Source organism: Microchirus variegatus (genome assembly GCF_963457635.1).
Source record: "Microchirus variegatus genome assembly, chromosome: 10".
Classification (NCBI taxonomy): domain Eukaryota; kingdom Metazoa; phylum Chordata; class Actinopteri; order Pleuronectiformes; family Soleidae; genus Microchirus; species Microchirus variegatus.
In genome coordinates, this window is record NC_139811.1 from 3217731 (window position 1) to 3333606 (window position 115876).

General features: G+C 40.1%; 8 protein-coding genes across 8 annotated transcripts in view; 4 read left to right on the plus strand and 4 right to left on the minus strand.

Annotated features, from left to right (window-relative positions):
• Positions 1–28853: 28853 nt before the first annotated feature.
• Positions 28854–32388, plus strand: LOC310932832 (serine/threonine-protein kinase SBK1-like; the record flags this gene model as incomplete). Its single annotated transcript, XM_083896206.1, has 3 exons — positions 28854–29028; positions 30207–30409; positions 31546–32388. 3 exons carry the CDS (start codon positions 28854–28856, stop codon positions 32386–32388), a joined length of 1221 nt encoding a protein of 406 aa, XP_083752332.1.
• A 10559-nt stretch (positions 32389–42947) lies between these two features.
• Positions 42948–66574, minus strand: LOC310933060 (uncharacterized protein). Its single transcript, XM_083896482.1, has 21 exons — positions 66363–66574; positions 63720–63797; positions 63539–63604; positions 61862–62013; positions 61344–61428; positions 61027–61177; positions 60321–60411; positions 57988–58117; positions 52668–52787; positions 51666–51722; positions 51510–51578; positions 51336–51425; positions 51153–51262; positions 49607–50102; positions 48572–48649; positions 46578–48473; positions 46349–46496; positions 44851–45116; positions 44544–44645; positions 43408–43494; positions 42948–43292 (listed from the first exon to the last, which is right to left on the minus strand). Exons 1-21 carry the CDS (start codon positions 66486–66488, stop codon positions 43152–43154), a joined length of 4539 nt encoding a protein of 1512 aa, XP_083752608.1. The 5' UTR covers positions 66489–66574; the 3' UTR covers positions 42948–43151.
• A 2828-nt stretch (positions 66575–69402) lies between these two features.
• LOC310932831 (splicing factor U2AF 65 kDa subunit-like) lies at positions 69403–81977 on the minus strand (the record flags this gene model as incomplete). Its single annotated transcript, XM_083896205.1, is given in 14 exon segments — positions 69403–69534; positions 70853–71095; positions 71232–71318; positions 72507–72629; positions 74477–74499; positions 74502–74543; positions 74546–74567; positions 76023–76102; positions 76180–76318; positions 77477–77593; positions 77674–77825; positions 77943–78046; positions 79516–79690; positions 81929–81977. Coding segments are annotated over 14 exon segments (1488 nt in total).
• A 1639-nt stretch (positions 81978–83616) lies between these two features.
• On the plus strand, positions 83617–89969 carry LOC310932834 (dehydrogenase/reductase SDR family member 7C-B-like). The gene is made up of 7 exons (XM_083896208.1): positions 83617–83741; positions 85810–85987; positions 86084–86196; positions 87245–87455; positions 87537–87629; positions 89023–89169; positions 89332–89969. Exons 2-7 carry the CDS (start codon positions 85825–85827, stop codon positions 89550–89552), a joined length of 948 nt encoding a protein of 315 aa, XP_083752334.1. The 5' UTR covers positions 83617–83741; positions 85810–85824; the 3' UTR covers positions 89553–89969.
• Positions 89970–90502: 533 nt separating this feature from the next.
• On the plus strand, positions 90503–92183 carry LOC310932840 (protein NATD1-like). Its single transcript, XM_083896214.1, has 3 exons — positions 90503–90649; positions 91748–91857; positions 91940–92183. The coding sequence occupies exons 1-3, from the start codon at positions 90508–90510 to the stop codon at positions 92054–92056; spliced, it is 369 nt and encodes a 122-aa protein (XP_083752340.1). The 5' UTR covers positions 90503–90507; the 3' UTR covers positions 92057–92183.
• A 515-nt stretch (positions 92184–92698) lies between these two features.
• Positions 92699–95970, minus strand: LOC310932836 (germ cell-specific gene 1-like protein; the record flags this gene model as incomplete). The annotated part of the gene is made up of 5 exons (XM_083896210.1): positions 92699–93026; positions 93808–93919; positions 95190–95342; positions 95453–95500; positions 95667–95970. 5 exons carry the CDS (start codon positions 95968–95970, stop codon positions 92699–92701), a joined length of 945 nt encoding a protein of 314 aa, XP_083752336.1.
• A 4818-nt stretch (positions 95971–100788) lies between these two features.
• On the plus strand, positions 100789–102581 carry rcvrna (recoverin a; the record flags this gene model as incomplete). The annotated part of the gene is made up of 3 exons (XM_083896213.1): positions 100789–101169; positions 102255–102366; positions 102463–102581. The coding sequence occupies 3 exons, from the start codon at positions 100789–100791 to the stop codon at positions 102579–102581; spliced, it is 612 nt and encodes a 203-aa protein (XP_083752339.1).
• A 6503-nt stretch (positions 102582–109084) lies between these two features.
• gas7a (growth arrest-specific 7a) overlaps positions 109085–115876 on the minus strand; it is a gene marked incomplete at its 5' end in the record, with an annotated part of 10943 nt that continues 4151 nt past the window's right edge. The window contains 9 exons of the mRNA XM_083896207.1: positions 109085–109226; positions 109455–109553; positions 110880–110959; positions 111134–111257; positions 112353–112484; positions 112619–112697; positions 112836–112910; positions 113800–113915; positions 115484–115573. Coding sequence (XP_083752333.1) covers positions 109113–109226; positions 109455–109553; positions 110880–110959; positions 111134–111257; positions 112353–112484; positions 112619–112697; positions 112836–112910; positions 113800–113915; positions 115484–115573 — 909 coding nt within the window. The 3' untranslated portion in view covers positions 109085–109112. The remainder of the gene's footprint in view (positions 109227–109454; positions 109554–110879; positions 110960–111133; positions 111258–112352; positions 112485–112618; positions 112698–112835; positions 112911–113799; positions 113916–115483; positions 115574–115876) is intronic.

Below are 115876 nucleotides of genomic sequence, written 5' to 3' on the forward strand. Positions count from 1 at the left end.
GACGTTTTCTGTGTTTGTTTTTTTATCCCAAACAGTGTTAAAGGTCAAAAAAAAAGTATTCAAATGTTGTTGTTGAAATATTTATGTTTCTCAGTATTTCTGAACAAATAAATAAACTATTTTCACTTTTCTTTGGCTCACACTTTTTTTTGTTTTACACAACAAAGACATTTTATTGTAAAAAAAAAATGGGATTTGAACTGGCAACCCTGGAGTTAAAGTTGTGTTTTTTTAATGCATTTATTTGTGGGTGTATTTGGTTTACAGCCTCTCTCTGTGTCTCTGGTTCTCGGGGTGTGGCGGCTGCACGGCACGCTTCCGCGGTCGCCACCATCCGCTCGTTATAGCTGCTGCTCTGTGGCTCAGTTCAGCCTCTGTGGCTCCGCCCCCTCCTGCTCCTCCTCCTCCTCCTCCTCCTCCTCCTCCTCCTCCTCCTCCTCCTCCTCCTGAGGCCACAACTACAAAAAAAAAACCTGGTGCTAAAATTACAGAATTACAGCCACAGTCGGCTGCTGCTGCTGCTGAGTGTGAAGCTTCCTGCTGCTTTTAAAGATAATAAAAAAAGTTAAGAAATCGCTTACACGAGCTTTAACAGCCAGATTAAAAAAGTGCAGACGTTTGTTTTTGTCACCGAGGGAAAAAAACAACAACTAAGCTCCGTTTTTTTTTGCTCCTTTAAAAGATGAATTATAAAACATTTTTAATGAAAACTAATCAAAAGTGTAATTTCACTTCCTTTCATTAGGTGTCGCTCAATCGGAAGAACTCTTGCAGTTTTTTAGACATTTTATTCCCATTTTATTACCATTTATGACTGTTCTGAGGAACTCAAGTCACTAAAACTTTATTTTTTCCCTTTGGTGTGGGAGAGTGAGTGGTTTACAAACTTACAAAAATAAAGACATGGACGTGTTCTTAACATTATCATAGACAGATTTTATTTGCGAAGTTATTATTTATTAAATGGCTAAAATCAGTTTTAAGCAGCCATGTTTAGATTCACAAAAAAAAAACAGAGACTAAGACTAAGACTTTAAAATGCCTTTATGACATCGTGTCGTGATATTATTGTATTGTGGCTTAAATATCGTGAAAATATCGCCTCGTGATAATATCGTATCGTGAAAATATCGTATCTTGGCTTAAATATTGTGAAAATATCGAATTGTGACTTGAATATCATGGTTATATCGTATCGTGCTTTAAATTCCGTGATAACATCGTTATCGTGATATTATTGTATCGTGGCTTAAATATCGTGCAAATATCGTATCGTGAAAATATCGTATCTTGGCTTAAATATTGTGAAAATATCATATTGTGACTTAAATATCGTATCGGGACTTAAATATCATGATTATATCGTATCGTGCTTTAAATTCCGTGATAACATCGTACCGTGGTATTATTGTATCGTGGCTTAAATATCGTGAAAATATCGTATCGTGAAAATATCGTTTTTTGGCTTAAATATCGTGATAATATCGTATCGTGAAAATATCGTATCTTTGCTTAAATACTGTGAAAATATCGTATCGTGACTTAAATATCATGATTATATCGTATCGTGCTTTAAATTCCGTGATAACATCGTACCGTGGTATTATTGTATCGTGGCTTAAATATCGTGAAAATATCGTATCGTGAAAATATCGTTTTTTGGCTTAAATATCGTGATAATATCGTATCGTGAAAATATCGTATCTTTGCTTAAATACTGTGAAAATATCGTATCGTGATAATATCGTATCGTGACTTAAATATCATGATAATATCGTATCGTGCTTTAAATTCAGTGATAACATCGTATCGTGGTATTATTGTATCGTGGCTTAAATATCGTGAAAATATCGTATCGTGAAAATATCATTTTTTGGCTTAAATATCGTGATAATATCGTATTGTGAAAATATCGTATCTTGGCTTAAATACTGTGAAAATATCGTATCGTGATAATATCGTATCGTGACTTAAATATCATGATAATATCGTATCATGCTTTAAATTCAGTGATTACATCGTATCCTGATATTATTGTATCGTGGCTTTAATGTCTTGAAAATATCGTGAAAATATCCTGTTTGTGGCTTAAATATCACCTGAAGAATCGTTCAACAAAACAAAGAAATGACGAGAAAGACGCACAAAATAATCTCAAATGACGGCGACGAGACACAAACCACCATGAAGACGAAGGACAAAACGACATGAGACAGTTTGACGACACCTCACACGACCACGTCTCCTTTTTCCTGTCACTTCATTGTGTTTCAAGTGCGTCTTTTGGAGTTTTTTCCCCTCATTTGCCTTCATTAAAAACAACAGCCAGACACAGTCTTCACACACACACACAGGTTTGTGCAGCTGCCCTTTTAAGGACACTGCATTGAGTCCCGTTCATTTTGGACAGACTGAACAAAACCCTAAACGTAACCATATCCACATGAGCTTCTGCCTCATTAGCACCAGGTTTTGGTCTCTGTGAGGACTCCTGGTCCTGACAGGGTCAGGGTTTATGACAGGAAAAGGTCCTCAAATACAAGAACACACACATAAAAACAACAACAACACAGTTTGAACACAGACGTGTGAGGTCACCAGTGTTTGTGAAGCTGTCGACCTGCAGCGGAAGCGGCAGCCATTTTGGGGCCGAGTGATTTACGGCTCATCAGTGACACAGAAATAACTGCGGTCAAACTCACACTCGCTGCACTTTGTGGCTCAGACTTTTTTCCCCCGGGACGTTTTTAAAACGTCTGTCTGACTTTTTATTTGATTTCACGTGATGTTGAAACACGTGAGCCGCTGTTTTCTGCTCTGAATAGAAGCTTTTATTTTGGTCAGACCGTGAACGTTTTCACCACGGGTTGAAGAAACATTTGTGTTATTGCAGCGTTTTATTGTTGTACTTGCGTAAGTCGACGCCACTTTTAGGGTCGCGACATAAACGCGACAGCTGCTCTGAAAAAAACAAGAAGAATGACAACAATTTTTGTTCAGGAGCCGATTCAAAAATAGTCAGGAGTTTTATTTTGGTAAGTTTAATCGGGAATGTTTGTCCACGTTTGGGTTTTAGCTTTTTTTAAGCATTGTTGTAACGAAACTAAGTACAAATACTTTTGCGTATCAAGTTATTAGTAAATTGTTTACATTTAGCTAACGGTTGTTTGACTAAACCTTGAGTTACTAGTAAACTGTTTGTATTTAGCTAACACTTGTTAGGCTAAAGCATAAGTTACTAGTTAACTGTTTATCTTTAGCTAACAGTTGTTTGGCTAAACCATGAGTTACCAGTAAATTATTTACATTTAGCTAACGGTTGTTTGGCTAAACCATAAGTTACTAGTAAATTATTTACATTTAAGCTAACAGTCGTTTTAGTGAACCATAAGTTACTTGTAAACTGTTTATATTTAGCTAACACTTGTTAGGCTAAAGCATAAGTTACTAGATAACTGTTTATCTTTAGCTAATAGTTGTTTGGCTGAACCATAAGTTACTAGCAAACTGTTTATATTTAGCTAAAGCAGAAGTTACTAGTTAACAGTTTGTCTTTAGCTAACAGCTGTTAAGCTAGCATTAACTAAAGTGGAGAACCCTCGCTAACAGGCTATGAGTGAGTGAGTGAGTTGAAATAGAAACGTGTAGATAATCTTTAACTAACAGCTAAAACAGTATTTCTAGCAACTCTATATTTGTTGTTTCTACCAAATAAAGTCAGTAGAAGAAGAAGAGTTGGTATTATGGTCTGTGCTTAGCTGCTTTACACGACAGTTTTCACTCTTTCACACTCATTATGCGACACAGTTTTAAGTGTCTTTGCTCAAGGACACCAGGAATTGAATCCACAACCTTCCAGTCGCTTATTCTCACACACACAGTATACTGGATACCTTTCTTTGTGAGGATTTAACATCCGATCGTCGGTGATGCTTGCTTGTTTTTCGGAAGGTTCGTAAAGTTTCGTTGCCCGAACTGAGCGTCAGGACGAATGCATTTTTAAACAGAAACAGAAAAGTGCGGATGCAGCTTTGGACGCATCTGAAATGTCATTTAATCTAAATCTGACGAGCGGACGTTTGTGAAACATGGTTTACCAAAGAGTTGAGTCATTAAGTTCTCCAGCAGAAGAGTTCCAGAACATCTAACCACCACAGTTCATTTATATCCTGCAGACTTCTGCTGGGTTTACACCACTGGAACTTTCCTCTTCTGGATCTCTGCTCTTCTGCAGAAAACATTGGTCTAAAATAAGTTCCAGGTAAATCTGCTTGTTTCCTGTAATGATCGGTTGAGACACTCACGGATCTATCTATCTATCTATCTATCTATCTATCTATCTATCTATCTATCTATCTATCTATCTATCTATCTATCTATCTATCTATCTATCTATCTATCTATCTATCTATCTATCTATCTATCTATCTATCTATCTATCTATCTATCTATCTATCAACTGAACAGTTGTTTGGCTGAAGCTTAAGTTACTAATTAACAGTTTGTCAGCTAACAGTTGTTGGCTAAACCACGTTATTAGTTAATTGTTTACATTTAGCTAACAGTTGTTTGGCTAAACCATAAGTTAATAGTAAACTGTTCATCTTTAGCTAACACTTGTTAGGCTAAAGCACAAGTTACTAGTTAACAATAGGCTAGCATTAACTAAAGTGGAGAACCCTCGCTAACAGGCCATTGGCGTGAGTGAGTTGAAATAGAAATGTGTACCTAATCTTTACCTCACTGCTAAAACTGTCAGCAGCCAACGCTAACGACGCTAAAGACTTTAAACTCAACAGGAAACGTCTTCGTACACATTGTCAACATGCCAACGAACAAGAAAACGAAAAGTCAACGGCCCCCGAAAACCTACAAGAGAAGAAAAAGAATGTATGTATGAGTTTTCTTAGCAAATACTTTAAGTATCTATCTATCTATCTATCTATCTATCTATCTATCTATCTATCTATCTATCTATCTATCTATCTATCTATCTATCTATCTATCTATCTATCTATCTATCTATCTATCTATCTATCTATCTATCTACCTCTAAGTCCCACCCTCCTGCCGACCTACCTACTGTATATCTACCTACTGTATATCTACCTTCCTCTGACCTGCTGACTGGCCTATACCTACTTCCCTCCTGCCTCCTACCTCACCTACCTATGTACCGACCAAACCACAGACCTATACCTATACCTACCTCTGTCCTCTTTACTGCAGCTTTTACTACAGAACTTTTAAAAATCATCACCAGCAGAGGAAACAGCTGAGCCGTGAAACTGAAGAAGCTAATTGGAATTCAGCCGTCAGTCATTCAGTGACTCACTGAAATCTGTGCCAGGAAAAACACACAAAAAAAAGCTTTATTGCATGTGTGTGTGTGTGTGTGTGTGTGTGAGTGTGTGTGTGTGTGTGTGTGTGAGTGTGTGTGAAGTTTGACGGACAAAAAGGACATTGTCCTGGTCCAGTTTCCCAGAGTTTGCAGCTCTTATCTGTGAGAGGATGAAAGTGAATGTGCCGCTGCCGTCATCATCATCATCATCATCAAACGTCTGCCTCTCAGGTGTCGACGCTCCACAAACACGACACTTTGACTCGTGTGTCCTTTGTCCGTCTGATAATCACAGGAGACACTCATTGTCCCAGGAGGACATTTACATGTCACAGAGCTGGAGAAACGTGTGGTCACCTCAATCAATTTTAAATGCTTCCCCACCACTTAACCCCTTAATCCCTGAACATTCACTCGAGCGGCCCCCTACTGGCCAAACTGGACACTGCTGTAGAGAGAGAGCGACGGTGGATTTACCGAGCTGGAAATCTTTCGTGTTGACAGATCGGTCTCCGTCTTTATGATTTCAATTCTGCTCAACTTCCTGTTGATGATCAAAAAACCACTGAATCATTTGAACCAGATGACGCTCAAACTCCGACTTAAAGGTTTTGTTCGTAGAAACCTGAAAAAAAACATATTATATATTACATATATTACATATATTATAAACATATATATACTCTGTACTTAAAGTATTTGCTAAGCAAACTCATACATACATTATTTTTCTTCTCTTGTAGGTTTTCGGGGCCGTTGCTTTTTCGTTTTCTTGTTCGTTGGCATGTTGACGCGTACAAAGACGTTTCCTGTTGGTTTTAAAGTCTTTAGCGTCGTTATCGTTGGCTGCTGTTAGCTACACATTTCTATTTCAACTCACGCCATAGCCTGACAAACAGCCAAAACAACTGTTGGCTAAATGTAAACAATTATTTACTAGTAACTTATGGTTTAGCCAAACATCTGTTAGCTAAATGTAAACTGTTTACTAGTAGCTTATGGTTTAGCCAAACAACTGTTAGCTAAATGTAAACTGTTTACTAGTAGCTTATGGTTTAGCCAAACAACTGTTAGCTAAATGTAAACAATTTACTAGTAACTTATGGTTTAGCCAAATAACTGTTTGCTAAATGTAAACAATTTACTAGTAACTTATGGTTTAGCCAAATAACTGTTTGCTAAATGTAAACAATTTACTAGTAACTTATGGTTTAGCCAAACAACTGTTAGCTAAAGATAAACTGTTTACTAGTAACTTATGGTGGGACCGTACCTATGTTCCCCGGGTCCTATGTTCCCCGGGTCCTATGTTCCCCGGGTCCTATGTTCCCCGCTTTGTATGTGACCGGGGAACATAGGACCCTTTCTCTAACCCTAACTCTAACCCTACCCATTTTCAAAAAGGGGTCCTATGTTCCCCTGTCACATACAAAGTGGGGAACATAGGACCTTTTTTGGAAAAACGGGGAACATAGGACCCGGGGAACATAGGTACGACCCCCTTATGGTTTAGCCAAACAACTGTTAGCTAAATGTAAACAATTTACTAGTAACTTATGGTTCAGCCAAACAACTTTTAGCTAATTATAAACAATTTACTAGTTACTTATGGTTTAGCCAAACAACAGTTAGCTAAAGATAAACTGTTTACTAGTAACTTATGGTTTAGCCAAACAACTGTTAGCTAAAGATAAATAATTTACTAGTAACTTAAGCTTCAGCTTCAGCCAAACAACTGTTCAGATAGATAGATAGATAGATAGATAGATAGATAGATAGATAGATAGATAGATAGATAGATAGATAGATAGATAGATAGATAGATAGATAGATAGATAGATAGATAGATAGATGCTCCTGTGCTTCTTCGTGTCAACATGACTGTGAAACTTGATCTGCTTGTTGTGGATTAGCGTTAACATTAATTTACATTTAATTCTCACTTGACTTCAAAGTGTTTTTTGTTTTATTAAGATGTTTGAAATTGATCTTCTTTTAAACGTGTGTTTAAAAGTAAGCGATAAAAACACACTTACATTGCGAATTTGAGAAAATGGCCACACTTTCCACACTTTCCACACGCCACTTTATGTTGTGTTGTTTTTCATTTCTATCTTATGGTCATTTTTCCAACTCCTTATGGGTATTTGGCCTTTTGAGCGTAAGTGTGTTGTCACAACACTGTCTTTGTGGCGATTGCGTGTCGTAATGATTTTATCTCGTTTCCTGCCTTTATTGTTTCAGACGAGCAGGAAGGATGAGAAACCATCGTCTGTTGTTTCTTGGTGTCGCTCTGTGGTCGTTTAAGTGCAGTTTAAGTGCAGGATTCATCAGTCAACTCAACAAAGTGCAGGTTGTGTCTTTATTATTTCTGTCGAAAATATATTTAATCTCAAACATGTATCTCTATAAAACCAGAAAATAAAACAGAGAACATTAACGGCATGATTTGAATAGTTTTGATAAAAGTAATCACTGAACAACAATAATAACATAATTAGCTTAATGGTTAAATGAATATATCACTCCAATTAAGTTTTGCCTTTAAAGGGACACATACTGTACTATATCCTGACATTAGCCTATAATGTGTGAGGTCACAGCGCCATCTGCTGGATTTAAAAAAAAATAATTAAAGAATTAAATTTTTTTCAGTGACAAAAAAAAGACAAAAGTCTGACAGATAATTTAAAAAAACGCTGTTATTTAATGGAACAATATTTAATACCTTACCGTGTGTGAGTTTGCATGAATTCACATGTTCTTGTTTATCATGGATGTATGCGTGTGTCCAGCAGATGGCGCTGTCACCACATACTTTATAGGCTTTTCCCCCAAAGTGTTTGGATTTGTATCGAAACATAATGTGATTTAACACATTTAATTAATAAACGTAACCACATTTCTGACATTATACTCGACTTTTATTGATTCAGATGAAATAATATTTACACTGTGTTTGACATTTGATCCTCAGTAACAGATTTATTTGTTTGTAAGTGATTCATTTATTCAGTTTATCGTTAAATACACTGCAAATGAGCACAAATATTAATGTTTCACTCACTTCTCACGCTGAGAGCTTCTTTCTCTTATTCTTCTCTTTGTTTTTTTAAGGTGAATCTTGTTTCCGTCGCAGCCTGGAGGTGAATAAACAGTGTTGACTGGTTGCCGTGGTAACGGGACCTTCAAACAAGCTGAGGGTCATAGTAACCGCTGAGGAATAAAAGCATGAGTGGGAGGTGAGCACATGATGTTTTTATTAAAAAAAAGACACAAAATAAAAGTTTTAATTTTCTATCAACAGTAAAAAGAAAAATTAATTGGGGGGAAATCTGTGACGGATGTAAAGGTTTGTCTACAGCCGAGTACAGAAAACATGAAATACATGTGTAACCTGAAACTGACACATTTAAGTACACACTCATTTATACTTTTGTTTTTGGGACTAAAGTCAGCTCACTGTCAAAGTGCATCAGGGCAAATGGATATTCCTGAATTTTTAAAAATTCATATAAATTATTCCTTAAGAGTTTTGCAAATATTTTCAACTGATCCTTGTTCAGGGCGATGTCGACTATTATGATGGTAAATTTCAAGTCATTCCGAGATACTTTTTGTTTTTTTGAAGAAAGTCAGCTCACTGTCAAAGTGCATCAGGGCAAATGGATCATTTCTTGAATTTCAAAAATTCATATAAATTATTCCTTAAGAGGTTTGTAAATATTTTCAACTGATCCTTGTTCAGGGCGATGCCGACTATTATGATGGTAAATTTCAAGTCATTCCGAGATACTTTAAAAATTTTTGAAGAAAGTCAGTTCACTGTCAAAGTGCATCAGGGCAAATGGATCATTTCCTGAATTTTCAAAAATTAATTAAAATTATTCCTTAAGAGTTTTGCAAATATTTTCAACTGATCCTTGTTCAGGGCGATGTCGACTATTATGATGGTAAATTTCAAGTCATTCCGAGATACTTTTTGTTTTTTTGAAGAAAGTCAGCACTATGTCAAAGTGCATCAGGGCAAATGGATATTCCTGAATTTTTAAAAATTCATATAAATTATTCCTTAAGAGGTTTGCAAATATTTTCAACTGATCCTTGTTCAGGGCGATGTCGACTATTATGATGGTAAATTTCAAGTCATTCCGAGATACTTTAAAAAAATTTGAAGAAAGTCAGTTCACTGACAAAGTGCATCAGGGCAAATGGATCATTTCTTGAATTTTCAAAAATTAATTACAATTATTCCTTTAGAGGTTTGCAAATATTTTCAACTGATCCTTGTTCAGGGCGATGTCGACTATTATGATGATAAATTTCAAGTCATTCCGAGATACTTTTTGTTTTTTTGAAGAAAGTCAGCTCACTGTCAAAGTGCATCAGGGCAAATGGATCATTTCTTGAATTTCAAAAATTCATATAAATTATTCCTTAAGAGGTTTGCAAATATTTTCAACTGATCCTTGTTCAGGGCGATGCCGACTATTATGATGGTAAATTTCAAGTCATTCCGAGATACTTTTTGTTTTTGAGAAGAAAGTCAGCACTATGTCAAAGTGCATTAGGGCAAATGGATATTCCTGAATTTTTAAAAATTCATATAAATTATTCCCTAAGAGGTTTGCAAATATTTTCAACTGATCCTTGTTCAGGGCCATGCCGACTATTATGATGGTAAATTTCAAGTCATTCCGAAATCATGTGTATTTTATGCCATTTACCCATTTTGTGTTATTTGGTTGGTTGGTCTGTAAGTTGGTGAGTTGATGACAAAGTTGCTTGGTCGTTCAGATCTTGGTGCGAGTTTGACTGGATTTTCGTGGAGCAGATTTTCAGACCAACCTCCCAATAACAACAGCAGCACAGTGGATCAGTGCTGCAGCTCCAGGCTCCTCCACAGTGCTGCGACCGATGTGGCCTGTAATTATTATCCAACACCAGTGATCTTTCACAGTCGGCTGCAGCTCGTCCACGCTCACACTGACTGTGTTTATCAGACGCTCTGACAGAGCAGGCGGTTACTGACTCTCCTCAGTCCGACTCCTGACGAGATTAAAAACATTGGACGTGGGCCCAGCGGGTGTTCAGGGCGATGCTTGGCATTCTGGGAGATTGCCGTTTCTGACCTTGATTGAAGGAGTCCCAGCTGTTTGCCTTGTTATTATTTGTGTGTGTGTTAAACTAGGTGAGTGCAAGTGAGGATAAATGTGAGCCACAAATCTCTGAGGGATCGTCTCTGATTTTCTCTCTGGACTTTGGTGTGGGAGAGTGAGTGGTTTACAAATTGTAATTTCTCTAAAGTCTCCTTGTGTTCCTTGTTGGCATATTTACTGTCGTGTCAAAAACCTGAACTATCCACTGACCCAAATGTCATCTTTTTACGACTTTGACTTGTTTATAAGCGTCCACTCAATGAACCCGAGTCGCTGCAGACTCTGATGTGATGAAGCGACTGTTCATTCATTCATTTCTTGTTTCAAAGTCACACAATCAAGACACCAGACCTTGAATTAAAATTCAATGTCTTTGGCAGACGTGCAGTTCTTTGTTTTAAAGAGTCTCTCTCTTCAGCCCTGGGAGCTCATTATTCCAGCCCGAGGAGACTCGATCAACAAATGCAGTTGGACGTGTCTTAATGATAATGAGCCAACAGTCGGCTAATGATCTGATCTCAGACGTCCCACAGGAAAAGCACTGTAACGTCTCTGTGTCCTCCAGCAACGGCTTCGTGGACCTGTTTGACTGCAGATGAAAACACACAAACCCAGAAACATTTAAAGCTGTAGTAACTTTTAAATGTAAATAAACGTCAGTTAAGATCACACAATGTTTATGATTAAGTCTGTCGGTTGGTTGTTATTTGGTTGGTATTTGGTTGATAGTTGGCTGGTGGTTGGTTGGTGGTTGGCTGGTAGTTGGTTGGCAGTTGGTTGGTTGGTAGTTGGCTAGTAGTTGGTTGGTTGGTAGGTTGGCTGGTGGTTGGTTGGCAGTTGGCTGGTAGTTGGCTGGTAGGTTGGCTGGTAGTTGGTTGGTGGTTGGTTGGTGGTTGGTTGGTAGTTGGCTGGTAGGTTGGCTGGTAGTTGGTTGGCAGTTGGTTGGTGGTTGGTTGGTAGTTGGCTGGTAGTTGGTTGGTGGTTGGTTGGTAGGTTGGCTGGTGGTTGGTAGTTGGCTGGTAGTTGGTTGGTAGGTTGGCTGGCAGTTGGTAGCTGGTTGGTAGTTGGTTGGTAGGTTGGCTGGTAGTTGGTTGGCTGGTGGTTGGTTGGCAGTTGGCTGGTAGTTGGTTGGTGGTTGGTAGCTGGTAGTTGGTTGGTAGTTGGCTGGTAGTTGGTTGGTAGTTGGCTGGTAGTTGGTTGGTAGTTGGCTGTTAGTTGGTTGGTGGTTGGTTGGTAGTTGGCTGGTAGTTGGTTGGTAGTTAGTAGTTGGGTGGTGGTTGGTTGGTAGTTGGCTGTTAATTGGCTAGTAGTTGGTTGGTATGTTGGCTGGTAGTTGGTTAGCAGTTGGTTGCACCAACTGTTTTCCACAACAAACTGCTTGTGTTTTTGTTTTCTATAAAGTGTTTTTTATTATTATTATTTTCAATGATATGTTTTGTGATCCTTTAACCTTGTTGGGTCGTCTTCTGATACGATGGACATAAGTGATATTTACGATCAAAATCATATATGTTATTGTTATTATTATTATTATTGTTATATTATGATTGTTAATAACAAGGAAGAATTCCCAAAAAACATCCAGGGGCTTAAGGGTGTTGACACTGTTTTTTATGTGGGGAAAAAAAAAGAATCAGTCCTGACAAAGACAAGGATCACGACAGAAAGAACTTTGGAAAGTGGAAGATCAAAGCCTTACCTGCTGTGACATCATCATTCAGGCCAGCAGCTCAAGAAGAATCCACACATTACTTCCATGAAACACCAAATAAGAAGAACAAAGTGCACCGTCAGTGACGGTAATGCCTTTCAAAGGATTTACATTATTTGCCTCGAAGAAGCAGCTCCAGCAGCTGCAGGATCCAGATGCCGAAAGCAGGACTTCTGTCGAGGGCATGGAGTTGAATCGTCACCTCCAAGAAGCCGGTGTCTCTGCTGACTCTAATGTCCGGGTGGGGACAGGGACGACCACAGAGTCTCTGTCAAACCACTCCGGTCAGATCGCGACAGTCTTGGAGGACCTGCTCCAAGAGCTGAACCTGGTTGTGGAAGAGAAAGACCTCCTTCAGCAGCAACTGGAGTCAGAGAGGAAGTCTCACACTGATACAGAGCAAAAGACTCAGCAGCTGATCCAACATCTGAGGACCGAGCTGGACAACGTCCATCAAGAAGCAAAGGCCCTGAAGTCAGAGCTGAACAACCTGGTCTCAGAAAACCTCCATCTGTCCATCGGTCTCCAGTCGGAGAGAGACTCCAGGCAGCATCTGCAGGAGCACAGCGCCATCCTCGCCGACAAGGTCTACAAGCAGAGCAAGGCTTACGTCGCGAAGGAGAGGGAGCAGGACGCCGTCCTGCAGAACCTGCGGCGCCTGGCCTCCAGCCACCTCCAGCTGGTCCTGGAGCTCGATGATGAGAAGACGGCCTGCAGGCAGGCTCTGCAGAGGACAACCAAGACCAAGAAGAAGAAGACGACAAAGGGCGAGTACCTCACACTTTTAGAGGCTCTGCAGCTGGAGCCTGTGCACAGGACGTCGATGCGCGTCAGAATCTTTGATTTTCTGAAGCGCAGGAAGAAAAAGAAGAACAAGGAGTAGAAGTCCATAACGTCTTCATGTGGTTTTAAACTTTTTCTTTTTTTAAAAACTGCTCCATGAGTCCTTTGAGTTTTTATTTGAACTGAATTGAAGTGAAGTAATGTGGCCTTTCTGTGTGGAGTTTGCATGTTTTCTCTGGGTTCTCCGGGTTCCTCCTACAATCCAAAAACATGCAGATTTGGGGATTACATAAACTGGACTCTCTAAATCAGGGGTGTCAAAGTCAAATGACCAGGAGGCCAATGAACATCTAGTGTGGTCAATAGGGGGCGGCCTAGAGAACAAAAACTGGGGGAAAATAGCAACTTTCAACAACATTTCGATGCTTGTTTACGTATATGGTGCAAATCGCCAAAATTCAAAAAGGCCGACTTCCTGTTGAGTTGAGGCCATGGTCTTCCCGCCAAGTTTCAGGAAATTCGGTAGAACTCAATTTATGGCAAAATTCGCCAAGTGTTGCCATGGTCACGCCGTTTTGTGTGAAGGACTCGCCATAAAGACGTAGATTCCCAACGTAGATTTGTAGAAACGAAGATAGATTTGTAGGAACATACGTACATGGATTCACAAATTGCCAAATTGAATGTGAGCGTGAATGACTGGATGTGACTCCGCCTCTCGCCTCATGTCAGCTGAGCTTGACACAGCTCCCCCCTCTTCTGTGACCCTCCTATGGAGGATCAAGCGTTTGAAGATGGATGAATGAATTAATGTCAACTTTACTGCTGCTGCACATTTGTAAAAAAAAAAAAGAAGAAGCATGGATTTGAATGTGCAGCTCGAGACCTCAGCTCTATTTGAGCTGGTACATGCTGTGCTTTTATTTTCCCTCGTGCTGCGTTCAACAACGTGGGAAAAAAATATGACAAAGGAATTTCAAACTGAGCATTGTCACCTCCGGTGATGAGTTTGCAGTTGTATAAAATAATATTCCTATGGATTGGATATTATATATTAATATATTAATTCCTGACACGAGCAGATTTAATCATAATTTAGTGCCTTAATATAATGTATTGAAAAACATGTCATAAATGACCGCTGACATAAATGACCTGGAAATGCTGCTCTCGCTTCATCATACAGTCGTAGTGATTTATTTTGAAATGCCACCTCATGATATATAATGAGCTAATTTTAAGATTCTAGGTTTTTAGAATGTTCTGGAATGTTTTTTTATTTTATTTTATTTTTTAAAATATAAGTGGGGACAATATGTGGGGAAAAAATGTTTTCGTAAAATTAATACTTTAAATCTTATGTTTACAGTTTTCACAATAACACAGATAGTTAAGGAAGAAAGGAGGAAAAATGTCTTTGTTTTGTTAAGTCTGTGAAAAACCGACAGCACCTGAACGCCGCTCTGCGCTCTGATTGGACGGGGCGAGGCGATGGGCGGGGCCTTGTTCACAGTGCGCAGACAATAGAGAGCGTTCTCCCGGAGAAGCTGCTGCTCAGTGGCCGACACAGAGTGAGGGACCAGCGGCGGAGAGCACGGTGCAGCCCCGGTGTCTGCGGAGGTTCAATATCAACAACAACAATAGCAACAATATCGTCATCGACAACAACATCGACAACAACTTCGACAACAACAACAATATCGTCAACAGCTGAAGAATCTGCGTGGTTTTCCCGCACGAGCGGAAGAGTCAGGTGTTTCGTGGATGGATTGACGTTTTATTGTGAAAGGTAAGATTCTCATCATCCGCATCATTTATAAACAAAACAAAACAAAGAAAATCAGCGGATTATTATTAAACATGTTCACGTTGATGATTTAAATGTTAAATTTACACCAGATTCCACTGTTTACACCTGCACGCGCTTTATTTACGCGCGTGCTGTGGATTAAATCAGCTGTCAATCATGAAAATGAACATTGTCAATAAATGATGAACCAAAGTTGTGAGAAAAACACTGAGCGGAACAATGAAGCTGCTGTGAGAGGCTATTGTGTCCCAGCTGCACGTGTGTGTGTGTGTGTTTGTGTGTGTGTGTGTGTGTGTGAGATCTGATTTTTTTATTATTGTCAATCTGTAAATGTATTGATCATACACACATGTACGTGCAAACACACACACACAAACACACACACATATATATGATTATATGTGTGTGTATACACATATATGTATACTATATACACACAGGTGTTTGTTCACCTGTTAAACATAATAATAATAATAATAATAATAATAATAATAATAATATTAGTAGTAGTATAATATTTGTAACTGAACACATTTTGCATTTCTTATTTAAAAACCTTAAAAATATCGTGGGTCCCGAGCCGGACGTTGAGAACCCTGGTGTTGACGAGCTGTTTCCTGCTCGTTCATTGGCTGCTGCTGTTTTTTAAACGTCTTAAAAGTGAGGCGACAGACGACTTAACGCACAATCGACAGTCAGACCATGACTCAGCACTTTTGTCATGTCTCTACAGTCGCTCAGGTGTTTTTTTTGCTGAGTCACCAAGGTGCACGATGTGTCTCCGTCACCATGGAGACATTTATTTATTTATTTATTTATTTATTTATTAATTATTTAAATACATGATTATGTGATTTTAAAAATGCGTCCATAATAATCCTGAGTGAGACACGAGAGACACAATCTGACCTCCAAACTCTGGTGGAATTATTCTGCCATTGATTTACTGACGATGTCTGAGAGCAGCAGAAGCATCATCATCATCATCAGCAGCAGCAGCATCAGCAGCAGCAGCAGCATCAGCAGCAGCAGCATCAGCAGCAGCAGCATCAGCAGCAGCAGCAGCAGCAGCATCATCAGACGTCTGCTTCAAAATAAAAGTTCACACAGTCAGAGTGAAGATGTTCATGTTTTCATCATCGAGTTCTTGTTTGGTTCAGAAGACGTTGTTTCCCAAATGTCCAAAATGTCTGTCCATTTTTGCCCGATGGACAACAGACAAACGGTGGAGGACATTTTGTCTCACTCACTCGTCCTCACTCGTCCACACGTCCTCAGCTCCTGTTTGTCTTAACCAGCACCAGAATGTGAACAACTGGAGTGCAGAGACACCAGGGGGCGGAGTCTCCAGTCTTGTCCTTCGAAAAAAATGTGTCAAATTTTGGATGACATAGTATAGTATTACGTGTTTGTCAAATTTTGGACCAAAACATTTTTTCCCAAAACAAATAGTCAAACTTTGAACGACACAGTATATAGACCAACATTTTTTTTGAAAAAAATGTGTCAAATTTTGGATGACATAGTATAGTATTACGTTTTTGTCAAATTTTGAACCAAAACATTTTTTCGAAAAAAATGTGTCAAATTTTGGACGACATAGTATAGATTGACGTTTTAGTCAAATTTTGGACCAAGAAAATCTCCCAAAAAATTGTCAAATTTTGAACAACATAGTTTAGTATGACGTTTTTGTCAAATGTTGGACCCAATTTTTTTTTGAAAAAAATTGTCACATTTTGGACGACAGTATTGTATGAGATTTTTGCCAAATTTTGGACCAATTTTTTTTTGAAAACAATTTGTAAAATTTTGGATGACATAGAATAGTATGACGTTTTGTCAGGACCTGGAGGCTCCTCTGGGGAGCAGGAGCTCAGGCAGCTGCAGGGACATAAGTCTCTCCTAATGAGCCATGACTTCTTTCATCCCCAGACTCTTTGATATGATGGTAGCGTGAGAGCACGTCTGAACATACTGTACCGCATAAACTCAGGATGACAACAATGTGGATCAATATAAAGTGTGTGTGTGTATAGTTAAAAAGAAATGTCAATGTGTATGTGACTTTTTGGACAATATACTAAAAATATTTTGTCAAAATTGGACGACATACTAATGTATGACTTTTTTCACATTTTGGACTTTTTTCTTTTTTTCAAATTTTGGACAACAGTACAGTATGACTTTTTGTCAAGTTTTGAACCAAAAAAATGTTTTTCGAAGAAATTGTCAGATTTTAGACAACATAGTATAGTATGTCGTTTTTGTCAAATTTTGGACTAAATTTTTTTTTCCAAAAATTGTCACATTTTGGACAACATAGTATAGTAAGACATACTGCATAGTATAGTATGACGTTTTTGTCAAGTTTTGGACCAAAATTTTTTTTTTCAAAAATATTGTCAGATTTTGGACGACATAGTATATAGTATGTCGTTTTTGTCAAATTTTTGACCAAATTTTTTTTTCAAAAAATGGTCACATTTTGGAAGACATAGTATAGTATGACGTACTACAGAGTATAGTATGACGTTTTTGTCGAGTTTTGGACCAAAAACTTTTTTTTTTCAAAAAAATTGTCAGATTTTGGACGAAATAGTGTAGTATGACATTGAGGTCGATGACATACTATAGTATGACGTTTTGTCACATTTTGGGCTAAAAATAAATGTAAACATTTTTTTCCCCCATTTTGGACGACATAGTATAGTATGATGTTTTTGTGAAATTTTGGACCAACATTTTTTATTCAAAAAAATGGTCAGATTTTGGACAAAATAGTGTAGTATGACATTGAGGTCGATGACAGTATGGTATGACGTTTTGGTCACATTTTGGGCAAAAAAATAAAATTCAAAAAAATTATCAGATTTTGGACGACATAGTATAGAATGATGTTTTTGTCAAATTTTGGACCAAAATTTTTTTTTCAAAAAAATTGTCAGATTTTTGACGAAATAGTGTAGTATGGCATTGAGGTCGACGACATAGTATAGTATGACGTTTTGGTCACATTTTGGGCTAAAAAAAAAAAATTCTAAAAATTTTTCGATTTTGGACAATATAGTATAGTATGTCGTTTTTGTCAAATTTTGGACCAAACTTGTTTTTTTCAAAAAAATGGTCAGATTTTGGATGAAATAGTGTGGTATGACATTGAGGTCGACGACATAGTATAGTATGACGTTTTGTCACATTTTGGGCTAAAAATAAAATTCTAAACAATGTCCGATTTTGGACGACATAGTATAGTATGTCGTTTTTGTCAAATTTTGGACCAAACTTGTTTTTTTCAAAAAAATGGTCAGATTTTGGATGAAATAGTGTGGTATGACATTGAGGTCGACGACATAGTATAGTATGACGTTTTGTCACATTTTGGGCTAAAAATAAAATTCTAAACAATGTCCGATTTTGGACGACATAGTATAGTATGTCGTTTTTGTCAAATTTTGGACCAAACTTGTTTTTTTCAAAAAAAATGGTCAGATTTTGGATGAAATAGTGTAGTATGACATTGAGGTCTACGACATGGTATAGTATGACGTTTTGTCACATTTTGGGCTGAAAAAAAATGTCATACTTTAGTTCATTAAATGTTTCACTGCAGTACCAATCCCCATTGGTGTAGTGGAGAAGATGCTGGCCTCCCAACCCCTGTATTGTAGGTTCAAGTCCTGCTGTTCAAAAAAATTGTCAGATTTTGGACGAAATAGTGTAGTATGACATTGAGGTCAACGACATAGTATAGTATGACGTTTTGTCACATTTTGAGCTCAAAAAAAAAAAATTCAAATTTTTTTTCGATTTTGGACGACATAGTATAGTATGTCGTTTTTGTCAAATTTTGGACCAAAGATTATTCAAAAAAATTGTCAGATTTTGGACGAAATAGTGTAGTATGACATTGAGGTCGACGACATAGTATAGTATGACGTTTTGTCACATTTTGGGCTCAAAAAAAAAATTCAAAAAGATTTCCGATTTTGGACGACATAGTATAGTATGTCGTTTTTGTCAAATTTTGGACCAAAGATTATTCAAAAAAATTGTCAGATTTTGGACGAAATAGTGTAGTATGACATTGAGGTCGACGACATGGTATAGTATGACGTTTTGTCACATTTTGGGCTGAAAAAAAAATTCTAAACAATGTCCGATTTTGGACGACATAGTATAGTATGTCGTTTTTGTCAAATTTTGGACCAAACTTGTTTTTTCAAAAAAATTGTCAGATTTTGGATGAAATAGTGTAGTATGACATTGAGGTCGACGACATAGTATAGTATGACGTTTTGGTCACATTTTGGGCTAAAAAAAAAAATTCTAAAAAAATTTCGATTTTGGACGACATAGTATAGTATGTCGTTTTTGTCAAATTTTGGACCAAACTTGTTTTTTTCAAAAAAATTGTCAGATTTTGGATGAAATAGTGTAGTATGACATTGAGGTCAACGACATGGTATAGTATGACGTTTTGTCACATTTTGGGCTGAAAAAAAAAATTCTAAACAATGTCCGATTTTGGACGACATAGTATAGTATGACGTTTTGTCACATTTTGGGCTGAAAAAAAAAATTCTAAAAAAAATTCGATTTTGGACGACATAGTATAGTATGTCGTTTTTGTAAAATTTTGGACCAAACTTGTTTTTTTCAAAAAAATGGTCAGATTTTGGATGAAATAGTGTAGTATGACATTGAGGTCGACGACATAGTATAGTATGACGTTTTGTCACATTTTGGGCTAAAAAAAAAAATTCTAAAAAAAATTCGATTTTGGACGACATAGTATAGTATGTCGTTTTTGTAAAATTTTGGACCAAACTTGTTTTTTTCAAAAAAATGGTCAGATTTTGGATGAAATAGTGTAGTATGACATTGAGGTCGACGACATGGTATAGTATGACGTTTTGTCACATTTTGGGCTGAAAAAAAAATTTCAAAAAAATTTGATTTTGGACGACATAGTATAGTATGTCGTTTTTGTCAAATTTTGGACCAAACTTGTTTTTTTCAAAAAAATTGTCAGATTTTGGATGAAATAGTGTAGTATGACATTGGTGTCGACGACATAGTATAGTATGACGTTTTGTCACATTTTGGGCTAAAAAAATGTCATACTTTAGTTCACTAAATGTTTCAGTGCAGTAACAATCCCCATTGGTGTAGTATGAAGACGCTGGTCTCCCATCCCCTGGATTGTAGGTTCAAGACCTGCTCCTCAGAAAAAGATCATTAAAAAAATGGTCAGATTTTGGACGAAATAGTGTAGTATGACATTGAGGTCGACGACAGAGTATAGTATGACGTTTTGGTCACATTTTGGGCTAAAAAAAAAAATTCTAAAAAAAATTCGATTTTGGACGACATAGTATAGTATGTCGTTTTTGTAAAATTTTGGACCAAACTTGTTTTTTTCAAAAAAATGGTCAGATATTGGATGAAATAGTGTAGTATGACATTGAGGTCAACGACATGGTATAGTATGACGTTTTGTCACATTTTGGGCTGAAAAAAAAATTTCAAAAAAATTCGATTTTGGACGACATAGTATAGTATGTCGTTTTTGTAAAATTTTGGACCAAACTTGTTTTTTTCAAAAAAATGGTCAGATTTTGGATGAAATAGTGTAGTATGACATTGAGGTCAACGACATGGTATAGTATGACGTTTTGTCACATTTTGGGCTGAAAAAAAATTTTCAAAAAAATTTGATTTTGGACGACATAGTATAGTATGTCGTTTTTGTCAAATTTTGGACCAAACTTGTTTTTTTCAAAAAAATTGTCAGATTATGAATGAAATAGTGTAGTATGACATTGAGGTCAACGACATGGTATAGTATGACGTTTTGTCACATTTTGGGCTGAAAAAAAAAATTCTAAACAATGTCCGATTTTGGACGACATAGTATAGTATGTCGTTTTTGTCAAATTTTGGACCAAACTTGTTTTTTTCCAAAAAATGGTCAGATTTTGGATGAAATAGTGTAGTATGACATTGAGGTCAACGACATAGTATAGTATGACGTTTTGTCACATTTTGGGCTCAAAAAAAAATTATAAAAAATTTTCCGATTTTGGACATCGGTATAGTATGTCGTTTTTGTCAAATTTTGGACCAAACTTGTTTTTTAAAAAAAATGGTCAGATTTTGGATGAAATAGTGTAGTATGACATTGAGGTCGACGACATAGTATAGTATGACGTTTTGTCACATTTTGGGCTCAAAAAAAAAATTCAAAAAGATTTCCGATTTTGGACGACATAGTATAGTATGTCGTTTTTGTCAAATTTTGGACCAAACTTGTTTTTTCAAAAAAATGGTCAGATTTTGGATGAAATAGTGTAGTATGACATTGAGGTCTACGACATGGTATAGTATGACGTTTTGTCACATTTTGGGCTCAAAAAAAAATTTCAAAAAAATTTCCGATTTTGGACGACATAGTATAGTATGTCGTTTTTGTCAAATTTTGGACCAAACTTGTTTTTTTCAAAAAAATTGTCAGATTTAGGATGAAATAGTGTAGTATGACATTGAGGTCAACGACATGGTATAGTATGACGTTTTGTCACATTTTGGGCTGAAAAAAAAAATTCTAAACAATGTCCTATTTTGGACGACATAGTATAGTATGTCGTTTTTGTCAAATTTTGGACCAAACTTGTTTTTTTCCAAAAAATTGTCAGATTTTGGATGAAATAGTGTAGTATGACATTGAGGTCAACGACATAGTATAGTATGACGTTTTGTCACATTTTGGGCTCAAAAAAAAATTTCAAAAAAATTTCCGATTTTGGACATCGGTATAGTATGTCGTTTTTGTCAAATTTTGGACCAAACTTGTTTTTTCAAAAAAATGGTCAGATTTTGGATGAAATAGTGTAGTATGACATTGAGGTCGACGACATAGTATAGTATGACGTTTTGTCACATTTTGGGCTCAAAAAAAAAATTCAAAAAGATTTCCAATTTTGGACAACATAGTATAGTATGTCGTTTTTGTCAAATTTTGGACCAAACTTGTTTTTTCAAAAAAATTGTCAGATTTTGGATGAAATAGTGTAGTATGACATTGAGGTCTACGACATGGTATAGTATGACGTTTTGTCACATTTTGGGCTGAAAAAAAAGTCATACTTTAGTTCATTAAATGTTTCACTGCAGTACCAATCCCCATTGGTGTAGTGGAGAAGATGCTGGCCTCCCAACCCCTGTATTGTAGGTTCAAGTCCTGCTGTTCAAAAAAATTGTCAGATTTTGGACGAAATAGTGTAGTATGACATTGAGGTCGACGACATAGTATAGTATGACGTTTTGTCACATTTTGGGCTCAAAAAAAAAATTCAAAAAGATTTCCGATTTTGGACGACATAGTATAGTATGTCGTTTTTGTCAAATTTTGGACCAAACTTGTTTTTTCAAAAAAATTGTCAGATTTTGGATGAAATAGTGTAGTATGACATTGAGGTCGACGACATAGTATAGTATGACGTTTTGTCACATTTTGGGCTCAAAAAAAAAATTCAAAAAGATTTCCGATTTTGGACGACATAGTATAGTATGTCGTTTTTGTCAAATTTTGGACCAAACTTGTTTTTTCAAAAAAATTGTCAGATTTTGGATGAAATAGTGTAGTATGACATTGAGGTCTACGACATGGTATAGTATGACGTTTTGTCACATTTTGGGCTCAAAATTTTTTTTCCGATTTTGGACGACATAGTATAGTATGTCGTTTTTGTCAAATTTTGGACCAAACTTGTTTTTTTCAAAAAAATTGTCAGATTTTGGATGAAATAGTGTAGTATGACATTGAGGTCAACGACATGGTATAGTATGATGTTTTGTCACATTTTGGGCTCAAAAAAAAAATTCTAAACAATGTCCGATTTTGGACGACATAGTATAGTATGTCGTTTTTGTCAAATTTTGGACTAAACTTGTTTTTTTCAAAAAAATGGTCAGATTTTGGATGAAATAGTGTAGTATGACATTGAGGTCAACGACATGGTATAGTATGACGTTTTGTCACATTTTGGGCTGAAAAAAAAATTTCAAAAAAATTTGATTTTGGACGACATAGTATAGTATGTCGTTTTTGTCAAATTTTGGACCAAACTTGTTTTTTTCAAAAAAATTGTCAGATTATGGATGAAATAGTGTAGTATGACATTGAGGTCAACGACATGGTATAGTATGACGTTTTGTCACATTTTGGGCTGAAAAAAAAAATTCTAAACAATGTCCGATTTTGGACGACATAGTATAGTATGTCGTTTTTGTCAAATTTTGGACCAAACTTGTTTTTTTCCAAAAAATGGTCAGATTTTGGATGAAATAGTGTAGTATGACATTGAGGTCAACGACATAGTATAGTATGACGTTTTGTCACATTTTGGGCTCAAAAAAAAATTATAAAAAAATTTCCGATTTTGGACATCGGTATAGTATGTCGTTTTTGTCAAATTTTGGACCAAACTTGTTTTTTAAAAAAAATGGTCAGATTTTGGATGAAATAGTGTAGTATGACATTGAGGTCGACGACATAGTATAGTATGACGTTTTGTCACATTTTGGGCTCAAAAAAAAAATTCAAAAAGATTTCCGATTTTGGACGACATAGTATAGTATGTCGTTTTTGTCAAATTTTGGACCAAACTTGTTTTTTCAAAAAAATTGTCAGATTTTGGATGAAATAGTGTAGTATGACATTGAGGTCTACGACATGGTATAGTATGACGTTTTGTCACATTTTGGGCTCAAAAAAAAATTTCAAAAAAATTTCCGATTTTGGACGACATAGTATAGTATGTCGTTTTTGTCAAATTTTGGACCAAACTTGTTTTTTTCAAAAAAATTGTCAGATTTAGGATGAAATAGTGTAGTATGACATTGAGGTCAACGACATGGTATAGTATGACGTTTTGTCACATTTTGGGCTGAAAAAAAAAATTCTAAACAATGTCCTATTTTGGACGACATAGTATAGTATGTCGTTTTTGTCAAATTTTGGACCAAACTTGTTTTTTTCCAAAAAATTGTCAGATTTTGGATGAAATAGTGTAGTATGACATTGAGGTCAACGACATAGTATAGTATGACGTTTTGTCACATTTTGGGCTCAAAAAAAAATTTCAAAAAAATTTCCGATTTTGGACATCGGTATAGTATGTCGTTTTTGTCAAATTTTGGACCAAACTTGTTTTTTCAAAAAAATGGTCAGATTTTGGATGAAATAGTGTAGTATGACATTGAGGTCGACGACATAGTATAGTATGACGTTTTGTCACATTTTGGGCTCAAAAAAAAAATTCAAAAAGATTTCCAATTTTGGACAACATAGTATAGTATGTCGTTTTTGTCAAATTTTGGACCAAACTTGTTTTTTCAAAAAAATTGTCAGATTTTGGATGAAATAGTGTAGTATGACATTGAGGTCTACGACATGGTATAGTATGACGTTTTGTCACATTTTGGGCTGAAAAAAAAGTCATACTTTAGTTCATTAAATGTTTCACTGCAGTACCAATCCCCATTGGTGTAGTGGAGAAGATGCTGGCCTCCCAACCCCTGTATTGTAGGTTCAAGTCCTGCTGTTCAAAAAAATTGTCAGATTTTGGACGAAATAGTGTAGTATGACATTGAGGTCGACGACATAGTATAGTATGACGTTTTGTCACATTTTGGGCTCAAAAAAAAAATTCAAAAAGATTTCCGATTTTGGACGACATAGTATAGTATGTCGTTTTTGTCAAATTTTGGACCAAACTTGTTTTTTCAAAAAAATTGTCAGATTTTGGATGAAATAGTGTAGTATGACATTGAGGTCGACGACATAGTATAGTATGACGTTTTGTCACATTTTGGGCTCAAAAAAAAAATTCAAAAAGATTTCCGATTTTGGACGACATAGTATAGTATGTCGTTTTTGTCAAATTTTGGACCAAACTTGTTTTTTCAAAAAAATTGTCAGATTTTGGATGAAATAGTGTAGTATGACATTGAGGTCTACGACATGGTATAGTATGACGTTTTGTCACATTTTGGGCTCAAAATTTTTTTTCCGATTTTGGACGACATAGTATAGTATGTCGTTTTTGTCAAATTTTGGACCAAACTTGTTTTTTTCAAAAAAATTGTCAGATTTTGGATGAAATAGTGTAGTATGACATTGAGGTCAACGACATGGTATAGTATGATGTTTTGTCACATTTTGGGCTCAAAAAAAAAATTCTAAACAATGTCCGATTTTGGACGACATAGTATAGTATGTCGTTTTTGTCAAATTTTGGACTAAACTTGTTTTTTTCAAAAAAATGGTCAGATTTTGGATGAAATAGTGTAGTATGACATTGAGGTCGACGACATAGTATAGTATGACGTTTTGGTCACATTTTGGGCTAACAAAAAAAAATTCTAAAAAAATTTTGATTTTGGACGACATAGTAAAGTATGTCGTTTTTGTCAAATTTTGGACCAAACTTGTTTTTTTCAAAAAAATTGTCAGATTTTGGATGAAATAGTGTAGTATGACATTGGTGTCGACGATATAGTATAGTATGACGTTTTGGTCACATTTTGGGCTAAAAAAAAAAATTCTAAAAAAAATTTGATTTTGGACGACATAGTATAGTATGTCGTTTTTGTCAAATTTTGGACCAAACTTGTTTTTTTCAAAAAAATTGTCAGATTTTGGACGAAATAGTGTAGTATGACATTGAGGTCAACGACATAGTATAGTATGACGTTTTGTCACATTTTGAGCTCAAAAAAAAAATTCAAAAAAATTTCCGATTTTGGACGACATAGTATAGTATGTCGTTTTTGTCAAATTTTGGAAAAAAGATTATTCAAAAAAAAATTCAGATTTTGGACGAAATAGTGTAGTATGACATTGAGGTCGACGACATAGTATAGTATGACGTTTTGTCACATTTTGGGCTAAAAAAAAAAATTCTAAAATTTTTTTGATTTTGGACGACATAGTATAGTATGTCGTTTTTGTCAAATTTTGGACCAAACTTGTTTTTTTCAAAAAAATTGTCAGATTTTGGATGAAATAGTGTAGTATGACATTGAGGTCAACGACATGGTATAGTATGACGTTTTGTCACATTTTGGGCTGAAAAAAAAAATTCTAAACAATGTCCGATTTTGGACGACATAGTATAGTATGTCGTTTTTGTCAAATTTTGGACCAAACTTGTTTTTTTCCAAAAAATGGTCAGATTTTGGATGAAATAGTGTAGTATGACATTGAGGTCAACGACATAGTATAGTATGACGTTTTGTCACATTTTGGGCTCAAAATTTTTTTTCAAAAAAATGTCCGATTTTGGACGACATAGTATAGTATGTCGTTTTTGTCAAATTTTGGACCAAACTTGTTTTTTCAAAAAAATGGTCAGATTTTGGATGAAATAGTGTAGTATGACATTGAGGTCGACGACATAGTATAGTATGACGTTTTGGTCACATTTTGGGCTAAAAAAAAAAATTCTAAAAAAAATTTGATTTTGGACGACATAGTATAGTATGTCGTTTTTGTCAAATTTTGGACCAAACTTGTTTTTTTCAAAAAAATTGTCAGATTTTGGATGAAATAGTGTAGTATGACATTGGTGTCGACGACATAGTGTTGTATGACGTTTTGTCACATTTTGGGCTAAAGAAATGTCATACTTTAGTTCACTAAATGTTTCAGTGCAGTAACAATCCCAATTGGTGTAGTTGAGAAGACGCTGGTCTCCCATCCCCTGGATTGTAGGTTCAAGACCTGCTCCTCAGAAAAAGATCATTAAAAAAATGGTCAGATTTTGGATGAAATAGTGTAGTATGACATTGAGGTCGACGACATAGTATCGTATGACGTTTTGTCACATTTTGGGCTAAAAAAAAAATTCTAAACAATGTCCGATTTTGGACGACATAGTATAGTATGTCGTTTTTGTCAAATTTTGGACCAAACTTGTTTTTTTCAAAAAAATGGTCAGATTTTGGATGAAATAGTGTAGTATGACATTGAGGTCTACGACATGGTATAGTATGACGTTTTGTCACATTTTGGGCTGAAAAAAAATGTCATACTTTAGTTCATTAAATGTTTCACTGCAGTACCAATCCCCATTGGTGTAGTGGAGAAGATGCTGGCCTCCCAACCCCTGTATTGTAGGTTCAAGTCCTGCTGTTCAAAAAAATTGTCCGATTTTGGACGAAATAGTGTAGTATGACATTGAGATCAACGACATAGTATAGTATGACGTTTTGTCACATTTTGAGCTCAAAAAAAAAAAATTCAAAAAAATTTCCGATTTTGGAAGACATAGTATAGTATGTCGTTTTTGTCAAATTTTGGAAAAAAGATTATTCAAAAAAAAATTCAGATTTTGGACGAAATAGTGTAGTATGACATTGAGGTCGACGACATAGTATAGTATGACGTTTTGTCACATTTTGGGCTCAAAAAAAAAATTCAAAAAGATTTCCAATTTTGGACGACATAGTATAGTATGTCGTTTTTGTCAAATTTTGGACCAAACTTGTTTTTTCAAAAAAATTGTCAGATTTTGGATGAAATAGTGTAGTATGACATTGAGGCCGACGACATAGTATAGTCTGACGTTTTGGTCACATTTTGGGCTAAAAAAAAAAATTCAAAAAAAATTTTGATTTTGGACGACATAGTATAGTATGTCGTTTTTGTCAAATTTTGGACCAAACTTGTTTTTTTCAAAAAAATGGTCAGATTTTGGATAAAATAGTGTAGTATGACATTGAGGTCAACGACATGGTATAGTATGACGTTTTGTCACATTTTGGGCTGAAAAAAAATGTCATACTTTAGTTCATTAAATGTTTCACTGCAATACCAATCCCCATTGGTGTAGGGGAGAAGATGCTTGCCTCCCAACCCCTGTATTGTAGGTTCAAGTCCTGCTGTTCAAAAAAAGATTATTCAAAAAAATGGTCAGATTTTGGACGAAATAGTGTAGTATGACATTGAGGTCGACGACATAGTATAGTATGACGTTTTGTCACATTTTGGGCTAAAAAAAAAATTCTAAACAATGTCCCATTTTGGACGACATAGTATAGTATGTCGTTTTTGTCAAATTTTGGACCAAACTTGTTTTTTTCAAATAAATTTGTCAGATTTTGGATGAAATAGTGTAGTATGACATTGAGGTCAACGACATAGTATAGTATGATGTTTTGGTCACATCTTCGACTAAAAAAGTTGTTTTCCAAAAAATGTATTAATTTTGAATGACATAGTATAGTATGACGCTTCTGTCAAATTTTGTACCAAAACTTTTCTCGAAAGGTTTTTTTTGGACGACATAGTATAGTATCTGATAAAAACTTTCAAACGCTTGAGTTTGTGAAGCTTCAGATGAAAGAGGATGAAAATGCTGGTGTTTGATAAAAGAGGTTGAATTTGAACAGGAAAAACCTCCTGACAAACCCACACGCCGTCTCATCCACTTGTGTTTTACTGACATTGTCAGAGCGTCGCTGAGTGGACCGCTGACAGACAGACTGTGTGGGTTCTGCTAACTCATCGTCTTTACCTGTTTGTCCTACTTTCATTGTTTTTTTTATGTTTGTTTGTTTTTTTAATCCAGAGCTTCCGTCGTTGAAATAAACTCACTGGGATTAAAGAGGCTGAAAAATCACAGAAACTAGAAAATATTTACATTTAAGAAGCTGAAAATTCAAAGAAAGTAAAACATATTCACATATTGACAACCTTGGTCTTTGTTATTTGTTCTGGAGACGTGGAGACGTGAGGTCGTAGAAGAATAAATCAGAGGTTAGATAACAGACCTTTTGGCCTGGAATCAAAGCTTTTCTCGTTTCCCCCTGATGGTGATAACCATTCATTTTCTGTGTGTGTGTGTGTGTGTGTGTGTGTGTTGTGGGTGGATTCTGTTCCACATCTTGAACCCTGATCTCCTTCCTGCTCCTCCTGTTCCACAGGAACATCCGCCTCCAGACCACATCAGCCCACTTGTCCCCCTGCAGACCTCCACAAGAATGAACTCCTCAGCCCATGGCTCCCGCGGCGCCTCCATCGACATCCTGGAGGAACTGCAGCTGATTGCTGCGCAGAACCTGGATAAACTGGACATCAACAAATACTTTGAGGTCGTTCGAGAACTGGGGAAAGGAACCTACGGGAAGGTGGACCTGGTCGTCCATAAAATCAGAGGTAACAATCGGTCCGGTCTTCATCAATCTGGTATTTGTTGTTGCACAGTCGTGAAAAAAAATGGGGGAATTGGGGAAAAATAACAACACAATTATAGGTCTTTGTCAAATTTTGGACAAATTTTTTTTCAAAACAAATTATTTGTCAAATTTTGGACGACATAGTATAGTATGACGTTTTTGTCAAATTTTGTACCAGATTTCTTTTCCAAAAAATGTTAAAATTTTGAACGACATAGTATAGTATGACGTTTTTGTCAAATTTTGTACCAGATTTCTTTTCCAAAAAATGTTAAAATTTTGAACGACATAGTATAGTATGACGTTTTTGACAAAATTTTGGACCAAAACCTTTTTAGAATTTTTTTTGTCAAATTTTGGAACGACATAGTATAGTATAACTTTTTGTCAAATTTTGGACAAATTTTTTTTTTAGAAAATTTTAAAAAAAATTGGACGACATAGTATAGTATGACATTTTTGTCAAATTTTGTACCAAAACTTTTTCGAAAGAAATTTGTCAAATTTTGGACGACATAGTATAGTATGACGTTTTTGTCAAATTTTGGACCAAAACCTTTTTCGAATTTTTTTTGTCAAATTTTGAAAGACATAGTATAGTATGACATTTTTGTCAAATTTTGTACCAAAACTTTTTCGAAAGAAATTTGTCAAATTTTGGACGACATAGTATAGTATGACGTTTTAGTCAAATTTTGGACCAAAACCTTTTTCGAATTTTTTTTGTCAAATTTTGAAAGACATAGTATAGTATGACATTTTAGTCAAATTTTGTACCAAAACTTTTTCGAAAGAAATTTGTAAAATTTTGGACGACATAGTATAGTATGACGTTTTAGTCAAATTTTGGACCAAAACCTTTTTCAAAAAAAATGTGTCAAAATTTGGACGACATAGTATATATAGTTTGACATTTTTGTCAAATTTTGAACCAAAACACTTTTTTCAAAAAAATGATAAAAGTTTGTACGTCTAATGTGTAAGAATTAGTGACATCTGCTGGTGACTCCTCACCTCATCTGTTCCCAAGTGCATCAGGAAACTACGGTGGCCTTCACATACCAGAAAGGAAGTCACTCTTCTTTGATTGCAAAGACAACAATTGGCAGGTTTTGCCAATCAAACCTGAACTGAGGAATGAGATGTTTGTTTTTCCAGGCACTAAAATGGCCCTGAAGTTTCTGAAGAAGAAGACCACCAAGCTGAAGAGCTTCCTTAGAGAGTACAGCATCTCCCTTTACCTGTCGCCCTGTCCGTCCATCATCAACATGTACGGCATCGCCATCGAGACGGACGACTACTACGTCTTCGCTCAGGAGTACGCGCTCGCCGGAGATCTGTTCGACATCATCCCTCCTCAGGTTAGATGTGATCCAGACTCGTTGCCGTACTGTTTCCTTGTCCTGAGGCCTTGTCCTAACTTGTGCTCCCTTGGTTCAGGTGGTAACTAATTTGACAAATTTTGTACCAAAACTTTTTTCAAAAAAAGTTTGTCAAATTTTGGACGACAGTATAGTATGATGTTTTTTGTCAAATTTTGGACAAAAACACTTTTTTCAAAAAAATTATAAAAGTTTTGACGTCATAGTATAGTAAGACGTTTTTGTCAAATATTGGACCGAAACACTTTTTTTCAAAAAAATTATAAAAGTTTGGACGTCATAGTATGATGTTTTTGTCAATTTTTTGGACCAAAACTTTTTTCGAGAAAAAATTCTAAAATGTTGGATGACATAGTATATATAGTATGACATTTTTGTCAAATTTTGGACTGAAACACTTTTTTCAAAAAAATTATAAAAGTTTGGACGTCATAGTATGATGTTTTTGTCAATTTTTTGGACCAAAACTTTTTTCGAAAAAAAATTCTAAGATTTTGGATGACATAGTATATATAGTATGACATTTTTGTAAACATTTGGACCAAAACACTTTTTTCAAAAAAATTATAAAAGTTTTGACGTCATAGTATAGTAAGACGTTTTTGTCAAATTTTGGACCAAATACTTTTATGAAAAAAATGAATAAAATTTTGAACGACATAGTATAGTATGACGTTTTTGTCAAATATTGGACCAAATACATTTTTCCGAAAAAATGGTGATTGATAAAAGAGGTTGAATTAGGAAAAACCTAACCTCGAAAAAAATTGTCAAATTTTGGACCAAAACACTTTTTTTCAAAAAAATTATAAAAGTTTGGACGTCATAGTATGATGTTTTTGTCAATTTTTTGGACCAAAACTTTTTTCGAGAAAAAATTCTAAAATGTTGGATGACATAGTATATATAGTATGACATTTTTGTCAAATTTTGGACCGAAACTTTTTTAAAAAAAATTATAAAAGTTTGGACATCATAGTATTGTATGAATTTGAAAAAAAAGGTAAACATTTTTTGATAAAAACTTTCAGAGCGTCGCTGAGTGGACCGCTGACCGCTGACAGACGGCTTGTGTGGGTTGCGGCCGTGTCCTAACTTGTGCTCTCTTGGTTCAGGTGGGCCTGCCGGAGCCGGTGGCAAAGCGCTGTGTCCACCAGGTGGCGATCGCTCTGGATTACCTGCACTGTAAGAAGCTGGTCCACCGGGACATCAAGCCCGAGAACGTCCTCATCTTCGACACGGAGTGCCGAAACGTCAAGCTGTCGGACTTCGGCATGACGCGGCGCGCGGGCTCCCCGGTGAAGCGCGTGAGCGGCACGATCCCGTACACGGCGCCCGAGCTGTGCGACAATTCGCGTCAGGAGAGTTTCTACGTGGACTGCAGCACGGACGTGTGGGCGTTTGGCGTCCTGCTCTTCTGCATGCTGACGGGAAACTTCCCCTGGGAGAAGGCCATGTCCAGCGACACCTTCTACGAGGAGTTTGTCCGCTGGCATCGGCGTCGGACGGCGACGGTGCCGTCGCAGTGGCGCCGCTTCACCGCCGAAGCTCTCCGGATGTTCCGCCGGCTCCTCTCCATCGAGCAGGAGCGACGCTGCTCCGTCAAAGAAGTCTTCAGCTACTTCAGCCAGTGCTGGATGTTGGACACGGAGAACGGGAACGGCAGCGGCAGCAGCTTCGGTGAAGGCTTCGCGAGCGGCGTTCCTCCTCTGGACATCAGCTCGTCCGCGTCTGAAGAAGACGCGTTAGCGGACAGACTGAAGCAGCAGAGCCTGTCTGCGGCCTGCGTGGCCTCCAAGGGAAGCATCATGATGGACACCCAGCACTCGTCCACGTCCGGCAACAGCTCGCCGTCGTCGTCGTCGTCGTCGTCCACCGGCGGCTACGATCGGGTCAACAGGGAAAACAACGAAAGAGGGCGGATCCTGGTGGCCACGCCCATCGAGATCTGCGTGTAGACGCCGCGTTAGCTGCGTTAGCGGTTTAGCCGAAGAGGAACATTTCTCCCAGGTTGAAGAAAGAGGAGGACGACGACGTGGCGACACGTGCTGGACGTCGGGAAAACTTTACAGCAGCGTGACGTACGGTTTGGCGTTTCTGATGACGTCAAACACCGAGGAAACGATCGCTCACCGTCGCCCCCTGCCTGTCGTCGAGTTCAAGACAAACAAAAACACAAAAGCAATATGTTCCGAGGCTGCGACTGGCAGTTATTTTCATAACGCATTCGTCTTTGTGTCACTTTGACGATTCAGCGATTAGTTGTTGTTTCGGATTCATAAAATATTCACGTTTAAGAAGCTAAAAAAAAATCACAATAATCGATTTGTCAAATTAGTTGACGACGATTAAGTTGATGATGGCGTTGTGTGTTTGTTGTCGTGTCTGTGACGTGTGTTTTCTTTTTTTCTTTAGAATTAAATTATTTATTTATTTATGTCGGACGCATTTATTTATGATTTGTTGTCGAGGGGCGTTGGACACCTGAAGTCTTAATCTGTTAATATTCTCCCTCATGGAGTCGTCGTGTGTCGTGTTAATAATTTGTTTACATGTTTACCTGTGATGCCTGAACCCACTGTACAGTAGCAAACAACAATACAAACACCTCGTAGTCAACAGCAGACGTGTGTTATTGTGTTCATTTGGTACGCTCTTATTTTGTTAACCATTCCTCCTTCAAACTAAGGGCCGCGAATGAACAAAACTGACGAACGTTGAGGGAAAAGTTCTCAACTTCTCGGACATATCTCGGGCTAGCCCAAAAAACACATGCGGTATTTTTCTCACACTAACAGCGTAGCAACATTTCCACGGATAAAAATTGAACAATAATTTGTGTATGAGCGATTTAACGTGAAACAATACGGTGTTTTTTTAATTATTGACGTGAGTGGCGGCCATCTTAGAATCCTTTGTGTTTGTGAGGACTTTTTCCTGTTGAAACTTCAGATTAAATGAGTCAATTTTCGACAAGTTGCGATGGAGTAAACAAGAGTAGAAGTGTTTTGAATTTTCAAGTATTGCATGAATATTACTGTGGTCTAATTTTGTTTTAAATAAACTGTTTTTTTAAAAAGCGGACACTTTTTTTTTTTTACAGCTAGCTTATCTGAGGGTAATATGGGAGCTACTAGCTAGCTCAACATTAGCATGTTGTGAAAAAAGCAAAGAGTCTCTTCTTGTCATACAAATTTTGAGCCAGGAAAGATGTTTTCCTTACAAGCTAACAGATGCTAACAGCGTGTACTCAATATTTACTGTACAGAGTGCGTCTCAAGGTTCACTAAACTAGCAAATAAACATAGAAAAAAAATGTTAAGCTAACGGGTGCTTGAACTCAATATTTAGCATAGAGAATGGTATCAGATGCTAATATAACATGTCTTAAGGTTCTAAATTAGCATATAAACATTAGCATGTTGCCTCTTAAAATAGTTTCTTGTCATATTTTGTACAAATTAACATTGTTGTGGACAGAATTTCCTCCATAATTTGAGGAAAAAACATAGAAAAGAAAATATATTTCCACGTACGATAAATGCAACTTGAAAACTTTCGTACATGAGAGCGATTTTTCCGTCTCTTGTCATTTTTATTAAAGGAAGCTTTACAAAGCTTTTGTCATAAAAAATGTTTAAAAAAAAAAAAAAAAAAAACCTTTGCTCATCCAAACACACACTTTAGAGAGGGACAATGGTGAAACGGCGCCCTCTAATGGCCAAAATCAGTATTACAAAACCTGTGGAAATCTTAAATGAACATCCCTGGAGATCATCAGGCGTTTCATTAAAAATAGTAATAAAAATAATCAAAATTTCCAAGGAGAGAAAAGGAAATAATAGAATTTGGGATGCTGATCTTTTTGATTATTTTATTTAATCGCAAAATGAGATAAAAACAAAAATGTAATTGCTTTTTTTATTTATTTATTTTTTACCAGAAATTGGGAAAAGTTGATAATTTAGATTTTTTTTTTAATCTCAAAATGGGGAAAAAAGTTTGGGAGAAAATTCTTTACTTTTTTCCCAAAAAAAAAGGGAGAAAGACAAAAACTAAACTAAACATAATTTTTCCCACTGGAAGACAAAAACTACAGAAAAGTCGGTACGGTTTTTTTCACCAAATGGAAAAACGTATGTTTGTAACACGTTGATTCTCTTTAAATCCATAGACATTTGTGTTTCTATTCAAAGTAATTCACCGTTTCATTTGAACCACGTCAACGGCCTTTCCTCAGAAAGTGTAAAACACACAGAAGTTTGAGAGAGAGAAGGCGACACCTGGTGGCAGAAATGACACATTACATCTGTAAATCTGTTCAGAAAAAAAAACTTCAAGAGAGAAAAACATTTCAATGACATTTTTTTTATTATTAAATAACAATCATCTTTTTTTCTTATTTACTCAGATAATACAAAGTGCAGGCATAAAACTAAAATCTGGATTAAATTTTTTTGTGTTTTAAACATTTAGCGTCGGTCATGAGATGAATGGATAAAGCTACGCTAGGCGACTTCAGTCAACACTGATATATATATTTAGATTTATAAATCATACCTAGTGCAGCTTTATATGAAAACATAAATAACTGTGTGAGAAAGTAAAGAACAATTCAAACATAAATAATCGTCATATAAATCATATTAATAAAGTGCAGAGTAGCAAACGACGGCTGTTCCTGCTTCTGGTCATGTGACGCCTGCAGAACCAACAGTTATAGAAAAGTCGTACAAAAACAGTAGGAATTACGTTAACTAATCTCTTAGATTATTTATTTATTTATTATTATTATTATTATGGTCAAATGACAAAGTGTGTTTGTGACGTGGCTAATCCAGGTGTTGATTTTTAGAATAAATACACACATTCTTGTACAGCATTCTTAGTGAGGACACTCAGACATAATCCACTCCCTAATCCCTAATCTGAACCTAGTTTGATTAAAATTACAAAAAAAAAAAAAAAAAAAAAAAAAACGACTCCCACGCACCAAAGTTAGTGGCTTTTATTTTGAAAGCCAGGTTGACAGGAAGTGGTGCTATATGGAGAAAATAAGCTTTTTCAAGCTGAACTAAAAAACAAATATAACATTTTAAAAATGTATTTGTCTGAGAAGAAGAAGAATTAGTAAAACCAGAAATAACATAAATGTGTCTTATTTTTTAGCTAAAAAAAAAACAAAACACGTAATATAACATTATCTTATTTTGAAAATCCCTGAACCTGTCCTCACTTTAACAAAAACAACCTCCTCACTTGTGGGGGTATGAGCTTTTTTTCGTTTTTTTGGTCCTCACAAAGACGTATGTACACGCACGCGCACACACACGTGCGCACACACACACGCGCGCACACACACACAGTGTTAGTAAACAGCAGAGGTGCCTTCACACCCTGAGGAGATCTGAAAAAAACAAACAAAAAAAAATATTATTTTGATTTTTCACTCAACAATAATAATAATAATACTAATTAAAAACCTATTTAATAAATATTTATATACATATATATGTATTATATATATTATGCACATGCCTTATTCTCACAATAAAGTGAGAAAATAGAAACTATCACGTACCTCGAGAGCCTCCGTGTTTCTTCTGCGTCATCTCTTGCGTCGTCTGGTGAACGCTTTGTTCTGTCGGACGCAAACAAACAAACAAACAAACAACTGGAGATAAATAAACACTCAAATATAAAATATCATGTTTTTAATTCTTCAAGAACACAAGAGGTTGGGTCTGATAAGTTCCAGTTGTGAACTAAACGTTGGTGAAAACGGACGGAAATTTGCAAAAACATTTTCTTTTTAATAAAATTGAAAAAAATGCATAAAACTGATGTAAATTGGCTCAGTGGCGCCGCCTCAGGTAAAACGTGGACGGAGAAAGACAAAATGTTGAAAAAAAAGTTGTACCAGATTTCACGAAACTTGGTGGAAACGCGTCTCAGCCCAAGACGGAGAAAAAAGTCAATTGGGACCATGACCTCAACTCAACAGGAAGTCATGCATTTTGAATTTGGCGTCCATCTTGGCTATTTGCACTCGGCTGAGCGCGTTCATCGTAGCAACCTGAAACAAACTTTTTTGTCAAATTTTTACTTGACGCATCAAACACGAAAAGTTATCAAAAGGTTTGGCGGATTCAAAAGGGGCGTGGCCACGGCAACAATCGAAACAGGAAGTGTTCATCGAACGATCTCATGCGAGATGAGAGACACAGTGATTAAAGGCGATAAACATACTTTTATCGCCTTTAATCACCGTGTCTCTCGACACCTGGATTTTACACATGGATAACATTACGTTTAGTGTGAAAACCACTGGCTTTAAAACACCGACGTGACAGAAGGACGAGGTTTACATTAACAATCGGTGCTCTGGTGCCACCCAGAGGCCATGAAGCTCATTACACAAACAACCAGCAGCCTTTTACGGGCCTTTGTCTCACAAACTGGGTCAAAACATTTAACATTTAAGATCGGTCATCTGTTTACCTTGTGCTCTGGACATCGCATGGAGAAGTTCTCTTCATTGAGGGCACAGCCTAACACACACACACACACACACACACACAAGAACGACAAACATCCATTACTTTAAACATTTTCTTCACTGTCTGAACAAAGAAAAGTCAAAAACCACAAAGAAAAACGTGTCCGCGTTTCATCCTCGTATTTCGATCCAGACGACGACTGGATTTTAAAATAAATTGCGCTTCTTAATGAGCTGATGCAACAATTCTGCAAAACTGCCAAATATTTACGTCATAAAAGTTTCGTTAAAATTCAAAATATAGGAGTATTTATAGAGTATTTTGAACACTGAGGCTGATTCTCAGCGACAGCATAACTGTCAGCGGAGGAAAAAATGATTTTAGCCACTTAATAAAAATACTCGGCTAATAAAATCTCAGTCAGTTTAAGTTTGTAAACTCTAAATCAATTATTTTAAAAGCGGAATTTTTCAAAATAAGACATTTGAATTTAGTGATGGAGGCAGCAGTGGATCAACAAACTCCTGTGTGCTGTGACGTTAAAATCACTGATTTTCTCTATGAGCTTTGGTGTGGGAGAGTGAGTGATTTACAAACTTCAGTTTCCTGTTGGAAAAGTCTGCCTCACAGTGAGATAAAGACGCGAAACATGTTCTTAAGATATTTTTCACTGAGAGACTCGTGCTCGCAGTGCCCTCTGGTGGACCACATGGTCATTACTTCAGAGAGTTTGATGCATTTCTAGGCTTTAGATGTTGATGTAGTAACACAAGTCTGACACAGATCATCAAGGATCAGCTCGAATACAGATGTAAACGAACGAACGCATGAATGAATGAATGAATGAATGAATGAATGAATGAATGAATGAATGAATGGGTGAATACTGTACCTGAGTGAATGGCACATGTGTAGTGATAGTTTCTGGAACAGCCCTTCTGGAAACAGCCCATAATTGCACCCGTTTGTTGACACGCTGAACAAACCTGAACAACAGAAACACACAGTGTTGGTTCTAAAAAGCAGGGATTCCCAACGTCTGGGTCGCGACCCACAGATGGGTCACGGAAGATTGTTTTTCAGGTCCCCCAAAAAATGTTCAGTACTTTTTTTTTTAATTTAACTGTTAACGTTTTAAATGAAATGCATAAAATTATTTTTTAATCAATCTAGCAGCTCAGAAAGACACTAGGTGAGACAGATATGACTGATCCGAAACTGAACTTTAATTTATTAACAAAGTAGTAAAATCTGTGTTTGACTGTTTTTAAAGGTGCCATATGTAAGAATGTGGCCAAAAACGGTTACTACATTCAAATTCAAAATATCGAGGGTCTTTTAGGTTTCGTTTTCTGACGTTACTGGCAACCCGTGGTTGCTCGGCAGCTGAGACTCTACTGACTGCAATGATTAGTAGATGGCGGTAGGTGGCGCCACATGCCAAAACATGATTTCAAAACATAAACATGATTTGCAGTCTGCAAAATATTTTTTTTAAATGCAAATATTTTGTCTGTACTGTTGTTGTTGGTGAGTTCAGTTTGTTATATGAACATTATTCCTGAGTCTCTGTGACATATTAGGAGGATTTTATGGCCAGTTGCTTTACATTTATTACATAATGCACCTTTAACGTATCGTAAAAACGCGGGGATAAAAAAAAAAAACGTGCCGCTCACCGTTTCCTGTGCGAGTCGCGCCGCCTCCTCTAAGCCGTACAGCTTCCCCCTGACGAGGAAGACGCCGGTGGACCAGATGCCACAGTCCTCGTGGATCCAGCACTCGTCCACCTGAAGACGGATCTTTGGAGGCGAGAACTCGCGACTGTTGCAACTACCGTCGGGGGAAGCGACCGAATTAGCGAGCGCCTGCGAGTCAACGTCGTCCTGCTTCTGCTGCTCAGTCCTGCAGGTCTGGACGTCCGCGCGCGAGCTGCTGCGACAGTACGGGCCATGAAGGTCCCCGAGACCCTTCAGGTTTGCCGTCTGACCGCACAGGACGCAGGAGAGCGCCCCCTGGCTGCTGCTGCTGCCGCTGCTGCTCTCCGAGCGGAGCCGACTCAGCCGGAAACAGGACGTGTTGGGTAAAGACCCGGGCAGAGACGTGACGGCGGTGTGCGTCCGCGCTCCTCGGCTGCTCCGCACGGTCGCCTCGTCCTCCTCGAAGTTGACCACGGTGCACGTCCTGCGATCCACGTGGACAAAGGGACAGAAACCGTCCGATTTCTTGGCTTTTTTCTCCGCTTTAAGTTGTGCGTATCTCAGCTTGATTTCTGGCTCTCTGGGAGGAAACAGAGAAGAAGGTCCCGAGCAAGTTCGTCGCTTTTTCTTCCGCCTCGTGGCGGTTTTTTTGTTCGCTGGCGGCGCCTTGTGGTTCTGCTGTTTCTGTTTGGTTCCTCTCAACCTTTTTGTTTTCGGGAGCGGCTTCTTAGGCGGGCTCGTCGGTTTCCTGCAAGGTTGCGGCGTCCTCCTCTCCGGCCGAACGTCCACATCCGACTCGTGCGAGCTGCTGCTCGCTCTCTGCGACTCGGTCGGCTGTGAGAGCGACCCGTCCACCTCCGGGCTGGACAACCTCGCCGTGTAATCCATCATATCGTCAGAATCGCAGCTTTCGTTGTAAATGCCCACTGCGTCGTTTTTGGCCTGTCTCCTCAGACTGTACCGGGACGCCGACGCCGAGCAGGAAAACTGCGGCGACTCCGACACGGGTTTTCTGATTCTGCTGCTACGCCGTACTTTTTTAGCCGAAGCTTTTTTTTCTCCTTCGCTCTGAGGCGACGAGTCTCTCGCGTCCCTCTTTTTACAAGGGACGGTTTCCTTGCGAGAAAAGCTGCGGCTTGTTTTCCCGCCGTTGGTGACGGAGACCTCAACGACGTCGCTGTCGTCGCTGGAAACGTTGAGAGATTCGGCGCGGTTGCGGTAAACGGAGCCGAGGTCCGACAGGAGGACGACGGGCCTGGTGTGATGGACAGGGATGTCCACCGAGCTGTCCGACGAGTCGTCCGAGTACGAGCTGTCGGCACTGGGCGAGCTCAGAGGCTGAGGAAGGTGACAGCAGTCTCGCCCTCCGCCCAGCGAGGACGCGGCCGGGGACAGAGGCTCCACGATGTGTCTCACGCTGTCCTGGATGAAGGAGCTACATAAGAGCGGCTCCTTGGCAGAGGAAACCAGGAAAATAACATCGGAGCCGCTGTCGCTCTCCTCCGCGCCGCTGCTTTCAGGAGCAGGGCCGCCGCTCCGGTCAGGGCCGTAGAAACCCGGGTGCCACAGGTTGCCGTGAACTCCGTCGCCGTACAAATCCAGACCCGGAGCGAGCGACGAGTTCATGTAGCCGGTCAAAGCCTCAGGGTGCTGGTGCTGGTCCATGTCTCTGCAGTGGACGGCGGCGGGAGCCGGCGCCGCCGAGAGGGAGTTGAAGGAGGACGACGAGGTTCTGGATCGAAACGAGGACACCGTGATGTCCGCGCCGCAGCCGGCCGGACGGCGGTGGTACCACTCCGGCTTCTTCACCAGGTCCATGGCTTCAGTGTGGCCGCGGGTCAGGGGTTTGTAGCTCTTTGACAGGTCCATGGCCACGAGAGATGGATCCTGTGAGGACACGTCCATCACTGCAACACAAACATTAGAATCTCAAATTACAGTCTGTTATATTTGCTCATTGGTCCTAAAAACAACAGCTGCTATAATTTGAAGGCAATGACACTAGAGCTGCAACTAACGATTATTTTGGTAATCGATTAATCTGTTGATTATTTTCTCGATTAATCTATGAATCGTTTAGTTCATAAAATGTCATAAAATGTTAAAAACCGTTGATCAATGTCTGTCAAACCTGGAAATGATGATGTTCTCGAATGTCTTTGTTTGTTTTGTCCACAAACCAAAATGATTCAGTTTTAATGATTTCTTTGTTATGTGGAGCAAAGAAGCAAAGAAAATATTCACATTTAAGAAGCTAAAACAATCGGAAATCTTGTTTTAATCATGAAAAAAAGCTTCAAACCGTTTATCGATTATCAAAATAGTTGACGATTAATTTAGTAATCGATCAATAATTGATTCATCGATTAATCGTTTCAGCTCTAGCTGACACACGGGGTGAAAGGCGGGTCCATCACAGTCCATCACAACAACCACTCAGTCTCACATTAAAGCGTCCAATACTGTGGTAACAAGAGCCTGCAAACTCTGCACAGAAAGGGATTTGAACAACAGACCTTCTTGCTGTGAGGCAATGGTGCTACCCACTATTCCACCATGTGACCCTCTGATGAGTCAATAACTCTCACTTTGTGATTATTATATATTAGATATAAAAATGTTTTGTTACGTATCTGAATATAAACTGCAAAAGAAGTCAGAATCTGAACTGACAAAAACTATTTTTAATAATTAATAATCAAGTTATCGCTGCTATTAGTTTGAAGAACATTAAACAAACTATTTTGATAATCATTCATCTATATTCATAATTCACAATGAAAACCAGTCTCTGTGATTTTTCAGCTTCTTAAATGTGAATATTTCCAGGTTTCTTTGCTCCAGAAAACAAAGAAATCATTAAACAAGACATTTGAGAAACATCAAAGTACTCGATTAATCGTTTATGAAAAAAACCGTTGGTCGCAGCTCTATTACTGTGTTCAGAAATAACCGGAATAATCGTTTTAATCAACGTTTTCTTTAGATAACAGCATTCAAATGTACAAGATAGCCACATAAATATTTAACGTATAGATTGAATGATAATAATAATAATAGTTAACAGTTGGGTCAGATAATCGAACAGGTGGACATCGAACAGGTGGGCCCGAGGAAATGCAATAAACGTGTAATAATATTAAAAACAATATTGATTTTGGACAATATTGTTTATTTATTTTTTATTTTTAAGGTGAACTTGTTGAGGTGTGTACTTACGGCTCCGGTGCCAGCAGCAGGGTGTGTGTTCGATCCCCGGGGCGGAAGGATGTCACCGTCCCGCTGAAACAGCTCTGATAGCGGGGTTAGCTAACACACCGCTAACACACCATCACCGCATTATCACCACATTACCACGACCATCATCATCATCATCATCATCGTCGTCATCATGACTAGATGTAAACAAAGAACGCGGTGGCCCGCGCTCATGCTAGCTGGCTAGCAGCTAGCCTCAGTGTGGCTAAGCTAATTCCAGACGGAAACGACATTCGACGCCGCAAAAAAATAACAAAAAAAATGAGAGGAAAAACGCGTTAAATTGACGCAGAAAGTGTCGCGAGCTTCAGCGAGTGCTGCCGTTTTAAAGTTGTCATCATGGACAGACGCCTTCTTCCTGCACTGTCAAGTCACACGGAAACAACATGGACGACACCGGAAAAGAGACACGCGCCTTCAAAATAAAAGCACCGCTTCTTTGGCAACAAGATTGTTGTGTTGAAATTACCATTTAAATCCGTGCTCTCCATTCGATTCCAATGGGATTTTTTTTGCACCAACGGCCATAAAAAAACAAAACAAGAGCAAAAACATTGTAAACATTAGAGGGAACTAAAATAAATATTAAAATAAAAACTAGAGACATGATACAAGAGATTAAATGTGTAAAGTTGTTATTAGAGAGATGTGAAAATGAGTGTAGCGTTATACATAATATAAACTGCTTTAAAATTCAGTTCTATTCAATGTATATGTTTAAACCCGGTTTAAATCCTTTTATTTTGAAATCTTACCTCCTATATATCACTCCCGTCTCTGTTCACTATCGTTTTCCTCCAGGAAGAAGAACTGAACACTACAGCCCGAATAGTATTTATTTATTTAAACAACAAAAACAGCATACACATTGTGTGCGGCACCACAGACACAGGCAGACAAAAAAAAAGGTTAGATCTGTCAAATTTTATTTATTAATAATCCTTTTCAGTTTTCTAATAACACTTTAGTATTAAAAATAAAATCTAGTTAGTGAAAAAAAGTGTTTAATCTTAAATATTTTACAGCAGTGGTGGGTGGCTTTATATATATTTCTAAAAAAATATATGTACAGAAACAGATAAAATTATATTAAAACATTTATATAAAAGTTTGACACGTGAATCATGAACTAAAAAAATGTTTTAAAAAAAATTGGTCCAGACAAACAGACAATCTTTTTTGTTTGTTTGTTTGTTTTTACATACACGCTGTTCTTGAGGTTAAAGTGTTTTATGTTGGCGTTGAATAGAAATGTTGCTGTTGCTATGGCGACGCCTGGTCCAGAGCCTGACGAGCCACTCGCAGGTTTTCTCTCAGTTCGTTCGTCTCTCGCTCCGTTTTGACTCTGATGAAGTTGAGCTCGCTGAACGTGTCCTGGTATTTCTTTGTTGCGATTCTTTTGTCCTGAAATGTGATGCAACTCTTTACTTTTCTAATATTATGAAAACACTCTTTAAGGTTGAATCTCAGAATGATCAATAACGTGATCAGCAGCTTTATTTTGGTGGGTGATTCTCACCCTCTGCGCCGACTGCACTTCCTCCTTCAGAGACGTGACTTCCTGCTTCAGACACTCGACCTCACACTCCTTCACTCGCATGGTGATCTGAAAAAATATAATACTTCTTCATCTTCATCATCATCATCATCATCATCATGTCATTTAAAACAAGCACATCAGTCAGTCTGTTGGTGGATATAAACAATAGCTCATTATTTGGCAGTCAGTATGCCATTGGATATATAGATTAGCTCATTATTTGGCAGTCAGTATGCCATTGGATATATAGATTAGCTCATTATTTGGCAGTCAGTATGCCATTGGATATATAGATTAGCTCATTATTTGGCAGGCAGTGTGTTGGTGGATATAAAGAATAGCTCATTATTTGGCAGTCAGTATGTCATTGGATGTATAGAATAGCTCATTGTTTGGCAGGCAGTGTGTTGGTGGATATAAAGAATAGGTCATTTTTTGGCAGGCAGTATGCCATTGGATATATAGATTAGCTCACTATTTGGCAGGCAGTGTGTTGGTGGATATAAAGAATAGCTCATTATTTGGCAGTCAGTATGTCATTGGATGTATAGAATAGCTCATTATTTGGCAGTCAATCCGTTGGTGGATATAAAGAATAGCTCATTATTTGGCAGTCAGTATGCCATTGGATGTATAGAATATCTCATTATTTGGCAGTCAATCTGTTGGTGGATATAAAGAATAGCTCATTATTTGGCAGTCAGTATGCCATTGGATGTATAGATTAGCTCATTATTTGGCAGGCAGTGTGTTGGTGGATATAAAGAAAAGCTCATTATTTGGCAGTCAGTCTGTCATTGGATGTATAGAATAGCTCATTATTTGGCAGTCAATCTGTTGGTGGATATAAAGAATAGCTCATTATTTGGCAGTCAGTATGCCATTGGATGTATAGATTAGCTCATTATTTGGCAGGCAGTGTGTTGGTGGATATAAAGAAAAGCTCATTATTTGGCAGTCAGTATGTCATTGGATGTATAAAATAGCTCATTATTTGGCGGTCAATCTGTTGGTGGATGTATAGATTAGCTCATTATTTAGCAGTCAATCCATTGGTGGATGTATAGATTAGCTCATAATTTGAACATTCCAATTCACATTTTAACCCTCCTCACCTCCAGCTCATAGACGTCCATCCTCTGACTGAGCGGAAGCTCGTCCTGTTTAGCCAGTGAACACAGTCTGGTGATCTCTGCTGCGAGGTGACCACTCAGCTCCTGGACGAGAGACGAACACAACAACAACAACAACAGTGAGGACACACAGCTGCCGACGCTGACACTGAGTGACATCAACACCTTCAGTAAGCAATGAATAGCTCACATAAATCATTGGAAAAAACAAATACCAGAAGTTCTGCACAAAACAGGAAGTCCAACCCTTAGTTACTTGTTATTGTTGTGTGGTCACCTGGTCTCTCACCTGGTTTCTGGACCTCAGGTCCTGGTTTTCCTGCTGACACTGGCACAGCGCTTTCCTCTCGGCTTCCAGAGCCTGAACCAGATGTCCGTTCTCCAGACACTTGAGAGAAAACTGCTGCGACAGGACCTGCAGCTCCCTCTGGTGGGAGGCCAGCTCCTCAAGCATCTCCTCCAACTCTGCGTTTCCTTTATCGCTTTCTGAACGATGCCTTTCCTGCACGTGGCGCTGCAGCTCCACGCGGTGGGCGTTTTCTATGGCTGAAATCGCTGACAGGAGAAGAACATGACATGAGGAATTAGTAAAAATTTTAAAATTCAGGGTATGATCATTTGCCCTGATACACTTTGACAGTGAGCTGACTTTCTTCTCAAAAACAAAAAGTATCTCGGAATGACTTGAAATTTACCATCATAATAGTCGGTATCGCCCTGAACAAGGATCCGTTGAAAATATTTGCAAATCTCTTAAGAAATAATTTATATGAATTTTTGAAATTCAGGAAATGATCCATTTGCCCTGATGCACTTTGACAGTGAGCTGATTTTCTTCTCAAAAACAAAAAGTATCTCGGAATGACTAGAAATTCACCATCATAATAGTCGGCATCGCCCTGAACAAGGATCCGTTTAAAATATTTGCAAATCTCTTAAGGAATAATTTATGTGAATTTTTGAAATTCAGGAAATGATTCATTTGCCCTGATACACTTTGACAGTGAGCTGACTTTCTTCTCAAAAACAAAAAGTATCTCTGAATGACTTAAAATTCACCAACATAATAGTCGGCATCGCCCTGAACAAGGATCAGTTGAAAATATTTGCAAAGCTCTTAAGGAATAATTTATATGAATATTTGAAATTCAGGAAATGATCCATTTGCCCTGATGCACTTTGACAGTGAGCTGATTTTCTTCTCAAAAACAAAAAGTATCTCGGAATGACTAGAAATTCACCATCATAATAGTCGGCATCGCCCTGAACAAGGATCCGTTTAAAATATTTGCAAATCTCTTAAGGAATAATTTATGTGAATTTTTGAAATTCAGGAAATGATTCATTTGCCCTGATACACTTTGACAGTGAGCTGACTTTCTTCTCAAAAACAAAAAGTATCTCTGAATGACTTAAAATTCACCAACATAATAGTCGGCATCGCCCTGAACAAGGATCAGTTGAAAATATTTGCAAAGCTCTTAAGGAATAATTTATATGAATATTTGAAATTCAGGAAATGATCCATTTGCCCTGATGCACTTTGACAGTGAGCTGACTTTCTTCAAAAAACATTAGGCACATTTGCATTGTGCCTAATGAGGTTGCACAGTGTTTTATGTATTATGTTAGCCTTTAAGTTCCTTATCATGCCATAACTGAAAAATCTTCTTCAGCTCCCACTATAAGAATACATACTTCCTACGGGCACTGCACTAGTATATGTACGTATATATATATATATATTTATATATATGAATAAAATTCTGGTGGCAGTGCTGACAGACCTGTTGCTGTGGCAGCGCTCTCCTCCTCCAGCAGTTGGTCTCTCTCCACCAGGAGGCGATCCACCTCCTGTTGGTGTCGTCGCTGCAGCTCCTCGACGACCTTCAGATGCGACTCTTCCATTGACATGAATCCTTGCTGACAGGTGGCCTGTAGGGGGAGACACCGTGTTAAATCCTTCTTTGTGACTTTGATGATGAGTGAACCTTATTTTGAACTAAAAGCACAGACCTTCAGCTTTTCCACATCATTCTCATGTTGCCGCTGAGCACAACTCATTTTCCCGTGGAACTCTCGACTCAGCTCCTCCGCGGTGACGGACAGAACCTCCTCCAGCTCCTTCACTCTTCTTCTCAGCTCTAAAACTTCCTCAAAACCAAGGTTTGGATCAGATTCCTGGTGCGATTCGGACACTTCCTGGTTCCCCAAAACTTGGATTTCCACAAACTCGTCCATCTCCTCGTCTGCTGTTTCGGAATTCTGTTGTGCAGCAGTTTCCTCCCTGGAATTATCTGGAACATCTACGTCCTGATCTGGCTCTCGGCAGTACGATGCTTGTTGTCCTTCTAGATCCGACAGTCTTTCTCTCAAAACCTCGTTCTCCTCCACGAGTTTGACGCAGCTGCTGCAGTTGAGAAGTCTCTGCTCGGTTTGTTTAAGCTCTTTCTCCCACGCCGACCGAAGCTGGTTGAGATAACAGCAGTACAGAGCTTCAGTGGCCGCAGAGTGAACCACACCAAACCATGGACTCTCGGAAAGGCGTGAACCTTTGAGCCGTTGAGCGATGAGCTGCAGTTTCCCAGAGGAGCTGACGGAGGAGGCCACGAGGTTTAGCAAAGACCTTTTCGCGAGTTCACCGTGCCTCCGCTGGCTCATAACACCAAACATCTTGCTTCCGTTCGTCTCTTTGTTTTCCGTCTCAGTCACACTTGCTCTCCTCCAAACGACATCCAGATCTTTCAAACCTTCCTTCCCCTCATCTGTGCACGAACCTTCCCCTGGACGCAGACCATGTCCTAACAGCAGCATCTGCCTCTCTGCGACCATACGCTCCGAAACCTCTCTGAGAAGAACATCAGCAGAGCTCTCCTCGCTCGTTTCGGATTTGCTGCTTTGCAGTTCGTCGAGAACCGACCTCCAGAACTTTTCCTCCCACGTCAGCTGACTCTCCTCCTCCTCCTCCTCTCTCTCTCGTTTCCCGAAATCCAACTTGTCGATGACCTCCAAGAACCTGCCCAACGCTTCCGACCTCAGCACCATCCCGTCCATCACATGCTGGATCCTGTCTTCACCTGAAACCTGACCAACCCTCTCCTCCTCCAACTCCTGCTTCAACCTTGCCATGTCGGCCTCCGCCTCCACAGACCTCCGCTGATGAAGTCTCTCAGCCTCCTTCAGCTCGGCGTTGTGGACCTCCAGCTGCCTGCGGTTTGTCTCCGACTGGTGGAGCTGCCTCTCCAGCTCCATCAGCTTAGCTTCTGTGGCCTCGAAACACCGCCGCAGGTATCCGTCCTCCTTCTCTTGCGGGACGTTGAGCTGCAGCAGCTCCTTCTCCCTCAGACTCTCCTTCAGAGCCGCGACGAGCGCCTGGGCCTCCAGGAGCTCCTCGTTCTTCGACCTGAGCTCCTGTTCCAGATGCTCCGCCCTCCTCTGTTCTCCTTGCTCCACCTCTGGAAGGTGATGCGGCTCGGTGTAGCGGCTGCTCAGCGCCGCTCGCAGCCTCGCTATCTCGCGGTCCGCCTCCGTCAGCTGGTTGAGCATCTCCTGGTTGCGTTGGTTGAGAGCCTCGTTGCGGCTGGTGAGAACCTCCAGCTCTGTGGAGAGCCTCCTCGCCATGGCCTGGTCTGGAGGAACGTGCTGCTCTACGAGGCAGACGGTCGAGGGCGTCTTCTCTTCCAGTCCACCGTCTCCTCCCTCCAGCAGCTTCTGGTGGTGTGATGATGTGCCTTCAAAGTTCAGTCCTGTGACTTGTCCTTGATTTTCTGTTGCGGGTGACAGTGAAGACGTGGTTCCACCTCCGTCTGGGTCAGGTGTGGATGAAGGTGCTTCACATCTCAGTTGCTCCTGCGTGTCCTGTGAAAGATCTCCACTCTCTGCGTGGTTCTTTTCTCCAGCACCAGGCTCCAGCTTTTTGACGAGAAAACGAGAAAGAGGAGGTTCAGGAAACGCGTTTTTAAAATATCGCTCACACATTTCAAGGAACCAAAGATGGATTTTTGCTTTACCGACGCGAGCTGCTGACGAGTCTCCAGCTCCAGCCTGTGACGCTCTGACTCGTCCAGCTGAGCCTTCAGATCCTCAACCTACAACGGCGCAAGAAAACAGATTCAATTAATAACATTATTGATGCGTTACCATCTCCAAAAATATGAAATTATGAGATTAAAATACGAATTGATGAGATAAACAGTGCAATTTATCACTACTTGTCTCACAATTTCTACCTTTAACTCATAATTCCGATTTATCTCATAATTTAGACTTTGTAATGCCTCAATTATGTCTTTTTAGCTCATAATTACGACTTTTTAAACCCCATAATTTTGTCTTTTTAGCACATATTTTGGACTATTGTCCCACATTTTAGTTCATCACTTTCATAATTGTAAGGTTAGTCTCCTCACACACAATTATTGTGACATTTTAAATCACAATTAGTGATAATATTGTATAATTTTGTCTTTAAATGCCGTAATTATGACTTTTCTCACCATTTTCACTTAATATCTCATAATTTTGACTTTTTAATCACATACCTTTGTGTTTTAGCACATATTTTGGACTATTGTCCCACCCTTTAGTTCAAAGTTTTCAGAAATGTAACGTTCGTCTCCACACACACCACATTCATGACTTTTTAAGCTCATAATTATGACTTTCCTCACCTTTTTCACTTTATATCTCATAATTTTGACTGCTTTATTTTGGACTACTGTCCCACCTTTTACTTCATAATTTTCAGAATTTTAACCTAAGTCTCCACACACAAAATTATCATGATATTGTAAATCACAATTAGTGATAATATTGAATAATTTTGTCTTTAAATGCCATATTTATGACTTTTTAGCTCATATTTTGGATACGTCTAATCCCATAATTGAATTTTCAATCTCATAATCTCAATTTATCACATGGTTTTTACTTCTTTTCCCATAATTGTGACCTATTGGCTCATAATCTCAATTTACTGCAGTAGTCTACATTAGATTTTAGTGATAATATTGTATATTTTTGTCCCATCCGTGTCCAGCACTCACTCGCTCCCTGCAGCTGTCCAGCAGCTTGTCCATGTCCCCAGTGTCTTTGTCTTCAGTCATCAGTTGGACTCGTCTGTCCGGCCTGAACTCACTCCTCTCCACTTTCCTCCAGCACTCCTCTATCTCCTCCTCCACCCTCCTCTGAGATCTTGGACTCAGGGCTCTGACGTCGTCCTGCTTCACATCTCCAGCCTCTCCCCACCTCAGAGAGACGCCCAGCATGTCCTCGTACCTCCTCCTCCTCTCCTGCCGCCTCCTCCTCCTCTCCAGGTCTCCCAGCTCCAGCGAGAGCGGAGCGCTGACCCTCGGACGGTCGGCGTCCAGCGTCGGCTTCTTCCGGGGTCTGAACTCGGCCCAGTCGAAGGTTCTGTAGCGTCCTTCCCGTCGCCTCTCCGTCACACTGCTGCTGGGTTTGGGCTGAGGGCGAGAGGGACGAGAGTCCTGGGTCACATCTGGTCTGGGGAGAACTTCACTGTGAAGGTGGTGCTCTGGTAAACTGTGTGAGATTAGGTGAGATTAAAGAGACAATGAGTGAGTTTGTCTGATGGAACCACATTAAAATCTTCAAGAATCCTTGGTTTGTATTTAAAGACAAATATAAAAAAGTGAAGAATCCTGAGAAACTAAAAATGATGATGATAAAAAGACTAAAAGTACTACATTTTAATGCCATAATAAGATTATTTTAACTCATAATCTCTACTTTTAATCACATCATGTCAACCCTTTGAGCCCATAATTCTATATCTCATAATTTTGATTTTTTTTAATCCCATAATTATGATTTTTATTTAATTATAATTACATTTTATCTCATAATTCTGACTTTTTATTTAATTATTATGACTTTCTATCTCATAATCCGTCAGTCTGCTCCAGAGCAGCTGTGGCTACATGTAGCATACCAACTAAAAGTACTACATTTTAATCCCATAATTTATCACATCGTTTCAACCCTTTGAGCCTATAATTCTGACTTTTAAACCCATAATTATGATTTTCATCTCGTAATTCCGTGTTTTCTCACAATTTTTACTTTTTAACTCATAATCTCTACTTTTTATCACATCATTTCAACCCTTTGAGCCCATAATTCTGACTTTTAATCCCATTTAGATTTTTAACCATAATTATGATTCTCATTATCTCATTATTATGACTTTTTTTTTATCTCATAATCCGTCAGTCTGCTCCAGAGCAGCCCTGGCTACACATAGCATACCGACTAAAAGTACTAAATTTTAATCCCATAATTATGGGATTATTTTTATCTCATAATTCCGTGTTTTCTCACAATTTTAACTTTTTATCTCATAATCTCTATTTTTTACTTTTTTATACATAATCCCATAATTATGATTAACCATGACTTTTTAAATCACATGAATTCCGATTTATCTCATAATTTTGACTTCTTATGTCATAATTTTGATGTTTTAACCCCATAGTTATTCATTTTTACGTGGTCATTTTGATTTATCTCATAGTTTTCACTTCTTATCTCATAACTATGACTTTTTTTTTTAGCTTTTTCACGTTAGTTGACCTGGTGACATCAGGACCGTGAGCCGGGTGAACGTTCCTCATCAGAGACTGGATCCAGTTCTTGCGTATTCCTGCCGTCATGGCCGACAGCGTGACCACAGCCTCTGGAGTCTGTGACACATTCAAATGTTAGTAAAAAGTCATGACAGGAGAATAAACTTTTTCAATTTTTTTAGTGTCTCACGTGGATCTGAAAGCCGTAGTTCCTCTGCACGTCGTACTCCGACACACGAAAACACGATGTCAGGTCGATTTCTCCTTCCAGATCTGAAGACTGAGGGAAAATATCAAAGATTTGAGTTTAAAGAACACAGAAATAACACTTTCTTCAACAGTAAAACAACACATATGTCAGTACCTCCTCTGTCACCGAGTCCTTGTAGTATCTCAGTGTGTCGGTCGACAGCACAAACCAGTATTTCTTCCACTAGAGGGCAGCAAAGGACGCATGAAAGGTACAGACTGTAAGAAGCTAAAAATCATTACGTTTAAGCTTTAAAAAAAAACTGTTTACCTGATTGTTTTCATCCATTTTCACCATCCAGCCTTTTTTAAAGTTCAACAGATCTGGCTGTCGGCAAAATAAAACACATAGTTTAAAGAAATTAAGAAGCTGTAAGAATGTATTCACATTAATTACAGATCATATCAAAGTATGCTCCTTGGTAGAGTTTGTATCAGCTTTGTTTTTCCTTAAAAAACATCCACTGCACCTTTTATCATAGATTCTGTTTAAAACATTTTTTATTTTAATTTTTAATGTCGCTGCGTCGTAACATACTGTGTGTTTGGCTTTGTTTAAAAGGTAGAGGGTGTAATACGTAAATAATAGCCACTTAAAAAGGAATTTCAATGGGTAAAAAGGGAGTAAATGATGTATAATCTGTCAAATACAAGCCACGTACATAATGTCAGATCGTTTTGAGGCATAAATAATGAAAGTAGAGGCTTTTACAGGGATTTTCGATGGGTAAAAAGGTGGTGAGTGGGTGATAATCTGTCAAACACAAACGTCATGAATGAAATCAAGTCATTTTTAGGCACAAACAATTTTGGCTCAAAGGTGTTATAAACGTTTGTCAAGACTTTTGCTCGTTTTGTTGGCCTTTTACAGGATTTTCAATGGGTAAAAGGGAGTAAATGTGTCATAATCTGCCCAAAAAACAACCCTCACGCATGAAATCAAGTCATTCTGAGAAAGAAACAACATATTGGCTTTAAGATGAGGGCTGTAAACAATGTTTGGCAAGTTAAACGTTGTTTTATTGGCCTTTTACAGGAATTTCAACGGGTAAAAGGGAGTAAATGAGCTCTAATCTGTGGAATAAAACCCTCACGCATGATATCAAATCATTTTTATTGACCAGATTTAACATCTGGATGCTGATGTTGCCTCTCTGTTTCCCCCCCTGCAAGCTGCGTGATAACAAACTGTGTTTGGTTTGTTTGTTCCATGTTTTCTCCGATCATTTAGAACGGCAGTAAAGTGAAAGTGTCGTCGCTGTTCTTTTCTCACCGTCATCACCGTGTCTGACGTCCTGCGCTCCAGAGATTTGGCTCGTCTGTGAGGAGGAGGAGGAGGAGGAGGAGGAGCAGGAGCGCCGAGGCGGACCGAGTCTCTACAGGACCTTAGTGTCTGTGGAGACAAAGAGATAGCATTAAAAAATAACAACTACCTCCTAATTTCGACTTCTTAGAGCAATAATTTTGTCTTTTAATCTGGGAGTTGTTGTCGTTCGTCTACATGAGCCAAAAAATAAACGGACGTTCTGCTTTTCTTGGCCAAAATATTTCACAGCGATTGAAAAGTTCCTTGAATAAAAACCGGTGGCAGCTCTCTCTGCCCTGCATTCCTTCAGCCGCTCTGGATCCTTGGCAGGAATAGAACCCTGAACCCTGAACCCCTGCTGTGCAGCACAGCGGGAGCCCGGCAGGCTTTTCAACGGCACAACACGGATGACTGGGTTTTAAAAATAAGGCAAAACAATCGCGGATTCTCCTCGTTTTTTTGTGTTCAATTTGTGTTTCAATTTCATGATGCTTCACGATGCTTCACGATGCTTCATGCTCCTTCACGCAGTTTCACGGTGCTTCATGCTACTTCACGATGCTTCACGCCGCATCACGATGCTTCACGATGCTTCATGCTCCTTCATGCAGTTTCACGATGCTTCACGATGCTTCATGCTCCTTCACGCAGTTTCACGATGCTTCACGATGCTTCATGCTACTTCACGCAGCTTCACAATGCTTCATGCAGCTTCACGATGCTTCACGATGCTTCATGCTCCTTCATGATGCTTCACACCGCTTCACGATGCTTCATGCTACTTCACGATGCTTCACGCAGTTTCACGACGATTTACACCGCTTCACGATGCTTCATGCTACTTGACGATGCTTCACGCAGCTTCACAACAGTTCACGCTGCTTCACGATGCTTCATGCTAATTCATGATGCTTCACGCAGCTTCACGATGCTTCATGCTACTTCACGACGCTTCACGCCGCATCATGATGCTTCAGGCTCCTTCATGCTACTTCATGATGCTTCACGAAGCTTCACGATGCTTCATGCTACTTCACGATGCTTCACGCAGTTTCACGACGATTTACACCGCATCACGATGCTTCAGGCTCCTTCATGCTACTTCATGATGCTTCACGCCACTTCACACTGCTTCATGCAGCTTCACAACAGTTCACGGCGCTTCACGATGCTTCATGCTCCTTCACGACGCTTCAGGCTCCTTCATGCTACTTCACGCAGCTTCACTACGCTTCACGATGCTTCATGCTCCTTCACGATGCTTCACGCTCCTTCACGATGCTTCACGCCGCTTCATGCTCCTTCACGATGCTTCACGCCGCTTCATGCTCCTTCATGATGCTTCACGTCGCTTCATGCTCCTTCACGATGCTTCACGCCACTTCATGCTCCTTCACGATGCTTCACGCAGCTTCACGAAGCTTCACGATGCTTCACGCCGCTTCATGCTACTTCATGATGTTTCACGCCGCTTCACAACAGTTCATGCCAATTCACGATGCTTCATGCTACTTCATGCTCCTTCACGATGCTTCACGCCGCTTCATGCTCCTTCACGATGCTTCACGTCGCTTCATGCTCCTTCATGATGCTTCACGTCGCTTCATGCTCCTTCACGATGCTTCACGCCACTTCATGCTCCTTCACGATGCTTCACGCAGCTTCACGAAGCTTCACGATGCTTCACGCCGCTTCATGCTACTTCATGATGTTTCACGCCGCTTCACAACAGTTCATGCCAATTCACGATGCTTCATGCTACTTCATGCTCCTTCATGATGCTTCACGCCGCTTCATGCTCCTTCACGATGCTTCACGCCGCTTCATGCTCCTTCACGATGCTTCACGCAGCTTCACAACACTTCACGAAGCTTCATGCTCCTTCACGATGCTTCACGCAGCTTCACGATGCGTCGCACCTCTTCACGATGCTTCATGCTACTTCATGATGCTTCACGCAGCTTCACAATGCTTCATGCCTCTTCACAATGTTTCTCAGCGCTTCACGTCGCTTTACGATACTTCACGATGCTTTACGCCACTTCACAATGCTTCATGATGCCTCATTGCACTGCGTCACGATACTTCACGCCTCTTTATGATGCTTCTCGGCACTTCACGACGTTTCACGCCGCTTCACGATGCTTCACAATGCTTCACAATGCTTCACAATGCTTCACAATGCTTCACAATGCTTCACAATGCTTCATGCCTCTTCACGCTGCACGTTTCAGCGTCTCTGGATTCAAACGTCACTACAGTAAAAACCAAACAAGCTTTTTTGTCCATTGGAGACTGTGCTGTAGAAAAGATTCATTCTTCCCTCTTACGTAACCTCTCTCTCTAATGGAGGACAGAAAAACAAAAACATTTTAATGGTTACAGAACCTTCTTTGTGAGTGTTTTTTTGTTTTGTTTTTTTTAAATCCAAGAACAGAACACAACAGACGCAGGAACACAGCTCTGGACTGAGCCAGTGTCCGGTGAAGAGTCTTGGGAATCTGTGGAACCTTCATGAACTCCTCTGACCTTATCCTGGCGACTAAAACAAACACACCCACAGACACATAAATCATCTCATGAGACCAAATGAAAAAGAGAAAGAAAAAAAATCCTCTTGGCTTTAACGCGTTGTCGAGCTTTATTTAACCCCGCGTTAGTCAAATTAAGTCATTTTGAAGCACAAATACTCTTTTCAGCCAAAAGGCAGGAGCTGGCACGTGGAGCGCAGCTTTTCACTGCTTTTATTGGGCTTTTTACAGGAATTCTAATGGGCAAAAAGGGAGTGAGTGGATCATAATCTGTCAAATATAAACCTAAGACCGAGTTGCATTGGACTTATACAGTAATTCCAATGGGTAAAAGAAAGAAAGTGGGTTATAATCTGTCAAATACAGCCCTATTGGATGATATTGATATTGGATGATAATGAAACTACGCTCTGGCTCAATTTAAGTTGCTTTGGACTTATACAAGATGTTCAATGGGTAAAAGAAAGTAAGTGATTGATAATCTATAAAAACACAACTCCTATTAATAAAATAAAGTCATTCTGAAGCAGAACAATTAAAATTTGAGCCCCACGACCAGATCTGTGCTCCTGAAACATTGCATTTTATCGTAGAGGCCTTTTATAGGAATTTCAATGGGTAAAATATAGTGAATGGACTATAATCCAGAAAGCACATCAGTTATGTATTGAGCAAAGTCATTCTGAAGCAGACATAGTGTTTTGGCTCAAAGGAGGGGGCTGTAATTGCTCGTGTTGGTACCTTGCAGGTATTTCATTGGGTAAAACTCACGCAGCATCGCTCACAACAGAACTACGGTTGCGTGTTTCTGCAGAAATGCTCGTAAAAAGACTCTCGCAGAGTCTCTGGAGGATTACACCACGTCTCGTTCAAGTTCTCAGGAATTCTGAGGAAAAAAAAAGAGCCTGGAGCAGGAGGAGTGAAGGCCTGCAGGGCATCGGAAACCACTTATGTGCACAGACGTCACCAAACCTTGCATGAATCACCAACACTCACTCACTGATGCTGACACTGAAGCCTCGACGCGGCCGTGCCGACTCTTCTGCACGGTTTCATCATCACCTGCTCGTCAGCGGACGGAGAGTCGCGAGTGTTTCCGTCTCAGTCTGGAGTTTCAGACGAGTTTTGCTCTCCTCTCATTTCAAAGTTTCAGATCGGCTCTCAGTTTCCTCGCAGCCGTGACATCATTTCTCCCGCTGCAGAACACCTGGTTTGTTTGCATGTTCGAACAAGTCCAGCTCCAGCGGCAGAAAACGAAAAACTACTGTATATAATTGCATGGACATAAGATGTAGGATAGGGAGACCATTGCGGTGCTTTTCCATCGTACAGTTCCACCACGACTCGACTCTACTGGGTTTTTTTGTTCCTGCTCTGACGAGGTTAAAGTGAGCTGAGCCGATACTAAAATGTGAGGTCAACAGACTGACAGCCTCTGATTGGTCAGAGTGTCATCAGCGGAAGAGTCCTGAGCGTGACGTACGACACACGAATCAAAGCCGACTGTAATCAGTTAAAAAAGACTTAAAAATCCCAAAAGTCCCAAAATGTATTTAAAGTTCATTTATCATCCCAAAAACTACTTAAAGTTCACTTATAGTCCAAAAATCTACTTACAGTTCACTTATAGTCCCAAAATCTACTTAAAGTTCACTTATAGTCCCAAAATTTACTTTAAGTTCCAAAATCTATTTATAGTCCCAAAATCTACTTAAAGTTCACTTATAGTCACAAAATCTACTTATAGTTCACTTAAAGTCCCAAAATCTACTTAAAGTTCACGTATAGTCCAAAAATCTACTTTAAGTTCACTTAAAGCCCCAAAATCTACTTAAAGTTCACTTATAGTCAAAAAATCTGCTTATAATTCACTTAAAGTCCCAAAAATTACTTAAAGTTCACTTATAGTCCAAAAATCTACTTAAAGTTCACGTAGGTCCCAAAATCTAGGTATAGTCCCAAAATCTACTTATAGTTGACTAATAGTCCAAAAATTACTTAAAGTTCACTTAAAGTCCAAAAATCTGCTTAAAGTCCCAAAATCTACTTAAAGTTCACTTATAGTCCCAAAATTTACTTAAAGTTCCAAAATCTATTTATAGTCCCGAAATCTACTTAAAGTTCACTTATAGTCACAAAATCTACTTATAGTTGACTAAAAGTCCCAAAATCTACTTAAAGTTCACTTTTGTCCAAAAATATACTTAAAGTTCACTTAAAGCCCCAAAATCTACTTAAAGTTCACTTATAGTCAAAAAATCTGCTTATAATTCACTTAAAGTCCCAAAAATTACTTAAAGTTCACTTATAGTCCAAAAATCTACTTAAAGTTCACGTAGGTCCCAAAATCTAGGTATAGTCCCAAAATCTACTTATAGTTGACTAATAGTCCAAAAATTACTTAAAGTTCACTTAAAGTCCAAAAATCTACTTAAAGTCCCAAAATCTACCTAAAGTTCACTTAAAGTCCCAAAATCTACTTATATTCCCAAAATAAAAATGGGCGTGGCCTAAGTTGTAAATATTTTTTCAAATGTATAAATGTCATTCATAGTGACTTTATTTTGAAATCCTGGGAGTCAGGGGAAGTTTGTGTCTGCACAGCTTCCAAAACTCTTCCAAAAAAGGGCTAAAGTTCTCCCGGGAAGTTTCTGGAAATTTAGCAGGAATTTCCCACGCCCTCTGTGACCCTGGTCAGTGACAGAGCAAAGCATGTGTGAGTGAGTGAGTGGATGAATGGATGAAGCTGTGTTTCATGTGGTCACCTCCTCCTCCTCCTGCTCCTCCTGCTGCTGAGTCTCACTCCTGCCCCTGCTGGATACGGCGTGGCCTACTCCGCGCTCTGTCGTCTCCCATCCCAGAATCCTCTCTGTTCTTCTGCCGCAGCTGGAAAACACAGACGGAAGCGTTTCTGTAAAATCACACGTGGGTCGTCTGACCTCTGACCTCCGACCTCTGCTAACACCGGGGTTGAATTTTTCAGCTGACATTAGCGTCCGAGCGCTAGCTGAAGCTAACGCTAATGCTAACTAGCAGAAGCAGTGATTTAAAGGTGCTGATGAGGAATTGCCTGTTGTGGGTTTAGTATCCCCAAGAAAACGATTTAGCTTCTGTACTTTACATTTAATAGTCTATATATAGTTTATAATGAGAGTTATTTACAGTGTAATGTATATGTTTATATAAGTTTTTTTTTTTTTTTTATTAAGGTATGTTCTATACCAGGGGTCTCAAACTCACGGCGCGGGGGCCACATGCGGTCCACCGGTCGATGTCCTGCGGCCCTACACTTATTTTGAAATTACAAAATTCCACATTTAATTATATATAAGCCCGTATAGTGTTTTAATTACAATTGACACTACATGTATATTTTGAGTTTATCTTTTAATTCTGTCTGTTTTTGTTATTTACAGATTCATTTTCCCGTCATAAATGTTTTTTTTGTCTTGAACTATCTATCAAAACAAACACTTTTACTTTGAAATGGTGTGCGACGTCAGCCTTAATACTTGTAATTGCAACATCATGAGGGATTATCAAGATACCATTTTAATTTCTAATCACTAAACCGTTAATTTTTTGCAAATTGTTGGACTCTTTTCACTTGACCCGGCCCCTCCTCACCAGACTAGAAGTTCACTGGCCCCCAGGGCATTTTGAGTTTAAGGCCCCTGTTCTATACATTCATATTGTCTTATAATGTGGGTTCTTTACAGTGTAATTTTTTTTTACTAAGTTTATATAGTTTTTTAAATTATTTACAGTATTGTTCTTTACATTTTCACATACTTTTTACAAGGTTTTTCCATGTTATTTCATTCATTTGTGGAAATGAAGTACTAAAATGGTGGAAAAAGTACCAAAATATTGTACTCAAGTAAAAGTACCAATACTTTGATGAAATATTACTCAAACAGAAGTAAAAGCAGTCATCTGAAAATGTACTTTAAGTAAAAGTTACTTAGTGCGTGGGGTGTGAGGGTAGTAGAAATATGACAAGGGGTCAGAAATCCAAAAATATTTTGGAGCTCACGCCCGGCGCGACACAGGATATTACATCACTTTTAGCGCACGCCCTCTATGTTCACGCTTCAGTGCTAATGCTAATCACATCATCATTCGTCATGTTTATTTTTACTCAGTAACAGAGAGGATTTATAAAGTAACTATGTACAATACTTGAGTCAATACGTACTCAAGTAAAATACAAAATCCTGATTTTAAATTGTACTTAAAAAAATACAAAATACACATACAAAAAGTATTCAATACAGCAACCTGAGTAAATGTATTTCGTTACTTTCCACCTCTGATAACGGTGGTGAGCTGCAGCTGTAACTAAACTCTTAAAGTAAAACTTTTTGGACGTGAAGAACATTTCAGCATTTATTTGAGCAGAAGAAAGTTTCACAGTCTCTCTTTTAACTTTGTAAAAAAGTCTAAAGAGCAGACGGTTTCAGTGGATTCTTCATCTCCTCTGTCTCTCGCTGACACTTTCTCTGACAGCGAGCGCCGAGGTCCTGAGAAACAATGCCGCAGATATCTAATTACAGCAGCGTTGTGGAATTTCTGGCCTTATTTGGAGGGTGGGTGTCTCGCCTGTGTGTGTGTGTGTGTGTATGTGTGTGTGTTTGTAGTTTTGTTTCCCAAAAAGGAAAAGAAAAAAGTGAGATGTTTTCTCCACACGTGAGCAGTTTACGCTGCCAGGACACAAAGTGGGAGGAGCTAAATACTAAAATAGTAGCAGCCAGATCTCTAATGGAGGGTTAGAGCACGAGCCTTTGATCCGGTGTTTAGCGGTGTGTGATGGGGGGTGGGGGGGGGGGTTAGCGCTCAGAGGCATTGGATGTCCTTTGTGCTAATTGCTTGCACATTTTTACTCCGCTTTCCTTTTTTTTTTTTTTTGCCAAGGCCCCTTTAAACGGCTGCTGCCCGCAGATTACACGCAAACATACGTACATGCAGAAAATAAACTCCAGATTTCTGCCAAACACAATCTACGGCGCGGTTGTTTACGCGCGCTGTCATCAGCCTGAGCTGGAGATGTGTGTGTGTGTGATCTGTGGTTCTCTGGTTCTTCTCTGACCTTCTCTGCCGGCTCTGGCTCTGCTTCTGGCTCCCGACGTTTGGCTCGGCGAGACGGTCGCCGGCGTCCGTGGATACCGGAGTCGCGTTTCCTGTACGTGGAAACAAACGCAGAGACGTCAGGGGACGTCACAAACGCAAGGGTCCGTTTATCGTAGCGTCAAAGTCCTTCCAGGTCGAGGTTCGGGGCCGGTGAAGTGGGAAAAGTCTCACAGTTTCAGGGTTAAATCAACTTTAAAGGTATACTTGATGACTATTGCACAGCATTTCAAAATAAAAGTGTCAAAAAACAACAACATATTTACGATGCAAAATACAGACAAATGAAAGGTCAAGGACGACACAGAGGTCAAATGTTAGGGTTAGGTTGTGATGGTTAAGGTTAGGGTAAGGGTCAATGACTGTGCCTTGAGATAATGTATGTTGTGATTTGTGTAAAACAAACTGAATTGAATAGAATTGAAGATAATGTCGTCACCATGAAAGCTACGAAAATGTGTGTGTGAGTGTGTGTGTGTGTGTTTTCCTGGAAAAGCAAGGTTTAAACGAGCTGTTTAAATAAAAAAAAAAAGACTTTAAAGTGTGTCAACATCTGCACAGTGGTTGGAGGATTCTGCACGGGGACAGGAAACGGCTGTGTGTGTGTGTGTGTGTGTGTGTGTGTGTGTGTGTGTGTGTGTGTGTGTGTGTGTGTGTGTGTGTTCCACCTGCAGGGTTCTGCTCCGGACCCGGGGCAGTGTCCGCTGTGACGGTCCAGACGGGGGTCACGTCCGGTTCCCTGCCTCGCTGCTCTTCCCGCCACCGGCCACGAGCGGACTCTGCTGGGTCGGGTGCAGCCATCTTTGCTGGACTGGGTTCCTGATGTTTTTGGAAAAACAATATTAATATAAATATAGTGCGTGTGTGTGTGTGTGAGAGATATATTTCCTTATTTTGACCTCATCAAGACCATTAACCTGGTCCTAATGAGGCAGAACCATCATTATCTGAGGTTAACTGGTTAAGTTTAGGACTAATGTGTCACCTGAGAGGTAACGGGCTCCACTTTGCGTTTCTTCTTCTGGTTCTGCTTGTTTGTCCGCAGGTGAACCGCCAGCTGTTCGCTCCACCTGGTGGTGAAAGACAGAAGCTGCAGAAATCATTCATCAAACGATAAGGACACTTGCATTCATTGAGCAGCAGCGCCGGCTTATTCAGCAGTGCTGCTAAAATATCACACGGTCACAAAAGTGTAGAGTCGAGTTCTACCGAAGAAGAGCAGGAACTAGAGATTGAGACGATAATCTCGTCAGGAACGTGTTTTACGTTAGAAATCAAGAGAGCAGAAGCTCATTTTCACATAGACTTCCATTCAAAAGCTGTGTTTCCACCAAGTGCGGTCAGTTAAGTCTTTATAGCATTTTCCAAAATGTCTCTGGAAGCTGAAGCGTTAAAATTGTCCTTCACTGGAGCCCAAATCCTGATCGAAACATGTGAATTCAACAAGTGTTTTATATATACATACATATATATATATATATATATATATATATACTCACTCACCCATGAATGATCTCTTTGTTGTCTCCACGGATGAATATTTCCTGCTCTGCTGTGATGATGCAGAGTGCGTTTCTCTGGCCCGTCCTGGGCTCAGCGTCTACGATGTCTGTACACAAGTTCAAGTTCACCGTCCCCTGAGGCAGAGTGCTCCGCTAGGAGAACAACATCGCAGTTATTAATCTCAGAGCAGTTGAAGACGGAGAAGTGGACAAAACGATAAAAACAAGAAGAAGAACGGCAAAACAAGAAGAACTGGAACGAGAACAAGAACAAGAAGAACGAGAACAAGAACGAGATGAACAAGAAGAACGAGAAGAACAAGAAGAACGAGAACAAGAACAGGAAGAACAAGAACAAGAAGAACGAGAAGAGCACAAACAGAAAGAACGAGAAGAACAAGAAGAAAGAGAACAAGAACAGGAAGAACAAGAACAAGAAGAACACAAACAGGAAGAACAAGAAGAACGAGAAGAACAACAAGAATGAGAACAAGAACAAGAACAAGAACAAGAACAAGAGGAACAAGAAGAACAAGAAGAAAGAGAAGAACACAAACAGGAAGAACGAGAAGAACAAGAACAGGAAGAACAAAATGAAGAACGAGAAGAACACAAACAGGAAGAACGAGAAGAACAAGAAGAACGAGAACAAGAACAGGAAGAACAACAACAAGAACGAGAACAAGAGGAACGAGAAGAACAAGAAGAATGAGAACAAGAAGAATGAGAACAAGAACAGGAAGAACAAGAACAAGAAGAACGAGAAGAACACAAACAGGAAGAACGAGAAGAACGAGAAGAACGAGAAGAACAAGAAGAACAAGAAGAACGAGAACAAGAACAGGAAGAACAACAACAAGAACGAGAACCACAAAAAACAAAAAAAGTACAACAAGAACTGAAAGAGGAAGAACAAGCAGAACAAGAACAAGAAAAACAACGAGAACGAGAACAAGAACAAGAACAAGAACAAGAAGTCATCACTGACTTTTTCTGATTTTTCAGCTCCTTAAATCATTTCTGATTTTATCGACTAGTCGTTGATGAACCTGAGACGAGCGATGACCAGAACACAGACCAACGACAGCTCAACAGAAAACAGTTTGTGGTGTAGGAGTGAAAAGAGATGAGAGAGTGAGGTTTGTGTGTGTGTGTGTGTGTGTGTGTGTGTATTAAAGGCTAAGCCTTAATCATCTCTTGAGCAACATCTGGTCTAAAGATGGCCGCCTGATCCCAGCACACACACGTAAACACAGAGCGCCGCTGCTTCGTGTGAAAAAGTCTTGGGTTAGCGTTGTAGCCCCGAGTTGAATTTACAGGAAGTTTTAGCTCGTCTGTTGTCGTGGTTACGTCTACGTCCTGCGATTTGCTACGCATGAACAACGTGAACGTTGTTGACAAAACTCAGGGGGAACGCAAAATAGCGGGAAAGAGTTGCCGTGGTTACCGTTAGTACGGTCGGTAGGTTAGCGGGAGGACGCTAACGCGTAGTCGTGCGACAATGGCTACAATCCAGTCTTCTGCCACACCTGCAGGACGTCACACGGACGTTTGCTACCACGAGGACAGACTTCTGAAGAAACCCACGGCAACGAAAACGTAAAAAATCGCAGAATTTGACGGGCGTGAAAACAACAAAAATAACGGCGACGTTTGAGCTCAGTAAAGATTTCCTCACCAGTTCGTCGAGGGCGAAGCTCAGGCTGCCGTGTTCGTAGAGGATGAAGAAGCGTCGCTGCCACTTCTGACACACAAGAGATAACAAAATCAAAACAGCACATGTTTTTTCTTCTTCTTCTTAATATACACAAAGTCGCAAATACAGATATTAGCGTGGGAACTTATATCAGTTTCATTACCCTTGACCTCTGCATGGGGTTGTCAAAGTCCGTCCCCTCAGGGGCCAAACACAGCCAGCCTCCGTACACGGGTTTTGCCTGTTTGTCGCAAGAGAAAGAAAAACAACTGTTTGTTATTTTATTTTATTTTATTTTTTAAGTTTTCTGTTCAAAGAAATGTCCTCATTCACCACAAAACTGCTCTAAACGCTGTAGTAAACATGCCAGGCCTGTATGTGGCGCTGTTGAGACAGAATGAAGATCTTCCAGGGGCGACTGAGGTCAGAAACATTAGCGGATTCACTTGAACGCGTACGCGGTTTAAAGTGCGTTGGACTAAAAACGCAACTGAGAATCTCAATGCTAACTTTAGCGCCGTTACAGACTCCTACGCTAATTAACCTAACTTTATTTTACGTGCTTTTATTGCGATGCGGAAGTGTTCTCTGGAGTAGAATGAGGTGTCGTAATGACGCAGGTCTGGACTAATGTCCGCGACAGCCGTTTCCATACAGGTGAAAAGCACCAGGGGGCAGTATAAGGATCAGCCGTGCTGTTCATCAGCAGGTTTTCGTGCCAACATGGCGGCGTAAACACGGCATGAAAGACAGCTTAGATAGATAGATAGATAGATAGATAGATAGATAGATAGATAGATAGATAGATAGATAGATAGATAGATAGATAGATAGATAGATAGATAGATAGATAGATACTTTATTGATCCCTAAGGAAATTCAAGTATCCAGTGGCAGTGACATATCTATCAAAACAAAAAACTAGCGCTGTCAAACGCTAACGCACCAACGGCGTTTAACGCACGACGCATTCCCATGACGACTGACCGGAAAAGACGCGTGTGACGTCGTGTTTATGTGACTCCGGATTGTTAAAATGAGTCTCTAAAGTAACGCTGAACGTTAAAAAACAGAGGCACACATACGCAGTACACTGGTACGCTGGTTATTTGTTAGCGCTGCTCTTTTCCTTTAATAAACAGACCGCTCCAGTTCAACTGTAGGCGCGCTACCGGCGCTAAAAGGAGCTAACGCAGCTAACTCCGGTGTCGCGGCACTTGGCGTCAACATGACGTCATGCGCGTCTTTTTCCTTGTCAGTCGTCATGGAAACGTGTCATGCGTTAGCGTTTGCTAACGCGCGGTAACCTGTTGCACACCCCTGACAAAAACTATATAAAAAAAAAATAGAAAATGACAGCATGTTTTCAGACGAAGGACAACGTTACATAACGGGACATCGTTTCTGTTCACGACGAACAAACCGGCGGCGGAATAATAACGTCAACAACAACAATCGACAAAAGTTACACACTGCAGCTTTAAGACAAAACGTTCCAGATAATTCGTTTTTAACCGTTTTCTGAAAGGAGGCAGAAACGTGTTTTCTCCCTGCTGCCACTGTGTCGAGGTAAATACCATGTGCGAAGGTTTGAAGGTTGAAATTACAGGGCAGCGTGAAGCCAGGCAGCGGGACACAGACTAATAACACGTATGGAGTATGTCAGGCATGTAGCAAAACTGTCACCACCATCACGTCCATGTGACAGTGATGGTGACCTGCAGGGCCACAGCTCCTCCGCTGTTAGAGGGGAAAATATACAAGGCACAGCGGCACGTCGTGACGAGGGACGGATATTTGCCATTTAATCAACCCTTTATCAACACTGGGACTGGACCTAAAAATCTACGGTGGCCTGGAAGTGCAAACCATGACTACAAAACATGAAACAAATGTACAAAATCCACATTATTTACGGAAACTTAATGTAAGTGAAAGTGACCCAGAAGTGATAAAGTAGCGGTTAAAAGACGCATAATGTTTAACATACAAACTGTCAAGATGAGGCTCGTGGAATGACATTAAAACATTTTATTTTATGGAATAAACCGACACAGTGAAGGTTATGGCAAAAGTTTGATAAAAGTTAGTAAAAAAGACAAAGTCAATGGCTCTTATTTTGAAAGAAAAGCGGTGGTAGTTTGAGTGATGGTCGTTAAACCGATTAACCGAGTTTAAAAAATATATATATATAGTAACGAAATTAGCGGTTAAACGGCACGTTTTTAAAACTGTGAAGTTTGTTAAATGATCATTATTTTTCAAACAGTGGTAGTTTGGTGGGTTTGTGGTAGTTAGTGATCATTTGTGGTAGTTAGTGATAGTTTGTGGTAGTTTGTTGTAGCTATTGATAGTTTGCGGTAAGTTTGTGGTAGTTTGTTGTAGTTAGCGATAGTTTGTGGTAGTCAGTGATAGTTTGTGGTAGTTTGTTGTAGTTAGCGATAGTTTGTGGTAGTCAGTGATAGTTTGTGGTGGTTTGTGATAGTTTGTTGTAGCTATTGATAGTTTGCGGTAAGTTTGTGGTAGTTAGCGATAGTTTGTGGTAGTCAGTGATAGTTTGTGGTAGATTGTTGTAGTTAGCGATAGTTTGTGGTAGTCAGTGATAGTTTGTGGTAGTATGTTGTATTAAGTGATAGTTTGTTGTAGTTAGTGATAGTTTGTGGTAGTTAGTTGTCATTAGTGATAGTTTATTGTAAGTTTGTGGTAGATAGTGATGTTTGTGGTAGATAGTGATGTTTGTTGTAGTTAGTGATAGTTTGCGGTAGTTAGTCAGAGTTTGTGGTAAGTTAGTGGGTTTGGACGGTACCTGGTGTTGGTCGTGTTCGTTGAGAAGATGAACTTCCCGGGATTTGAAGCAGTTCTGACATTTACTCTTGTTGAAAATATTCGCCTGGAATTTGTTGCAGGGGTTCGCGCCTTTTTCTCCCGACATGTTTTCTTCTGATAAACGTACTTTTCTTTTCCTTCTTCTTCTTCTTCGTCGTCGTCTTGCTCGTCTGTTCCTCGCTGAATGATCCTCTTCGCGTCCTCGTCCTCCCTCCGTCCACAGCCAACATCTGTCAAACTCTGCTCTCAGTCTGTTGACGTCTGTCGTCATGGTCCGCGGTCACGTGCTCTGACGCAGACCCCGCCCCGGCCCCCGCACTACTTCCGGCAAAACCCTTCAAAAATAAAAGCTTTAAAGGTCCAGTCTTTTGTGGAAGTTCATAGTTTTTGTGATGGCGCAGTTCTACACTATGGCCGCGCGGGGGCAGCAGACACCCAAGAAATACAACAAAGCAGATGATAAAACTAAGATCGTCAACAATCTCCAGACAGAAACCAAACAAGATATTTGCAAAATACAAAATTAGACAGAAAAAGAAGAAGAATCCGACACAGACTGACGGTGAACGCAAGCATTTATTAATCCAAGGCGACGGCAGTGACAGGACTGTACAAAGGAAAATGATTCAAAATTTCTGGCCATTCAAAAATGTATAAAATACAGTAGTTATTTTATTTTTTGTTGGGTTACTCATTACACTAAAACTTGATTTCTTTATTTTTATTTATTCATTTCAAATACCTGTGTATGTGCAAACAGACTTGTGTATTTGTGCTTGCACTTTGTCAAGCAGAGATAAATTATATTTTTCATACATTCATTTCATTTAAAATTTCTTCCACAGGTTTCTTCAAAATTGCACACAAAGAATAAAGCTTTAAACATGAACTTCGTCGGCCATTTGCAAAAACTTAAAAGTGCATTTTGCAACATATGCATATCTTTTTAATATAATTGTATTTACGTTTGAGTTTGACAACAAATTGTACGCTATTGCTATTTCAAGGAACACAATTGGCTGTTTATTTAAACCCCACCCCCTCATCATTGCAATGTGGGTCACTTTTTTTTCGCTTTTTCCCGCATGAAGCCACGCCCCTCGATGTTACTGTTGCCGTGACAGTAACAGGCGAAACTGTGGATGTTAATAGTTGAATTAAATGGGGTTTTTTTGTTAAAAGAATGTCAGTTGGGGTTAGAGATTGTGGGTCTAGCGAACAGGTTAAGCTAATTGTGTGTTCCATTTAAAGTCAAAACTCGGAATGTCTCACGTCAGGAACTCAAATTTCCAACTCGGAAACTCTGAGAAACTTAACCAATCTTGACCCTGGAATTCCAAGATGTCCGCTAGCATGCTAGCTCTGCTACTTTCACTACTATCACTTCTGTCGTATATTTGTTTCACAGTAAATCCGTCAAACACATATTACTGTTTCATTTTTAACCATAGACATGTTATTGCCAACAATGGCTAGTGCGGAGAGGTTTGCGTCCATGGTTTTTTCCCCAACCTCTCTGTGAACTCTGGCTACTTCTTATGTAAACAGAACGCAGCGTATCATCAAAAATCTCACAAATTTCTATGAACTTCATAACTACAAAGGCTACGTCATTCTGTGCTTAAAGCTAACAGGGCTCACGCTAATCTTCCCACCACTCTGGGCACTGTCAACGAAATCCCTTACGTTTAAATTTGAATATAAACTCTGTTTGGCTGCTTTGATTTCAAAACTGTGTGATTAAATTTCTATTTTAAAAAAATGGAAGACGACCAGCTGTGTTGTTGGCTAATGTTAGCCTAAACGCTAATAGCATCCAGGCTACCACAAAAACAGCTAATCATGGTGTGTTGTTGTTTTTTAACGTAGCCTGTAGCTAACCCCACATTATAATATTAGCATAAATGATATCCCAGTCTGGGAAAGACACATGTACATTATATATATTATATAGTTACAGTTAATAAATACTAACGGGACAAATACGGGGATGTTTAAAAAACAAACAAAAAAAAAAAACATGACAAATCTATTATTTTTTTCATTCAGCTAATTTTCTTTAGCTCCGAAAGTGCACAACATGACTTACTGTTTATCATTTTTATAAGTCATTAATGTTTCATTATTTACAAAATGACCTTTGAGGCCAATCTTACAAAAAACATTTCTTCTGACTTTTGGTCTACGTTTAGCGGAGAAACAGACGAAGCTACTGTTTGTTTAAAGGCCGTTAACATGAGACATAAAGCAGGAAGAACAGTGTCTAAAATAAAACTAATTAATAAAAAAACAAACCATATTTTTACCATCGTGACGGCTTTTCAAGTGTGGTTTTAAAAACGTAAATAAACGTTTGTGCTCAGGAACCTAAAGATTAGATTGTTTTGTTTCTCACACAGTAAACACTTGAGCTGCTGTGGAATCATCGGGCAGCATCATCCGGAGAACGTCAACGCTGATGGGTCATCGCAAATTCTTTAATCTGAGCGATGGGAGCGTTTGACACATCGCGTTGTACCGTTCGCACATTTGATTTTGTCTGTAAACTCGGTGTGAACGCAGAATCACGAGTCAAAACTACAGTCGCAGATACCGGTAAATTCTGCTTTTAGCGTCCCGGTTGTTGTAACGATCAGGCGTCCCGATGCTTTTGTCCATATAGTGAATCTATAACGACCAGTTTGAATCTTACTCGTAAAAACTGATTCACAGACATTTGAAAGTGTAGTTTTGACACATATCTGTGACACGATGATTCCAGACACTCAAACTTTGGCGATTAAACGTTCAAACTGCTCGTCATCATTAGTTCAGGTTTAAAGATACGCGACTCGACTACAAAGGTAATGAAGGTCAGTTATTAGGTTAAAGCGTGACGTCACACACACACACACACACACACACACACACAAACACACACACACATACCGCAGGTCAAGTTTGTGACGTTCAGTATTGTTCTTCACGTCCAGGAACAGCCTGAAGATGCGAGAAATGACGTCGGCAGACTCGTCTGTGCTTTAAAACTCGTGTCTGTGATACATGTCCGGGTCGTAGTATTTGGTGACCACCACTCTGTTGGCAAACTTGCGGCCGGTGAGGGCCTGCATGGCCTTCTGACAGTCGGCGGCAGAGACGTACTCCACGAAGATCTGCAATTCGAAAAAAGGTATTTACACATGAAAAGAAAAATCTGCTCCTGGAAACATGCCACCACTTTTTTTTACGCAGACCCTGACCAGACCTGGTGGATGGATGATTAATAATAGATTAATGAAATAATCTTCTAGGAAATTTGTCTGGGGACCGCCCATCGGTGGTTTCCATCCCAGTGTTTGGGAAACCATTGGTTTAGCGTAAAGTATTGTGCCTCAGGGTCTCTGCAGGTTTCAACACGTCAAATTTAAGACTTTTTAAGACATTTTTAAGACCAAAATGAATACAATTTAAGACCCATTTCAAATCCATACTGGCAAAAAAGTACAAAAGACATGAAGGAAAATTGGAGCCACAAATCGTTGAACTCGCCATTCGGCTTAGCTGCGGGCTTTCATTAAGTTTTCTCCGCTGCTATGCTAAGCTAAGCTAACACACCGCGGCGCGCGCACAGCACACTAGCTAGTTGTGCTCGATAAATTGTCACCGGGCAGCACAGGTGGCCGCGTTGGTTCCGCGTTGTAGTTCTGTTATCGCATCCTCAAAAATAGAAACATTTCAAAGCGAGACTGAAGTTTATGCATGTTTTAAATAAAAGTAACGTTAATAGATTTTTAAGACCTTTGAAAATTCAATTTAAGGACTTTTATGAGATTTTAGGAGAATTTAAGACATTTTAAGGCCTTAAATTCAAATTATTGGATTTAAAGGGACACTGTGTAGTATTTATGGGTTTATATAACCCAAAATCCACTTTTGTATACATATTATGTGCTCCTGCATTGTCTAGTCGCTGTATAATATTCTTTGTTTCATTTTCGTAGTGTTTCAAAAAGTCATGTAAAATAACATGGTCGCGGTTGCATAGCCACTGTTAGCAGCGAGACGCCATGTTTCTACCGGAGCCTGGAAGGACAAACGCGAGAGAACAAATCAAGCGTCTCTTTACTTGTAGCAGAAGTCCCGCCTCCTCTCTCTCCGCTTCGTCTGCTACGGCCGCGGTAGCTCCGCCCTCTCCCTTCGCCTCACGAACCTCATCTGCTGACACGGAGAAAGACGACGAGGACGACATTTGACCGGCTGAGGATACCGTAGCGCTCAGGGAAGGGAGGGGGTGAGCAGAGGAGCAAGTTCTTTGTTGTAAATTTCAGCCTCTCCTCTAGATGGCACTATGAACTACTTACTTCACCTTTAAGACTTTTTAAGCCCCTGCGGCTACCCTGTGCCTCTACTGCCCTCTCTGGTCAAACACCACGCTACTGCGTTCAAATTCTGCCATTGGGACCCTCTATGGTCCAACCACGGTGAGCTCACCTTCCCACAGCCGGGGACTTCCACGCCGTCGACAGGCCGGGGGATCTCGATGGAGCGGACGCTGCCGTACTTGCAGCACTCCTCGCGGATGTCTTCCAGGATCTCCTCGTAGTCTTCGTCGTCCACCAGCTCCTCGGGCATCACCATGTTGAGGAGACACAGCACCTCCGTGGGCATGCCGGAGTTCTGCAGCCTCTGAAGCCCCGGGACCTGCAGCGTCACCGGAGTCTCTATGATGGAGGTCTGCGGCTCACGCATAAACAACATTATTACATTTTTAACGACTTAAACGACGACTCGCCGCACGAAATCTGCACCGACTCATATGTTTGCTACTTCATCTCCCTTCTAGAGGATATTTTCAATATATCCCACTCACAGGATTTGCGTTTTTAGCTCCCACGCTCGCTCTTTGGACGATCAGCTTTTTGTCTCCCAGTTGCATCCCGTTGAGTCCAGCGACGGCCTGAAGTTGAAGATGAAGATGAAGACAGCACGTCAAACAACACAACAACGACTGAGCTCAACAGAATGACTTCAAATCCGTTGCTTCAGTTTTGATCACATCAAAATGGGAGTTGTGAGATTCCCAACAGGGTTCCTGCACGTGACATCAAATTCAAGGACTTTCCAGGACCAATTCCCTCAAATTCAAGTTGTTTTTCAGGGAGCACGTGAATAAAGTCCTACAAAACGTCAAGGTTTGTTTATTTTCTGGATATTCAGTTTGTGTATTTCCTTCCTGTCATCTCTCTCTTTCTCTATCTCCTCACTTGCAGGCTGCAGGATCCAGATCCCGTTTTGAGGCTATTATTATTATTAATGTCATTATCAGCTCTGCTGCTGCTTATATAGACAGGGGCGCAGCTTGTGAACAGGCAAGGCAGGCAACTGCTTGGGGCCCCCGAACTGAAATGTGCAGTGAGCAGCCGCCTCCCCGTCCCCCTTAAACAACAATGGGCGATTTGCAATGACATCTCAGTAGGAAACCTCCCTAAAGGGGCCCCACCTCACTTTAACCTGTGTGAAGTTATCGTTCTGCAAGTTGGAAAATGAAGAGGATTATTTACAGTGTAATGCATATCCTTTTTACTCAGTTTATATGTTTTTTTTCAGTTATTTATAGTATTTTATTGTCCTATATATTTATATTGTTTTATAATGTGGGTTATTTACAGTGTAATGTATTTTTTTACTAAGTTTATATAGTTTTTTAAAAGCTATTTACAGTATTATATTGTTCTTTACATTTATATTTTCACATACTTTTTTCCATGTTATTTCATTCATTTTGAAAAAAAAAATATTTTGAAATCGTACATTTTTTGTTGGCGTCAGATTATTTGTAACATAATGGCGATGAACACTGGTTGGAAGGAAGGGCCCCCTGGGAATATTTGCCTAGGGCCCCTACAGACTCTAGAATCGCCTCTGTATATAAATGACATTGTAGTTCTATAAACTGATTCAGAACTCTCTCTTGTCATCAAATTCAAGGAACACTTTCCAGGAAAAAAAAATTCTAAACAGACTGAATGTGCTGACCCAGCGCAAGATGGGAGGACAACTTTTTCCTAATTTCAGAACCTTTCATGACTGAGGGGGAAAAGATCGTCACCTCTGACACAGGGAAGACGCCGACCGCCGTCGTTACCTGATCGGTGGCGCTGACGTCCACATATTCACAGAAGGCGTAACCCTTGGACAGTGACGTGGCACTGTCCTTCACCAGGTTGAACGCTTTGAGCGGCCCGAACGACGTCAGGAGCTCCTTCACCTGCACAACAGAGTCGGACAGCAACGCGTGAGACTGATGATCCACGTCTCACCTTATTCTACACACTGAACTCTACATAAAAACACATGTGCTTTCATAATCTATTTGACATTTTTTGGGATTTTGCATTTAGAAGAGCAAAGAGAGGACTGAACAGAAATCATCTCCTGACACTGAGGTTTTCTGAATAACAATTATCTTCATTTTATTCTGTTGATTATTATCATTATTATTATTATTACTATTAATAGTAAAATGACTGACAGTTCATACAGACCAACCAGCCTGGAAACTGAAAGATAGAACAACTAAAACATTGAAAATCAGACGTAGCTGAAGCTGGAATCAGAAAAACTTTAAATTCATCGATAATCATTTGATCAGCTACAAGATTAAGTTAGGTTTTATACAGAAATAGAAAATAATCTGATGCAGTCTTATATTGTGAGATTCAGAGCCGGCCCAAGACGTGGAGAATACTATTATTATTGGTTTACAATAAAGCTTTACATATATGGTATCATAAGTGATTTAGCTTTATTTGTCCTCGTGTTAAGCTAGTTTGGTGTAAAAATAACACAACTACAATTAATGCAATTCATCATAGTGTTACATTTCTCATCAATAATAGTCAAGTAGCGGTAGATCCAGCTTAGGGCCCCGTAAAGGCTTGGGCCGGCCCTGCTGAGATTCTATTGTGAGAAAAATAAAAAAAAATAAAAAATGGTGAAAAAAAATGTGATTTTAGAGTTGGCGACTGAAGCAGAAGAGTCGCACAGTCTGTTCATTATGTCTTACCTTTACATTAAAAAGGCTACATCAGCCCAGTCCAACACGTCTCCCAAAGATTATATTCCAGCACATTTCTACTGCAGTGCTCACAGGCCTCCAGACCTGTGCTGTGAAACCACCACAGATGGTCCAGAACGCGGCGGCGTGCCTGGTCTTTGGACTTAAACGGTCACCCCTCTGTTCACTGAGCTCCAGTGGCTACCATTAGCCGCCCGCATCAAATTCAAATCACTGATGCTAGCCTACAAAGTACTTAAATGCCCCTCTAAAGGCTCATGTTACCCCTCGACAACAGCGTTCCACGCTGGTGGAATGACCTACCGAGTGCTAGCAGAACAGTCTATCGTCAAGAAGCGCTTGAAAACCCAGTGTTTTCAACTGAATATAGGTCAAAAATAATGATTTTGGTGATTGCGGTGTCCAGGAAACTTGGAGCTGCGTGGTTCAGGAACAGCAGCTGTGTTGTTTGCTCAGGGAGCACATGATTTTCTTTGAATAGAATAAAGTCCAACCAAAAAGTCCAGGTTTGTTTATTTTCTGGACATTCAGCTTGTGTCTTTCCTGGCTGCAGGATCCAGGTCCAGTTTGGAGGCTGTTATTATGATCTTCATTAGCAGTAGCATATTGTCATTATTCTTATGCTATAATTAAAGGGTCTCTGCAGCTGACTGTATAAATGACATTGTCCTTTCTCCCCCCACCCCCTTCCTTTCCTCCATTTTTCCTTTCACCCCAACCTGTCTAGGCAGATGCCGCACACATCTTTGTTGTTTATTTTCTGGACATTTCTTGGTTTTTCTCAGCTGTCGTGCTGGTAACTGTTGGTCAGAAATGTGACGTAGTCGCTCTGGAATATAATTTTTAGGAGACAATTGTTGGCTCGTCTTAATCATCACCCCCCCCCACCCCCCCCCCCCCCACCCCTTCCAAAAAAAAAAAACACCTAAATCCCCGCCTCCTAAACGCGCTCCAGGTGCATGATGGGAGAAAGAAAGCAGCCAGTAATGGAGCCTGCCGGCTCGCAGTGTATCCGTGTGAGGACCAGAATGTCTTACTTGCCTTGTGTTACATGTTGGCATGGCAGCAGTAGATGAGAACTACTGAACAAATTATGAGCGCAGACTTAACGATCTTACAGGCCCCTAGCTGGGGACAAAGTGGGGGGAACAAAAAATGAAAGAGCTGTGAGTATCAACGCAGTGGAAGTATTCAAAAAAAATGAAATTTGAAAATAGATTAGTCAGTGAATAATAATAATAATAATAATAATAATAATAATAATATACATCAGGCTACATGTGCACTGAGAGTGGACAGCTCGGCTGTCGCTCCACTTCATTTACATCTCACTGTCAAAGTTCATATCGTCAAAAGAAAAAGTCCAAACTCCCCCCCCCCCCCCCCCCCCAACCTGCCTGATTTATTACCCACAATCCCTTTCACTGAGCAGCCAAGATGGAGAGTACAGTTGTGACAAATGTGATAATTGGATATTGGTTGTTTTATTTATTTATAAATCATTCTGACCAAGACACAGCACGTGTTGAGTGTCACGTTTCATAAATAAATGCGTCAGTGCCCTCTAGTGGACACAGGACATGAATGCAAGAAATAATAATAATTTTCTCTGGGGACTGATGTCTACGGAAGAGTATTAGGGACAAATGCAAAAAAAAATAAAAATAAAATAGCATGAATTCGGAGAAAAAAAAGTCAAAATTTTCAGATTAATCAGATTTTATTTTCTCAGAGTTCTGACTTTAATCTGAGAATTCATTGCTGGGGTTTTTTGTATTTTTTTCCTCATTTCAAAAATGTTTTTTACATGTTGCCCTTATTCTCTTACGTCTGACTTAATTAATCGACAACTATTTTGATCATCTATTCACTATTTTTTATAATAATTCAAACCAGTTTCTTTGATTTTTCAGCTTCCTATATGTGAACATTTTCTGGTTTCTTTGCTCCATGAAGCAAAGAAACCATTAAAACTGAATCATTTTTAGTTTGTGGACAAAAACATCAACAGTTTATGGCACAAAGAACTCATCAACTAACTAATGGAGAAAATAATTGAATGAATTATGGAAATAATCCCTTATGAAGCTCTAATTCTGACCAAGGTGGACTTTTTCTTTGACAACACAGACTCTAACAAATGAGGAGAAACAACCAAAGAGAAATAAACGTATATAAAACTGTGCTTTATTGTGTGTTTATCGGCCTCTAATATGAATATATTGGACGTTGCTTACCTTTCCTAAATCAGTTTGCTTAACATGAGACAAGTATAAGCAGTTTACTCAGAGAGCCGCGTCACAAACAAATACTAAAACAAGGAATCAGAGAAAAAGAGCACAAGCTATTGGCATTTAAATATAAAAGGAGCAGCTTATCTGCTGTAGGAGTTATTCAATATTTACACTGGGAAATAATAATGCTCGATTTTTTTGGTTTTCTCCTCATCACAACAACACTGTCTGTTTTGTGTGTTTTTCAGGTCATAGAGGAACAAAAGAACCATATTCTGTGCATGTTTTAGCGTGATACGTTTCAAACTAACTAAAGATAAGAACTCCTGTTCAGTGTTCAGATCAATACCTGGTCGTCGTTGAGATAGTTGGGGAGGCCTCCGATGAACAGTTTATGGGGAGAATCGGGAACGACGGTGGACACGACGCCTGCGAGGAATAAAGAGAATGAATAATACGTTTTCCTATCGTTAAGTTTAAGAAACAAAACACCACGAAGGACACACCCGGGACGTGGAAAGCCGGCTGCTCCGAGATACCAGGCAAAGGTCGATAGTCGTGAGGTCGTCGGATCTTCAGCGACTGACCCTGGAATATAATTCCGTCGAAGGCCATGGCCTGCGTCGTCTCGTCTACAGATCGGAACTAAAAAAGGGAGATCAAGTTTCAGGACGTTTCTGTCGCAGATGCAGACACTTACGACGTCATCGAAATCCTGAAAGTCCAGTTTACGAACAACAATTACACTCTACGTGGTCGGTAGAGTTCTGAACTCACCCGCGGAAATAAAAATGCTGAAGCTCCAGTGAACTATGCAGACAGTGTAAGAAAAGTTCTGAGTGGATTTTGGGAATTCTGAAGAGGAGCTAGTGTGATGGGGTTAGGGTTAGTGCTAGTGCTAGGGTTGGGGTTAGTGTTGGTGTTAGTGTTGGTGTTATGGTTGGGGTCAGGGTTGGGATTGGGTTTAGTGTTAGTGCTAGGGTTGGGGTTAGAGTTGGTGTTATGGTTGGGTTTAGTGCTAGGGTTGGGGTTAGTGTTTGTGTTATGGTTGGGGTCAGGGTTGGGATTGGGTTTAGTGTTAGTGCTAGGGTTGGGGTTAGTGTTGGGGTTAGTCTTAGTGCTAGGGTTGGGGTTAGTCTTAGTGCTAGAGTTGGGGTTAGTGTTAGTGCTCGGGTTAGTCTTAGTGCTACGGTTGGGGTTAGTGTTAGTGCTAGGGTTGGGGTAAGTGTTGGGGTTCGCCTTAGTGCTAGGGTTGGGGTTAGTCTTAGTGCTAGGGTTGGGGTTAGTCTTAGTGCTAGAGTTGGGGTTAGTGTTCGTGCTAGGGTTGGGGTAAGTGTTGGGGTTAGTCTTAGTGCTAGGGTTGGGGTTAATCTTAGTGCTAGGGTTGGGGTTAATCTTAGTGCTAGGGTTGGGGTTAGTCTTAGTGCTAGGGTTGGGTTAGTGTTCGTGCTAGTGCTAGGGTTAGTCTTAGTGCTAGGGTTGGGGTTAGTCTTAGTGCTAGGATTGGGGTTAGTCTTAGTGCTAGGGTTGGGGTTAGTGTTAGTTCTAGGGTTGGGGTTAGTCTTAGTGCTAGGGTTGGGGTTAGTGTTGGGGTTGGGGTTACGGTTGTCACCTCATGAGTTTTCCCCAATCATGAGGCAACACAGATAAATGTAAGCCAGTGCATTTCAGACGCTTAGAAGCCGTGTTATCGGGGTGCAGCTAGACCTAAAAACACATGACTGACCCAGGACTTTACCATTCCAAACCGAACCGTATCACGATGGAAGCAGAGCACCGGGCAGTTTTTCCGGGAACACGTACCTCTAGGAAAGCAAAGTTCTTATCCTGATTAATCTGTACGGCGAGGACAGGGTTACTCGGAGCTTGCGAGAGGCCTGCGAGTCGCATCTGAGCGTTAAAGAACTCGGCCATGGATTCCTGCAGGTGACAGGAAACACAAGTGCAGTACAGTCAGTTGTGTTGAGTTAAGTAGAGTTAGCTTTAATAAGAGTCTTTACCTCTGTGACTCCAAAGGGAATATTTCCCACATACAGGCGTCGGGCTTGTCTGGTCATCTGACTGCCAACGATGGGCACTTGTGTCGGCGCCGCTGCCACTCCAGTGGTGGTGGACGTGGCCAGCAGAGCTATTGTTGGTATCTGTCCAGCAGCTGAGCGGAGAAAAAACACAACACAACTGAGCTCCACAACACTTTCTCTAAATAAATACTCTGTTTTATGTAAGAAATGGATCTGGTCTCCACTGGTGACGTAAAGAAGGAGTGAACCTTGCATAGCTTTATATTGCATTGGTGTGATGTGTTCAAAGCCTGGAGGAGGAACGTCCCAGTATCTGCACGTCCTTTTCTTCCTGGTTCGCCTCGGAGAGTGACTGCACACACCAAAAAAAAAGACAGGAAACGCCAGGTAAAAAGGGGCGGGGCTTATTAAATAAACAAACAAACTGATTTTCTCATTCGTACCAATCTTCAATTAAAAGATCAGATGGGTGTTATTTTCAGCCATTCACCGGCACACCTGTACTTTTACTTTCAGCCTCTCACCTGTATTTCCAGCCTCTCACCTGTACTTTTCAGCCTCTCACCTGTACTTTTTCAGCCTCTCACCTGTACTTTCATCGTCTCACCTGTATTTCCAGCCCTCACCTGTATTTCCAGCCTCTCACCTGTATTTCCAGCCTCTCACCTGTACTTTCAGCCTCTCACCTGTACTTTTCAGCCTCTCACCTGTACTTCCAACCTCTCACCTGTACTTTTCATCATCTCACCTGTACTTCCAACCTCTCACCTGTACTTTTCAGCCTCTCACCTGTACTTCCAGCCTCTCATCTGTACTTCCAGCCTCTCATCTGTACTTCCAGCCTCTCACCTGTACTTCCAGCCTCTCACCTGTACTTCCAGCCTCTCATCTGTACTTCCAGCCATTCACCTGTATTTTCAGTCTCTCACCTGTACTTTTCAGCCTCTCACCTGTACTTCCAGCCTCTCATCTGTACTTCCAGCCATTCACCTGTGCTTTCAGCCTCTCACCTGTACTTCCAGCCTCTCACCTGTACTTTTCAGCCTCTCACCTGTACTTTCAGCCTCTCACCTGTATTTCCAGCCTCTCACCTGTACTTTCAGCCTCTCACCTGTACTTTCAGCCTCTCACCTGTACTTCCAACCTCTCACCTGTACTTTTCATCATCTCACCTGTACTTCCAACCTCTCACCTGTATTTTCAGTCTCTCACCTGTACTTTTCAGCCTCTCACCTGTATTTCCAGCCATTCACCTGTGCTTTCAGCCTCTCACCTGTACTTTTCAGCCTCTCACCTGTATTTCCAGCCTCTCACCTGTACTTTCAGCCTCTCACCTGTACTTCCAGCCTCTCACCTGTACTTCCAGTCTCTCACCTGTACTTCCAGTCTCTCACCTGTACTTTCAGCCTCTCACCTGTACTTTTCAGCCTCTCACCTGAACTTTTCAGCCTCTCACCTGTACTTTCAGTCTCTCACCTGTACTTTCAGTCTCTCACCTGTTCTTCCAGCCTCTCACCTGTACTTTTCAGCCTCTCACCTGTACTTTTCAGCCTCTCACCTGTATTTCCAGCCTCTCACCTGTACTTTCAGCCTCTCACCTGTACTTCCAGCCTCTCACCTGTACTTCCAGTCTCTCACCTGTACTTTCAGTCTCTCACCTGTACTTCCAGTCTCTCACCTGTACTTTCAGCCTCTCACCTGTACTTTCAGCCTCTCACCTGTACTTTTCAGCCTCTCACCTGTACTTTTCAGCCTCTCACCTGTACTTTCAGTCTCTCACCTGTACTTTCAGCCTCTCACCTGTACTTTTCAGCCTCTCACCTGTGCTTCTTGTGGTCTCGGGACGAGCTCCTGCGATCCCGACTCTTGCGATCTCTGCTGCGGCTCCGTTTCTCGCGGCTGCGACTCCCGCGGTCTTTGCTCCAGCTGCGATGTTTGTCGCCTCGACTCACCGATCCACTGCGACTCCTCTTCTTGTGTCGTTCTCTTTCTCGCTCTGTGTGATCGCGACACACACACAAACACACACACAAAAAAAACAGATCCAGAGAGTTTTCCGTCAAAATAATTATTAGCTTTTAACGTGCCATAATCACTTTGACCACCAGGGTTCTAACAAGAGGAGCTGCTGGTCCACTGCTGCCTTGTGTGGTCAGTTTATGTCACTGAGGTCAATCTGAACAAAGGATTCCAAACACTGAAGTCACAAAATAGTACATTTGAACTCAATGATGGATGAGGCAGCAGTGGATCTAGTGTGTGCTGTGATGTTAAAATCACAGAGTTTCCTGACTTTGGTGTGGGAGAGTGAGTGGTTTACAAAATTCAACAAACCTCTGATTCACCAAGTAGCACCTCTTAATTACATTTTTCTCTACGATAATTATGATACAGAAAGTTATTGCAGTGCATTGGTGTCTCGTCTTTAATGACGTCATATTCTCATGTCGTCCACTTTGTGCCGCCTCGTATTTCTCTTTGAGAAAACTGACAGTTTAATGCGACTTCGCTTCTCGGCTAATATGGAACGTGGAGCAAAACAAGACGTGAGACAGTTTATCAAATCAATAAGACACTCTGTCTATTTCTGTGTCCATCTGATCCACAGGTAGAAGCGCTTTGATTAAATGTCAGCTTTGAGACGTGGTGTGTTTATAGATACTTCTTTGTTATTGTGAAAATAGCAGCTCTGCCTCTCTGTGCTAACATCACTGTCTGTGTTAAATTGGCCCCAAACTATTATTTTGACAGTGAAAGGACACGAGTGTCATTTATAAAAGTTTTTTTTTTTTTAAGTTTGTTTTTTTTTAAGTAAGAAAAAAAAAAAAATTAACAAATAAAATAACAAATGTACATTTGTGCTAAAACTGATGATCATATTCAATATCTAATAGTCTGTGATTATTTTCGGGATTATTTAATTTGCTGTTTGGATCATAAAACACTGATAAGTGTTTCCCAAACTCTCAAAAACTACCAACTATATGCAGTTTAATTTCATAAAAGAGCAAAATGTAAATGTAATTTTGTTGTCAGTTATCGGTCGTAAACACATAAACGTTTGATTCTTATCACTTGCACAACTACAATTTATTAAATCCATGATTTGAATGATTTAAAACTATTCTTAAAAGTCAAAATATTGATGTGCACCTGGCAGTTGCTTTAAGACAGTCTTTAAAAACCGTGAAACTGTCCTTTGATTCAGCGACGTATCGTCTACCCTTGAATATATTTAAAGGTGCCACATGTAAGAATGTGTCCAAAAACGGTTACTTCATTCAAATTCAAAATACCGAGGTCTTTTAGGTTTCGTTTTCTGACGTAACTGGCAGCCCGTGGTTGCTCGGCAGCTGAGACTCTACTGACTGCAATGATTGGTAGACGGCGGTAGGTGGCGCCACATGCAAATACATGATTTCAAAACATAAACATGATTTGCAGTCTGCAAAATATTTTTTTTAATGCAAATACTTTTGTCTGTACTGTTGTTGTTGGTGAGTTCAGTTTGTTATATGAACATTATTCATAATGTTATTATTCATATTATTCATTATTCATATTCATTCAATAGTTGCTTTAGATTTATGTTGTTGTTTATGATGTGCACCTTTAAAAACCGTGAAACTTTAACCTTTAATTTCAGCGATGTATCGTCTCAATCAAAACAGTGGTCATAATTAACAGTAATGTTCATCGTGATCCTATTTTACATCATAAATGTGCAGTCATTAATGCATTAAATACTGATCAAATCAAATCAAACATAATTAAAAGCACAAATGTAAATGGAGATTTATCAAATATCCTTTAGTAATAGATGCCGAATTAAAGAGTCGAATGCATTGATTCTGAAATGTCATGTACTCATTTCGACATCACTTGTCTTATTAAGGAAAAGTGCGGTTAATTGTAAAAACATTGCTAATTTTAAAGGGAGTTTCGCTTCTTGCTGCCTCGCGCAGGAGAAACGACGTGAAGTTTAAACCGGGATCCAGACTCGTTAGTCCGTTAGCAGCGGCTCCACGCAGACCGAGAGCACCGTGAATTTATGCTGACGTGAGGGGGGACGAACGAGCTGAGTCACCGCGGGGGGGAAATCTGCTCGTCAGGTCGATTTATTTATTCATTCATTCATAAAATAAACGCGAGGCTCTGAGGTTCCGCGCGAGCGCTGCGTTCGCTGCTAGCTTGCGGAATAAAAGCGGCGCGCAGACGGATCGTTAACGCTCACCTTGTCGATTCTCGCTCAGCTGTTTCTCGAATTCCTCGAAGTCGGACATTTTGAGGCGCAGATTTATCCGTGAAAGAAAACGACAGGTGTGTGTGTGTGTGAAGTGACAGCGGAGGAGAGCGAGGGAAAAGGCGAGAAAAGGCGAGAAAAAGCCGCTGTCAGTGCAGCAAAGAAAAAGCCTCAGAAATAATCACCGAGTCAAGACGAGCACTGTTGACGCACGACATCCGGTCACGTCCTTCAAAATAAAAGTACACGCCAGTACATTCTGGATAATGTTAAGTAGCTGGATAGTTTAAAATTAAACTTTATTATTCCGACGTTATGGAAAGTAAATGAAATAAAACGTTGTTAAAGCGACGAACACGAACACACACATTGACCAAGGAATTTAAAATTGAGGTGACCTGCCGTAACTGTGAACTATCCCGTGCTCTTATTTCGACAAGAATGACATCCGGTTAGGATATTAAGCTTCGAGGTTTTGACTGCCAGAATTTTCGAGCCTTCTCCTGTGTGTGTGTGTGTGTGTGTGTGTGTGTGTGTGTGTGTGTGTGTGTGTGTGTGTGTGTGTGTGTGTGTGTGTGTGTGTGTGTGTGTGTGTGTGTGTGTGTGTGTGTGCGCACACCAAACCAGATTTTAACCCCCAATAAGCCCTTTAAAGATGTAATATTTCCACTCCGTATGGTTTATAAAAAAATTGTGGTCCCACACACACACACACACACACATTCTTGTACTTGCTGCATACTGAGGACCAGCATTTCCACTTTATAAATCAACACAATTACAAATATCTACTTCATGAATGACATCTACAAAGAACTACTGGTCGCAGTACCATAAAATGTCTGCAGGTGGAGCCCCAGAGCAAAAAGGGCTGGAAAACTTTTTCGATTTTATTAAATTTTTTAAATTTTTGGTCCAACATTTTACAAAAACGTCATACTATACTATGTAGACCAAAATTTAAAAAAGAATTTGACAAAAAAATGTTGGTCCAAAATTTGACAAAAACGTCATACTATACTGTCTTCCAAAATTTGAAAAAAAAAAATTTGACCCAAAATTAAAAAAAAAAATTTGACCCAAAATTAAAAAAAAAAATTTGACCCAAAATTTGAACAAAAATGTTGACCCAAATTTTGGAAAAAAAATTGGCCCACAATTTGAAAAAAAGTTGTAAAAAAAATTTGATCCAAAATGTTTGGTCCAAAATTTGACAAAAACGTCATTCTATACTATGTCGTCCAAAATTTGAAAAAAAAAATGTACCCACAATTATTGGTCCAAAATTTGAAAAAAAAAAAATTTGGTCCAAAATTTGAAAAAAAAAAATTTGGTCCAAAATTTGAAAAAAAAAAATTTGGTCCAAAATTTGAAAAAAAATTATGCTCCAAAATTTGAAAAAAAATTATGGTCCAAAATTTGAGAAAAAGTCGTCCAAAATTAAAATTTTTGACAAATTGAGTATAGCATGTCATAGCAACCTAAGGAAGTGATTTCAATGAAAACAAAGTGAGGACCGGCCAAAATGTCCTCACTCTGTAAAAATGACCTCACTTTGTTGGTAAAAAACCCTCACTGGTCCTCAGTATGCCGCAAGTACAAGAACACACACACACACACACACACACACACACACACACACACACACAGACTCTTCTTAATTCCAGCTCCAGCTCCACGTCCACTTCCACTTTCAGTCCAGTTCCAGTTCCAGTCACTCAGCTCCAGCTCCAGTTTAAGCTCAGTTCCAATTCCAGTTGCTCAGCAGAGGAATTGGAGCCTTCAGAGACGAGTCTGTCGAGCTGTAAGTTCTGGCTTCTTTTCATTCATTTCATTAGCAACATTAGCATGAAAAATAGTCGACGTTAGTTTGAAAACCAGAGGCTGAGACTCTGTGAGGTTTTTATTAATGAATAAATAAAAATAATCATTTCATTCTGTTGTAGATTTGCAGATTAAAGTCGCTTTGCTGTTGTTTTTCTATCGTGTGAATAACGACAGTTTGTCTCTGAGTGACGTTGTCGTGTAATATAATGTTGAGTTTGTGCGACAGTTTATATTTAGGACAAACAGCTGCCGCTCGGCTCGGTTTTGTCTTTACATTCCCTGACGAACACAAATAGAACGTGTGAGCTGTTGGTCTTTAAACCCTGTCCAGACGTCTCTGACAGAGGGACACGAAACACAACCTGTAATATATACACACATATATATATACAGTATATATATACACAAAAGTATACACACTTTCATACACCTTCAGTCAAACACTGTAAGTGTCCCTCCATTAAGAGGACAATGAACATTTTCATTTTATTCTAACGTTTCTTTATTAATTCTGATCTTTCTGTTTTCATTTCATGTCTATTTATCGACATACATTTGTCTTTTATTGTGAAATTGTCTCTTTAATTGTAAATGTGTGTCTTCTATTGACATTTTGTATCTTTGTATTGCTATTATTTTGCTATTTATTGTCATTTTGTATCTTTTTGTTTCTTTTATTTTGAAATTTTGTGGCTGTATTATATGTTTTTTTGTGCTCCTTTATTTTCTAGCCTGGCGTCACATTGTGAATTTGTTAGTACTTAGATTTACTTAAATTTGTTACTTGATAAAAAAAATATATATATATTTTGTCTGTTTTTGTTTCAGAGTTTTAAGAATAATCTCTAGATTTAAATATGGTTGTAGAAGGTGAGGCCGATTCCAATGTTACAAAGCCGGAGAGTCTTTGGGTATGAAACTTTAAAATCACGTTGAATTGTTACGTCTGAAATGAGATGTTTGAAATCTCATTTTATTCATTTCACCACAAATAGAAAAAAAAAAAAAAGAAGCATAAATTTTCATCTCAAAATAATGTTTTTAAACATGTGCTAACATGTGCTAGCCACGATGCTAACATGAAACTGAAATGATTTTCAGTTGGTTCTCATCCTCATGTCTGTTGAGTGAATATGCAGCTACTAGCTTCTGGTTGGCTTAGCTTAGTATAGCTTAGCTTAGCTTAGCACAAAGAGAGGAGGAAACCGAGGGGAAGAATTTAAGCTAGCATATTGTCGAACGTGAACAAATTGGCTAATTAAAGGTAGCAAATCTGCTAACTAGCATCTTAAAGTAAAATACAATGGTGAAGAAACAGTTGAACACAATACCCTGATATTGCTGTTACTTAGCTTAGTATAGCTTAGCTTTTGAACCATGTTGAAGAACTTTAAACTGAGGGCGGTTTGCACATCTGACAAGAACAGTTTAGGGCAAAAAGCTTAGCATTTCTTAGCTTAGCGTAAAAAGGTGAAGAGGGGAAATTTAACCTGACATGTTGGTTACAAGTGGAAAGTATGCTAACTAGCATCTTAAAGTAAAATACAATGGTAGAAAAAACAGTTGAACACAATACCCTGATATTGCTATCACTTAGCTTTGTATAGCTTAGCTTTTGAACCATGTTGAAGAACTTTAAACTGAGGGCAGTTGACCAGAAATGATAAGAGCAAAAAGCTTAGCATTTCTTAACTTAGCGTAAAAAGGTGAAAGAGGGGAAATTTAACCTGCCATGTTGTTTAAAATTAGCAAGTATGCTAACTAGCATCTTAAAGTAAAACACTAAAAAGCAGTTGAACATGGCAAATTTGTTTCTACACTTCTGTCTGTATTGTTATTGTTTCCCGCTCTTTTTAGCTCTTTTAGCTAAGCTAACCATGCTGCTGGATGTAGCTTCATATGTTGAAAAGAGTGGAAAGCATATTTCCTTTAAAATATATTTTGCGTGACTATTAACATGAGTGTGTTTGTTTCATGTTTCGCAAATTCACTCTAATTTTTCATACTAATTATGAAAATAAAACCTTTTTTGTTTAAAAAAACAGCAAATCCTCCATGAGATGGACCCAACATGGACGACCACCGTTCTCCTGGTGCCATGTGTGGTCGTGCTGACAGCTGGATTCTTTTACCTTTACGGTTTCGTTGTTGGTCTTTTGACCAAAACCTCAGTCCGCAACAAGGTGCTGGTGATAACGGACGCTTTATCTGGGCTCGGAAAAGGTAACGCAAGCACGCTTTGCCGCACGGAACTGAAAAATAAGGTCATCCGACATGTGCAGTGAGTTGATTTTTTTATAATTTCTTCTGGATTCAAAGAATGCGCAGACGTGTTTCACAAAGGAGGAGCGAGGTTGATCCTCTGCGGGAAAAACTGGGAGAAACTTGAAGAACTTGCTGACGATTTGGCGAACGCCTCAGACCCAACTGTGGTGAGTGAAGCAGACGTCACAGAGCTCCACTGAGGACGCGCTCACACCTGTAGTTCGATTGCTTTGGTCTGCACCAGTCACATAAACCAACGAACATAGACCACAAAGACCAGGGCCGGCCCAAACCTCCATGGGGCCCTAAGCATAATTTTACCCTCTGTTACTGCCAATAATAATGATTATTGATCATTCACACAACTACTATACCAAAGAAATTCTACTTATTCTACTCTGTCACGAATATGAATACACTTGTAAAACTAAATGTAAGAACTTTGTGTTTGACACCAGATTCGCAAACTTACGGAAAAACTTTCAATGAATATCTGGCAAACTCAGCAACTCCCCCTACTGGCGACACAGAGAATCAATACATAAAACCAATAAAACGGTTTATAAATAAAATATTAAGATATTAAGGTCTGAAAATCTAAAAATGTGCACCATCTTTGCAGCATTAACAAACACAGCATTAAATAAAATAAACAAATACTTCAATAATAATGTAACTCAACAGAGGCACCCGGAGCAATGTCATAAAAATGGTTTATAAATAAAATATAAAGTTAAATAATCACATCTGACAACTATGTAAACACTGTGAAAAAGCTTTGGTAAAAATGGGGAGAAAAATTCTAAATAAATCCCAAAATTTGATTTATTTAAATTTTTTTTAGTTAATTTCTCTTGGGGGCCCCCTAGTGGTCACAGGGCCCTAAGCAGCGGTTTAGTTCGCTTATGCGTTGGGCCGGCCCTGACGAAGACCATCGGCATCAGAACCAGACTATCACCTGATACCCATAATGCATTAAACTACACCGTTTCGTCCCATTCGGCTCGGTTGCTTTCACACCAGAGAAACCGTACCAAAACAGGGCAGCTAAAGCCGGATCCGCTTGATTTGGTGCGCAAATTTAGCCGCGTTTCCACCAAGTGAAACAGTTTGTGTTTGGCGCAGCATGTATTTTATTGCGTTTCCATTTGGAAAAGTACCAAAATAACCAGCTCCAAGTTTCCTGAAATCGCCATCATCGTTTCCTCTCCTCAGACGTTTCCTCCAAAGCTGGTGCTGGTGGATTTCAGCGACATGGACAGCATGCCCGACGTGATCGCAGAGATCCTGGACTGTTACGGCTGCCTGGACGTTCTCATCCTCAACAGCAGCATGAAGGTCAAAGCTCCAGCGCAGAGTCTGTCGCTGGAGATGGACAAGCTGCTGATGGACAACAACTACTTTGGACCGGTCACACTCGCTAAAGGTGCAGGATGGGAAACCGTCAGACGTTTAGGTTTTTAATATGCTACAGACCGTTAGCATCACAGTGGTGTTTGTGTTCCAGGCGTGCTGCCGTCCATGATCTCCAGAAGAACTGGTCACCTGCTCCTGGTCAACAGCATCCAAGGGAAAATCGCCGTTCCTTTTCGGACGACGTGTGAGTTAAAACGGAAAGTGTCTTTGGAGAGTTACCAAAGTGAGATAAAAAGTCGAAATTATGAGATTAAAAAGTCGAAATTATGAGATCGACTTTTTATCTCATAATTTCGTTGTCAGAAATTATGAGATAAAAGGTCATAATTATGAGATAAAAAGTCGAAATTATGAGATAAAAAGTCGAAATTATGAGATGAAATGTCAGAATTATGAAATAAAAAGTCGAAATTATGAGATTAAAAAGTCAGAATTTTGAGATAAAAAGTCGAAATTAAGAAATAAAAAATCGAAATTATGAGATAAAAAGTCAGAATTATGAAATATTAAGTCGAAATTATGAAATAAAACGTCAGAATTATGAAATAAAAAGTCAAAATTATGAAATAAAAAGTCAAAATTAAGAAATAAAAAGTCGAAATTATGAGATAAAAAGTCAGAATTGTGAAATAATAAGTCGAAATTAAGAAATAAAAAGTTGTAATTATGAAATAAAAAGTCAAAATTAAGAAATAAAAAGTCGAAATTATGAGATAAAAAGTCAGAATTATGAAATAAAAAGTCGAAATTATGAAATAAAAAGTCAGAATTATGAAATAAAAAGTAAAAATTAAGAAATAAAAAGTCGAAATTATGAGATAAAAAGTCAAAATTGTGAAATAATAAGTCGAAATTAAGAAATAAAAAGTTGTAATTATGAAATAAAAAGTCAAAATTAAGAAATAAAAAGTCGAAATTATGAGATAAAAAGTCAGAATTATGAAATAAAAAGTCGAAATTATGAAATAAAAAGTCAGAATTATGAAATAAAAAGTAAAAATTAAGAAATAAAAAGTCGAAATTATGAGATAAAAAGTCAAAATTGTGAAATAATAAGTCGAAATTAAGAAATAAAAAGTTGTAATTATGAGATAAAAAGTCGAAATTATGAGATAAAAAGTCAGAATTATGAGATAAAAAGTCGAAATTCTGAGATCGACTTTTTATCTCATAATTTCGACTTCTTAATCTCATAATTTCGACTTTTTATCTCACAATTTTATTTTTCAATTTTTTCCCCCAAGTGGCAGAAATGGTCTTCAATATAAATCTTATTTAAAAATAAGTAAGATTTTTCCTCAGTAATGTAAGAGACGTTGCCCCAGAGTAACATTTGTCTGACATAATTCAGGTTTTGAACAAAGCGTTTTATTTTGAAGGGTGAAGGTTAGTTCTTGTGCTGATCTGGCGCCCCCTGGCGGAGAGTCTGTTGTCACGCTCAAACGACCACGTACTGTTAATGTTTTTGGTGTAAAAAACGTTTTCCAGACTCACTGGTTCATCTCCATGTATGTAGTTCTTTGGCCGGTTCTTGGTGGTTTTGTTTTGGTGAGATCTTGGTGTCGTTGCGGTTTCAGACGCAGCCTCCAAACACGCGGTCCAGGCCTTCTTCGACTGCCTGAGGGCAGAGGTGGAGGAGTACGGCATCTCCGTCAGCACCATCAACCACACCTTCATCAGCCACTCGGCGTCCAACGCAACCTCCTCCAAATCCTTCTGGTCACGTGAGTAAAAAAAAACAAAATACTCCACAAGACAAAGTGACTTTTTAAGCCACAAATTGACCAAATTTACTGTATGAAAAAAATTTCGTAATCGGACGACGAATTTGCAGTTTCCGTGTAAAAACCTCCATTAGCCGACGTTGTTCTTTTGTGTCGCAGCAGTGCTGTACACCAGGAAACCGCTCGGCGTCTCTCCAGACGAGGCCGCCACTGAGATCGTCAAGACTTTGAGCAACAAGAGGAAGGAGGTGGTCATTGCTCCCTCCCTCCCCAAGGTGGCAGTCTACACCAGGTCCTTCTTCCCCGAGGTTTTCTTCGCCGTGATGGCTGCGGGAGTGAACGACGCCGCCGCCGCCACCGCCACCGACACGGAGAGGATGTAGAACACGTTAGCTGTTAGCTGTTAGCTGTTAGCTGTTAGCTGTTAGCTGTTAGCTGTTAGCTCAATCGGTTATTTATTTTTTACGAGTTTTTTTTTTTGTCAGAAGTTATATTCGGATCATTTTAGGTGACGTCAACATGCGTCCGCATTATAATCAATAAATGTTAAACTAATGATATTCACAGTATAATGCATCTTATCCTCAGTAAAAATGAAAAAATGTGAAATATGTATAAACATTCATAAATACATTTACAGGTGATTTTTGTTCATTTAGTGTTGTACATTTTGGTTTATTTGCTTTATAGTTGGACATATTGATGTATGTTCTGCTTATTGTACATATAATCTTAAACAATTAAATCTATGGAAGAGAGGATAAAATAACCAGATACCAAGTCAATATTACGAGACAGAGCGTCATAATTTTGAGATAAAAAGTCATCATTATGAGATAAAGATCATAAATATGAAATATAAAGTCGAAATTATGAGATAAAATGTCATAATTATGAGATAAAAAGTCAAAATTGTGAGATAAAAAGTCGAAATTGTGAGATAGAAAGTCATAATTATGAGATAAAAAGTCGAAATTATGAAATACTATCTCATAAATATGAGATAGAAAGTCACTAACAATTATCTCATACTTATGACTTTTTTAATCTCATAATTTCGACTTTTTATCTCAAAATTATGACTTTCTGTCTCATAATTTTGATTTAAAAATCTTATTTAAAAATGTGTATGATTTTTTCTCCCCAGTAATTTATGAGACATCGCCCAAAAGTAACATTTGTCCGACATAATTCAGGTTTTGAACAAAGTTTTTTTTATTTTGAAGGTTGACGTTTAGTCCATGTTCTGGATGATCTGGCGCCCCCTGGCGGACAGTCTGTTGTCAGACTCACAGGACGACCACGTACTGTTAATGTTTTTGGTGTAAAAACAGTAAAATGTTTTCCAGACTCACTGGTTTATGTCTCAGAGTGAATGTTCGGCCGCTCACCGTCACTTCCTTCAGCTCCAGCCGCAGGTTGATGGTCGAACACGACCGAGAGAATCGTCGCTTCACCGTCACTCCGGACAGCGGGGCCGGTAAGGAGGCTTCAGCCGGGGCTGGCGCTCCAGTGCCGGGGTAGATGCACTACGAGAGGCCGGCGCCCACTCGCGGCCTGCTGGAAGAATTTCCTTCGCGATTGATCAGTTAACACAAGAAATATTAATTCTATGTCAGCGGTTTGTTTTAATTATTGACGCTCATATTGACGCTCGGAAGCCTTAGAAAATAAGAAAACGGAAAACGAAATTCCATTCAAAAACAAGTGAGTTAATCGCATTTTTTTGCCAGCGCTAAACTCCTGTGCAAAGGACACCAATGACAACATGTATATACAATAAAAATGTATTGGCTGAACAGTTCGGCATATATATTGAAACCAGCAGTAACGTATTTTTTTAGTAAATTCTTGGCCAAACGGTCACGGTTAGTGCAGCATTAGCAAGACGAAACCGGTCGGCGAAATTTAGCGTGCGAGTGTAAAGAATTTCCGCCGGTGTTTAACAAATATGTAACAGAAACCAATGACAACATATACATATATTACTTAAAAACATATTATTAACAGTTCGGCGTGTGTATTAAGTCCAGCAGTAACGTATTTTAATCCATTTTTGGCAAAACTGTCACACAACAGCAGCTGTGGGAAAAACACATGGTATTTGCTGTGGGGCTTTTGTATAGTGTGTTTGTTATCAGTAAATATTTAGTTTCCCTGTGTTGCTGCTGCTAAAAACAACAGCAACAATCTATATTACGTGATTTTTTTTTATTACTTAACAGTTCGGCATATATATTTAAATCAGCAGTGACATATTTTTTTTAGTAAATTCTGGGCTAAACTGTCACAGCAGTGCAGCAAAAGCAAGAAATGGCTGCATGTAAAAATAATGGTATTTCCTATTGGACTTTTGTATTGTTTATTTGTTTGTTGTGAGTGCTGCAACTAACAATAAATCTCATAATTGGTTAATCTGTTGATAATTTACTGGTTTAAGTGGTTATATAAACATTGAAGAGTTAGTTAATAATCCTTGCAGAGACACATTTTGTCCAGTTTATGACCGACTTTAACGTTTGTAATGAACTGTGTCCTCCGTGTCCTCTGTGTCCTCTGTGTCCTCCGTGTCCTGCAGACTGTGCAGTGCTGATCTACAGATTCACCGCGGAGAAGGAGGTGGATCTGATGTCGACCTTTGTTCCGCAGACGTTCAGAGGTCAAGGCGTCGCTGCACTGCTGTCACAGGTGAGAACCTCACATTTATCTGTACATGCAGGTGCTTTTATCCTGGAAAAAAATCCACATATTAAATCATCTTATGTTGCAGGCGGCCATGGAGTTTCTGGTCGAAGAAAACCTCAAGGCTCGCGTCTCCTGTTGGTACATCCAGAAATACATCGAGGATCATCCGCTGCAGGAGTTTAAAGACGCGGTCATCGCCTGATTCCTCACATTAACATTAAAAACCCCACTCGACTTTATCTGTGGATTCCACAGCATCTGTTTAGTGGTGGTTATGAATAACAAACAAAAAAAACATTTAAATTAAGTGTTAAATCTCGAGGGAAAAATCAAGGTTTAAGAAAAAAAAATCAAAAAAAATCATCATATTGATTATTTTATATTGATCAACTTTTGCTGATCTGAAACGGTTTATTTGTGTATTTTCTCACACACTTGTAATAGTTTTTTTTTAAATTAATTGCTGAATAAATACAATGAAATATTTAATCAAGCTCGTTTAATGTCAGTAATGAGAGGTCGGGGGGGATGACGTCGTCACTCACAGTTTCAGTTCTGTGATTTGTGGGCGTGTTTTTCTGTGAGTGGCTGCAGTGGTGCAGGAGGCCCAGCAGGGGGCGCACACAGCTGCGCCGCGTCTCAATCCAGGGTCTGGATCCTGCGAAGTGAGGGAGGAGACAGAAGTCCGCTAGAACCCACAGGTTCCCCTTCTTCTTCTTCTTCTTCTTCTTCTTCTCCTATTAAATTCCTGCAGGCTGTTCACCAAGAGGCTAAACACTGCCCTCTACAGTTCAAAGTCCTGCATCACAGTTCTCCTGTCCCTCGAAGTTCATTGGACGCTGACTCAGCAGTATTCCTCCCCCTGCTGCTCTGATGCTCCGTCCATTTCCACCACGTACGTCGTCCCCGTGGACGGTTTGTGGCCGTTGGCGTGCAGCAGCAGCAGCGGCGGCGGCGGCGGCGGCGGTGGTGGTGGTGCCTCGGCGTCAGCGGTCAGGTACACGTCCCACATGTGCTCAGGAAGCTGCTGCAGCTGCATCATCCTCCGCTCGACCGTCAGACTCTTCTCGATGTTCCGCCGCTTGTATTTGAACTCGACGACGGTCTTCGTGTACCTGTTGAGCGTCGTCACGGCCGAACACATGCACGTGCCAAACGAGCCCCACGCCAACCTGCGCGCAGGAAACGGAACTTAGATCAGTCCGTGGGTATTTATAAAAATGACATATGCAAACACATGATGTATCAGTCAAAATGGGTCAAAGGTCACCTCATTCTCATCGTTCACCTGTCCTCACAGTTCACCTGTCCAATGGGGTTCACCTGTCATCATCGTTCACCTGTCTTCACAGTTAACCTGTCCTCATTGCTTGCCTGTCCTAATTGTTCAACTGCCTTAATCGTTCACCTGTCCTTATCGTTCACCTGTCCTCATCGTTCACCTGTCTGATGGGGTTCACCTGTCCTCATCGTTCACCTGTCATCACAGTTAACCTGTCCTCATTGCTTGCCTGTCCTAATTGTTCAACTGCCTTAATCGTTCACCTGTCCTCACTGTTCACCTGTCCTAATCATTCACCTGTCCTAGTCGTTCACCTGTCCTCACCGTTCACCTGTCCTAATCGTTCACCTGTCCTCATTGTTGACTTGTCCCCATCGTTAACCCGTCCTCACTGTTCACCTGTCCCATGGGGTTCACCTGTCCTCACCGTTCACCTGTCCTCACCGTTCACCTGTCTCCATGGTTCACCTGTCCTCACAGTTCACCTGTCTCCATGGTTCACCTGTCCTCATCGTTAACTTGTCCTCACTGTTCACCTGTCCTCACCGTTCAATTGTCCTCACTGTTCACATGTCCTAATCGTTCACCTGTCCGACAGGATTCACCTGTCCTGAGAACAGGTGAATGATTCTTCTCCCAAACATCAGTAGCAGTAGATGATAGACACTCACACATAAGACCAGCTGTAGTCCCAGGTCTTTGGTCTCCAGTCCTCTGGTCCCATAGCAACAGCCAGCTGGAAAATGGTGGTGAACATCATGTGAGCCACCATCCCACAAAGACCTGAGAAGACAAACGATGGAAGGAGAGTTATTCTGAGAGCTACTTTCTCAAGACAGTGAAGTCCAGGTACGCTTGGGACGTTCTACTGTCCTTGTCCCAGGAAACACGTTTCCGTTACACAGTTCTAGCTTAACTCAAGTTCTGTCAACTTCAAATGTGGACACCATTGTCACCCTGTGGAGAGACGCAGCAGCGTTACCTGACAGGAGGGCGGAGCTACCTGACAGTAGGGCGGAGTTGTCTGACAGGAGGGAGTTACCTGATAGGGTGGAGTAAAGTGACAGGAGGGCGGAGTTACCTGACAGGGTGGAGTTAAGTGACAGGAGGGTGGAGTTACCTGACAGTAGAGAGTTATCTGAAAAGGCAGAGTTAAGTGACAGGAGGGTGGAGTTACCTGACAGGAGGGCGGAGTTACCTGACAGGAGGGAGTTACCTGACAGGAGGGAGTTACCTGACAGGAGGGCGGAGTTACCTGACAGGAGGGAGTTACCTGACAGGAGGGAGTTACCTGACAGGAGGGCGGAGTTACCTGACAGGAGGGAGTTACCTGACAGGAGGGCGGAGTTATCTGACAGGAGGGAGTTACCTGACAGGAGGGCGGAGTTACCTGACAGGGGCGGAGTTACCTGATAGGGTGGAGTTAAGTGACAGGAGGGTGGAGTTACCTGACAGTAGAGAGTTATCTGAAAAGGCAGAGTTAAGTGACAGGAGGGTGGAGTTACCTGACAGGAGGGAGTTACCTGACAGGGCGGAGTTACCTGACAGGAGGGCGGAGTTACCTGACAGGAGGGCGGAGTTACCTGACAGGAGGGAGTTACCTGATAGGGCGGAGTTACCTGACAGGAGGGCGGAGTTACCGGACAGTAGGGAGTTACCTGAGAGGAGGGGGTTACCTGACAGGGCGGAGTTACCAGACAGGGCGGAGTTACCTGACACGGCGGAGTTAAGTGACAGGAGGGTGGAGTTAAGTGACATGAAGGCGGAGTTAAGTGACATGAAGGCGGAGTTAAGTGACAGGAGGGCGGAGTTACCTGACAGTAGAGAGTTACCTGATAGGGCGAAGTTAAGTGGCAGGAGGGCGGAGTTAAGTGACAGGAGGGCGGAGTTAAGTGACATGAGGGCGGAGTTACATGGAATGAGGGTGGAGTTACCTGACAGTAGGGAGTTACCTATAAGGCGGAGTTACCTGACAGGAGGGCGGGGTTACCTGACACAAGGGCAGAGTTAAGTGACAGGAGGGCGGAGTTACCTGACACGAGGGCGGAGTTACCTGACAGGGCGGTGCACAGAGCGGCGAAGGCACTGAGCTTCAGTTTGTTCATGATGCTGAAACACGGAAACTGCTCCAGAGTCATGAGAGCGCCCCCTGTGAAGAGCAGGGAGAGGTACAGGGTTTCTGCCACGATGCACAACCACAGGACTCCTGAGGACAGAGAGACGGCAGAGGGAAGACGGACGTAAATATACGTATATTTATTGAAATAACATAACATGCATAAAATTACGGTTTTAATAAAAAAAGATTTTACGAACCTCGTTCATGTTCGGGCGCAATCTCCGCGAAATCACGACAGTCAAATCCTGAGGAAAAAGAGAATGATATATTTAACCCCCCGCCCACGTGGAGGAGGTACGATGAAGTAACGTCGTGATTTGATACCAAAACTAGTCCTTTAACCAGGCAACCCTCCGTTTGGGCTCCCCCCCCCCCCCCACTATACGACACGTTTGGACTCTGCCGTCTTACCCTTCATGTCGGCCGCCTGCTCACACGAGAAGAAAATGCCGGCGTGGAACCTCCGGAGCAGGAACTTCTCCTCCCCCGTCTCAAAGATGTACTGCACCATCCTGGTGTCGTTGACGTCGGAGCTGTTGAAGCGGATGCAGAACCACTGCTTGGTTTTCACGGGGGGCCCCGTGCAGAAGGGCTTGGCCACCTTCCTCGTGCCCTCGCACCAGTAGCTGGTGGTCACCGCCGACAAGGCGAACGCGAAGGCCACGAAGTTGAGCACGAGCGCCAGAGAAGCTCGCCGCCCGCGCTCCAGCCTCATGGTCGAGGCGCCACGGCCCAGAACCAGATGAAATGGAAAGGCGGGGGGGGGGGGGGGGCGGCTAATCCCGGCTTTCGACGCGAAGCCGCCGTGTTTTGCCTCCCAGCGGAAATATCAAATCTTCATAATCTGGCCGGCTTCGGTTAAAGCACTCACTCTGTCCACGGGCAGAGAGACAAAAGACGTCCATGACCGTCCTCATGCGTCTCTCAGTCTTTTCTCGGCTTCATTTGAACTCTTTCACTCGTCCAAACCCGTCGCTCCTCCCCCCTCCTCCAAACCTCTGCCCCGCAATATTATCCATTACAAATGGCAAATTATTTTCCAGACGGCCTTTCGGCGTATTTATGGGAAAAAAGAGAGAAAAAAAAGATTACAATGAGATTAGATTATAATCCAGCCGGTGCAAAGTGTCGTCTCTGAGCGATTCCAGCCGCAGCAATAGAGTAAAGATCAAGTTTGCCTTCTTACAGTCGGTGACCGGTGACGTAACGACAAAGTCTCATATGAAAATCCATCCGTGTGTGTGTGTGTGTGTGTGTGTGTGTGTGTGTGTGCGAAATCTCCTCATGTCTGACATCCGACTGATCGCACAAATAAAGACTGAGATGAGTGAGTGAAGGAAGCGACAGATGTTACAGCTCACACATTTGATTGTAGGATTTCTCCAAAAGATTATTTTGATGCTACATCAACGTCCGACCCAGTGAACGTCAACTCTGGGTGCTTTCAGACCTACAGTTTCGATTGCTTTGGTCTGCACCAGTCACAAAAACGTTACAACGTAGCAAACAAACGTGGGGACGGTTTGCTTTCGCATATGCAGAATTCTAAACCAACCGAAATAGGCCGCGAAGAACATCGGCACCGGAAACCGCACCCGTACTAACCCCACATTTCCACCGGGCGCGCCACCGCCGCGGAACGTAAGCGAAGCGGTCACCGGAGCGCATCGCTGCCACTCTAATCAAAGTGAATCAAATCACCGTTCACCTGTCCTCACCGTTCACCTGTCCTCATCGTTCACCTGTCCTCACCGTTCACCTGTCCTAATCGTTCACCTGTCCTCACCGTTCACCTGTCCTAATCGTTCACCTGTCCTCACCGTTCACCTGTACTAATCGTTCACCTGTCCTCACGTTCACCTGTCCTAATCGTTCACCTGTACTAATCATTCACCTGTCCTCACCGTTCACCTGTCCTCATCGTTCACCTGTCCTAATCGTTCACCTGTCCTCACCGTTCACCTGTCCTCATCGTTCACCTGTCCTCATCCTTCACCTGTCCTCATCGTTCACCTGTCCTAATCGGTCACCTGTCCTCTAATCGTTCACCTGTCCTCATCGTTTACCTGTCCTCATCGTTCACCTGTCCTAATCGTTCACCTGTACTAATCGTTCACCTGTCCTAATCGTTCACCTGTACTAATCGTTCACCTGTCCTCATCGTTCACCTGTCCTAATCGTTCACCTGTCCTAATCGTTCACCTGTCCTCATCGTTCACCTGTCCTAATCATTCACCTGTCCTAATCGTTCACCTGTCCTAATCGTTCACCTGTCCTAATCGTTCACCTGTCCTAATTGTTCACCTGTCCTCATCGTTCACCTGTCCTAATCGTTCACCTGTCCTCACCGTTCACCTGTACTAATCGTTCACCTGTCCTCACCGTTCACCTGTACTAATCGTTCACCTGTCCTCACCGTTCACCTGTCCTAATCGTTCACCTGTACTAATCATTCACCTGTCCTAATCGTTCACCTGTCCTAATTGTTCACCTGTCCTAATCGTTCACCTGTCCTCATCGTTTACCTGTCCTCATCGTTCACCTGTCCTAATCGTTCACCTGTACTAATCGTTCACCTGTCCTCATCGTTCACCTTTCCTAATCGTTCACCTGTCCTCACCGTTCACCTGTACTAATCGTTCACCTGTCCTCACCGTTCACCTGTCCTAATCGTTCACCTGTACTAATCGTTCACCTGTCCTCACCGTTCACCTGTCCTCACCGTTCACCTGTCCTTATCGTTCACCTGTCCTAATCGTTCACCTGTCCTCATCGTTCACCTGTCCTCACCGTTCACCTGTCCTAATCGTTCACCTGTACTAATCGTTCACCTGTCCTCATCGTTCACCTGTCCTCATCATTCACCTGTCCTCATCTTTCACCTGTCCTAATCGTTCACCTGTCCTCATCCTCACGAAATCTATCCACCATCTTCACCTTTTACGATGAAAACAGCCGACGAAGAGACGAGTCGTCTGTCTTTTTAATGTGTTTATGTCTAGTATTTTAATGTTTATAGAGGTGAACTTCGTTGTTTCTTACCAGAGGGGGCGCTACCAAAGGACAGTATTGGTCCCACTTTCGCTAGAGTACGGAAACTAGAGCGAGGACGACCTGGTACTGTAGGAGTTTGCTCGTCCGTATCTAGAGCGTTTGAAATCATCAGATCGTGTACTCGTGTAATTCCCTCCCAAACACAAAGAGATTACTCCAAACATTAGCTGCCATGTAATAAACATGTGAAGTTCAGGACGGGTCTTGATTAAACTGTTAAACCTGTTGTTCAGCGAATGTTCACCAGACTCGTTCTTACGTAACAAACACCTGCCGAGGTTTGACGGTGAAGGGACGACTGGGGATGAGGATATTTTTTATCGATTTTTAAAAAAATTTAAATGATTATTTTTTACTTCACAAAGTACAATTTCTCTTTAAGGAAAGTTGTCCGTGTACAAATTATGCCAAGCTCAAAAATGTCCGCACCAGTGTTAAAGTGTTAAAGCAAAACTGCCGAATAACCAGGAAATGTCCGTGTTTTTAGATTATATATAGAAAAAAAATGACAATCCAGTCTGGGAAATGGCAAACACTGAGATTAAAGCAGCTTTAGTTGAATCCGGAAATGTGTCTCATCCCCCCCCCCCCCCCACACCACCCCCACCTCCTCACCCCCGCTGATTCTCCCACACAGTGAACACGAGCGTCTGCTGCCTCTCATCATCCTGACTGCATCAATGTCACTGCGACACACCTGTGTTTTACGGCGGGATTTATGCTAACGGCTCAGCGACACGTCCCTTTAATTGCCTTCACTTGCTGTGGTTTTGGCAACGCGGCAGCAGATGGTCCTGTAATCTGGCCAGAGATTAATACACTGGAGACGCGGATAATCTCATCCCATTGTAGTGGAGCAAGTGCACAATAAAGACATGATGTGGCGCGCTGGCCCCTCCCCCGCCCCCGCAAAGCATCCTTAGCTATAAATGCACAACATTTCTGTCTGTTAACGACAATGTGCTTTACATAAGAACAAAAAAACACACAAATTGAGCAAAACACGGTATTTTGGGAATTTGCACCGTTTTCCACGGTAACACCGTTTAACAGAAAGTCACGATATTCGCCACCAATGATCCACACGGTCGTCTCAGCGTTTCCACCAATTTCGATGCTGTTACGATATTCCCTGTGAGAGCAGCAAATAAAATGTGAGATATGGTGTTTCCTGTCACCACCAGGAGGCGCTGTTACTCTCTCAATGAAACTTAGCCACATAGACGTCTTCGAGTTGCAATAATCAATAATAGCAAGTTTGGTTGTGATTGGACCTTCTACCGCGAAGTTATGAGAGATTTGTTGTTTTTTGGTGAGACATATTTGAGATATTTTGCCAAATCTGTAATCCTTTTAGAAATGTATCATACAATGTGTTACACAGATTTTGTCAAATGTGGTATTTATAAAAATGGGCTCTAGAAGTAAAAATACCAGATTTAAATTACAGTTTTAAAGAAAAGCAGAAAAGCTTTTGGTCAACAAGGCTGAAGAATAAATGGAAGAGGGCCCAGAGCGGATCCTTGAGGAGCTCCTTTGGCTACAATTCCATTCATTTCCATCATTTTTATGTAATTTAATGTCATTTTTAAAGTTTAGCTCTAGGTTTGGTGTCATTTCAGTATGAACTGTGACCACAAAAAAAGATTTAAAGGTGCATTATGTAATAAATCTAAATCAACTGGCCGTAAAATCCTCCTAATATGTCACGGAGACTCAGGAATAATTGCATTAAAAAAAAATATTTTGCAGACTGCAAATCATGTTTGTGTTTTGAAATCATGTTTTGGCGTCATTTGTGGCGCCACCTACCGCCGTCTACCAATCATTGCAGTCAGTAGAGTCTCAGCTGCCGAGCAACCACGGGTTGCCAGTTACGTCAGAAAACTAAACCTCAAAGACCTCGCTGTTTTGAATTTGAACGTAGTAACCGTTTTTGGCCACATTCTTACATATGGCACCTTTAAATAAAGTTAGTTTAAATGGATGTTTCGTTTTACCTTGACAACTTTCATGCAGACACTTTTATTGTGAAGGAGCTGCTTCATGAATTCGGAAAAATGAAAATGAATAAAATAAATTCTTACATATGGCACCTTTAAAGCAGATAAAAGATAAAAATGACATGTATAACATGATGTAAGTAAATATTAAAGTGAGGTGTTAAGTCCAGCGATGGCAGATGCGTTGCCGTAGTAACGATGCCGCAAAAGAAAGTAGGTTCCTCCAGATGTCGACCTTTAAAACTCTGTCCACCTGTTGCGTTTAATCCTCTGCTTTAAACGTCCAGTGCATTATTTAATTGTGTGTTCACACAAAGGTGTCATGGCGGAATGACGCGGCTTATCCCCCCGGGTAATCTTCACGACAGCTGTCTGGACTTACGCGGCGATGACCGCAATCTCGGGTTCGCGCCTCCAGGGTGAAAACGAGGCAGAGGCTCAAGGGGGAAAGCGAGCGCAGACGGTCGGAGAGCAGGATGGGGAACACCAAGAGCAGCGCGCTGTCCAAGGAGCTCCTGGAGGAGCTGAAGTCCAACACCAAATACTCGGAGACCGAGCTCTGCACCTGGTACCAGTCCTTCCTGAAGGAGTGTCCCGGCGGGAAGATCAGCAAGCAGCAGTTTGAGGGCATCTACGCCAGCTTCTTCCCGGACGCTGACCCCACGGCGTACGCGCGCCACGTTTTCAGGAGTTTCGACACCAACGCCGACGGAACGTTGGACTTTAAGGAGTACATCGTGGCGCTGCACCTCACCTCCGGGGGGAAGACTCTGCAGAAGCTGGAGTGGGCGTTCGCTCTGTACGACGTGGACGGCAACGGAACCATCAGCAAAAATGAAATCCTAGAGATCGTTAGGGTACGTGTGCCTTCTTTTTTCATCACGGTGGAGGAGATGATAATTAAATTAGGCGTCAGAAAAGAAAACGAAAAAAAGTCATTATTATTTAATGTAAATATTTGACGAAAGAACGGATCACATAATCCGACATAATCCGACTGCAATTAACGATCAATTAATCGACTAATCTGCACATCAATTTAGTAGATTTTTATTTTCTAAAATCACTTTGTCAAACTAACGGGGGCCAAAACTATTACATTAGAATAGAATAGAATAGAATAGAAATACTTTATTCATCCCCAAGGGGAAATTGTTGTGGCACAGCAGCAAAATACAATACAAGAAAAGAATTCAACATAAATAAATGAGTGTACAAAAGTATGTAAAGAAAATAGTGCAAAAAGTGAAGAATGAATGACCCATAGGATCAGGTGCAATGACATAAAGGAGAGACTAATGTAGTCTGTCCAATATATTAATATAAAGTATACACTGTGCTGTTGTGCAATGGAGCAGAGTCAGTTTTACAGGGATGAGTTGTAAATCCTGATGGCTGATGGCAGGAATGACTTCCTGGATTGACTGAGCATAGTAAAATAATTATGATTTTCATATTTAAGAAGGTACAAAATATATTTAAAGGTGCATTATGTAATAAATCTAAAAACAACTGGCCGTAAAATCCTCCTTATATGTCACAGAGACTCAGGAATAATGTTCATATAACAAACTGAACTCACCAACAACAACAGTGCAGACAAAATATTTGCATTTAAAAAAAATATTTTGCAGACTGCAAATCATGTTTTGGCGTCATGTGGCGCCACCTACCGCCGTCTACCAATCGTTGCAGTCAGTAGAGTCTCAGCTGCCGAGCAACCACGGGTTGCCAGTTACGTCAGAAAACGAAAACGAAACCTAAAAGACCTCGGTGTTTTGAATTTGAACGTAGTAACCGTTTTTGGCCACATTCTTACATATGGCGCCTTTAAATAAAGTTAGTTTAAATGGATGTTTCGTTTTACTTTGACAACCTTCATGCAAACGCTTTTATTGTGAAGGAGCTGCTTCATGAATGTCCAAACGTTGTTATCATGCAGTCGATATTCAACATGATCCCGGCCGACGACCAGAAGAACCTCCCAGAGGACGAAAACACGCCGGAGAAGAGGTCGGAAAAGATCTGGGCGTTCTTCGGGAAGAAGGACAACGGTAACCAAGCATTTGTTTACTCCTTAAAATCCGCGTCACAATCCTGAACGATGTGTAGTTATTTATATTATTGTGTTGTCGTCCGTTTGTTCACAGATAAAATCTCGGAGGGAGAATTCATTCAGGGCGTCATGGACAACAAGGAGATTCTGAGGTTGATACAATACGACGAACCCCAAAAAATTAAAGACAAGCTGAAATCAAAGAAGCATTAGTTTACTGAGAAATATATATATATATATATATGTATGACTGTTGTGGTTTAAAGACTGTTTTATTTCTTTATGACATGGTTATTTGTTATGTTTTCTATTAGTTTTTTGTTTGAAGTCATGATTAAACTTTTTGATTTTGATATCAGAAAAACACAAGCGGAGAAAACCGCTGAAAGAAGCTGTTGAATTATCGTGAAGTTTCCGTGTGTTTGTTGTCATTGAAAATGCCTTATCGGGACAAAATGCTCAAGAATATTCAATAAAAAATAAAACAACTTACTGTGAAATCTCCAAGGCACCGTACTTTTTCAACGTGGAGAGGTTTTAGTGACAAGAAAACTAACTGCAGCTCTGTGTCCTGGCTAGTAGCAGTTAGCAGTTAGCTAGCTAACAGCCTTAGCTAAAAACTGTTTTTGTTATAAATCACCAAAGAGAAAACTAGCAACGACAGTAAAGAAGTTTAGCTAAATGCTTATTAGCCTAGCTGATTGGATTTGTGGTGGCTCTCACTTTGAATCACTAGCATGTTGAGTAAGGACTCGCTAGGTGCTATGAAGGTTTTTCAGTTTTTTGGAATCCAAAAATCGATAAACATCACAGTTTACTGTCTTTTACTTTACGTTTACTCCCTCAAAACACTAAGAGCTGCTTCCTGAAACAGTTTTTCGCCAAGATTTAATTTTCGTTTTTGAATAACTGAAGAGAAAATAGCAACAACATATAAGCTAAACATGCTAAATAGTCTATAGTTCATAGAGTGGAAATGATTTAATTCATGTCATTTCATGTGTTTATACACTGCATTAAATCATGACTGTCCAGCTACTTGACTTAGCATTAGCTGAGCGCTATAAGTAAAACCTTTTCAGTTTGTTTGGTTTTTTTTTAAATCCAGAAATGAACAAAATCGTTTGCATTATTAAACAATTATAATGCAAATAATTTTTTTCACATTTTTAAAGGGAATTTAAATCAATCGAACGTCTTTTCGGGAGATAAATTCTTAATTTAAAGAACAGAAAATAACTAAAATAGTAAAATAGTCATTTATAATAAATAAATAAATAATTTACAAATGTTTAAATAGAACATTTAAGTCAATAAATAAGGGTGATAGTCCAGAATTTTTTTTTTTTTTGCATCACTGTCAGCCATTTTACTCTCCCTTATCTTAAAAACTAAAATCCATTCATTAGGTTGATAGAAAGAAAGTGGAGAGCTCCTTATGAGAGGAATTAGGCTCGAGTTAACAATCCGTCTGCATCTGTTAATCCTATTAGAGCTGAAGGTCAGAGACAAACAGACTCGGCTCGACGTCGGACAAAGAATCGGAGTCCGTCAAACAAACAAACTTCCCTCAGAAATATGTGAACGTCACTAACAAACTGTTCTTTAAATCCCCAGACAGACTCACTGCCAAATAACGAGCCGTTATCTGTATCCACCAGCAGACTGACTGCCAAATAATCAGCTGTTCTAATCAAGTGTTAGTGATACATCCCACCATGAGACCGGATGCCAAATAATGAGCTATTCGACGCATCCACAGACAAACTGACTGCTAAATAACGATCTGTTTTCTACGTATATCCACCGACAGACTGACTGCCAAATAATCAGCTGTTTTAATCACCTGTTCCATACATCCCACCAAGAAACCGAATGCCAAATAATGAGCTATTCGATGCATCCACGGACAAACTGACTGCTAAACAATGAGCTATTCTGTACATCCACCAACAGACTGACTGCCAAATAGTGAGCCGTTCCATACATCCATGGACAGACTGACTGCTAAATAACAAGCTGTTATCTACGTATATCCACTAACAGACTGACTGCCAAATAGTGAGCCGTTCCATACATCCATGGAGAGTCTGACTGCTAAATAACAAGCTGTTATCTACATATATCCACCAACAGACTGACTGCCAAATAGTGAGCCGTTCCATACATCCATGGACAGACTGACTGCTAAATAACAAGCTGTTATCTACATATATCCAACAACAGACTGACTGCCAAATAGTGAGCCGTTCCATACATCCATGGACAGACTGACTGCTAAATAACAAGCTGTTATCTACGTATATCCGCCAACAGACTGACTGCCAAATAGTGAGCCGTTCCATACATCCATGGACAGACTGACTGCTAAATAACAAGCTGTTATCTACGTATATCCACTAACAGACTGACTGCCAAATAGTGAGCCGTTCCATACATCCATGGAGAGTCTGACTGCTAAATAACAAGCTGTTATCTACATAAATCCACCAACAGACTGACTGCCAAATAGTGAGCCGTTCCATACATCCATGGACAGACTGACTGCTAAATAACAAGCTGTTATCTACATATATCCACCAACAGACTGACTGCCAAATAGTGAGCCGTTCCATACATCCATGGACAGACTGACTGCTAAATAACAAGCTGTTATCTACATATATCCGCCAACAGACTGACTGCCAAATAGTGAGCCGTTCCATACATCCATGGACAGACTGACTGCTAAATAACAAGCTGTTATCTACGTATATCCGCCAACAGACTGACTGCCAAATAGTGAGCCGTTCCATACATCCATGGACAGACTGACTGCTAAATAACAAGCTGTTATCTACATATATCCACCAACAGACTGACTGCCAAATAATCAGCTGTTTTAATCACTTGTTCCGTACATCCCACCAAGAGACAACAGACTGACTGCCAAATAATGAGCCGTTCCATACATCCATGGACAGACTGTCAACCAAATAACAAGCTGTTTTATGCATTCACAAACCAACTGACTACTAAATAGTGAGCCATTCCACACATCCATGGACAGACTGACTGCTAAATAACAAGCTATTACATACATATATCCACGAACAGACTGACTGCCAAATAGTGACCCGTTCCATACATCCATGGACAGACTGTCCATGTCCATTTCTTAATAATGAACTGTTCAATACACCCACCAAGAGACTGAATGCCAAATAATGAGACCAAAATATACATTTAATTGATTTGAAATAATTTTTTTCTTTCTTCTTTCAAGAAAAATAATATAATAATAATAATAATAATAATTAATGGTGTAAACGCTTGGCTAGAACACTTAAAACTAGCCTTAAAAGTTCCTTCCTTTACATAATTAAACATAACTTTAAGAAATGATACCTTAGAATTTATTTATTCCACCAGGATCAATTTGAAGCTTTGAGTAAGTGAGCTGTAATATCATATTAACTGTTTGAGGAGATTATTTATAGTTAAAATAGTCTATTATTTCTGTATTACACATTAAACTGACAAACAGAAGAACAGCGTCTTCCTCCTGGTACAGTTACATAATCGCACACCGTGACATTTCATTTTCAAAGAGCAGATTTATTTCGGACACTGCATTCCACAGTACAACGTCTGGACAGAAGTCACCTTATGATCAAACATTCTTAAAACATCGTTGTTTTTTTTGTGTGTGTGTGTGTATTTTCTTTTTTAAAAATGAAAAACGTCCACCACAGACGGGGCAGAGAAATCAAGAGAACGTTCACGTGGAAACGTAAGAACATCGTTACACTTAGCGCACGACATCGACAAACACCGAGCGAAAACCTCCACGACAGAAAAACATGAAACCCAGGACGCACGCGACTCCAAATAACACGACAGTGACTCCGAGTCGTTGAATGGAAAATAAAAAAAAAGAGACGAACGAGACGTCGAGATCCAAATAAATCCCACGTTTGTAAAAACCCACGTACGAAATGCAAAGACAAAGACGGACAAACGCACACGTACTCGTCAACACGGACACTTATCGACATGCGGTCTTTGATAAAAAACAGGGTTGTATCTGTGTTTGTGTGCCATGACTCAGCTGGCTTTTGCTCCACTTGATTGATCCATTGTCCAAAAACAAAAAAAATGGGGAAGAAAAATAGTTTTTAAAAAAAAGACCAAATTCTCTCAGGTTTGGTGAATTTTTTGCTTTCTGTTGCCTTTCGTCGTCGTCGTAAAGAGATTCTCTGTACATTTACCCCCCAAAAAAATAAAGAATAAAACAGACAACATTTCACAGCACAAACACCTCAGACGCCCCGACGTCCGAGGGCCTTTTTCAACATTTGACAGCAAAATACACCGAGCTCGTACGTATGTACAAATGTACACTGATGCTGAAGATATCAAGGACATTCCAGGTATTTAACCGTTAGGCACTAAAAGGTGTTTCAGTGTAACTTGTGGCGCGTTTTCCACGATACAGTTTCAGCACGACTCGGTTCGGCCAACAGCCAACAATGTCCCACTGTAGACCAGGTAAAAAGACTTAAAAATCATACCTATACTCCTAAAATCCTATACTACTAAAATCTACTTAAAGTTCACTTATAGTAAAATCTTAAAGTTCACTTAAAATCCCAAAATCTACTTAAAGTTCACTTAAAGTCACAAAATCTACTTAAAGTTCACTTATAGTAAAATCTACTTAATGTTCACTTATAGTAAAATCTACTTAAAGTTCACTTATAGTAAAATCTACTTAATGTTCACATATACTAAAATCTACTTAAAGTTCACTTAAAATCCCAAAATCTACTTAAAGTTCCCATATAGTAAAATTTAGTTAAAGTTCACTTATAGTAAAATCTACTTAAAGTTCACTTAAAGTCCCAAAATCTACTTAAAGTTCACTCAAAATCACAAAATCTACTTAAGGTTCATTTATAGTAAAATCTACTTAAAGTTCACTTATAGTAAAATCTACTTAAAGTTCACTTTTAGTAAAATCTACTTTAAGTTCACTTATAGTAAAATCTACTTAAAGTTCACTTAAAATCCCAAAATCTACTTAAAGTTCACTTTTAGTAAAATCTTCTTTAAGTTCACTTATAGTAAAATCTACTTTAAGTTCACTTATAGTAAAATCTACTTTAATTTCACTTAAAATCCCAAAATCTACTCAAAGTTCACTTAAAATCACAAAATCTACTTAAAGTTCACTTAAAGTCCCAAAATCTACTTAAAGTTCACTTAAAATCACAAAATCTACTTATAGTGCTAAAATCAATTTATAGTCCCAAAATCTACTTAAGGGTTATTTATAGTAAAATCTACTTAAAGTTTACTTATAGTAAAATCTACTTAAAGTTCACTTAAAGTCCCAAAATCTACTTAAAGATCAGTTAAACGGACTTAAAGATCCTGAAAACCTGACGTTAAGCCTTTGGTATACTGCATATCACGGACCATGTTACGTCAGGGTCCTGTAGTACCCCATTTTCACCATCGGGTGACGATACAAGACATAGGACGCATTCCTATCATAGAAGAAGAAAAGATGCTACAGCTCCCTCGCCAGGTCGAGGCTGGGATGACTGTCCTCGGAGAATACTTCTTCTGATTGGTGAGCGGGGCTGATACGCCACCTACTGGTCAGGCGGGAGTTCAGTTCCGTTGAGTTTGTGTGTTTGTATCGTGTGTTAACGCACATTTTCAGCCAGATTTTTACCCACGATTCACAGAGTGTGAACGCAGTCGCGCAGTTTTAACAGCCAATGACAAAGAGAAGGCGGGACACAGGATACAACAGGAAGTAGAAGAAGAAGACAACAGGAAGTAGAGGACGCAGACGCTGTCTCATTCTCGCAGTCTTTTCAAAATTGCTAACGACGTTGCGTTGTGAAAGTTGCGTCATTTGTGTGCGTTCGCCTGAAAACCACGCCACGGCAGTTCTATTATGACTCCGCCCACCGAGCTGAGCCGAGCTACAACTGTATCATGGAAAAGCGCCATTGGACCACCTTTTTTTTTTTTTTTTTTTTACACTCCCGACCGATCCAGAAAAACAAAAACAAAAACCTTCACGTTCCAAAAACCGCCGTAGGTACGTGCGTGTGTTGAGGTTACTGGATATTACGTCAGATTTTCTTTATTTTAACACTATTTTAACTATAAGCTACGTTCGTGTAAAACTCCGACGACTAACAGACCAAGAACGACCGTCGCAGTTCTTCGTACACAGTTAAAGCAAAGATATTCAAAAACATGCGTCTCCACCGAAATGAACCTGCAAAATATGAAAATATATCATATTCACTCTAAGATCTCAATATGTTTTTTATTATCTGTATCTAAAATAAAGAGAAATATCAAGAATCAGAGCTTTTTTTTTTTTGTTTGGTTTACTCAAAGTGGAAAAGTGTTGTTTGAAGCTAAACTAAAGGATTCAAAATACATATATATATATTTTTATTTTTATTTTTATAACATGTAAACAGCAGATTATGTGGACGTTGGTTATGAGAGGGTTAATTTAGGAGGAACATGCTGGTTCTCTGATCCGTGAGCGTTCCCTGACCTCAGAGCGTTTTTTTTACCTTTTCAGAGTTTTCCTCAGAGTCAGAGGGAGAAGATGAGGCGCAGATCTCTGGTGTCTGAACATGCACAGTCCCTGGATCAGTGTTAGCGTTCTGAGAGTCGCCGCGGTGTAATACTGAAGTCAGAGCGACTGATCCCAGGTCAGGATTTCCTTTAAATGGACATATCCACAGGTCGGACCTCGCCGGTTTTGTTCTCCTTCACCCACAGCTCTCGGTCTTTGCCTGGATCCACGTTCTGCAGCAGCTGGTCCACGGGTTCCACCGTCTACAGCACAGAGAACATGAGTTTAGCTCACTTATTATGATTTAGATTATTACTATATCCATCTTATATCTTCACATGAGGGTCGCCAGTCCATCACAGTGACAGGAGGAACGATGAAGTCCTGGAAAAAGCTGTGTGGCTGATACCAAAGTGAGTCGAGCTGAGCCGAGCCGAACTGTGTCTAAACGTTTTCACTGAAGTAAAAAGACAAAGACGGAGGAAACTCACGCTCTGGTTGAACATGTCTGTCTCATGTCGCAGAGTCGTGTACTGACGAAGATGCTGCTGAATCCACTCGATACGTTCAACCTCCAGCTTCTCCAGCTCCTGTGGTGAAAGACACCAAACAAGACCGTTAACCTGAGATCAGTTTAACCCGAGATACATTTAACCTGAGATACATTTAACCTGAGATCAGTTTAACTCGAGATACATTTAACCTGAGATACATTTAACCTGAGATCAATTTAACCTGAGATACATTTAACCTTAGATACATTTAACCTGAGATCAATTTAACCCGAGATACATTTAACCTGAGATACATTTAACCTGAGATCAATTTAACCCGAGATACATTTAACCTGAGATCAGTTTAACCCGAGATACATTTAACCTGAGATACTGTTAACCTGAGATCAGTTTAACCTGAGATACATTTAACCTGAGATACATTTAACCTGAGATACATTTAACCTGAGATATATTTAACCCAAGATACATTTAACCCGAGATACATTTAACCTGAGATCAGTTTAACCTGAGATACATTAACCTGAGATCAGTTTAACCTGAGATACAATTAACCTGGGATCAGTTTAACCTGAGATCAGTTTAGCCTGAGATCAATTTAACCTGAGATACATTTAACCTGAGATCAGTTTAACCTGAGATACAATAAACCTGAGATCAGTTTAACCTGAGATCAGTTTAACCTGAGATCAATTTAACCTGAGATCAGTTTAACCTAATATATATTCAACCTGAGATACATTTAACCTGAGATCAGTTTAACCTGAGATACACTTAACCTGAGATCGATTTAACCTAATATACATTTAACCAGAGATCAGTTTAACCAGAGATTAATTTAACCTGAGATCAGCATAACCTGAGATACAGTTAATCTGAGATACAGTTAACCTAATATATATTTAACCTGAGATCAGTTTAACCTGAGATATATTTAACCTGAGATCAGTTTAACCTTAGATCGGTTTAACCCGAGATGCACATAACCTAAATTCAGTTTAACCTGAGATCAGTTTAATCTGTGATCCAGTTAACATGAGATACATTTTAACCTGACACCAGTCAATCTAAGAAACATTTAACCTGAGATATATTTAACCTGAGATCAATTTAACCTAAGATACATTTAACCTGAGATCAATTTAACCTAAGATACATTTAACCTGAGATATATTTAACCTGAGATCAATTTAACCTAAGATACATTTAACCTGAGGTCAATTTAATCTAAGATACATTTAACCTGGGATCAATTAAACCTGAGATCAGTTTAACCTGAGATCAATTTAACATGAGATCAGTTTAACCTGAGATCAATTTAACTTGAGATCAGTTTAACCTGAGATCAGTTTAACCTGAGATAAGGCTCATATATACTTATACACAGCTGGAGGACTTTACCATACTGGTGGTGACCATCTCTTCAAACCACTTGCACTGAGTTTGGTTGTAAAGGTCGACGCAGCGCATCAGGTCGTCTCCTGCAGAGAACACACACACACACACACACACACACACACACACACACACACACACACACACACACACACACACACACACACACACACACACACACACACACACACACTGTTTTATAGACATAACACACTCTCTTACCTTATACTAACACTCCTGTGACCTCAGTGACCTCTGACCTGCTTGTGTGGATTTCCGTCGGGCCTTCTTGATGTCCTCCTCCGTCTTGTTGCTGAGTTTGATCTCCAGCTGCTGCGTCTTCACCTCCAGGTCCTTCTGCCGGTCGGCCAGGGCTTTACGGGCCTACACACACACACACACACACACACACACACACACACACACACACACACACACACACACACACACACACACACACACACACACACACACAGTTTAATCCTCAGATTTTACTGCTCCTCCATCCATAACCAGAGTCATTAGAGCTTCTTTTTTTTTCATGTCGTCCTCTGATTTCCTCGTTCACATCCTCGTCTCATCCTTTCATCCTCTTCCTCACCTTCATCTCAATCCTCTTTCACACTCAAATTAACAGATATTAACCTGGGATTTTAAACCTGCGTGGATTAATTATTGGATTAACATTATTTCCACTCAAAACACAGCCAATCGAATTGCTGAATAATGAACTGTTCTGAAAATCCAGCATCAGACTGACTGCCAAATAATGAGCTGTTCCATACGGCCACCAAGACACTGCCTGCAAAATAATGAGCGGTTCCTTAAATCAACATCAGACTGACTGCCAAATAATGAGCCGTTCCAAGCATCCATTGACAGATGGAGTGCCAAATAATGAGATGTTCCTTAAATCCAACATCAGACTGGCTGCCAAATAATGAGCCTTTCCAAACATCCATCAACAGATGTAGTGCCAAATAATGAGCTGTTCCTTAAATCCAACATCAGACTTGCTGGCAAATAATGAGCCTTTCCAAACATCCATCAACAGATCTAGTGCCAAATAATGAGCTGTTCCTTAAATCCAACATCAGACTGACTGCCAAATAATGAGCCTTTCCAAACATCCATCAACAGATCTAGTGCCAAATAATGAGCTGTTCCTTAAATCCAACATCAGACTGACTGCCAAATAATGAGCTGTTCCATCCATCAACACAATGTCAAACTTATAGTCATGTGAAGTGAGTGTAGAGATGTGCTGTGATGTTTGGCTTGGAGACAGTGGCACCGTCTAAAAGACAGGAGGCGCTGGAGCTGGAGATGCTGAGATGTTCGTTGGGAGCGACCAGGATTAGAAATGAGTATATAATTCAGGAACAGCTCAGATTGTTTGATTGGTTTGTAAGAGATGGAAGGTTGGGGTGGTTTGGTCACGTGCAGAGGAGGTCCACAGAGAAGGTAAATCAAACGCACCTTCTCCACGCTTGCGTAGCGACTGGCCAGCTGCTTCCTGAGGTCAGCGATGTGATGGTCGTACTTCTTCAGGTCCTTCTTGAAGTTGTCTCCTCTGAAGGTCAGCAGCGGTTTTTCCACCTCGGAGTGAAGCTGCGAGACAGAGGCGAGTGAGAACGATCGTCTATCATAACATAAACAAACTACATATACACAGTATATGCAGTGTACATGTACATGTATGTGTATATGTACATGTATGTGTCTGTTTTCAGTTGCGTCGCTACCTTGTTGGAGAACTTGAGGTGAACCTCGGCTTCATCGTGGAGACTCTTCTTCAGCTGAGTCCAGGCTTCTCCCAGAGTCCTGAGAAGAAGAGTGAAAAGGGCCGTGAGAGGGTGACACGAAACAGAGCTCAGAGTCGCCCCCTGGTGGTCAACTGCTGTCTTTCACTTCAGTCTTTCTTTCAATCGACATCAGTCAGTCACTGACTCACTCACTCACCCTTCCTCCTGCGCTGCTAACGTGTTCAGCGACAGCTTGGACAAGTTCTTGGCGTATTCTTCCTCGATCTTTATCCTGAAACACACAAACAACAACAACAACAACAACAACAACAACAAGTCAAGAATCAGGAGAAAAAATACAATAAATCAATCAAATCTCTTTACAGAGTGTTTTACATAAGGAGTGGGAATAAAACGTACGGTAAAATGAGGTGTCTCAACAATACAGTGATTTAAGACGATCAAAATGATCTTGGAGACATTATTTAAATACGTCAATAATCTTTTTTATATTTATATATATTTATTTTATATTGTAGCAGACTTTGGTCCCCACTAAAGCGCATAAACCTAAACATTTTTGTCATTAAGGACCAGAGAAGGTAGTAAATGAATGTGAAGCCAGAGAGTTTGTTTGCAGATCTCTTCCCACGACTCACTCGTCTGGAACGTGAATAGAGCTTTTGTGGAAGTGGGCGGAGCTACTTATACACGGGAGGATGTGGACGCTGCTCTGTTTCCTGCGTGCAGCTCCATTTAATTACAGAGTTCAGCTGTGAGACAAAAGTCCAAAAACAAACAAACAAAAAAAGCTGTTGTGCTGAAGATCGGCTCCGGCCTCGCGCTCATGCTGTGAGGGGGCGGAGCCTCTAGTGCTCTGTGCTCCAGAGGCCCCGCCCTCTTTACTCCATCACGTTCATTAGTGCTTTTGTTGGTCGTTTAACGACACAGTATCTCTCTGTAACATGTTATGTTTATATTCTATAAATATCTTGTATAACCTCATCCATGTGAACAGAAGTTTCCAGTGGTTTTGAGAATAAAATCTCGTCCTATGATCTGTGACAAACTCATCGTCTCGTAGTTTTCTAGTCAGGAAAATGTAAACACGACAGCAGACGTTTGACCATGTTTCATGACATTTAAGCAGAGTTCATCTCATCTTTGTTGAACGTCGTTACCTCTCGTGGACGAACTCGGCCATTTCTTTCTGCATCTGTTTGCCCTTCAGCTGCTTCTGCAGGAGAACCTCGAACCCGGCCACCGAGGTGGTTCCCTGAGGGTCTTTCCTGTCGGTCTGAAGAAGAAGAAGAAGAAGAAGAAAGCTGGAGCACCAGGGGGAAATGGTATGGTCTGGTCAGCTGACTGCGATTGGTGGAAATATCCCAGGGAAGTCGGGCTCTACCATTCCAAACTGTAGCAAACTGTACCAAACTGGACCGTACCATGATGGAAACACAGCAAAGAATGTAAGGACTCACACTTACAGGTCAAAGGTCAAAGAGGGAACTGTTTGTTCTTGTATCTGTTGCCTCTTCAGGACCCACACTGACTTTTTCAGAACAATTTAGTCCTCATGGAGACCAAAACCTGGTCCTAATGAGGCAGAAGCTGATTTTTCAACTTCCTGTTGAGTTGAGACCATGGTTACGGTCGACTTTTTTGTTCGTCTTGGTCGATAACATCTTCCCACCAAGTTTCGGGAAATTCGGTGGAACTCGATGCACGTCGAAGTCATAGCGCACTTCCTGTTTTGTGGCGAATGGTCGAAATTCCGAGGGTTGCCGAGGCCATGAAGATTTTGGATGCGCAAAACCTTTCGACAACTTTTCACCTGTGATGTGTCGAGTACAAATTGGCATTTTTTTTTATTATGTAGAGTTTGCTCATTTACGTAGGGTGCAAATCGTCCAAAATGGACGCCAAAATTCAAAACGGCCGACTTCCTGTGGAGTTGAGACCATGGTTACAGTCGACTTTTTTGTTCCTCTTGGTCTGTAACATCTTTCCACCAAGTTTTGGGAAATTCGGTGGAACTAAATTTTGCCTCTGTTTTCACCTTGGGGGTCGCTATAGGAGAGCAACGCACGGGAATGATGCCCATAGTATACTATGACGTTTTTGTCACATTTTGGACCGACATTTTTTTTTTCAAATCAATTGTCAAATTTTGAACATAGCAACGTATGATGTTTTTGTAAAATTTTGGACGACATAGTAATATCTCATTTTCGCCAGACCAGACCTGGTTTTTATGCACGTTAACCTGCTCAAAAATTATCGCAAACCCACGGATATAATAATAAACTGAAGGATTAACAATATCGTTTTCGGTCCCTGGCATTCTACAGACAGAACAAGGCAGGCCGCCGCAACCAAGGAGAAGCAGTACAACTCAGGAGGAGGAAACAAGCATCAGATTTCAGTGGATAACGCAGCCTGAAGTGTTTTTCAATAGAGATCTGATTTGGTGATGGAAACACGTGGAAAGTGAAAATGACACTGATCCACTGGGGAAACGTTAGACTGCGTTTGTGGAGAAGCGGCTCGATCAGACGTCCAGCTGTGATCGTCCCGAGGCAAACGTGAAAGCCAATAACGTCTGTGGTTGGTTTAAAAAGTGCATTTTTACATCGATCCATTGTGCCAGGTTTGAGCCGCATTATTCAATCTGAACACTTAGCTCTCGCCTGCACTTTAACTGAGTGAAATAAACCTTGGAAAGCTTCAGATTTAGATTCACCGCTGCATTTTGGACCATGAGAGGAAACCGGAGAACCAGAAGAACATGCAAAACCACCAGTGACCTTCTCTCTGTCCTTCATCAGGCAGATGCTACACGGTGTTTGAGTTCTTCTCACTCACCCAGAAGTAGTCGCAGTAGCTCCAGTCGTTGGGTTTGAGGAGCTGCTGCTCTGGACCTTCACCAGGAAGAGGGAACGTCACACAGTTGATCTGAAGAAGAAGAAGAAGAAGAAACACATGAGGTGAAGAAAGACAGAGAAACAGACACAGACGAGTGTGTCCACAGTCCAAACACAGACAGACATCCTCACTACAGGCATCCTCACGTTGTAGTAAATGAAGGTTCTTGTTGTTGTTGTACATAAACACATAAACACAAACACATAAACACATAAACACATAAATCCAGCTCTGAATACAGACTCTACTCTCTGCAGCGTCTTCAATTAATCCAGAGGCTGCAATTATGTGACGTTCAGCAGCCGTGAGTTCTCTCTGCTAATACTACTACTG

Excerpts from the sequence above, each read along its gene's own strand:
- LOC310933060 (XM_083896482.1), bottom strand. The coding sequence starts at position 66,488 with ATGTCGGGAGAAAAAGGCGCGAACCCCTGCAACAAATTCCAGGCGAAT. Across the intron at positions 63,798-66,362 it reads ACGAACACGACCAACACCAG|GCAAAACCCGTGTACGGAGG; the intron begins GTACCGTCCAAA and ends TGCGACAAACAG. Across the intron at positions 61,429-61,861 it reads AACAAAGAGATCATTCATGG|GTGGAGCGAACAGCTGGCGG; the intron begins GTGAGTGAGTAT and ends TTTCACCACCAG.
- LOC310932840 (XM_083896214.1), top strand. The coding sequence starts at position 90,508 with ATGTTTTCCAGACTCACTGGTTTATGTCTCAGAGTGAATGTTCGGCCG. Across the intron at positions 90,650-91,747 it reads CACTCCGGACAGCGGGGCCG|ACTGTGCAGTGCTGATCTAC; the intron begins GTAAGGAGGCTT and ends CGTGTCCTGCAG. Across the intron at positions 91,858-91,939 it reads TCGCTGCACTGCTGTCACAG|GCGGCCATGGAGTTTCTGGT; the intron begins GTGAGAACCTCA and ends CTTATGTTGCAG.
- LOC310932834 (XM_083896208.1), top strand. The coding sequence starts at position 85,825 with ATGGACCCAACATGGACGACCACCGTTCTCCTGGTGCCATGTGTGGTC. Across the intron at positions 86,197-87,244 it reads ACGCCTCAGACCCAACTGTG|ACGTTTCCTCCAAAGCTGGT; the intron begins GTGAGTGAAGCA and ends TCCTCTCCTCAG. Across the intron at positions 87,630-89,022 it reads CGTTCCTTTTCGGACGACGT|ACGCAGCCTCCAAACACGCG; the intron begins GTGAGTTAAAAC and ends TTGCGGTTTCAG.